We start from the raw sequence: 114,612 nt of genomic DNA, 5'->3' as shown, positions 1-114,612 counted from the left end.
TTTATATATATATATATATTATCCTCTAAAATATAATATTTTTTATCGCTTTTTATTATATCACATATTTTAGTAGTTATCATAACATTTGAAAATTTATGAAAGCTTATGAACTCAGAATTCATAGAAACGGTACTCTAAATTATTTTATCAGGCTCCTCCCCTTTTATTCCCCATTATTATATTTAATAATTTATGATCAAAACCTTTTCTAATCTTGACTAAACATGTTGTCAGAAAGGCCAAATTTTGTGACAGAATTGATATTTGGACAGAAATTTATTAATTTGTTATGGCAGAATATATACAATTAAATTCAATGGAATTCAATGGCACCCAGTGGCTATTTTTGGTATTACGCCTAAACAAAATCTCATGGGAACTTCAATTTTTGTGACATCAGCTTCAAATTTGGAATATAACTTGGTTAGATTTATGGCTTTGATATTATGGTAATTTTATTTTAGAGTAAAAAATACTTTGTAAAATATGTATTTTATATAAAATAAAAAATATGTAGTACAGTAGGCTATATTTGATCATACTTTCATTTTCTAAAGTGTTTTCAGCAAAAACAAGACCAAACTTGGATATATATTCCAAAGCATTCTTGAATTACAACCATTTAAATCTCCGTGTAAACAACGCGTGACCACTTCCGGCGTAACGTCTGGAGACGGTTCAGTTGGACATCTGATTCAGAGTCAGACAGAGGTAAAAAACTATATAAATACTGTTCGTTTTCTCACACAAACCGCTCGTTTCGTGTCTTATCAGTGTGTACTTACATTCACGAGTCAGTAAATCATGTTTAATTTGGACTTCTCTCTGCATGCTCTTTGAGGTGGAACCTGCATTATATTATGACTGACAGACAACAACGGTTTGACCGAAAAATGTCAAAATTGGAAATACTGTGGAAACAAAGACACCTACATCTTGGATGTCCTTGAGGTAAGCTAAAAGTTATCAAAAAATAATTTCAAAGTGAACTATCCCTTTAACCCCATTCTCAAAAAGGGGGTGACAGCTAAAGGATTAAAGACCCAAAAGAATGTTAGCCTAATAATATAAAAAATTAAGTAACAGGCAATTGTGAGGCAAATTTTGTTATCCAAGTTTTTGATTAATCAAACAAATCAACGCATGGCATTTTTTTGTTTTCCCACAGTTGTGACCACTGACATGTTTTGTTTTCTGTGAACATGAGCCTATACAATCTTGTTATATCAATAAATCAACAATAGACCATTTAAATATTAAATGCACCAAATATGATACTTGCATCTGCATTATGGTCTGTGACAAATAGTTCTAACGTGTTATCTTGTAACTAGTATCCATTCCTGGCAGCAATTAAGCATACAGCAGCCATGCTAAATTATTCATGAAAACAAAACAACATTTAAAAGAAAATGCAGCATGAACCTTATTCTTTCAGATCTGTAATCAGTTTAAAGAAACTAAAATTCATACCATATCTCTCAAAATAATGCATGCATGTCTATTTGTGAACAGCAGATGGCAGACCACATTTAGGGTTTACTTTCAGAGGGTCTCCTACCAAAACATCATTAGAGACTGTCAAATGTCCAGCTAATCTGATATGTGTATTATGTGTAGAGACCCCAGAACCGTGTTATAATACACAGCACAAAAGATGCACAATAATGTCAGATTCCAGTCGGTCTGACAACATGGCAGTCCGTTAGAAGAATGAAAATAGATGCTAATTATCACCTTCCACTGTAAAGCACCCTCATCCACATCTGGGAGAGATGCTGCATGAAAGAGTGTGTCGATGCGGGTGCTAGAAAGGAATCGCACGGGCCTTGATGGCCGGTTGTGTGAACTCCAGGCCCACCGCCTCTGTTCAATGAGGCAGTATTTTCAGGGTCCCTTAGAAACCTATTTCAGCTGTTTTATCTGTTCAGTAGTGCTTTGCTGACACTACCCATAAACCCTTGTGCTTTTAGTGTGACATGGACCATGCACTTTTTGTGTGTTTGGACCTGGCAAACCCTACATTACGGGGCCAAAATACCCCCACAAAGATGGCGATATCTGAAATCCTTGTCCTTTTGGGGACATTTTTTTTTTGATCCCCATGCATTATAAATCATACAAAGTGATATTTTTGGAAAATGTATAAAGTTTTCTATAATGGGTAGATAGATTTAAGAGTAGTGTTAGTGCAAGGGGATCGAATATAGTGTACAAATCATTATTTCTATGGAAAGTAGTACCCATAAAAGATTAAAAAAACAACTTGTGTGTGTGTGTAAAGTGAGTGGGGGTGACCCTGCTGTAACAGCTGGTGTGTACGCTCCCATGGGATGTGATAAACTCATCCGATATATAATAATAAATCAGGAAGGTTACTCTTTTCTTTTTTTTTACAAAATGCTATGGTAAATGCAATCATTGGTATTGATGCATCAGATGTGTGAGCACAGATTCACAATAATGGACAAATTTTTTTGTCTTGTCATTCCGTGCACTTAAATATCTCACAAATGTGCACGCACAGATGCGCATGCACAGACACACGGACATATTGAGTTATTGACCTTGAGGGAGTTAAAAAAATCTCATAGTGCCTTTGAAAGACTCCATGCGAATCATTTTGGTCACGAGAAGAATGTGGATATGGCATCTTCCCCTGAGGAAATGAGAAATGAAGTTATTGAAAATCAAGATATTGAGGAGGAATCAAATGTATATTTTAAAAATCACTTAAATTGTTCAACTTCAGCTCAAAGTGCAAATTTCTTTTTAAATGCCTGGTGGTTAAAGTCAAACTAGATCTTATCGTAATTGTACAATGTGTTAACCTTAAAAGACCAGAAGGCACTGTGGTATTACTATATTTATGGATGCCTTGTAAATGAGTACTATGACAGTATCATATACTAAACTTTTACTAAAGCCTGCGGTAATACCATGGCACTAAAATTCTATGTACTTTGGTAGGGGAGAGCGGGGCACAACGTAACGCTTTTTGACTTTCTCAGTTTGTGCAAATCTACTTAGGGTTTAGAATGTTTAATTTTTCCCACATTCATTTCCCACATGTCTAGTACAATTATGTGGTTTTGTTTTATGAATACAGTGTATACTTTTTTCTTGATTTACCCTGAAAGAATGGAAGTGAAATGTGACAACATGCCCCATAGGTGGGGTACATTGTAACATGTGAGGGGCACATTGTAACATCACCATATGACAGCTTAAAATGCTATCTGATCTAATAAAAAATATACAAGTCAAACCAAAATATTTTCTTAATAAAATACAATTATTAACTTTTTCATATAAAATAATGGCATTTTTTAATAATTAAAAATAAACTAATTTTTGAGTTTGACAGCAAACACACAGGAAAACACAGCTATACAGCATAGTATCATTTCTGAACATTGACTCTCAGTCTTTATTTACACGTTTTGCTCTGTTCTGTGATGCGCATTCGTGACTCTCCTGTTCGAACTCATTTATCAAAATGAACAAATCTTTTTTTGTGTCATTTGATTCATTTAACGAATGAAATGAACGAGTTGACTCAACGCGCATCACAGAACAGAGCAAGGCGACCATTTGAGCTTATAAAACTTAAACTTTGTTATTTATATTTTTTAATGAGCGATCGTTTCGCTTGATAAGACCCTTATTCATCGTCTGGAATCGCTTAAAGCCCTTTGAACAGTTTGCACTGAAACTGTCTTTTGAACTGCTTGGTTCCCATTGAAGTCCATTATATGGAGAAAAATCCTGGAATGTTTTCATCAAAAACCTTCATTTCTTTTCGACTGAAGACAGTTTAAACAGTTTAAATTATCAGCAAAAGTATTTTTTAAAAGTGAACTACTCCTTTAACTTGATAACTCCTTTCAGTTTTAATAGCCTAGTAGTTCATGCTGGTTGTTTAAAGGGATAGTTCCCCCAAAATCATTCTGTCATAATTTACTCACCCTTATGTTGTTCCAAATCTAAACCAAACACAAAAGATATTTTGAAGAATGGCTTCGAATGATCATTGATGGCTACCGTCAACTGTCTGGAGGTTTTGAACAACATAAAGGTGAGTTAATGATGACAGAATTGTCATCCCTTTAATGTGGCGCCCCAGAACTAAGAAAAGATCTCGAATCGTTCTGCTTGCCAATATCACTTTTCATAGCGGTGACGATAAACGCCTTGAATCTTGAATATTCCTTGTCGCTGCTTCCCAAATAGATGTTCTATGCTTACATATCTATTCAATCATGAGATTTATCTTGACATGGATAAACATTTCTCTGAAAAATACCCACTAAATGTGAACCATGGAAACAGACGGACATCAATTCCTCCATGTGACAATTTAGCAGCCACAGCTCACCAGACACCTTATCATCACACATTTACAAAACACATCTGTCATGAAGTTGACGTACAGCTCTGATGTGATTGGTTGCGGTGTGGAGGACAGGAGTATGCATGATAAAATAGCGAAGCAGGAACGGTGTGGTCCGCATGGGTCTATTTTTACAGGCATGGCAGGAGGAAGTGGAATGGAAAGACTATCTTGCATTATGCATGGCCCGAGAGAAAGAGAGGAGCAGAAGACAGAAAGAAAACAGCACTTCGTCTAGTGGGACAAAAGACAAATGAATGCTTTTATAGTTAGTGTGTACGTATGCAAATGTGCATTTTATGATCTGTACTATATTAGCGAGGAAAAAGAACAAAAAAAAAAACATTATTTGTGCAATATCGACAAATATTATTATTGTAACTGTTTGTTAATGTGAATTGTCCGAATAATAAACCATAAGTACAGAAAAGTTCAGGGAATTTAAAAATTACCATAAAAGTAATGCATATTTTCTTTAGTCAAATGGAGGCTGACTTGAATGAAAGCTCTGTGTGAAGTGTGTCTCTCATGAGCAGAAGGATCTCTGGAGACGGGTGTTGACTAATGAGGAGCTTTCTTCTGAATCCAGCCATGATGATTAAGTGTTAATTACAACTGGTCAGCTTGACACATTTCCAATAATTGGAAATATTTTGGGGGCTTTTTGATTTGCAGCACAACACAAAAGAATGCATTAGTGTGTCTAATGAGATGTCTATTTAGCTCGCCACTGACACTCTTGACTTTCTGGTGTCTCTTTCAAGGACTATTGAGAGTTTGGAGAAAGAGCTGAAAGCTTCATCGACCGGCTGAGATAGAGTCGGAAACACTGTCAAAAATGTATTTGTTCCTGTTTTCACAGCTCGTGTTCAATACATCAACTGGAAGCCTCAGCCTCACGTTTCCACCTCAAAGTCTCGAAGCGTCACGTTTTTTCTTACTAAACTTTTAAACTTTATTTATTCATGTTTCACTCTGAGGTGGAAACGTCCATATAAATCCTTTGTAGCCCCGCCCGTTTTTAGCACTTCGATTGTTGTGTTCAGTCTCCCGGTCTTTACGGATTAATGAATGAATGAATGAATGAACTGCTCGGTCTACTGGCCGCCATTTGGTTCAAACATTACAATGCTCATGATAACTTTTGCTAACTCTACAGTAAGTAAACCCACTTCACCATAATTACTCTTCGACTAGGATGCCATAGAAATATAGGCTACAGAATAAGTTTAATCACAGAATTATATGGCTGCATGCTTGTTTCTCTGACGCATAAAGTTTATAGATTGAACACGTAATGCGCATGCGCATGAAGTCTGCTTTCACATTTTGCATTTTGTAATACATGGAGACGAAAAACTTGCATGGACCGAGCACAAATTTTTAAACTCATTTTCGAATGGTTGCGTTTTTCTGGGCTCAAAATACCGTTTGATCACAATGATCGATTTTATTGTATTCATTTAAAAAAAAAGTTTTATATACAGTTTTTATTTCATTAACATTTAAAAATATTTATTCATGATTTATTACTTCATTATAATTAAATAAGCATCAACTGAAAAAAAATATATATATAAAGGCCAATATTTTTTTTCTAGTTATTGTTTATTTTATTTCAAGTAATAAATGTTTTGTAAATGTTTTTTTTTTAATGGTTACCTATAATAATAGCTATACAACTAATAAACTAGGGCTGTCAAACAATTAATCACATCCAAAATAAAAGTTTGTGTTTACATAATATATGTGGGTGCACTGTGTATAATTATTATAATATATATATATATATATATATATATATATATATATATATATATATATATATATATATACACGCATGCTTTTATATATTTAGGACATATTTTCATGTATACTGTATATAGATTTATATATAATTTATATTACATATAAATATAAATATTTTATATAAAAATATTTTTTTCTTCTTAAATATACATGCATGTGTGTATTTATATATGTATAAAATAATCATACACAGTGCACCCACATATATTATGTAAAAACAAACTTTTATTTTGGATGCGATTAATCGCGATTAATCATTTGACAGTTCTAAAAAAATAACCTTTTCCTCATGCACGATAAATGAAAATCTGATTTCAAGAGCAATTTGTGATTGATTTTTTTTTATTCTTTTTTTTGCCGCATTTTGTAGCAGGCGACCTTTTAGTTAGGAATAAAAAATTAAGTAAAAAAAAAAACTTTTCTGAAAGTTTTAATTGAATTATTATTTGTTTTATTATGTATTATTTTATTACAGATTTGAATAGTTCTATACAACCACTGATAAATATAAGTGGTTGTATAGAAAAATATATATTTTTTTTTGTATAGAAAATTTTTGTTTATATTTTTTTTTTCACAAAATATCTTGTTTTCTCTTTTTTGTGATTTTACTATGGAATTGTGTGCAAATGTTGTAGATTTAAAGTAAAAATATCTAACAAAAAGTACCAAATTAGCATGTGGCCTTGTTATGCATATATCAAAGAACCATATTACAGTATATGATACCATCATTGTGCCATAGTACTACCATGGTTAGTTATTTCTAAATGTCTAAATATTAATAGTGTTTTTCATAACAAGTAATAAAAAAAACCCAGAAACCATTGTTATATGCAGCTAACCATGGTAATGTGGAGACATCTCTGGTTTTATCCGTGGCCTGACTACAAATACACCACAGTTAAATCATGGTCACCATGCAAAAAACACAAATCTAATGCTTTAGTCATAGTCAAAGTGCTCTTTTAGTAATCATGTGACAGTCCTGAAACAACACGATTGAATTATGCTCTGAGTGAGGTATGAATTCACCGAGGGCGGTAAATTCGAGTCTAAAGCAGAGTACCATAGTAAACCCTCTCAACCAAGGCAGGCTTGTTTATAATAAAGCTGTAGCGAGGAGCAAGATAAGAGGAGACGCTGAACTCTATTTCTAACTTGGCAGGCTTGTAAACACTGCCAAATGTGACAATAATGTCCCGTAACCGCTGCCAGCTGCCTGCCAGATACCTGACAGCTCTCAATGATTCTGCTGTTTCTCTGCCAATAGGGTTTGTAAAGGCTGTCCCGCTGCATTAAGAGCTCTGAAGCTTCCAGATTCTTCTCCCGCTTTGAAAACGCACCCTTAGCGCCCGACTGACGACATCCAAGCATTTCCAAAGAGCTTGTTTTGGTTTTACCAAGAGGCAGGAGCTCAATCTCATGGTGATTGTTGACACCTGAAAAATGTGTATATGAAGAATAGGCCTACATTTTATTCCAATCACACTGCGCTTCTCAGTTAAAGGACTAATTCAATTAGGCTGGAGAAGAATTTAGCCCTTTGTCTTGGTGCCTGGGTGAATTAAGGTTTAAACAGACTTGATAAGGACTGTCAGACCCCATTAGAAAACAGCGATCTGACAAAAAAAGAGAGCTGAGAGCTATGGCGCAAAGCTACTAGTGCCAACGTTACTCAGGCTGTTGGTATAAATTAAACATTGACTGTACTCATACGACTGCCAGGACACAAACGCTCCACTGATTATATGCTGTCAGCGTGCAGCAAACACAGCCAGCGAAAGTGAAGGTCAAACATGTCGGGTTTTTACATGAGAGAGACTTCACTCAACTGTTTGATTGATGGCACTCTTTCATCCCACATCACCTCGCTTCTTTTCACGCAGCTTTCAAAAATATGAAACGCTGAAAGAGATGAGGACTGTGTGACAAGTTTGCCTACCTCAAATCATTTTGAGGTTAGATCTAAGGGTGTGTTCACACACTTGGTTTGTTTGGTCCGGACATAAAAAACCTGGACAAAACGTTTAGTCCTGGATCGCTTAGCGTTCACATTGGCGACACCAACACAGCTTTTGACCATACGTCAACATCCGACGTTTTAGGGTACCCATTAACGTCAGTTAGATTACGCGGGTAGGTTTAGGTCTGGGGTAGGGTTAGGATTAGATAGCGTCATCTAACTGACGTTAAAGGGTACCCTAAAACGTCAGATGTTGACGTATGGTCAAAATCGTCAGTCAGATGACGTCTTGGGATGAGAACAGGCTGGCAACACCGAACCTAAAGTTACTGAACCTAAAGGCATAGGGATATGTTCACAACCTGATTGGTCGGCTTTTATGATGTGGTGATGGAACTTATCGAACATCTGAAGCAATGCTGTATTCTGGTAAATGCACTCGTTGTATGTGCGTAGCTATACGAATCTTTTTCCGAGTCATTTGGTTCATTCAAAGAAGGAAACGAACGAATTGACTCGGAAAAAGATTTGTTCGTTTTGATCAACGAGTTCGAACAGGAGAGTCACAAACGCGCATCACAGAACAGAGCAAGGCGACCATTTGAGCTTATAAAACTTAAACTTTGTTATTTTTCTTTAAATGAGCGATCGTTTCGCTAGATAAGACCCTTATTCATCGTCTGGAATCGTTTAAAGCCCTTTGAACAGTTTGCAGTTTGCACTGACACTGTCTTTTGGACCTTGAACCGTTTGGTTCCCATTGAAATGCATTATATGGAAAAAAAAATCCTGGAATGTTTTCATCAAAAACCTTAATTTCTTTTCAACTGAAGAAAGAATGACATGGACATCTTGAGTAAATTATCAGCAAAAGTTTTTTGAAAAGTGAACAACTCCTGTAATTTGTGTTCCGAAGATGAACGAAAGTCTTAGTCTCAGTTAGAGTAATTACTGACAGAAATGTCATTTTTGGGTGTACGAACCCTTTTTGTCATAGCTTGGTGCCCTGAACATGCAGTAGTGCATTCATAGATGTTTGTTTCATCGTGAGGTCAGATTTCCTCTATGCTAGAAAAGTATTGCACCACCCATGTATATGTGTGATATGATGAGAAGTGAAATCGGAGAACAGGTCAGTGCAGATATAGGGCAATGTGTGTGTTTCTCCGTGCCTGTGTGGGTGCTGACATTTGATCGTGATGAATTTTAAAGCAGGATCAAGGGTTAGTGACAGTCTAAGGCAGTTCATGAAGACAGTGGCGGGAGGTGCTTTATATGTATGTGCAGGACTGCACTGAATCTCAGAGCAGGATCAGAAGACCTTGGGGTTGAAGGGCAGTGTGTTTAGTCTATGCATTCAGCGTGGGGTGTGTTTTTATGTATGTGTGGTGATCAAAGCAGTGGTTATGAATCCCTGCCCCCTCTCAGCCAGCATATTGTGAGCATTCGATAAGGGATTAAGGGGATAGTTCATCCAAAAAAATCACCTCACCAAACCTGTAAGACTTTTGTTCATCTTGTCACACCGCGTGCGTGTTGTGTTGGCGTGAGAGTAGACATTGCTGTGTGAATGCGCGTTTGAGATTCATATTTTCCAAAACCAAAATTTGTAAGTGCGCATTACAAGACATGAGCACAAGTGTCTCTAAGCAAACATCTTCTGATTACAATAAAAGCAAACTCCTCATCTGTGTTGTCTCATGTTATCTCTCCAGTGTTTTATCAGCGCATCCCCCAGTAAAGCCCCAGAGCTCTCCTGTCATTTTCTCCTCTTACACATCCTCCAACCCCCTCTCCCCCTGCTTCTAGGAAATATTTCTCCCGGGACTGTCTTTGTTAAGGCAAATAGGCAAAACCCAAGCCAAAAGCAGAATGTGAGCGCTTCCATCCATTCGTATACAGGCTCTGTTCCTGGTTCTGAGGCCAGGAGCTGACTAAGCCAAGACAATGCTGAGTAAATCTTTTACATCCAACCTGCTGCTATTTGAAAACAAGAAGATTATTATTCATTTTGCTCTGGTTATACATAAACATATATTTTATATGCAATTGTCATGCACTTTAAAAAAATAATTGTGATTTTAACGGTAAAAGACCGTTAAATTTTTGAAAGTGGAAAAGAACTCATTGTATAATTTACAGTGAAAAACTGTAAATTGATAGATATGCCCACAGTTCCATGTGTGACACTTCACATTTGATGTATTTTTGTTGAATTAACTTTGGTTCCTCATAGTTGTACATTCGGGTTTTATGTTACATTTAATGTTGTTAAATTAATTTAATTTCATGTGTTACCATGATGATGTTAAAGGGGTCATGAACTGGCTTTTTGAATTTTATTATATTGTTGTCTGAGGTCGACTTATGACATTCGCTTGGTTTTTGCATTCAAAAACTTCAAAATTAATAAGTAATAGGCTATTTTCTACCCTAGTTTTGAGCCTAGCTGAAAAACACTCGGTTTTTATGGGCGTCTCGCACTGAAGACTTGGAAGTAAACGCCCACTGCTGTGAGTGGATAACAGTTTTGCATATTATAATGAGTTTCAACTCACCCGTCGATGCAATTGTTTTGAAAACGTCCAATGTTGTAAAAGGGTAACCGGAATGATTCGCCCATACATGTTCGACCCAGAGTCCGTGTGTTTCACAATTCCAGATCCAATATAGACGGCACAGCACCGTTTTTTGATTGGTCATGTAACTCGCATCACATGCTGTTATGATTGTTGGTCGTCAGTGTATTACAATGGTACAAAACAAAAAGATTAGTAAATCAAAATTTTATCAGAAAATGAACTACGATTTATTATATAAAACCATTAATGTTCCTACCGCATTTTTAATGGTAAAGTTCTGGCTACCACAGCTGCCGGTTTTTACAGTAAAAACTACGGTTTAATTTTTTACAGTGTGAAAATAAACCACAGTTCCCCATCAAAGTCTCATTACCATAATTTATTATGCATATATTTTATGCAACATGCAGCGACTTCTCTTCTCTGATGATGCGTTTACTGGCGTAAGGGCGGGACAACCTGTCACTCACATGAGATCGACCAATAGCAAACCACAACCGCCCAATCAATTCCTAATAGACAAATTCAATCAAGACCTACATTTTTTTTCTTGTTCGAGAAGTTTGTTTTGTTTTCTCCGATATAAATCACACTAAAGAAGGAAAGACCACATCCTTTAAATCTTTCCTTTCTCAGTTTATTTATTATAATGAGAATGCACTATGGTAATGAGAACTGGGGTTTCAAATGTGCTTAATGAATCGAATGCTGTAATGGTTCTCCTAACATATAGTCTTAATGTTCACAAAGCAAAATACAATTTATTATTTTCTTTCTCTTGATTTTGGGGTGAAATATGACCTGGACGTGATCTTTGTGTAATTCACCCATGGCTTTAAGTGAAAGGAATGTCATATTCAGAGATTTTTCTGTATTGCAAATGGATTCCCAGTCCCCAAAGCACTCCAGACATGAACCATCATGTCAGTATAATTGTAAAATGATAGGCAATAAGTCAGACAGATACAAGTGAATGAATCGTAAGATGAGGGTGCCCGTTTCAATTATGTACATTAGTTATAGATGAGGAACCTTTTGGGAATAACCCATACCGAATACATTTGCAGAATTAATACACTGTGCAAGGCCATTTTCTTGTACGTAATTGCACCCTAATTATCCATTAGTTATTGAATTACCCCTTTATCTGTTTGTCATGGGCAAAGGCTTAATAAATGGAAGCGAAATCATCAACTTGGTTATCAACGCTCTAATTTTGCAACACAGAGAGAGAGAGAGAGAGAGATGGAGAGAGACTACACTACAGTAACAGAAACAGATGGAGACAGATGGGGAGAGATAGTGAGGCATAGATGGAGAGACAGAGAAAAAGAGACATACATATATTCATGAGCATCTTCGGGTTGTAATTAAGAATCAAATAGCTACAAGGAAGCCATTAGTTTAGTAAGTGTAAGAGACTGCGCAAGTAACTCAAAAGATTTTTGCTTTTCTCCCTCTTTGCTGATGTTCAACAATCTGGGAAATTATTTTGCAGATGATTTCAACTATGAATGTTTTCATCATTTATGTTGTAGTGTGAATTGTGGATGTGGATTGAGTCGAAATCCAGAGAACAGAAATTGGAAAATAGGCTTGGATAGGGTGATTATATTAATTAAGCACATTTTAAACCCCAGTTATATATGTATATATATATATATATATATATATATATATACACAAACAGCGTTGGCATTGGTTTACGTACTTGATCAAATCGAAAAATAACGTCATAAAGTATATACATGAAAAATACATTTACAACATTAGTACATATACATTGTTCAGGTCCAAAATGTTTGTACGCGTTTGTCGTAGACACACAATAGCATAACTAAGTGGCTTTAAAGCCAGCGCTGGCATTTAATAAAACCAAAACATTACGTCTAGAATTATACATGCAAATACATTTAAAATGATTAAGTCTCAGCCTACTTACAGGTTGTGGCCCAACAACTGCTGCCTCTGGTTTTAAAGTTGTAACTGCTTCATGTTTTTTCAGTTTCTTGTTGAATCCGGCATTGAACTCGTGGAGATTCTGGAAGCTGTCTTCCGTAAAATGCGCAGCACACGATAGTTATTTTCAGGAACATAATCAAACATAAATAGTATCTATTGTTGACGAACTACAACGTCCGAGGGAAGCCTGAACACAGAAGACCTGACAGCTGGCTGAACAAAACACACACTCGACGAGCCGCAGAAATATGGCGATGCCCTTTTTTGCTTAGGCATTAAACTTCCTGATTTTTAAAAGATATCTCTGCTTACATTGAACTTTCAGATACTTTCAGAAATTGCAGATACTATTCATGCACCAACAGCAACATTACACACTATTTAAAATGAAAAATGCGAAATCGCAATTAAATCCCCCCCCCCCAAAAAAAATAAATAAATAAATAACCCAGACAATATCATTAAGATTCTACCATTTATTACACATAATGACATTCTTAAATAAAAATGCTTCACTTAACAGTTCTTGCATAGATATATTACAATACCAATTTAAAAAAGAATTATGAAACAAACCAGTAACAAAAATAAACTCTTTTCCTTTTTCCTTAATAAAGAACATTGTCATACTAACATCATATAATACAAATAATATATGCAAACACTTTTTACAGCAAATAAAACAAAAATTAAAAATAAAAAACAGCATAAAATAGGAGCAAATAGGAAAGCATGAAATGCCTGCAAAAAGCAGAGGGATCGGAACGGGTTTAATTTACAGCGGGAAGTGTGGAAAAAAAGCCTTTAACCGGAAAACTACACTACGAGTGCAACAAACATCGGAAATCACTCTATTAGCTTCATACCATTCATTTGGAAGCTTTTAGCACAGCGTTTTGAGCAATAGAAGGGTACAAAAAAGAAAATGAGCGAATGGAGACCAGCTGCTAACATGAATGTACAGACAATCCAAAAACAATGTACAGACTAATCATATAGTTCACGAGATATGAAATCAAATGCATTCAAACTCCTAATTTAGTGTTCCCTGCATGTGTAGTAGTGTCTCGTGCCAGAACTTTAGAATGTAAAGTTTACATTGTAGAATGTAAAAATGTACCTGTAAGTGTGCATCGGTAATAAATAATTGCATTATCCCACAGCAAAAAGGTCAGTGTGCGATTTAAAAGCTGCTTAAGTGGGTAACATACAAGGTTTATACACACTTGAGAAAAGATGGTGCACATAAAACAAGCCCCAAAAAAGCAGACAACAAGCTTCTCCGCGGGTCTTCTCGGGACCATTAAGACAAACTCATTAGCTAGTTTTTGCCAAGGTAACATCGCTAATTGGTCCTGCTGGAGGGTGTTAAAGAAGGATTTTAAGGGAAAGGTGCACTTAAAGTCAACAAATGGTCCGAAGTCCACAAGGAACACCACTAGTAAACATCATATGTCATGATTCACTGAATGCAGTAACTTGACAAGCTCAATGCGAAGTTTAGCACAAGACTTGTGACAGAACACTGTTTCTATCCATTAGCCGGTATCATGGTACACTGTGAATCCTCACAAAACCTGAAAAGAAATGCCCAGGTCATATTACACCCACAAATTAAGGTGATTTAACATTGTGACATTTTCATGATAATTAAACACATTATATCCAACTTCCCATGAACAAAATGATTAAAATCAGCATGACAACATGTCAAATAACTAATATTATTTAGGGAAAATAAACTGGAAAAGTTTGGATTAAGAAATACTGTAAAACAAAAATATTTTCATGATTTGTTATCACAACATTTTTAGTTTTGTCAAATCGACTTAATTTATGTAGTTCAGATAACATAATATTTTGAGTTTCTGATGCTTAAATCAATCTCCTTCGTTGTATTAACTCAATTTTTCCAGTTCAATGAACTTAAACTTTTAAGGCAACCAGGTTACTTCATTTTTTTAAGTTAAACCAACTATATTTGTTTTACCAGCCTGCATTTATTTGAACAAAAATACTTAATATTGTGAAATATTATTACAATTTAAATTATTTTCATTTTAGAATGATTTCTGAAGGTCACGTGACACTGAAGACTGCTAAAAATTCAGCTTTGTCATTACAGGAATAAATTACATTTAAAATATATTAAAATATAACATTGTTTTTTTTAATAATTAAAATTAATAATTAAAATGATGAATTATGATAGTTAAAAAAATAAAAAAATAAAAAAAACGGAACTTTTGTCAAGTAATGTATCACAATGGAGTGATTATGTCTCACAAATCTGATTTATTTTGGTTTTTGAGGTGAAATATGATCCAACCATGTTCTTGACAGGTTTTGTGATATTCACGTTCTCATATGCATTAATCCTTCTTGCCAAAAACTCCCTTTGAAAAATGTTTCGAAACAATGATTTACTTCCTAGTTTGCATAGCCCATACTCATGAATTTTCTGAAATACAAATTTAGAAGATAAATCGTAACATTCAGATTGTGGTCTCAAACCCTCTCTGAAAAGCAAGAGCCTTGCACTAGATTGTAGTCAGAAGCCCGTCCTGTGCGACGGTCTCTCGAGGGCTTTGGATGCGAGCGGCTCAGCTCTGGAATCCAGTGACCTTGTGTCTTTGTTATTTTTCATGGAGCTAATGTGGCCGGGGAGGGAGGTAAGCTGACACCCGGCTACATGGTGAAATTGACTGTGTCGGACGGCTACGATAAGATCTCCCGGTCAGCACAAGTGTGGCGTGTGACCCCCAGTTCGGTTCTACTCCGTTCCGCCCCATTGAGGGGGCAGCCAGTGCTGGGAGAGCCCAATTCCTCTCTCATTACCCATACTGCCGTTCTGTCACACATGCCTCCCTGTTGGTCTGTGTTAGACAAGTGAGTGAGAGGAAAGAACTGACGGCTTGAACAAGACATGGATATCCTTGTCCATCACTTATTTTGGAGTGAAATTAAACGGATATTTCTATTTTTATATTTCTATCTAAAATCACAATGATTCTGTTTAGGGTTTAGAAATCTTGGAATGAGCCAAATATGAGCATCTTGATGTTTATATACAGTATGCAATAGTTAAAAATAAATAAAATCTAGGTTTGTTGCGCTCATTTTATACATCTCCACATCTGGGCCTCTGAGTTTGATCATACAAATGTGGTTTACACCACTGGGGAAAAAGGGATAGTTCGCACAAAAGTGGAAAATCATTCACTCAACCTCATGTCGGGTCCAAACCTGTATGACTTTCTTTTAGCAGAATGTTAAATATTAATTATTAATGTCAATTATGCTGCTCCAAAAAACAACAAAAAAAAGACCAAAGGGAGTCAGTAACGGAGCCCTGCACATGGAAAAAATGCATTCTGTCATGACAACTCTTGGGAGATTGGTATGGTAATAGTGATTGGTATAGTAATGGATATGGCAATGTTAATGTATTTGGTCTTGGTGGAATAGATCTGCTACACTTCTTGCAGCAAGCACAGATACTTGCTACTGCCAATACATTCATATACACCAAGCACGATAACTATAAAGATAACTATAAAGACATAATTCTAAAAATCGTTCTTCATATTAAAGAATAACAGAGTTCACACCACAGCTATAACGATAAAGATATGAGGAATGATATCGTTGGGATCACGTTCAGAGCGATTTTTTTTCCAGCTGTCCAACGATAAAACACTGACAACCAATCAGAATCCATTCTAATTTAAAGGTCTCGGACATTTAAAATGGCAGATGGCATTGCAGTGAAGTTAATCCTGGGAATAAACTGAGAAGTATTCACAATGAGATATTATGTAGTTTAGCATAGTGTTACAAAATTACCTCAGGTACGCTATCCAGCGCTAGTTGACAACATTGCTGAAGTTGCAGTGAAAAAGGCGTTGTATACATAAAAGTGTTGACTAGGTGATGTTTTTATCCCATCATTGACTTCGTCAGCTAAATCCAGAGATATTACACTAGACTTGCTAGATTCACTGTTTAGATGCGCTCCCAACTCCTCTCGTCTTTTAAGGATATCGTGTACCCAAAAACGCCTGTTTTTCTTTTGATATTTGTTTGTAACGTAAAGCAAAAACAGCAGTCATCCATTTTCGCTACTTTGAAACCGCAGCGCGTACTTAGAATAAAAAGACTGTTATCAGTCGCTGGTGTGGACGCATATATAGTTATCTTTATCGTTATCTTTATAATTATCGTGGTTGGTGTGAACGGGCCTATAGAGTGCCGAAGTTATGACGTCACTTTGAAGGACAATTCGGAAGTTAGCGGCGCATGGGTTCTGTCGATCGAAAAGCTATGCATTTTCCCCACAGACTTTTGGAAAATCGCAAAAAATAAGATCTGTTGTGACCCTTACACGTTTTGTCTATCAAGATAATCTTTACAAGTTATATATTTTGAAGCCTATATAAAGATTAAAAAATCACAAGCAGACACAATAAAGTCTGTTTTAGACATTGAAGTCTTGAAATATAGTCACATTGACAATTTTTATGGTGCTTTGTGTTAAGCTTGACAGCTCCCCATTCATGTTTTTTACTGTAGGAAAAAAAAGAGTGCTATGGATATTCTTCAAAACGTCTTTTCCGTTCCATTGAAGAAAGAAAGTCATACAGGTTTGGAAAGACATGAGGGTGAGATAGATGTTTCACTATTCATCAACAAGCCTTTAAGCATGAGCCACAGTGGGATCTATCTTCAGCAGATCAGGCCTTTCAGTGGTCTGAACAATTGCGTAAGTGCAGGGCCATCCACAATCAAACAGCTTTACATTCAGGAACACTTTCCATCCCACACTTGATTGTACGTTGTAATTTAAACTATACGTTTTTTTCACACTGTACAGACAGACATTTTTACCAGGAACGCAAGGCAGACAGATATGTAATGTAAGAAAAAAACATCACAAAGTTTAAACATGAAGATGTCACCTGCAGGACCAGCGAAACACACAACATACATGTTTCTTATGATGCTTCTATCTGACCAAACTAAAATAATTGATTGGAAATGTCTGTCCAGACTGTTTTGTGGGATGCATTTACAAAAACCGAAACTTTGTGATTGCAAATCTCTGCCTTGAATGATGGAAGTCATTATTATGTTGTGAAGTCCGCAGATAAACCATGGTGCTTTTCTCATTTCATGCTAGTCCAAGAAATCCCAAAGGAACCCAAGTTTATGGGATGTTTCACGGGTCATAAATAATGTTGAGGAATGCTCAAAACGTGTGCAACAACAACATTGATCTTTTTTCGCCACTAAAAGTTTGTCTATAGAAATCAAGTCCACCTCAGATGGGGTCTGTGCCAGTGCAGAATCCACTATTCTTGTGCATATGGCAGTTTTTTTTTTTTTGGTCCATTTTTATTTATTTTTAATTTTATATTTTGTACACATCCACAGGAGAAAAGCAAAAAAAAAAGAAGTCTTCTGAATTATATAACATAGTCATCATCATTCAAAAAGATCTCTTCCTTATTTTTTTTTCTTTTATAAAAAGTCTCAAAGTGTCGCTGCGCAGCTGTTGGTTGGCAGGAAGGGACGTGAAAGAGAGAGATTTGTCTGTCTATGAAGAAGGTAAGAGAGTTTCCTCCACTGCCCCCAGTCAGATTCAGATTCACATTTGAGCGATGGCTGATTCCACTTGGCCGCCTCTCACCTTTGAAATCCAGATTTCTTCAGATGGACGTTCCACTTTAGATCTTGGCGGGATCAAAGCAGAAAGATAATCCTTGCTCAAAATGGGAGAAAAAAAATCCATCTCTTTGGATTGACGTCCTATCACTATGATATTCTCCAAAGGTTCTCCGGGAGAGGCATTCAGGACACGTCCCGCCCGGTGCACTAAATCAAATCAGGTGCAATGGTAGCTTTTGTCCGTTTGTGACAATATGCTTTTAAGTAACATTGACTAAAACATTAAATGGATCTCGGAGACGAAGGAACGCAATAATAGTAGTAACTAAATCGAGTCATTGATGTTTTGATTATTTCGCAAATACCTACTTTTCTTTCTTTGAGTGACATAAGCTGTTGTACCAACTGCTCGGACCTGTAGACTTTCAGAAGTGAATCGCATCTCGCCGACCAAAACTCAAGAGCTGGTCTAATCAATCGATTGTGGCCCTCTATCGGTCCCTCACGGGAGGGCGGGGCTCTGTCTGGTGGGATGAGCGAACGGCTTGAGTGGTATCCGGCTCCTGCCCATAATCCCTCTCTTTCTCTCCCTCTACCTTCTCTCGGTCTATTCCTTCACCTCGCCATTTTGCCACCTCCGCCTCTTCCTCCTCCTCCTCAGATGTGCCTCTTCATGTGCAGTGCCAAGTGATCGGATCGAGAGAAACACCTAAAGGAGAAAAAAAAAAACTATTAAGAAACCTGTGTGACGTGAAATCTGATCTATCAATATTCCATTTGGCCCGAAACACAATGTGGGCTTGATTGTATTGGCGCCATCTCAATATTATCTGCGGGCACATATAAAACAGATGGGGGAGAAAAGCAAGAACTTTTTTGTCCCTTAGTATAGTTTTTTTATTTTTTTTTATAGGGCTGTCAAACGATTAATCGCGATTAATCGCATCCAAATATATAAAGTATTTCTAATATGTATAAATGTTGTCTACATAATATATCACTTAGATGTTCTAAGCATGCACCTTAAAAGCATGGCTTAATTCAGTGTTATATTGTTTGCGTGAAATGTACTAAAAAAAGATTATCGCAAAGTTACTTCAACTGGCCAAGTTACAGTTACTTATTTTCTTTGTAAATTTTACTTCACTTAAATAAGTAGATTTTACTTAAAGGTTAATTGCACAACATTTCATGTTAAAAATAGTCGTTTTTCTAACCCATACATGCTTAAACAATTGCCTGATGGACTGAATGAGCCCTTCTCTGATTACTGCGATTGCCTCTATAATCTGTACAGTAAAATAGATAAGAGGGATTTGGGACGGAGTTTGAGACTGGATGTGACGTAATGCGCGTTAACGCTCACCTGGCTATGTCTGGCAGGTTTGTGTATTCACCGCCATTCTCCGTATCAGAGAAGACAACTCGAGCGACAAAACTTTAGTCAACTCTCCACAAAAGTAGAAGATGGATTTAAAGAGACCGGCTTGTAGTTCATTCCAAACCCCAACGCAAACTCCAAGTAAGACAAAGAAAATAAACTTTTGTCTAGTGCCAAGCGTCGGAATAAGACGAGAGTCAACATCAGGAAGCTTTCAACAAATGGAGAGATCTCCGGTCTCCTCTTGGGCTCAAACGGGATCCTATACAAAGTTTTATTGTTCATGAACGTGTTTTTATAATGATACAATCATAAGTGGATACAGTAAACACATAAAACAGTTCAACATGAAGATCGATGGAAACAAAAGCCGACGTTTTCTACTACCCCCGTTTTCCCCATAAGCGTGTAATTTACTCAAATGCCTTTCCTTTCATATATTTAAAATGACTTGCTGATTAATACCTTTATTACCTCTGAAGACATTATGACTGTAACAAAAGATTTGTGCGGCTGATGCTCCTTTGGTTTTGCAAACGTGCGTGTGGTCCATGAGCATGCACACCTCTGGCTGCAGTTTTGCTTGTCGCCAGAGGGGGCGTAGTTCTGCAAAAACTCAGAGACTTGCGCAATGCACCTTTAATTCAATATCAGAAATGAATTATTATGTTGCAAGTTTTTGCACGCAGATGTAAAGTTTACTTGTTTTTTTTTCAGTGTAGGCAATTGCCAGGGTGTTTTGGGTTGTTTCTAGGATGTTGTTAAGTTGATTTCAGTGTTGTTAGGCAATTGCTATATGCAACGGTGAATCTAGATAAACTTGACTAGCTGATTGTTGGAGCATCTTGACCCATCCCTAAGACATATGCTTTCATGCTAAGTCTCACCTGTCCTGGAACGAGCAAAGGGAGGAACACGAATTGGGAAATCAATGGGTGTGTTTTTGGCAGGGTCGGACAGATGGCAGATCAAGCCACTGCCAGGAGGCACCAAACCAGCTGGTGTACCTCTACCCTCTCCCTCTCACACCCCCACCCCACTGTCCTGACAGGGGGTCCGGACACAGTCGGGACGGATTAAGAAGAGGCCTGAGGGCCACGGCTACAGGTCTAGCGTCTCGCTATACTGTATTTACTGTTCAGACAAAACGGGGAGCTCCTCCACATGCTGCTCTCCACTGTTCCCGTCAACTCCATCTTTATAATGGTAATCCGGGGCTCCCTTGACAACAGCAGAATGGATTCCCCGAGGTGTACGAGCAGCCAGGATGACAAGAGAGGGCGGAGCTGAGCTCAAAGTGAGATACGCAAGTCTAACAAGCATGAAGAACCTATTTATACATCAAAGCGAAGACGAGTTAAGATTCACTTCAGAGGTGGAAGCTCTTGGTCAATACCAGGAGGCAAATGTCTCGCAGGCACTGCACCCAAATTGAAAATGTTCTGAAAGAAAGCACAGAACTACGTACTTAGCTTTGTACTCAAATGGAAATGCACACTTGATGTTTTATGAACTAAATGTCCCTTCTATGTAAAGTATGTTGGAACATTTATAGTGTACCAGCATGCATTTGCAATAAAATATCCCAAATCATTTTTGTAGCAAAATATTGAAATATTGCTGTTCATGACTACATTTACGAGTTAAGATTTTTAAAAATTTTATATATACTTACTTTTTTATTACTTTTTAGAAGAGTCAAGATAAAATAGATAGATAGAATGATAGATAGAACGATAGATAGATAGCCACGCTGCGTATAAAATGAATCTTTGACTGTTTAAACCAACTTCTTTACTTCAAATAAACCGGTTTAAAGTTAGGGTAGGCAATTTTCGGGAAGGCTAGCATTAGCAAGCTAGCTTTGAAAGCATAAGATCCCACCCTCCCTCTTTTTTGTCTCCAAAGCCACGCCTCCTTCAAAACACATGGCGCAGCAAAGCGTCACTAGAGACGGTGTTAAACTACCTCATGTCTCACAGCACATAACATTACAATAATAATTACAAAAAGTTTGTCAAGACCAAATTTTATATACACTTTTTATTACTTTTTAGAAGAGTCAAGAGAAAATGGATAGATAGAACGATAGATAGATAGCCACGCTGCGTATAAAATGAATCTGTGACTGTTTAAACCAGTTTGTTTACTTGACCATTCAAATGAACCGGTTTAAAGTTAGGGTAGGCAATTTTCGGGAAGGCTAGCATTAGCAAGCTAGCTTTGAAAGCATAAGATCCCTTTCATCTCCAAAGCTACGCCTCCTTCAAAACACATGGCGCAGCAAAGCGTCACGAGAGACGGTGTTAAACTACCTCATGTCTCACAGCACATAACATTACAATAATAATGAACATTAACAAACTTAAAGAGCACTGAAGTGTACCACGTGACTGCTGCAGATTAATTTCGGTGTTGATAGTGTTGCCATTGAAATGCATAAACTGGAGTCACGAACAGCTCAGAGTATAATGTCACGGGTTTTTATCGCTTCCAAATTACTGTAGTTATGGCGAGAATGCAGCATAATATGGTTGTTTTGGATCAGGAGGAACTGTTAAGTTTGCGGTGTGACTGACGTCTGTCTAACTCTGCATGAAACGCACTGATGACGTGTGATGTCTATGCGAGCAGGTGTGTGGAGGTACAGTATGAAAATACATGTTAACAGGCAGGTAAAATATTGCATCATTGCATTCGGAACGTTTTATGGCCCTACGCCTTCCACAGACTATATATATATATATATATATATTAATAGGATGAAATGGACTTCCCAATGCTACATAATAATTAAAGATAGAAAACATTTTAGGAGTGTTTGTAGCTTGGCAGTTACACTACAAGTTTTAAAGTAGCTTCTGTTACTCACATGTTGAGAATGTAGTTGGGAAACTCTATTTGTCACTCACTATGTTCAATTTCTGAGATCTGGTGAACATAGAGAAACCTTTGTCTGAATAGCAGATGTTTTTTAATCATAAAGCTGAATCTACCAGCACAGGTGACAGGTGGAGCATCTCTAGATAGATATTTGAAAATGAAAGTATTTCAGACTATTCATCACATTTGTATACCCAGGACACCTGTGTTAGATGTACAAAAAAAGCTGACCAAGGTTTCTCAAAAGTGCTAGAAACTAAATTAGGCTTAGAAAGAATTAAACGAGGCTAATTCTTTTTATTGTTAAAATGACAAAATTATATTTTATACTTGAATGTATTTATTTTTATGTGTATTTCATTACGATTAAAAATTGTTTTATTTAATTATTTAATTATTTTATTTAATAAATTGGATTTATATATACATATAGGTGCTGGTTACCATTAAATTGTCTATTTTAGACAGTATTAATAATGAAATTGCAGAAATGAAAATAATATAAAAATGAAAAGGTACAAAATAGAAAAAATGATAAAAATAATATCGCTGCTTGACATGTCAACTAACAACGTAAGTCTCACCTGTCGCAGTGATTGCACTTGAAAGGCTTGGCGCCGGTGTGTTTGCGGTAGTGCCTCGTCAACTCGTCGCTTCTCGCGAACCGCCATTCACAGCCTTCCCATGAGCACTTGTACGGCTTCTCCCCTGGTACGGACACACAAACAGATGCACACACACCGGATTAAAAATGCACTTTCTTCCTCAAGGGGCCTTGAATTCAACGACTCGGTCCAGCCAGCCGTCTAATTCATTTGTTTTAAGTTGATTAGCCTATCGAAAGAGTGTTGACACAATTGGAGTTTATGAAATACATGATCGTCATTATGGCGCACAGCTGTCGGGGCAAATGAACTCGCACTCGATGAGTTTCCAATGGGATCTTTGCCGCGTTTAACAGATGTGAGAGACTGCGTTCCCGATTTTGATGTTGTGTGTTTTTCGTTGTGGATGGCAGCCGCCTTGCAGGAGCGCTGAGGATCGTATGGTGTCTCGAAGCTTGTTCATTAGCGCTGCTGAACGGAACGTATGAAATGGGGGGCAGGCAGAGTTTATTTGGATCTCTGGGAGAGGTGTTAATTGGAGTAGTAATGATGGGTAATGGGGAGGAACCTCATATTTACTGTCAACCAGCTGGCCCTGTCTCCACTGTTTGCCATATTCACAAATCTTCTGAAACAAGACTGTGGATTCATATCAATGGCTTGACAAGGAAATGAGTCAGATGTTCATGCAAAGAGAGCTCATAAATGTAACAAGTCATTAAATCAGAATTAACTAAAACATTAAATCTAAATTGATTCTACTTACTATCTTAATAGAAAACCGAAATGAAATAAAAAAGCAAACATCTTTCAATGAATATGTATTTACAAATGATTTATTCATTTTAAATACATTTACTTGATGTATTTAAAAGCCCATTTATCTATTTATTTATTATAAAAGCCTATTTGTTTATTTTAAAAGTTTTTTTTTTATTTGGTGTGCACACGTGTCTTTTATTATTAAAATTTAGGGCTGTCAGACGATTAATCGCGATTAATCGCATCTAAAATAAAGGTTTGTGTTTACATAATATATGTGGGTGCACTGTGTATAATTATTTTATATATATAAATACACACACATGCTTGTATATATTTAAGAAATATTTTCATGTATATACTGTATATAGATTTATATATAATTTATATTGTATTTCAATATTTTATTATTTTCTTAAATATACATGCATGTGTGTTTTTATATATATACAAAATAATTATACACAGTGCACCCACATATATTATGTAAACGCAAACTTTTATTTTGGATGCGATTAATCGCGATTAATTGTTTGACAGCCCTATTAAAATTACAAAATATTATTTTTTATATTTAGTAATGGAAGCTATATGCATACATACACACATTTTAAAAGCCTATGTATTTATTTATTTTCAAATCAGTCACAATTTTTTTGCAAGCAGCTGTCCTTTATGAATTCAAGCGAATAACTCTACCTGATCATTTGAGAGAACTGTCTAAAATTCTGGCATTGACTGTTCAATTATCACATGGATGAAAAATATTTTTTCCACCACTCCATTCATTGACTTAAATTTTCATTTAACAAACTGTTTTACATGCTACTATGCAAGTGAAAACAGCTCTGAATGCCATTTCGACTTGTTTTCATTGCATCGAGAACCCTCCATGACGGTCACACTTTCATTCTGAGCTGTAAAAACAACAAGTTATATTTAGATCGGAATTCGAGCACTAAATTGAAAACCCTCTCACACACATTTACGAGCTAGCCACATTAAGCAGGACAGGTTTAGACCTGCGCTCGCAACGACCGCAACACCAGCCAATTAGAAGTCAGGGAGGCATGGATGCTGGAGTTTGTCGCCTAGCAACCGGTCAGGAGCGTAACGTAGGAGGCAGCAGTGGAGCCGGCTCGATCTGGCATCGTCTGTGCCACCAGCCAATTACGGCTCATACTGGCAGGGGAGCAAGCAGTTGCCTGGCAACCGGAGTGTTACATGATACATGTATGTAGAAGAGGATATAGGTGCGTATGTGCGAGTGGAAGTTCACGGACGAGGCTGAAACCAGCGCCGAGACCCGAGAATCGTTCCCAATTATAGAGTCCCATTCGGAGACACACCAGTTGCCTGGCAACTCCCCACCCCTATCTGTGTGTGTCACCCCCACCTTTCCTCTCTCTCTCTGAGCACCCTTACAGGTGCCGGAGTCTAGCTTAATTACATTTTCCAAGTTAAACTGGAGACAGAAAGACTCATTATGATCTGTGGAGTTCACTTTGGCACTGAGCACAAAGCCTGCATTTTCAATGCTCTTCCAACTTTTTCCCGACTTTGTTATAATGGAACGCAGAGCAAGAGAGAAAGTGGAAACGAGTGCTGCCACGTTCCTCTCTTCACCTCTCTGTGTCTCCCTGAAAAGCCGGTCTTATCTAGTTCCCAAACGCCTTTTATAAAACGCTCCAGAGGGCAATGTCATTTCAATTCACGCCGCCTTCGTTTCTCTACAAATCTCAATCACTGAAATTGTCCAAGTAATAACGCCTCCAAAATAGGATTTGGCTAATTGCAAAGGAGTTGACAAATTGTTTTGGCATCAGATTTTAACACAGCTCATGCACTTCATTGTCTTTTTTGGACAAACGCAATGCAGAAAGTGCTGAAAAAGATTACAGCTAATAAATAATGCAATTTTAGTTAAAGACTAGTTCATTCACTAGACATTTTTGGCTGAACTAGCCCAGTGAAGGGCAAGATTTTCAGAGAATAGTTGCTTAAAGCTACTGTATGACTTCAGAAACTTGGAAAGTTTCACACGTCATATGAAATACTTTTATGGTGCCTTTTTTGGTCCTTGACAAGGCGTCCTGGTATTCTTGTGCATTCTTTACTGTCAGTCTTCATGTCATAATGTGTACGTCTAAAATACTTTCTAATACATCAGAAGGGAGCCATTAACACGTGGCATGTTCTGGTTTCAAGACTTAGGGATTTGCCCTGGTGTGTTAACAGGCGCGCAGCAGACGTAGGGAAATATACAGGCGAGTACGTCTCATTCCACCCGGTCCATCCATCATGAGGCAGTTATTCACTCTGCGGACAGCTTTGGGACAGCAGTCTGAGTGCTTTTGGATTGAGATCGAAGAGACAGAGAATTATGGCCGTTTCCTGCACCATTCGAATCTGCTGAGGAAGTACTGTCGCAACCTTGAGAAAATATTTGCAGCCGAGGGGGCTGGACAGGCACGCTGCCATGGCGACGACGAAGCACCATTAATTACATCAGCTTGTCGCTTATTGTGTAAAACAAGATTGATTGCGCAAAATATGAAAATTAATGATAAATGAGGTGGAACTGACTGAATATATCTAAATATATAGCATTCCACTGCTGTAAGAGCAGGCTAAATGTTTATTTAAGACTGTAAAACTTATTTAAATTAACTATATGAAACAAATGAGGCCAGGGTGTTGCTATGTGGTTGTTGCTATGGAATGATGTGTCTTGGGTCCCTCCCTTAAGTCTACCTCCTTAGCATAACCATAATTATAATACAATATAATTCATCATAATTATAATAGAAATATATTATTGCTAGAATGAATGATTTAATGACTCTTAAATACAGTCACTTGTATTGTCCCTGAATTAATCTGTTTCAAAACAAATCAGTTCAAACAATGATGATTCCAATGACTCACTCATAAATACAGGGTTTCTGAACAAATCGGTTTAATGAATGATTCAATGACTCACTCATTAATACAGTGTTTCTGAACAAATCGGTTTAATGAATGATTCAATGACTCACTCATAAATACAGGGTTTCTGAACAAATCGGTTTAATGAATGATTCAATGACTCACTCATTAATACAGTGTTTCTGAACAAATCAGTTTAATGAATGATTCAATGACTCACTCATAAATACAGGGTTTCTGAACAAATCGGTTTAATGAATGATTCAATGACTCACTCATTAATACAGTGTTTATGAACAAATCAGATTAATGAATGATTCAATGACTCACTCATAAATACAGGGTTTCTGAACAAATCGGATTAATGAATGATTCAATCACTCACTCATAAATACAGTGTTTCTGAACAAATCGGTTGAATGAATGACTCAATTAATCACTCATAAATACAGTGTTTCTCAACAAATCGGTTGAATGAATGATTCAATGACTCACTCATTAATACAGTGTTTCTCAACAAATCGGTTTATCGAATGATTCAATGACTCGCTCATAAATACAGTGTTTCTGAACAAATCGGTTTAAAGAATGATTCAATGACTCACTCATTAACACAGTGTTTCTGAACAAATTGATTTAACGAATGATTCAATGACTCACTCATAAATACAGTGTTTCTGAACAAATCGGTTGAATGAACCATTCAATGACTCGCTTATAAATACAGTGTTACTCAACAAATCGGTTTAACGAATGATTCAATGAATCACTCATAAATATAGTGTTTCTGAAAAAATCGGTTTAACAAATGATTCAATGACTCACTTATAAATACAGTGCTTCTGAGCAAATCGGTTAACGAATGATTCAATGACTCACTCATAAATACAGTGTTTCTGAACAAATCGGTTGAATGAATGATTCAATGACTCTTTCATATTCACAAGTGGTCGGAAACGAGGGAGGTATAATCACAGAAGCGCGCACCTCAGGTCAGGTGAATGGACTGTTGGATTAAAATAATCACAATAATTAAAATCATCAAAATAATTAAAATATCACACTTACAGTTTTTATAGCTCCTAACTTAATAAAACAGGCTGTGACTGAGGTACATCCATACGGCCAAGTTGGAAACATTTACAATAAACACACACCTTTTTAGCTATTGTCCCGTGACAGTGATTATCCCGTCGCCTGCTAACGTTGGCACACGTGCCTGCATGCCGACCCTCGATATATACACAAACTTGTATCATTCATGAATGAATCAGTGTTTTTGAACGAGTCAGTTGAGTGAATGATTCACTGACTGTTCAAAGACAACCACTCGTCACCAACTTCAGTATAAAGAGTCACTGCAAAAACGAGAAATTAGAAAACAGAATAATCACTGCAAATAGATCCTACTTATATGTACACGCTTACCTGTATGTGTCCTCTGATGTGCCTTCAGATGTGAACTCTTGGTGTAGACTTTCCGACACCCGTTAAACTGGCAGCGATGGACCCTCTTCTTGTTCTCTGCCATCTCGCCAGCTCCCACGGTGAAGGTGCCACCCTGTTCGCCATCGCTCTGCGCGCCACTGCTGCCGTGCTGGGGAGAAAGCGGCACCGGGTGAGCCGTCACGAGCTTGGCAGAGCTCAAGCCCACCTTTCGGGCCACTAGCTTGAGCGTGAGAGTCCCGTCGGGCGAGGCACTAAGTGTGTGGGTGGGTTTGACTAAGTGACGGCCCAGCTCTGGGGATGAGGGAGGCGTTAGGGAGGTTACAGCGTTCAGCTGGGCTGCGTTGACCCCTAAGGTGATGTCTGGGGAGGTCACAGGAGAGGAAAGGGAGGAGATGGTTTCTTTGCGTGGAGTGAGGTGAGGAGGAGGAGGAGGAGGAGGACTAGGCGGGTTGTTAAGGCTAGGAAGGAGGGGGTCTAACAGGTCTTCATCACCGTCTTCCTTCATGAAGGTGGGGGTGAGGAGGCCATCCAGTTCTTCGTCGAAAAGGTCAGACAGTCGTTTGGGTTCTGTCTGCAGATAGCGCTCCAACTCCAAGCACGTCTGTGGAAAGAGATTTAGGCATTTTATCGACCTGAACACTTTAAATGATTTTTCATTCTTGTGCACAGAATCAGACCCACACGTCATGATAGCATGAAATCAGCATGTGCTTTAGTTAGGATTACAGAAATTATAAAATACACACAATGGATCAACTGCTCTTGCATAAATCGTCACAAAATTCAACCACTTTTCTCAAAAAAACCCATTTGTTTACATAAATCATTTGTAAAAGCTTTAGATTACATAAGAATGTATGCTAATTAGGCCTTTTCGCTCATTGTTTATCTTGATCTTCCTGAGATACATACAAATGCAATTGCTACATGACACCAGATAGTCCAATTCTTCTTTTTTACGCTTTGTTTAAGCAAGTAAATGAAAGATAAAATCATTCAGGTTAATCTACCTCATTAGCGCAGCATGTAATGTAATGCGATTTTCGTTTTTACTTTCAGACTCTGACTAACCCCTTTCTGGACCGTTAACTGGGCACTGAGACTGCTACTGCATATCATTTGCTTCAGCAGGTCTTCAGGAATAGATGGTTACACTGTGATTGATTACACAGGCTAGACTGGAGCTGAAGAAACAGACCTGGCCTGAATTGCTTGTTAGAGCGCTTTATGTGGAGCAAAATGGCTCTTCAAACAGAAGGAGAGAGAAAGAGAGGGCGAGAGAAAGAGCCATCAGACTTGGATTCTTTCATTTTGGAAGGGTTTTATACTTCAGACTAAAGAATTGCGCGCAAAAAAGCAACGTCAACACAATATGATTCAAAGGCAACTTACAAGCCACTACAACTCCCTTCAAAGGGCCATTCTGTGTCACGGACAACGTTTTTTTTTTTCTACATTTTGAAATAACACAAATATGATATGACAATTTACCTATCGGGTAAAGCCCACGTCAGACATCATCAGAGTCTTTTATGACTGTATGATATATATTTAGCATTTGATTCACATTTCATTGCCTATTCAGCATTACATTTATGTATGTTTTAAAGGTATCATAGCAAACAATGTTGGAATCTGGAAAATGGTCATACAATACTTAATAATAATAATAAAAAAGTACAAATGATTTAAATCTGACCAACCAACTAACAAAAATAATACATAAATTCATATATTAATGTGAATATTAGAAATAATAAAGTTTGAAGCAGGAAAATTATCATGCAATCCTAAATTAAAAAGAAATTAAACTTACTATAATTATAAATAAATTAATAAATTATATATATATATATATATATATATATATATATATATATATATATATATATATATACTTTTTTCGTGAATATTAGAAATAACAATGTTGGAGGCTGGGAAATGGTGATGCAATACTAAGTTACAATAATAATAATAATAATAATTTGTAAATAAATAAATTAATAGTTTTGTCATTAACAGTCATGAAACACTTAATTTAAAAGCAAATCTTACTAATGATTTAATTCCAACAAACAAATATACAAACAAACACACATATTTTTTGAATACGCTGAACTAAAGTTTTGTAAAAAAAAAAAAAAAAAAAAAAAAGACTAATAATTCCAAACAAACAAATGAATAAATTAATTGTGAATTTTAGAAATGAAGTTGGAGTCTGGGAAATAGTGATGCAAGTCAATAATAGTCATAATTTGTAAATAAATAAAAAACAAATAAATACATATTTCTTTGAATATTGGAAATAATAAAATGCTACAAAGAGCATAATATAAATATAATATTTAATATAAGAAATACATATAAGAAATATAACATTTCTCCTTTAAAATACTTTTTTTGCATAGCTATTTGAGAAGGAGCAAAAGTGTCAAGCTTTTATTTTCTAAAATATTTCTCATAACATGACCCAAACCTTTTACAAAATGATAAAGAACAGTAACCTATCATCTCAGACAAACTGGCCTCCAGCTATAAATGTCTCGCTTGAATCCAAACATGACGGTGGCTCAGCGCAGCCTCTGTTGCTAGGCGATATTGTTTGCTTGTCATTTCACGAAAGGAGCGTCTGCCGCTTTTTTCCCCCCTCAGCGTTAAAAGCATTTTAATGTCTGCGCCGAACTCCGAGGTTTCAGAAGTCAGGTAAACAGAGCATAGCTGAACTGACATTACCCGAGACCGAGACGTCACCCGGAATATCTAAACACGACAGAAACCGCTATAGTTAGAAGACACAGATCTTCACATAAACATCTCAGAGTAATCTGCTAAAAGGAATCATTTCACTCAAAACAAATATTTGCATTTCTATAAATCTGCTGTTTTCTCCTCGACAAAAACACAGGGTTTCTTGCTGCGCCCTGAACTGATGGGTAATGAGTCACTTAAAGGGATAGTTCACCTTGAAATTAATTTTTGGTATGTTTTATCTTACCTCAAGGGCATCCAAGATGTAGGTGTCTTTGTTTTCGCAGTAGTTTCAATTTTGATATTTTTAGGTCAAACCGTTCTTGTCTGTCAGCCATATAATGGAGGTCTATGGTCACCACCTCAAAGAGCATGCACAGAGAAGTCCAAATTAAACATGATTTAATGACTCATAAATGTAAGTACACATTGATGGCCTAAGACACAAAACGAGCGGTTTGTGTGAGAAAACGAACAGTATTTATATCGTTTTTACCTCTTGTAACCACAGCCACGTCCAAGTGATCCAAGTGGTTACAAGAGGTAAAAAATGATATAAATACTGTTCGTTTTCTCACACAAACTGCTCGTTTCGTGTCTTAGGCCATCAATGTGTACTTACATTTATGAGTCATGTTTAATTTGGACTTCTCTATGCATGATCTTTGAGGTGGTGACCATAGACCTCCATTATATGACCGATAGGTAAGCTAAAACATCCCAAAAATGAATTTCAAAGAGAACTATCCCTTTAAATGAAGCAGTGAAGATATCCTCTCCGTTCAGTGAAAGCGCTGATGGGTGCGTGCATCTCTGTGCATGTTTCCAAGATCAACCAATGACATTTAAAAGCCTGAACTCAGCAGGCCGGCAGCGGTCCGCTCTGTACGGGCCCTTTGGAAGCACGCCGACACGGGAGGGATTGATTTTCTAATGTGCTGTAGGGCTCTGGTGGTCTGGCGTGTCATGCCTGCACGCTGTAGAACCGTCACACGTATGACAGGAACACGGGCACGCTGGGTTCGAGGGGAGTTCGCCTGAGAAAGGCCAGACGTGTCGTGTGCATGTGTGTGTCAGGGAAAAATTGCCAGGAACATTTTGAAGGTGAGGCGTTTGGGAGTCGAGGAGAGCACGTTTTTTTTTTTCTTCTTCTTATCGCTCTTTGGCTTTTCTCCGTCTCGCCACTCTTCTCCTCGCCCCTCCTCCCGCAGGCCCTGAGGAAGTGACATTCAGGGGATATTGTTACTTAAAATGGCAGCAAATTCAATGCGTCCAGTGCCGTCTGGGTCGCTTTGGGCCGTGTGATTTAGCAGTGCGGCAGACTGGGTGCCAATCGACGCCGTAAAAGCTACCGGGCGGATTTGCGAATCTCAGACAATTTGGATGTGTAATCAAAACTGATTGCAACTGGACACCCCAGTTTTGCCATAAAATAGGCAATAAAAAGGCAGAGCGTCGCTCAGTTGGATAACAGATGGCTTGCATTTCGTGTTGTAGTCCCTGTGTGGGTCCACATATGATCTGTGAGAGCCTGTGACATAAAGCAACCCTCAAGTCCCAAGTCAAGTTCGGTCGTCGAGTTCACGGACGTTTCATTGCAGTCAGAATGCCAAGCTATTTGATATTCATCAAGCTGATATGAATGAATAAGTATGGACTGATAGAGTGCCAGCCATAGTTTTCATCTACACAAAACAATTCAATAAAACACCATTACATAACTTCCTAAAAACAATAAATTGGATGAGATTCATTCAAAGCAGATATTGGTCATTTATACAGTCAACAGTTATTAGTTAGATACATTTTTTTGTTGATTATTATAGGGCTGTCAAACGATTAATCGTGATTAATCGCATCCAAAATAAAAGTTTGTGTTTACATAATATATAGGGGTGCACTGTGTATAATTATTTTATATACATATAAATACACACACATGCTTGTATATATTTAAGAAATATTTTCATGTATATACTGTATATAGATTTATATATAATTTATATTATATATAAATATAAATACTTTATATATATAAATAATATATTTTTTTTAAATATACATGCATGTGTGTGTATTTATATATATACAAAATAATTATACACAGTGCACCCCTATATATTATGTAAACACAAACTTTTATTTTGGATGCGATTAATCGCGATTAATCGTTTGACAGTCCTATATTATAAGTATTATTAATCTATTAATAATAATAATAATATAATACAAATATTATGAATATAAAATAATATTAGTAGTAGTAGATTCATATAATAATAAATAACAATAATACTTATTATTATTGTAAATAATATTATAATGAATAGAATTAATAAATGTTAGTAGTATATTATTCACATAATAATAATAATAATAGTTATTTATTATTATGTGAATTGTGAATAATATACTACTAACATTATTAATTCTATTCATAATAATATTATTTATAATACATATTATTATTGTAAATAATAATACTATTAGTAGTATATTATTCACATAATAATAATTATTAAAAAAATAAAAAAATATAATTAATAAAATAACAATAACAACAATTATACATATTTTTTATGATTATTAACAAGGTCTACTACTACTAATTATAATAATAATAAGGGGATATTTTTTATTATAAATTAAAAAAGAAAATGCTACAAAAGTTACAAAACAAATAACTCACAGCCTAATATTCATTCTTACTAAAAACAAAAAATGGGCATACACACTAGCAATAATTGATGAGTATATTATGAAAGGTCACAAACTTCTCATTTTTAATTTGTTGGCCCAGTTGGTAAGAATCGCTCCACACATTCTTCGGTAAAAACAAAACACTAGACAGCCATAAACATGTCTCAGACGCCCGAGCTCTATTTCCACTTGACATGCTGTCTTAAAAATCCTACACTGAAAGCACAAGATGCTTATAAAAATGGCAAGATGTGATGCAATGGTAAAAAACGTTGTTCTGATGCATATGTACATTGACAGGCAATTTAAAAATAGCGCAGGCAAAACTCTATCGTTCTGATTTTGAGTATTTAAGCAGTCAAAATGAACATCACTAGTGACAACCACTACTAATGACAAAACATCACCACACACACACACACCCCGTGTCCTCCAACCTAGCCTGATTGCTCCAAATATCTTTTGATCGCCTGTGATTTGTAAAGCTGTGCAGCAGTTTCAACACAAACCTGTGCTTTGCCTAGTTAGGATATAAAAATAGTACACAAAACGCAACTAAATAAACCCCATTTGCATCTCTACTCCACCTTACAAAGCGTGCACGCATCTAACAGTGTCTAATGTCACTGGGTGCAGAAACCGAGCGAGTGAAGCCCTCCTGCCGGCACGTCGTGGAATGAGCGACTGTCAAACATCGAGAGGTTGGAACTGATAAAGTGAGTCATCTGTGACGTGCCCCGCAGCGAGCACAGCTGAGGATACGAGAAGGCCCTTCGCTGTCAGTCACGTAGGTGCCTGTTTTTTTGGAAGCCTGTCCATCGGAGCCGATTTGTGACCCGTTCCTCGCCGCGGGTTTGGCGGCGATCTATCATCTGTAAAATGACGAACCTGGCTCGTGATCGGGTGTTATGGCAGTGATGTTGACACGTCTGTCTCTCCTAGTCGAACCCGCTGTGCAATTATCTTTTCCGCATCTGTGCACCTGTGACAATATGTCACTTCCTCTTGCGTCTCGGCACACCCTCTAGCCATCACAACGCCACCATATATCTGGCGTGAGCCGAGCAACAATATAAGACCGGCTATCGCTTGCACTATATTAAGTTTAATACAGGATAATCTGATTTGAGAGTAGGAGATACCCTCATACAATCTTCCACTCGCACCATGACGCTCAGCGGGGACGCCGTCGCGCGGCGCGCCAATTAGCATCCGAGCACTGCCTCCCTCAAGCAGACAGAGCTAATAAAACAAGCTTATTGTAATGGGGCTCTACTGGTTGCGAAAATTAGTCACCGATATGGGGTGTCTAGTCAGGACACGGAAGGCAGGAATACTTGTTGAAAGCTTTAATGTATACTTTCCTAATACAGATGCACAGGCACTATTTCTATGTATAAACTTTACTGTGTAGGTGTGGTTCTAAAGAAAAGGAAATAAACATTGATGTCAACTAACATAACACAACTGAGGCTAATACTCTCTCTAGTCATTTAAATAAACAGGGCTAAACATATCCTGAAATGTGAACTTCAATAAGAATGCCATACAATCTACACATAATAGAGAAAAAGGCTGTTACTGACATTTAACCATCAAATGCTAAAGTCACTTATTAACTTATAATACTTTATAACTAATGATAACTTACTTGTGGTCACTGACGCACACGAACACAACCTGAAGCTTATCTTGCAAAGTGAAACTAAACTGAATGCTGTTCTCTGCAAACCAGGGCATGTCTCAACATGTCAGAAAAGGGGCGTGGTCTGATCGATCACTCGCTGTACTGCTCTGTCCAGTTCACATCACTTGATCCTTTTGCACAGCCGCCCCATAATTCACGATGTGAATTATCTTCTAGAAAGGCTCAACTATCCACCGGAGCTGTTGTCGAGACATTATCCGGGATGGCCGGCAGCTCAATGAGCTTGGCCACCGGTCTGGTGTAGGTTCTCTCTTCCACCTGTACCTCAGCAGTCCTCACTTTACCATCGACACTCCTAATGGTCTTCGTTACTCGTCCCACTGGCCACAATGCCCGAGGTAACCTTTGGTCAATTACCATCACCACTGTACCAACAGTGAGATTCTCAGTGTCCTTTACCCATTTCTGCCTTGACTGCAAGAAAGGCAAGTAGTTACGAATGAAATGGGTCCAAAACTGGTCAGCTAACACCTGACTGTGCCGCCATCTTCTCCGACTTAGAATCTCAGACTCAGGGTACACCACCTGAGGAAGCGAAGAGTCAGGCCGCCCCATGAGGAGGTAGTTGGGAGTTACGGGATCCGCATCGGCTACATCTGTTGACACGTAGCCCAGTGGCTTGGAATTGAGGATTCCTTCCACCTCAATCAGAACTGTCTGCAAAACTTCTTCGGTCACTGTCTGTGCTCCCAGAGTGACGTAGAGTGCAGCCTTAATGGATCTGACTTCCCGCTCCCAGGCTCCACCAAAGTGAGGTGCATTTGGTGGATTGAACTGGAAACGGATCTGTTGCTTAGCCAACTTGATTTGCAGCTCTTCACCCATGGCCTCAAAACTTGCTTTAAGCTCGTGCTCCCCTCCGCGGAAGTTGGTCCCACAGTCAGACAGAAGCTCAAAGGGAGTTCCTCGTCTAGCCACGAACCTTCTAAGTGACATGAGGAACGAGTCGGTATCCATGTTAGACAGCACATCAAGGTGAACGCACCTGGTCGTCATACACTTAAAAACAATTCCCCATCTTTTTTCCGTACTCCGACCTCGCTTGACCTGGAACGGGCCAAAGCAATCTACTCCTGTCGAATAAAATGGAGGCTTCAGGAGGCGGAGACGACAAGGGGGTAGATCCGCCATCTTAGGAATAACAGGCTTTGCTCTCCATTTCTGGCACTCTGGGCAGGATCTCTGATGACGACGCACAGCTTCGCGGCCTTGGAGGATCCAAAACTTGCGTCGGAGCTCTGCGAAGACCCTCTCTGATCCAGGATGGAGTAACTGGTTATCATATTGCCGTATGATAAGTTTGGTAATATGGTGCTTCGGTTCTAGCACAATTGGGTGTACGACATCTTCTTCCAGACTAGTAGAACGGCGCAGTCTACCACCTACTCGGATAAGGCCCATAGAGACGTCGTACTCTGGAGCAAGTGACAAGAGCCGACTGCTAGATGGAAGTGCTTTCCCTGCTTTTAGGCACTTAACTTCATCCGGAAAGCTATCATATTGTGCTCTCTGAAGGATTCGGAGTTCAGCCTCTCCGTAGTCATCCGCACTGAGGGCGCTCGACTGGAAGGCCGCCCCGTGAAGGGACTTACTTGTTGCCTCAAGGAGATCTTCAAAGGTAGAGTGGTCTTCAGGGGCTGGGATCTCTGGAGCAGTAATGGCTGACATGAACCCACAGAAAGCAGACCTCTTCATCTCTGTTTCATCTGGGACCTCCACGAAAGAATTTGTAGCTGGCCAACTCTCACGTGGTAACCGGAGGAAGGCTGGACCTTGGCTGAACTGGTTTGGTTTGGCTAAGTTGGATAATGTCATCCCTCTTGTGATAGGATCTGCAGGATTATTCTGAGTGTCCACATACCTCCATGCCCGGTGATCTGTTAGCTCCTGAATCTCAGATATACGAGTTCCTACAAACACCTTGTATCTGCAGGACTCTGACTTTATCCAGGCAAGTACGGTGGTGGAGTCAGACCATAGCACTGTGTCCCTCAACTGAAGGGTGAGCTCCCTCTGGATCATCTGGGCAAGCTGAGCTCCGGTAAGGGCCGCACAGAGCTCAAGGCGTGGCATTGACTGTTGTTTCTTCGGTGCCACTCTTGAGCGTGCCAGCACAAAGGCTACATGGACTTGGCCTTGAGGATCCTCACCACGTAGGTAAGCAACCGACCCATAAGCGGACTCTGATGCATCACAAAAGACGTGAAGCTCGAGGGTGATGGCACTTACATCCACGTCCAGTGGGAAATAACTCCGGGAGAGACTGATCTTTGGGAGCTGAGGGAGCTCTTCTTCCCATGTAGTCCAGGCTTGCAGGAGGTCGACCGGTAAGTTTGAGTCATCCCAGTCACGGTCTTTGGCCCACAGTCTCTGGACCAAAACTTTGGCCCTTGTGGTGAATGGCAGGATATGACCTAGGGGATCATACTGGCTTGCTAATATCTTATAGATATGTCGCATGGTGGTCTGGCTTGGGGCAACCGGGCGATGCCTGTAATGGAGTGTGTCCTCCATGAAGTGCCAACTGAGGCCTAGCGTCATCTCTTGAGCTTCACCATGCATCTCAGAAACCCATCTTTCGCTGCTATCAGACTTGGCCTCCTTAGGCAGGTTGCAAATCACCTCTGGCTGATTACTGGCCCACTGACGAATTTCGAAGCCACCTGCAGCTAGAAGGTTTCTAAGCCTCGTCACAAGGTTACTTGCTTCTACTACAGTGGGTAAACTCTGCAGGCAGTTATCAACATAGAAGCACTGTTCGACACTGTGGCGGACATTCTCCCCTGGTTGACTTGACTCATTGACGTGTTTCTGTAGAGCAAAGATCGCGCAGCAGGGGCTGCACGTTGTCCCGAATGGCAGGACCTCCCACTGGTACACTGATGGCTGTTCGTCTGTCTTTAGATCCCTCCAAAGGAACCTCAACAAGGGCTTGTCTCTGTCCAGAAGGCGGATCTGGTGAAACATCCCTTTAATGTCACCACTTACTGCGACTCGATGCTCTCTGAAGCGCAGGAGGACTCCAAGGAGTGAGGGTCCTAAGGCTGGGCCAGGAAGGAGGTAGTTATTCAAACTTTGTCTGCCAAGCTGGAAGCTGCAGTTGAAAACAATCCGTTCCTTGCCATTGTGTCTGACCATGTGGTGGGGCAGAAACCATGACTCTTCTGATGAGTCTGCTTCACAGGAGTCAATCTTGTTGACATACCCAGCAATCTCCAGTTTCTTGATCTCCTCTCGGTAGGTAGATGCACGCAGTGGGTCTTGCACTAACCTTTTCTCTGTGTTTCGCAGGTTCTTCATCACAACTTCCTTTGAAACTTTCAGCTTGGGCATGTTTGGGACTCGTAGAAGGGGTGTAGCGTACCGATGCACTCCGTTCACTTCTACACGGATGGTCTCGGCCTCTAATAAGTCCACTGAGTACTTGTCCTGTCTGGATCTGGTCACTAACCTCTCACTTTTGAAAGGCAGTGTATCTAACTGCCACAACCGTTCAACTTGACTGAACAGCTCAACAGATGGGGAGGAAACTGTGGTGAACAAGCACTGTGTGGTGGGAAGCTGTTGCTGCAGGTATTTTGCTGGGCCTTGGAGTGTCCAACCGAGCTTAGTCTTGACCGCTGCAGGACCACCAGGGGGACCTAAATGCACTGGCTCAATCGGAACGATCAGATCAGCATTATCTGATCCAATCAGGAGGGTTGGCTGAGCTCCATCAATGGGTGGAATTGTCAGACCTCGTAGATGTCGATATCTTCTTTGGAGCTGGGTAACTGGGTAGCTGTACTGAGAAAGGCCTAAGTGTTCACCCGTGAATGCGCCTTGAATGGAGAACCTCTTCGTTGGTTGGGAAGCAGGAGTAATCGTAAATGACACACGAGAGCCTGACAGTATCTTGATGTCTTGACGGATAGTACGGAGTGTGAGGTCTTCTGCTTGACCCTGTACTCCCAAGCGGCGTGCTGCAGATGAAAGCAGGATGGTTCTCTCAGAGCCATCATCCAGCACTGCATATGTGTCGAGTACTTTATCCTGGTATTGCAAATTGACTCTGACAATCTTCAAAAGCACCTGGCTATATCTATTTGGCTGATCCAGGTAGTGAGTCTCTGCTGTCGACATGATGGTAGGCTCGTTCTCACTCCTCTGGTTAACCTCGTGTAGAACAGAAAGGTGCTTTGACTTGCAGAGGCGACACGGTTTCTTGAGGTCACAGGCGGAGGCTAGATGGGAACGTCCGCATCTCCAGCACCTTCTCTTGACTTTAATCCAGTCCACCATCTCTGCTTTGGTAAGCTTAGCAAAACTCTCACATTGGCTGAGGTAGTGTTCTGCTTCACAGTAAGGGCAGTATATCTTACCCTTCACTTGGGTTCGGATAGAATGAGCTACCTTGGAGGGCGTGTTGGATGGATGGTTACTGGAACTGCCTGTCCCATGCATAACAGTAGTGATCTTAACATCGGACTTCTGCTGCTTGTATTCTCTCCTATCTTTCTCACTGTGAGCTTGAAGTGAGGGCTCAATGTCCAGGCATCTGACTTCTGCCTTTAGCCATTCTGAAAAGTCAGTGAGCGTTAGCTTCAACTTATCAGGATCCTTCCTATACTGTTGACGACGAAATCGCTCTTGCTGGTGCTTGGGGAGCCTGCTTAGAAGGCGCTTCACATTTGAGCCACAGTGGAGTTCCTCATGGCCTTCACCTCTGAGAGCTTTCAGCATGCCGACTAGCGACTGCACTCTAATGGAGAACTCATCAAGTGCCCTATCACTTCGGATCGGGGGTAGGCGTTCCATGTCCTCTATCTCTTTCAGCACAAACTGATATGGACGTCCATAGCGTTCATCCAGCGCTTTCAGAGCTTCAGAGTAGGGCATATTAGACTCTGCATGGGCTAGCACGAGGCGATGAGCTTGTGGCACCTTGACATGCTTCAGCAAGATGGCATACTTGTAATGCTCGGACTGAGATGGATGAAGAAGGGTGCTAAGAGAAAGGCGTAGCTCCACATATTGAGCTCTATCCTCCTGGGTGAAGTCCGGAAATGTTGGGCCTTCTATATTGAGGGGTGGATGCTGATACCCAGTGGAGGGATAATGAGCCAACATGGCTGGATTTCCTTGGTAGAAGGGTTGGGGTACATAAGGAGGCTGGAATGTTGACTGGTGCATGGGTAAAGGCATCATCTGATCAGTAGCTGGACTTACATGTAGCGATCTGGGAGGAGCCACATGTGGAAGATAGTTATGAGGCTCAGGTGGCACCAGATGTGGATTTCCTAACTGAGACTCTCCACTTCCCTTGTGCTGGCTGCTGGTTGTAGCTGCGTTGAGCTTACAATTACTTGAAATGGGATAGGATAAGAGTGAGCTATCTGAGGAGACATTTCTTAGAAAGCCTACTGAATGCTGTAGGCCCTGGGGTGACCCTTTAGGATGGCTGGGCTGAAGGTGAGCTGGTGGATCGTGTTCAGTATCCTGCTTAATAGACTGAATGTCATGGCATGGATTGAGCGTGTGCTTAGGGGGTTGAATGACTCGGCTAAGAGGCGGAGGAAGTGTCATTTGTTCTAGCTGATGGGTTATTTCTGCAGTTTCACTTGGGTGATTCTCAGTTCTGTGGTGGTGAGGAGCAAGGGCTGGGGAAGGCTGTGGTTCACCTCCTCGGTCTGGATAGAGTTTTCTTACTGGGGTCTGATGCCGTGATGACCTCCTTGACCACTGAGCTGAGGTCTGAAGGGAATGGTGCTGCAGGAAAAACTCCAAAAGCTCTGTTTGTTTCTTGGCCGTTTCACTCTGTTGGCGCGCTGTCTCCAAAGCCTGATGAACAATGGCGTCATTTGCATTCTGCATTGGTGTCATTGAGGATATGCTTCTAGCAGGACTGAGTAGATTCCTTTCCTCTTCGTGCCTGTGCATCTGCGCTAAGCTATGCTGGTCCGTATATTCGACTAAGAAATCATCCAGATATCTTGGGCGTTGCACTGCACGTTTGGGGCGCACAGGTGAAACAGGGAGGCTGATTCCTTCTTTACTGGTTGCCATATCGTTGACTCTGCTCCGGCTCGAAGGACCATATATTGTAATGGGGCTCTACTGGTTGCGAAAATTAGTCACCGATATGGGGTGTCTAGTCAGGACACGGAAGGCAGGAATACTTGTTGAAAGCTTTAATGTATACTTTCCTAATACAGATGCACAGGCACTATTTCTATGTATAAACTTTACTGTGTAGGTGTGGTTCTAAAGAAAAGGAAATAAACATTGATGTCAACTAACATAACACAACTGAGGCTAATACTCTCTCTAGTCATTTAAATAAACAGGGCTAAACATATCCTGAAATGTGAACTTCAATAAGAATGCCATACAATCTACACATAATAGAGAAAAAGGCTGTTACTGACATTTAACCATCAAATGCTAAAGTCACTTATTAACTTATAATACTTTATAACTAATGATAACTTACTTGTGGTCACTGACGCACACGAACACAACCTGAAGCTTATCTTGCAAAGTGAAACTAAACTGAATGCTGTTCTCTGCAAACCAGGGCATGTCTCAACATGTCAGAAAAGGGGCGTGGTCTGATCGATCACTCGCTGTACTGCTCTGTCCAGTTCACATCACTTGATCCTTTTGCACAAAGCTGGTTATAAAAATGAATGAGGAGCCCGTGGAAGAGAAGCACTACGATATCCAGACCAAATGCAAACAGCTGTTAAGCAAGTTGACAGAGAAATGCTCTATTAATTTTTGGGAGATGATTTAGCATCAGCTGTCCCCAGCTAAAGGCTGTCGGCGGCGGAGAGGCAACCGGCTCTCTGAAAACAGGGGAACTGGGGTTATTTGTCAGGTCAGGTTGTTGAACGCTGTCCTATTACATTTGTCAAAAGGTCTGAAAGGGGAAAACGTGCTCGGAGAAAATAATCGTTTCTCGGCGGCTGGATAACTGCATTTTCAATTTCAAAGAAAAGAAGGATTGTTTGCTGCTCGGGTTATGGGATGTTTCCATATTGACCTCCATTGGGTGAACTAACACTCTACAAAGACTAAGAGCGACATTTCAGATTGTAGAATGCGACATTGTTTCGTGAATTGTTTTGGCAGTCTGATATTGGCAATTCACTTTTGTATGGGATACAGTATTGAATGCGAAATGCCTATAGAGTGGTGCAGGTAATACTTTGCCGTTGGCTGATTTGTCAGGGATTTATAATGGGGTTTTCCAATTTATGAGTAAAATAAAGCCTGTGGTTAACATAACTTGACAATACATTACTTTAAAATAACATAACTGCTTCATAATTTATGTTTTTCACTATGGGTGTGTGTAAATTACGTTGTAGAACAAATCGTCAACGTTGTGAATACCACGGGCTTTATTTTACTCATATATTGCAATACTCCATTATAAATCACCAAAGGAAAATCTTGAAGAAACCAGCGGCAAATTTGACTTCCAAGTTCTGACGTCAAACCTACACCATTCCTATTCACTTCATAGATTTCTAAAGGTTAAACCAATATGTGGCGACACATGACTGTTTAAGAGTAAATCGAGTCATTTACTCAAACTATTAATTCAAAAATATTATTAAAAATATTTTAAAATATATTACTACACTGTGAAAAAAAATATTTTCAAGATTTGTTATCACATTTTTTCTTTTGTCAAATCAACTTAAATAATTTATTTAGTTCAGATAACTTATTATTTTGAGTTTAGGATGATTAAATCAATCTCCTTCATTGTATTAACTCGCTTTTTCCAGTTCAATCAACTTAAAATTTTAAGGCAACCAGGTTACTTATTTTTTAAGTTAAACCAACAATATTTTCAAAGTTTTTTTTTAAATGCACTGTAAAAAAATATTTCCATGATTTGTAATCAAAACATTTTTCTTTTGTCAAATCAACTTAGATAATTTATGTAGTTCAGATAACATAATATTTTGAGTTTCTGATGATTAAATCAATCTCCATTGTATTGACTCAATTTTTCCATTTCAATGAACTTAAATTTTTAGGCAACAAGGTTACTCATTTTTTAAGTTAAACCAACAATATTTTTTTGTACAGTGTGGTAATATTTCACAATATGATTACTGTATTTTTTCATCAAATAAAAATTTGCCTGGTGAACAGAAGATAATTTTTTCAAAAGAAATATTTCAAAGGGATACATCATTCCTCACTGTAAATGCTACAAAATGAGTAATGCAAATAGTATTTCTTGCCATTCTGACCATACCAACTGTCTGATGTACTGCTGGCAAAACACATGCAAGCTGATTAGCCATCTGACATAACAAAGAAACCCTTCCAAAAGGCTTTTTAAAGACCAGGCACTGTTAGATATACACCGAATGCAGCTATCCACTTACGCCAATGACACCCCCCTGACGGATGGGCTTAGAAGTGAAACTCATCCAGCCTGTTCTCTGATCAGTCATTGATCTGTAATGTAATGCTTGGGCTAAGGGGAGAGGGGACCACAAATGACCACCTGCCAGTGCTTTGATTCAAGAAGGGACTGGCCAGCTGGCGGCACCCTGAGACACAATCCCCCTTCAGGCCGCGGCCGATCGATAGGACGGGGGGAATGATGGGGCCATGTGTGATCTCATCAACAGTGGCCCTCAAAACTTGCCCTGCCTTCCATTTACAGCCTCGCCAGGCAGAGCCTAAAAATAACCTACATCTCATCTGCAGGAAGCTTGCAGACACACACGTTCACACAGTCTCGGGCATACACAACCGACGAGATGCAAGAGCCAGACGACTTGGGCTCAAACTGCTAAGAAGACTTAATAGTGGGTTAAAAGCATTGTTACTAAACATAAACAGATTTAGGCCTGAAACAAACTTGTGTTCGATTATATTTTTGCATGGATGCATTTTGGCAAGTCTTTTTTATCCAAAGCAACTTACAGTATATGTATTCCCTGAGATTTGAACTCATGACCTTGCCAATGTTCTGTTTGAGAAAGAATATAATACACATTGATGAGCTAAAACATTATGACCGGTCACAGGTGAAGTGATTATCATTGATCATCTCCAAACAAGGCCACATATTAAGGTCTAAGTAGATTAGACATTAAGCAAACAACCAGTTCTCATAATCGATGTGTTGGATGCAGGAGAAATAGGCAGGAATGAAGATCTGACCGACTTTGACAAGGGTCAAATTTTTATGGCAAGGTGACTGGGTCAGAGTATCTTGTTGGTTGTTACCAGTCAGTGGTGAGAATTTACCAACAGTGGTTCGAGGAGGGACAAAACACAAAACGGCGACAGGGTGTTGGGCGCCCAAGGATAATCGATGCATGAGGGCAATGAAGGCCAACTGAGAGCCAACAGACGTTGTGTGCCATTTACCTAGGAAAGTAATGGCACCAGAATGCACTGTGGGACAATGACAAGCTAGTGGAGGAAGTATGATGCTCTGAGGAATGGGCTTTTGGGAAGTCTGGCCATTCATGTGGATGCAAATTTGACGTGACACAGACCTAAACACTGTTCCAGAGCAGGTACACCCCTTTCATGACAATGGTGTTCCCTAGTGGCCTCTTTCAGCAGAATAATGCACCCTGCCACACTGCACACATTGTTCAGGAATGGCTTGAGGAACATAATGTTTTTGTTCTGGCCTTCAATTATTTTCTTTTCCATTAAATCAAAGCATTTAGGTTGTTGATTGTAAAAGAGAGTTTAAACTAGGCAATGTGTATACAGTAGTAACACCATTTAAAGCAACTTTGAAACAGCAATTGCTATCGCTCATTACCCCCACAAATGCATGCAAGGCGAGACTGGACACTTTTAAGCCTGGTTTCACAGACAGGGGTTAGATTAAGCTCGGTTTAGGCCTAATTGTGTGATCACACCGGACGCGACCCAGCAAACAAATTTGGGTTCTGGGATCGTTAGTTTTTGGTTCCCAGAACGTTCCTAGAACTTTCCCTTAAGGTTAAGGGAATGTTCCCTGAACATTCTCCTTACGTTATATAAAAATGGAACTTAATAATAACTTACATGGAACATTCCTATAACGTTCTTGTTTGGTTCCCAAAAAAATAACCACATGGGACCATTCGGGAACGTTAGGGGAATGTTCTGCGTTTGCTGGGGAATAGCGCATCAAATTCGATGACGCTTTGACGCTTGACCACTTTGTGTTAATTCCAAGCGGCAACATTCTAATCTGAAAATGAAGCCTACCCGGAAGTGCGAAAAACTGCAATACATCTCAAATCCGCTAGAGGGACGTCCCAAAAGGGAGCAAATATCCATAGACGTCATGTTAAAACATCCGTTTTACAGCATAAATTCATATGTTTACAGTTTGGTCCCATGGACTTTTATTGTAATCTTCAATATGTTCTGCGTGCCTGACAACTGTGAGGGGGTGAATTTTTTTCTAACTGGTTAGTTTAGATCGTATTTAGATATAAAATGTATGACAAATAAGGGCGGTTAATTTTGACTGACAGCTGATAACGGGCTGCGCCGAGTGAATTTGACGTCTCGGCCAAGATCTGACACAACACATCATACCACCTCTGCATCCTTTCTGAAACTTTTGTATTTTGTATTTCCCAAGATTTTCCAGTATGGTGCCGTCCATAAACAGCCTCAAACCCGTTCCTCAGAGAGTCTATGGGTGACATCACAGACGCTTTGTCCATATTTTTTACAGTCTATGGTTAATTCGCGCAAATTAACCATGGAACAGTCTTTAGGTCTGTGGCACGAGCCTGACGCGCTATTCGTATTCGCTATTCATAAAAAATTACATTTATTCATTTAGCTGACGCCTTTTTCCAAAGCAACTTACAATTGATATGTCAGAGGTTGCACGCCTCTGGAACAACTAGGGGTTAAGTGTCTTGCTCAGGGACACATTGGTGTCTCAAAGTGGATTCGAACCCGAGTCTGGTGTATTACTGGTGCACACCTTGAGACAAAACAATGGCAGTCATGTTTTTTAAGATATGCCAGTACAGTGTTTTCAGTTAAAACAGCTTTTAAGCCTTGTCTGGTAAACTGGATGCAGATGTGTTAGCCAAGGCTCTGCATTTGTATACTTGAGTATGTTTCTTGTCTTACTTGTCATTGTGAACCTCAAATTAACAAGAAAAATATATATATATAAATGAAGAGTTCAGATGCAAAAGCCATTTGAAATTTTCTTCTAAAATGACCATTTTTATCAAGCTTGTATATTTAAGTTCAGTAATTTCACTTAAATGACAATTAATAGGTAATCTTCATTGCCATTAAAGTGAAATTACTGAACTTAAATACACAAGCTTGATAAAAATGATCATTTTAGAAGAAAATTTCAAACGGCACTTAGAGGCTTTTGCATCTGAACTCTTCAAATATATGTATATATATATTATTACCCAGAGTGGTTTCTAAGCATCCTAGCTGACATTTTCAGAGAAATGACATTGATCTAAAGTGTGCAAACAGAACACACACATTATCGGAGTGCGGCCGTTAGCTGAATGTAGGCTAATGCCTCCTGACACCTTTAAGTAACCATAAAGGCAAAGCTGGCACTCGTGAAATGGATCCTGAAGAGCCCTGTTGACATAAGCATTAATAGGAGCATGTGCAGTGAGGAACAAAACAATGGCCTCCACTAAAGATGTAATGGTTTGTCATCTCCTTGTTGATATATGGACCTGTCCTTTTCCAAACATAGCAAACGGCGCCATCACATATAACAGGAGCAGGAAGATAATGGCTTAATTATGCAAGTGCTTATCAAGGTACCTTCGCAAACAGAATCTTTTCAGCTCCGAATTTTAGTAGAGATGCTTGCCGCAGCTCGTTTAAAGGTGCTAAAGGTACTGAGTGGCATGCATTTTGGGCCTGATAAACCGGTCGCCGGCAATATAGCAGATATGACATAACGCCAATTAAGAAATCACACTCTCGCACCAAGCATGCTGGCACATTTTTACAAGCCGGAGGCAAATGAAGCGCCCCAAGTGTTCCTGTCCCTCCTGAGCTGTAGCGCTAATCTTATGCTCACACTTAAGGGGGAAAGGCAATGTAATTAGCAATAAACCAGCCTTCTGATGTGTGTGGATCAATCAGCACTAGACCATTTAAAGCTAGTTTTACTGTGGGAGGAAGGAAGCACTAGCAAAGAATGTGCACTGTCCGTTATTTTCTAGCCTATAATGTGACTCCTGCAAGCTAAGTGTTTACTACAGCGTGTTGTTTTTCCAACAGCATTTACATTTTGAAAACATAAAATTAACTATAGAATATATTCTATAAATATAGAAATACTGTAATTTAACCAGTAATTTAACTGTAATGTAATATAATTTATTATATATTTTAACATTTATACGAATACCACATACACATATCAATATATATGTATAAATGTTCATTTTGATGTTCTGACATCATGTCCTAACCAGATGCGATGCGATAAGATTCCAGCGACAAATAATTTGTCTGTCCACACTAGACGTAATGCGACTGCGAGATGCTTAAAAATCAATCAAAACCCACAGCCAATCAGAAATGTGGGTGGAGTCCCACGGCAAGTGCACAGCACTGGTAGTGTTGTGCTGTGTTTCTGATGCAAATAATTGTTCATGAATCAGACTAGATTGGTCACACTGTATGTTTCTGATTCACAACTAAGAACCAGCAACGAGTCATTTGTGACTTTGACTTGGGCTGCGTCCAAAATTTTAAAAAAGCTGCCTTCGGAGGCTGCACACATCAAGGCACGTCCGAATCCAATGCGTTTCCCCGTCCTGAGATACCTTCAACTGATGGATTTTTGAAGGCAGCATAGATATGCTGTCTTTGATATCCCACAATCCTGTGCTTTCCATTCGGTGACAGTTGAGTGAAAAAAAAAAGATGGTGTCTGAAAATTGTGGTTGGTGGTCTGATTGTGTGTAAATACGCATCTGACCAAAGTTTTCCACTTCTGATGTCATTTCTAGCGATACATGACTATTGTAGTAGTAATTAAATATTTGTTTATCACCAAAGCTCACTCTAATTGGCTGTAGATCATTAAACCGTTACACACTGCCAACAAAATCATTGCCTGATAAGGCAGCGAGGCGCCAAGTTTTCGGATGCAGCCTTTGTGATTTGGGAATCGGCTCATAAGAGTCACTAAGAGTTTGTGAAGTCTCTGTTTAGTCCACTTTGTGCAATGAGCTGTTGATAACTCTGACTGCAAGATCAGCTGATACCAAGTCAGAGTTAGCGACTTTCCATTGTTCCAGGCAGTTCGGCACAATACAGTAATAGTGCCAATAGACTGGCTTGTTAAAACCCCCAGGTTAGAGGTCACTGCATGGGCACAGAGACCCAGTCAGACGCTTCATCAGCAAAACTATGTCAGGCGTGCAATAGCGCTTTGTGCTCTCCGCAACCTAGCACCTCGCCAGTGTTCTCTCCACGTTCGCTCTATGCGTCAAGGCCTTTGTTACTCTAATTGTCAGAGGGAGTTCATTTGAATATGAATTAGTGTTGACATTTTCCCTTGCAACGATTTGAGTGGAAGCTAAAAGGGAGTAGGCGCCTTGATATCAGCACGTCGTATTAATCCACAAAAATTGTGCGAGGGCTAAATCAGGATTTACAAAAGGACAAACATTAGCGGTGGTGCCTCGAAAAGTCAATCCAATATATTTTTCATTGATTTGAATGCTTGAACCATGCAGCGATGCTTCTTGAAGGAAAATAAAGGACGGGGTGCCAGAGATAATCCGAGCGACAATGCCAGAGCGCGCGGTATGGGATCCACTATCTAGCTTTAACAGGATTTGGTTGTTTATGCGTTTGCGGGTTGCTTACGGGCCGCAGTCTGGCAATGCTAGCTAATCTTATCAAGATCCACCAATTTTCATTAAAGCACTCATAGAGCATTAAGTCCCAGCGTGAATCCATTGATAGTGGGGGAGTGAAGGGGGTGTTGCTCATTTTAACTGAGGGTTAACAGCTTGTTACCATACAAGGGGCGGGTGTCTGCCCTGAGGATGGGGCGACCTGTTGTGGCACGAGGCAGCGGGCCTAATCCTCATAATGAGAGCCACAAAGACAAAAGCATTAAAGCATGGAGGAAAATAGGGGAAAAAAAAAAAACAAAACAAGAAAAACCTAGGCTACACAACGACATTGCTTAATGAGATAAAGGGTATCAGAATACTTGATGTGTAGATCTATGACCACGAATCTCAGCTTTTCTTGTAAACGCAACACGTTTCCACCCAATTTTCTTGAACTGCATTCTATGATCGGAGACGGCGTGTAGTGCAGTGTGTTTTGCATGTTGCATGTGGAGATTATTTGGGATGGGAAATATGAAGAATGATTCAAATTTCTCATAATAATTCTGGTTCCTTAATGGTTCCATCTATTTGGAAAAAGAAATACAATTTCACTACCAAATGAAATATTTTCAGTAAATAAATAAAAAATAAAAGTGAACACATTTTTTAATGTCTACGGAGAGGTGGCCAAACAAAATTATTATTATCATTATTTGTATAAAGTAGAACGGAAAAAAAGTAATAGTTGCTCCAGAGGCGTGTGACCTCTGACATATATAGCAATTGTAAGCGTCAGCTAAATGAATAAATGTAATTTAAATGTACTTAATTCAGTGTTTCTTGCATTGCTTTGTAATTATTTGTGAAATTTAGCAATTTCTGAGTGAAAATAGTTTCCGAGTACATCGTACTCTTAAAAATATTTGATTTGACTCAAGTAATTTTCTCTCATTTGACACCAAGTTGCTTTTTATCAGCATCGTATGGCTTCTAGGCGGCCTGCTCATTAAATATTAGTATTAGTCATTTAAAAACCCATTGGTCAACCACTAGTCATTTTCTGATCGTATCATTTCTAACACTCCCATAAAGGCAAAATGCAATAAATAAATGATTTTACACCAGAGATATATCTCCATATCTTACCTGCACAAGTCAGGACGCTTCTCAAACCAATTACGTATTAACTGTGTAGTCCAAATTTCAAGTGAGAAATTGACAACTGCACACATCAGCATGAACCATGGTACCATCATGAAGATTCTCCCTGGTGTCCTACTCTCTCCTCCTTTTGATTTGCATTACAAAGGGCAGGATCAAAGGGCTCAGGTTGGGTAAGCTGGCAGTGAACATCCCTCTACAGCGAGCCATTGTGTTGTTATGCAGCGCACATTCGACACAGTGCAACAGGCCTGGTGTGGGGAAATTCCCAGCGCGGCTCGGATGAATCCGATGCAGCTTTTAGTTTAGGCCAGTTTCTGACCAAAAGACAGGATTTTTGGGGTGTAATTGTGGTGATTGCGTAAATTCTTTGGTGGTGTGCTTGCATGCAAGTTATAAATAATTAATAGGTGATTTCACACATGCACATTCCTTTTTTGTCATTAAATTAATAGTATTAAACATGTGAGCATGGCAAATGGTCCATATTGATTTAATTTGTACACAGTAATTTTTATGTAATATTGCACTTTGTGTCTGACATTCCCAACCATTTTCTTACGCTAGACTCTACAACTAGCCTTGTGGGATTTGAACATGTTCCTAATACCACTGTATCTGCAAGCTTAAGATTTCAATTTAATACATTCACCCCTAGTTTCACAGACAAGTCTTAAGCTAGTCCGAGACTAAAATGCATGTTTGAGGTGTTTTAACTGTAAGCAACTTACACTGACATATATGGCTGCATTTACACTGTAGGTCTTGATGCCCCAATCCGATTTTCTGACTATATGACCCGCTTACATTATCTTTTGAAAGTGACACGTATCCAATTTTTGCATTTACACTATACACTAGGGGTGTAACGATACATATTCATATTGAACCGTTCGGTACGAGGCTTTCGGTTCGGTTTTCGGTACCAACATGACATCATGACTTTTGCGTACACATACACGCCACTTTCGAGTCAAGTGGCGTGTTATCTCTACGCATTTTGAGCTATCCGCGTGTATGTCTACGCCATTAACGTCCGCGTCATTCCGCGTGTCTGTACACGCCGTCAAATGTAGGAGTGAAACGAAGCAAAATGTAGATCTACATCTGGGGAGCTATCTTTTTTTTCCTAGGATGGTGAGGGAACAGTCATAAATGCCATTAACCCCAGTGACGGTTAAGTTTAGAGACGGGGTTGAGGTAAGTCATATATTTATATACAGTAATAACGTTAAGTCAACGGCGTTCATAAACACGCTGAAAAGCGATTATGCGTGTTGATAGCACGCCAAAAATGGAAATACGAATTGGCGTGTCATACACACACTACTTCATGAGATCATTCTGTCGGTACGCATTTTCGGTTCGCTGGACCATTTTTCCTGCCGCCCAAAATTTCGTTATTTCAAATGTAGTGGCAAGCGTGCTCATAATGTACGAGACGCTGGCGTGACCACAACATTGCCCAACATCAAATAGCAAATGTAATGTAATCGGAACAAAACTGAGCTACTCGTTATTGTGTGGTTGACGGATGGACCATTTATCAGTTTGGACCGATGCAGCGCGAGCAGATCTTAATCAAGCAGCACCGTTACTATACAGCGAAATCAGAAAGAAAAAAATGAGAATTCGCCACTAAAATGTAATAACATCGCTGCGAGATCTAGTGAGAAACATTCACATTTCTCCGTTATTAACGGATCAAACCATGGAAACCAGGAAGAAACATTGTGCCATGAATGAACTATCCAGTGTCCACAGATCAGCAGCATTCACCATGGATTTACTGTATAACACTACTAACTGTAGGTTTGGCAGGAATAGTAGGCTTGCAACATGACATCATGACTTTTGCGTAAACATAGACGCCACTTTCAAGTCAAGTCAGGTATTGGTATCGGTATCAGTATCGAACATTTTGTTACGATACCCAGCCCAAGATCCAGATGTTTAATTTAGTGAAACTCGCCATATTTAGGGCAATTTGAGATTAGTTGATTAACAGATGCCTAAATCAACTGACATCCTTGACAGTTTTCAATGCATTTTCAATTTCACCTAACCACAACGGCAAATTAATTCCTTTATCCTCAGTATAACATTATTTTGATCAATCACACACTGCCTACAGGGTGGAAGTGTTGTCGTAGTTAAACTCATCCCCTCCTACCGTTGACACACACGCACATGCAATGGCATAAATCCGGAGAGCCAACTGCAAGCGGACACACACCTCAAGGAAGCGCAGAGCTGCCGTTTTCATATTCCCTCCATCTCAGGGAAGTGCGACAGCCCCCGCCTTCCTTCCCATGGTGAGTTCATTGAGTTCAGTCCATTAAGGCAGAGCCGCTATAGCCTACTTACTGTGGCCATTTTGAGTTATCGCAAATAATTTACAGCCAAGTTTTGCATTGTCTTCAGAGTGGACTGAGGATGCAAGATGGAGTCCAGACATCTTGACAACTCCCACTCTTGGACCCGTTTACTCATGCTGACCCTTCTCTGTTCCTGTATGCGATTAACATGCCGGTTAATAGAGGACAGTGAGTCATGCTTTCGGATGGCAATTCTAGCCTATTGTTCTCGAGGCACGTGGGTAATGTTTCAACCTCCACGGATTGAATACGAGAGTCCGAGCCAAGAGTGAAAGCGAAACCTTGGGATTTGAGTCGGGGAGGACGATCTTTTTCACACCCGCTTGAGTTTGCGGACCCACATCTGCTGTGATTCAAATGACTCATAATTGGATTAATTAGAGGTAGATGATTAAATACCAAAAAGCCCTGAGCACAAAGGCTTTTAAAGAGAGCAGGATAAATAGATACTGTATATTTTAGACTTATAACTCTTTGTGCATGTTCAAACACAGATAAATGAAAGAATAACAACAACAAAGTTGTTTGATTTCGAATGAACATGGCACAGGCTTATATGTAAATGACTACACAAACCAACTTAAAGATGGTCTCATTTCAACTATTACTCACTCCCACAGGTATTTCTAGCAATGCATCCCAAAATAACTTCCGACCCAAATAGCTCTCCCATGCTAAAACAAAGACAAACCTCCTTATGCCACAAGAACTGGTAGGTGTGTACAGGCTCTACTAAAGAATAGGTGATTTGATGCACTCTGCTGCTTTTATTAAAAATAATTAAAGAGTGTGTAAAACACAATTTGTGAAGAAGTCCAATGCTGGATAAACACTAATCTAGATTAGTTTTTGATTGATTAATTGAATGTAACTTATTGTAACCTGTGTTTTGGAAAGGTGCTGTATGGAAATAGACTAGTGCACAGATGTTAAAGGAGTAGTTCACTTTAAAAAAAAAACAACAAAAAAAAACTTTTGCTGATAATTTACCATGTCATTCAAGATGTCCATGTCTTTCTCTCTTCAGTCGAAAAGAAATTAAGGTTTTTGATGAAAACATTCCAGGATTTTTCTCCATATAATGGACTTCAATGGGAACCAAACGGTTCAAGGTCCAAAAGATACTTTTAGTACAAACTGCAAACTGTTCAAAGGGTTTTAAATGATTCCAGACGATGAATAAGGGTCTTATCAAGCGAACCGAACGATTTTAAACTTTTACCAAGTCATTTAGTTAATTCAACGAACGAAACAAACGAATTTACTCTGATTTTGATGAACGAGTTCGAACAGGAGAGTCACGAACGTGCATCGCAGTACAAAGCAAGGCAAGCATTTGAGCTCATAAAACGTAAACTTTGTTATTTATTTATTAAATGAGCGATCGTTTCGCTTGATAAGACCCTTATTCATCGTCTGGAATCGTTCAGTTTGCAGTTTGTACTGAAAGTGTATTTTGGACCTTGAACCGTTTGGTTCCCATTGAATTGCATTATATGGTGAAAAATGCTGGAATGTTTTCATCAAAAACCTTAATTTCTTTTCGACTGAAGGAAGAATGACTTTATGGTGACTTGAGATAATCAGGATTATTTTATTCTATTGACAGGCATTGTTTTTGTTTCACTAAAAAGATCAAACTAAGGATTTTGAGCTAGCAGAGAACAAAACAGTCAACAAACATAATTGATTTGCTCGGCTTAAAATATTAATAACCTTTGCCTCATTCAATTATATTTTAGTTTCTTTTCAAGGCGTGCAACTAAGATACAAAACACGCTGCTATGTTGTGCAATCTTGACACAAACCAATTCAGCTTAACTGATGTACATCCAAATTTGGACAGTGCTTTGCCAGCCCTCCTTTCACTTCCTCCAGTGAGCAGCAACTGCAAAGCAGTCAGAAAGAAAGAATGTGTTTGCCTGCTTCAGCAGAAGGGATGGGGTGGTAAGAACTGGGTATTGCTGTATCCAGGTGTTACAACGCAGGCCAGTACTGGAGCCGAGCCAGGTCATGTGAACCTCAGACAACGGTAACTTGGAACATATGGAAATACAGCTGGCTTTGCATATATGGCACGGCTGAGTAAGTCACATATGCACACACACAGACACTGAGGCAGTAGAAGTGCTGAGCTCAGCAATGTTTCATGGAGAAATCCCTCATCTGACACTCACATGCACAAATTCACAATTGCATGGTGCATGCATATAGCATGATGGGGCTTTCAAACATGCTTTTCCAAAAAAAAAGCATTACAAAACTGCTCGTTATAATGTGCAAATGTTTCTATTAAATTATTCTAATGATTGCACATAAATGATTCATTGAATCAATCCATTAGATATAAAAAGCTGAATTTATCCTCAACTGCAGCAATAGACGGGGTGATTGATTGAAGCTTGCATAAACCTTGATAAACAACGCCTCTTGTCACTTTAAGTTTCATGACCCATTTTGAGGCTGAAATCTTGCTGCCGGTGATTGATGGCTTCTGATGAAAAAGGAGAAGAAAAGCGATGGGATGTTTACAGAGAGAACATTGTCCTTCATTGTATCTCTCAAGGTCTGTTGGAAGACTTTCTCTGGAGGTATCGCAGGAGACGCTGGCTGTGAGATTCCATGCATACAATGACCGATGAGGAGGATGACGCCAAAACAAACAAGTGCGATAGCTGTAACAAAACGTGGTTCCTTAGCAACGCGTTCTTTAATAATCCTGCTGTCAGTGGCAAACAACATAATTAAAAATGAGTGACTGTTTCAGCTGGGATAGAATAAGAGAGGTCATGATATCACTCTGAAATTTGAGTTCTTTACAGAATGTAGTTAAAGGACAAATTCGGTATTTTACAATTAAAACCCTGTTTTAAGATCGTTTCTGATGAAATAGAGCAGTTAAGATTGTTTTTTAGACAAATGCTGCTGTCCCGAGGATTTTCAGTTTCTGTGGTAGCACCCCCCACCTTCACAATGGTTGCATAGTGTACAGGAACAATCCTTTATAAAACGCGTAAAACTTTAGTTTACAAAGACCGAGTGGTCTGAGGTGTTCACTGATATGCTCACACAAAAATCGCTGCAAAAGATGCTTTCCAACAGGTTTTATCGTAGTTTTTGTTCAACTCCATTGACTTGTATTGTATGTTCTGTGATGTACGGTATTACCCCGCCGATGGAAATGGAAATACGGTTGTTTGTATTCTTTCTGTAGTCTTATGCAGTCGCGGTATCGTAGGCTACACTATACAAGTGGTTTGCTTGCAATTGGCAAAGGTGCATTATCGCCACCAACTGGGCTGGAGTGTCTATTATTCAAGCTCTCAGCGAATGTACGGTTGTGAGGCGTTCGGAAAAATTAGTCTACAGTTTTACAACGAACGGTAAAACACCTGTTGGAAAGCATCTTTTGCAGTGATTTTTTTAGTGTGAGCATATCAGTGAACACACCAGACCACTCGATGAGTTTCACGTCTTTGTAAACTAAAGTTTTATGCGTTCTCGGGACAGCAGCATTTGTCTAGAAAACAATCTTAACCATTCTGTTTCATCAGAAACGATCTTAAAACAGGGCTTTAAGTGTAAAATACCGAACTTGTCCTTTAAGTAGAATGTGTTATTTAAAGTGACAGTTCACCAAAAAAAATGTATAGTCAATTCTGGTAGTCATTTGCTCACCCTTATGTCACTCAAAACTTTTATGACTTTCTTTTGTGAAACCCCAAAAAATGTTCAAAAGATGATATTTTAAAGAAGGTTTGAAAAACAAAACAATATCTTAAGTTCCGTAGATGTAAAATGACATTTCCGGGGTAACTATCCCTTTAATAACACTGACACGTTTTGACTTATTTAAAATTGACAGATTTCGTTAAGGTCAACAAAAATTGTTCACAACCTATTTTAATTCTGCAATGAATGAAATTCCAACCAAGTTCTTCAAGATTTAAGACACACACTTGCAGGAATGCACACTATACCATTCAAAAGTTTGGGACCGGTAATATTTATATTGCATAAAAGCTCACCATGGCTGCATTTATTTCAGCAAAACTACAGTAAAATAATAAAATAACTTTTTAATCTTAGTATATTTTAAAAAGCAATGTATTTCTGTGTTGGCAAAGCTGAATTTTCAGCATCATTACCTTCAGAAATCATTCTTGTTATCAATGTTAAAAACCATGATACTTCATTTTTTTTTTTCAGGATTTTTTGAGAACAGTATTTATTGAAAAATAAGTCTTTGCTGTAAGTTTTGATAAATTGTAGGCATCCTTGCTGAAAACAAGTATTCCATTTTCTTAAACTTGCGTGACCCCACACTGAATCATGTAGTAATGACCCCAAACATTTGAATCGTAGTGTATAGTAAATAGGGTGAATTTTGATTCCACGTTGCCTTTAAAAGACCAATCTTTCTGAAACTTTCCACATGAAAGTGAGACTATTTGCATTTCTTATGCACGTTATTGCCAGTTCATTCCCTGCCCTGCACCGCCTTGTAAAAGTTTTACATTCTATCTTAAATGAAGGGAAAATCGCTGTCAAGCTGTGCGCAAGACTGAAAAAAAGAGCTCAGTTCTACTCGGCCTGTTAATCAAAGCCTCGAGTGCCAGCGCTGTGTCTCACGTCTGCGCTAGATTCGGGACTCATACATAAAGATGCTCCACTTCACTCCTTTCCCCTCGCTCCACAGCTCTGGGTGCTGACACTTACTCCAGAGGCCTTCGACAAATGAGTGCACCATCTCCCGTCTCCTCTTTCATCAGACGCTAACCTTTTCATCACCCTTCAATGTGGCAGCCATCATGGGCAATCATCTGGCCCCAGTCAGATTAATGATCTCAGCGCCTAGAGTGGGTTGCCTACTCACTGCTGTAGTGCAGGAGTCTAATTGGATTGCTAGGGGTCAGCTTGAGTATTGTTACAGGGTGACCCTGACAGTTGCACTTGAGCTCGGCAGTGGGAAGATCGTTGTCATTGGTAAGAGTCAAGAGTCATAAACAAGCAAATGTGAGTTTGTGACTCAAGTATTAGATGCTATGACACAAATGTCACTGGTGATGGTGGAGCCGTGGCCTACGGGTTACAGGACGACGCTCGAGTCGTGATGCGATGAGAGTCTGAATCCAGCCCAATTCAACTGCCCCATCAAACTATCACCCTAGCATGCACAAAGGGGACATGCCTTGATAAACATGAAGACTGGAGTAATGACCGCTGGGAATTCAGCTTTGCATCACAAGAATACATTACATTTTAAAATCTATTTAAATTGCAATAATATTTCACAATATTGCTGATTTTACAGCATTTTCAGACTGTTCTCATGAAATGACGTATGTACAGGTATGGCACGCCAATTCGTATTTTCATTTTTGGCGTGCTATCAACACACATAATCGCTTTTCAGCGTGTTTATGAACGCAGTTGACTTAACTTTACATTACTGTATATATAAATATTAGGGCTGTCAGTTAAACGCGTTATTAATGGCGTTAATGCAAACCCATTTTAACGGCGTAAATTTTTTTATAGAGCGATTAACGGTCTTTTTGGCCTAGCAAACTTTGTGGGGTTTTTTTTCATATGATTTTCCAACGGGATGGGCTATGAAACCCATTCATTTCAATGGCTTGTGCCGCGTGAGGAGGACATTTTGATGCTTTGTCGACCAAAGCGCAGGCGGATCTAGCTAGATCGGAAACAAAACAACAGGCACGCCATGCCGCACACGCTCGTTTGGGTTTGCGAGCCGGCCAAATAGTTGGTTAACGTTATTTGAGCGCGAGACGCCGAAATGGATGCCAATAAGATTCTGAATGGAAACTTTACTAAAAAGTTTGCCAAATAGTTCAATTGACAAGACCAAAGTGATCTGTGTTTTGTCGTTGTGAACCGAGCTATCATCATCGCAGCACGTCCAGTCTGAAATACCACTTGATTGCCAAGCACACACACACACACAGATGATGCGAATTCCCCACCCCCTTGTCAATATCAGGACCTCGTGAGTATTTCTTTCACCCTTTTATTGATGGACAGTGTTACATTGTGTGAGAGATTATTTGCTCCAAGTGAGAACGTTAGTGTGAAATTGAACACAGTATATGCCAATGTTGTTTTCAATAAAATAAAAACATTTGCACAAAGCAAGCCGATCCACTTTTCCATGTTGATAAGAGCATTGAAATGAGAAAAAAACAATGTAAGAAAAAGAAATTAATAGGCATTTAGAATAGATAAAAATGTGCAAATTAATCGTGAGTTAACTACGACATTAATGCGATTAATCGCGATTAAAAATTTTAATCGTTTGACAGCACTAATAAATATATGACCTACCCCAACCCGATCCCTGAACCTACCCGTCACTGGGGTTAATACCATTTATGAGTCTTCCCCTACCATCCTAGGCAAAAAATATCGCTCCCCAGATGTAGATCTACATTTTGCTTCGTTTCGCTCGGACATTTAACGGCGTAGACATACACACGGAATCACTCGGATAGCTCAAAATGCGTATAAATAACTTGAAAGTGGCGTGTATGTTTATGCAAGTCATGATGTCATGTTGGCATTTTGGAAACTCCAGAATGGTAGTTGGCCATAGGTTCAATGTTTATGTAGTACACAGGATTAACTAATTGTTTACGTACAAGGAAAGTGAAAGTGTTGAAACATTTAAATATTTGGGTATAATCAAAATTAAATCATTTAATTTCTGGATGCACTCACTTTGATGAAAACCACTGAATCAAATATGGGTCATGTTGACACCCTTGCATTCCTGTAGTGTTTTGGGGGGGATCACGCATTCAAGGGTTAAAACAATATTGGCGTCCCAAGCTTGCAAAACCGCCTACAGAGTATTATTTATGACAAGTGCTGCATAATCAGTGAATTATTAGAAGCTGGAGTGTGTCATGCAAGAGCCGACCACATTATTAACTAATCTTGAGAAAGCGCCATATGTCTGCTTTGTGGGAGCCAAGACTACTGATGAAACAAGCCTCTGTTTTTTACACCTGAAATCCGCCCGCAGAAGTGAACCTGTCAGAAGGTACAGCGAGGCCTCTCGGCAGAGCCACTAATGATATCTCTGCATATTTAAAGATGCCTCACTTCTCGCAAGTCCCGTTTCCCGCTCGAGTTGAGCAGTAGCCATGCCCTATGCATGACAACTATATTGCAATAACTCCGAGAATTGACTCATGAGACGCAGAGCACTATCGCTTTGTCATTTTCAATTACTGATGCTTGTCAGTAGCAATGGGATCAGTGCACTGATGTTATCTCAAGCAACCAGATCATTTCAGCTCCATTACACGGCGCGTTATCCAAAAATCTGTCGCTGGTTTCGATGATAAATGAGGACTGTGATGTAGTTAATATGAGCCACCACATCCGATAATGTAGAGGACTCAATCTCAGGGCCGTGCAATCAAGCGAAAAGTGTGAATGGAATCACTAAAGGGTGCGAATGGACTCATTTACTGATGCATATTGCTTTGAAATAAGCGGCTATGATGGTTAATGGTGTCTCAATAACATTTGGCGGTTGTGCATGCACTCTATAAAGTCCTCTTTGCGTAACATTTTAGTAGTCAGCCGGGACAGCCCGTCTCGTTTTCTTCTTGAGGCGAGCGCTAAACAATGAGTCCATAAATTATTCTCAAGAAGAAAAACTCTGTGTGTTTTACTAAATGATCCATATGGTCTGTCTCCCAGCGTGAAGACGAGGCCCACGGAGCCGTGTGATCCGGAAACCTCTTTAAGATTTCACAGTGATGTGGCTGGGTTTGGCGGCCGGCGGGCCGACTGTAAGAAGGCAGCTGTGGCGCTGAGAGAATTACATAACACACATTTCAGCAGTCATCGCCTACGGTAATGGGAATCCGCTCGGATGCATGGGCCTAAACAAGGCGGTGGATAAGCGAGAGCTCGCGGTCTCTGCCTGGACTGGCCTAAGCTTTGCTTGAAGTTGGTTCAATGGAGGGCAGAACCGAGTTTCCAAGCATAGTAGATTTGGTCTTTTTGGTATCTCTTTCCAGCCGGGGTTTCGGAGTGGCAGAGACTGCAGCACGGAATAATATGCACGCTTGGCACTTTTGCTCAAATCCTCCTCTCAATCCTCATAAGCATGCAACTACAGGAGCCGTTCTGCAGCTCAGGACGGGGGGCTGTGACATGGGATAGATTTCAAAGGGGGAATTTGAAATGTGGCGTGTTTTTTTTGGTTGTTTATCTTGAGGTTTGGCGAGATGGGGGGTATGGGTTAAAAAGGGTTGGTTTATTCTTAGACTTTTCCTTGGGGCATTTAGTCGAGAAAGCAACGTAATGACTTTAGAGAAGCGTTCCTGTAAGTAGTTGACACTGTGAAACACACAATGTGCTGCCTTAGCACAGTGCATTAGGCTCTTTGGAGAGTCATTACAGTATCAGTTACAGAGTTTGCCCTGGCCTGAGGCTGCAAGAGAAAAAACGTCTGGTGGATCCGAGCGCGCAAAGATGCAAAAGTACAAAAACATTTTCTTAACCACATCCTGATTAGGAGAATCTCTTATAAAGAAGGGATCAAACATCCTCGCTGTGATTACAGTATTAGCATGCAAATTAAATGTAGAAAAGACGTTTCAAAGAGCTACAAGTGCAGTTTCCTTTTTGTGCTTGTCAGTCATAATTCTACACTCTCAGAAAAAAGGTACAAAAGCTGCACTGGGGCTGTACTTTTTCAAAAGGTACACTTTTGTCCATTTTATGTGCTAATATGTACATTTTATGTGCTATTAAGTACATTTTAAGTGTTAATATGTACATTTTAAGCGTTAATGTACATTTTAGGGTACATTTTAGCCAATAATATGTACATTTTAGGTGCTAATATGTACATTTTTGGTGCTAATATGTACATTTCAGATGCTAATATGCACATTTTAGGTGTTAATATGTACATTTTAAGTGTTAATGTACATTTTAGGGTACATTTTAGCTAATAATATGTACATTTTAGGTGCTAATATGTACATTTCAGATGCTAATATGCACATTTTAGGTGCTAATATGTACCACTAAGGTACCAATATGCAGCCTTTGGGTACAAAAGTGTACCTTTTAGCCTCAGTGACAGCTTTTGTACCTTTTTTTCTGAAAGTGTATAATGCTTATGAGTAGTTGCATGCTTGTCATATGACAAATCATGTAAGAACAGCTATTAACTAGCACCATTCAATGACTGAAACCTCATACTGTGGGAAAAGTGCTATTTTTGACATCTACATCCATTAAGATTTTTTTCGTAATTTTATAAAGCAAATGCTACTTATTAGAGCTGATAAAAATGTCATAATTTGACTTTACTGTTTATAACATTACATGATTTGTAAAATACAACGTGGAGCAATATGGAGTGATTAATAATCACTGTTTTGAGTTAGTTGTTTTTAACTTTTTGCACTGATGTCAAAAATGATTCATAACACGAGCATAATCTTTTGGTTTGCATTCGTCGGTTTCCAAATAAAAAGAAACAATCAAATAAATGAAATGTACCGTTCATTTGTAAAGTGTTTAATTCAATAGCTCAACAAGATAAAAGATTATATCAAATAACAAAGAACAAAAAGTAATTGCATTAGCTGTCACATTCATTTTTGTATTAATGGTGGGATTTTTACTCATGAAAATTACTCATCATTAAATTCTAATTTATTGAACTGTTGTATAAAAGCAATATTATACTTGCAAAATGCTATTCACTCTTGCTCATGTGATGCAGCATATCACCAGTACAAAAAGTAGTAAAAGCAAAAGACTCAAAACAGTGAAACTAATATTTTAAAACATAGTATAAATGATTGATATTGTAATACAAGACTCTGGTCATATCATTCATCTCTAATACTTATCATTGTGGTTAAACAGAGGAAAACATCTCATAAGGCATTCTTTTCCTTGCTCTCCACCACATGTTATTGCAGCTGCAAGCAAGATTTCAAAACCAAGCCTAAAAATATCAGACAGTTGAAACGAAAGCGATGAGAACAAAAGACATTTCAAGTTCCCCAAAGTCCCAAAATAGATGCAATGAGACAAAAGCACTCCAGAAGAGTCTGATGTGCCAATGTATCCGATGAGTTCCACAATGGTCATTCGGTTTCGATGGGACAGACGCCATACCGTTCTCTGTTCCAATTTTGCAGATACCCTTCTCCACAGGAGTAGGTGAGTCACACTGAGAGTCTCTTCAAGGTGAGGTATTTTGGATATCCTCTGTCATGGCTATAGGGCACGTGATGGTTGATGGAGGAGCTTCAGGCAAGGATCTTTTGTTCTATATTGAATTTTGCAACTACACACAATCCCTTTTCAATAGGTCCTCCCCTGACATAGCAGGATACTTGAGCCGCGTGTTAAAAATTGAATTGTGTTTTTCTTGTAATATCATATTTATGACCTGAAATGGCCTCTGAGGTCTTTGAGTGCAACGTGTCAATATGCTGACTGACATTTTGCTTAGCTAAAGTCTTTTTAAAAGACAACGCACATGATCGCCATCCACATTTAATCAATTTCAAGCACGACCAGAAGAATAACCTGAGGTGAAAAAGCTGCAACGTCTAGAGAATGAGTCGTCTTGTAGGTCCATCAAAGCTCGGAAGAAGATCTCTGGCCTATTTCTTTCCACTTACTAGGGATTACACGGTTTGTGAGCAATATTCGCTGCTTTAAAGGAAGTCTGGCCTTTAGGATCACTTAGCACTCATAGCACCAAGGGCACAGGAGCTCTATTGAGGTCAAATGTCAGTCTTTGAGCATTTCTTATTCATATAAAACCATTGAAAGTCAATAGCAAAGCCAAACATTGGCTCCCCAACTCCTACATGCACCCTTCCTAGTCCTACTACCACTCCACACTGCAGTTGAGATACACCTGTGAACTTTTCTTCTTCAACAGCAAGATTTTAGGTTAACATTTGCATGAATGTACAAGCGTATATTTTGTAGTTTCTGGTTCTGCAATTTTATCCCCATTAGCTTCTGCAGTTCCTTTATTTTTTTTTTAAAGTACAAAAATCGCACTACATGTGAATTGTCACTACATACAAACTTGCATAAATGCATGTAGTGCCATTTTCAAAATAACCAATACTGCATGACCATCTATCAAAACTCAAGGTTAGCGGCATCAAGATAAACCAACCAATAAATAATGGTGCCAAAGCAGCCAGGATTAGATGCATCATATTGAGAAAAATGCAATCACAACCCATAGGTTAATAAAAATGGCCGAGCAATCTAAAAATCGATGCACGTTGAGAAAGCAATGCACCGGCATCAATGGATGGACCATGCTTTGCCCCTTCAGCACTGCGGAGAGCTCAACTCTGCGCAAAGCATGCCTCTATCCATGCGCTCGCGACGCGCCACAGTCATTACTCACATGTGCACGGTGCAAACCAATTCTGTTCCCTAAATGGATTTCATAAATCTCAAATCGTTGTGAATGCATGAGTGCATAAACCAACGTCCATGTGGATGCCAGTGTGCATTGTCCACGCGCCGCATGGCTCCATCCTCGTGAGTGGGAAAAGTGTCATTTGCTTGAAAATGAGTAGATTATGCATACGATTCTACACAGTTTCATAGAGATGCGGACTATATACGTCAGTCAAGCACGTTTAACAGCCAGACACATTATGAGTCAATCACGCGCATGCATTTATATATAATGCAGTAGAGTCGAGAGTCTGTGCAGTGCCAAGGGAACTGAAAAAACACTGATAGGACAGATGTAGATCTATTATTCAAAGAGTCTCTGTTTGTATTATTCAGTTCTTAATTTCCCAGCATGTTTTGCTACATTGCACTAGGTCGCAAGAAGTAAGCTGTATGGCATGAAAGCATCAAATTATTTCAACCACGTGGCATTTTAAAATGCTTATGCAGTATACTAAAGTTGCAATTGTGCAAAATGCAATAAATACTGTTGGTCGCGTATGTATAAGTTGCGCGTGCACGCAAGAGCGCACTGACACGCGAAAAAAAGTTGGATAAATTGCAAAGACAGAGATTAAAGCAATTCACCTGCTGCCAGTTTTCCTCCAGAGACGGCATCGCGGAGAAGTAGCCAGTGTCATGAACAAGTTGAAGTTCTTGAAAAATACTGTAATTGGCCAGAACATCCATGTTTGTGCAGCTAAACGGTGCGTTTGAGAGACTTTGATTCTCTGCGCGAGGAATCCGCGTTCTCTTCTGCGCGAGCGACTGAAACATTCAGATCAGTCACGAAATCCGAAACGTTTCAGTTCACTATGGACACTAAAATATATTTAATAGTAAAGGATCCATCCATCCAGGTTTGTTTGCTTTCCTCACAATGTTTCTGGAAGGTGAGCTGCAGGAGCAGAGTAGCTCACAGGTTACTGTGTCAGTCAGAGTGGGGAGCCACCGTACCGTCTGCGGATGCCCGCGAATCAAGGGGGCGTGCTCATCTGTCAATCAACTTCGTGCGTAACCATATAAGGAAAAAAGGGACGAAAACATTGGTGGCGAATCAGAAAGGCGGAGCTAAACTCGGACAGTGGGAGGAGTTCGATGCTGTTCTGGACCTATGATTCGTTCTCCGAAATTGCCACTCACAACATACATGCCTTTGAAAGACGAGCTATATTTAGACCGCTATATAACATACGATTCAGCGTTCGAGTCTCATTCGAAGCAAGAGCTTCCAGAGAGCAGCCACGTAGTGATTCAGGTCTGTTCAACACACTGAAGTGATGAAAAAAATACACATTTAAAAACACTTGACGCTCTAGACGTTAAAACAAAGATTATGCTAACATAATTATGCTAACAAAACAGTGAGAGAAATCGTACAGTGACTTTCTTTTTGTGAGTGCTGTCTATCTTTTATATACTATCTATCTATCTATCTATCTATCTATCTATCTATCTATCTATCTATCTATCTATCTATCTATCTATCTGTCCGTCTGTCTGCATATCTATCTATCTATCTATCTATCTATCTATCTATCTATCTATCTATCTATCTATCTATCTATCTATCTATCTATCTATCTATCTATCTATCTATCTATCTATCTATCTATCTATCTGTCTCTCTGTCTGTCTGCATATCTCTCTATCTATCTATCTATCTATCTATCTATCTATCTATCTATCTATCTATCTATCTGTCTGTCTGTCTGTCTGTCTGCAATCTGCATATCTATCTATCTATCTATCTATCTATCTATCTATCTATCTATCTATCTATCTATCTATCTATCTATCTATCTGTCTGTCTGTCTGTCTGCATATCTATCTATCTATCTATCTATCTATCTATCTATCTATCTATCTATCTATCTATCTATCTATCTATCTATCTATCTATCTATCTATCTATCTATCTATCTATCTATCTATCTATCTATCTATCTATCTATCTATCTATCTATCGCACTCTGTAACCCTGACTTTTGATTTGCTATGTGCAGCTTAACTCGCGTGTTATTTACATGGAAATCAGATGGCGTATAAGCCTGAGTACCTCTTTGAACTATAAGTACTGCGCAGCCATCTCACAACATCCCTGACCTTGTGTCATGCATGTAATTACATAAGTGGAACCTATAAACTATGAGAGGCTCTGAAAGGAAAATCTTGACCAAATCTGTTCGCTCTTTCACTTCAGCTGGAAAGAAAAGCGGGGAGGGGGGAATCATGGAATAGGCTTTAGTTGTTATGGCTCATTTGATTTGAATTATTCATATTCTTCACCAGATGATGCTTTGGCTCTTGGTGAGCATGTGTTATTTCTTTCATCTGGTACCTGCTCTGTGGAATGAGGTATGAATGAATTCATGAATTCACCGGTGAATCTAAGAGTGACCTTAAAAAAACACTCTGGAGACAGAGGAGGTATAAAGAACGAATCTGTTTTTCTCCTCTATAGCAGTTTTCATCCAAGATGGTCTGAGACGCTGGGATTTTCCTCTGTTATTAGAACAGAAGGCTGGAGGATAGGGGGATTGTTCCATCAAAAGTGAAGTCTTGAGGTTTTAGTAGTCATGAACGTCCTCTCACTTATGGATGTGACTGACCTACATGGAGGTGAATTGGCGTATGGTTCTTTGGAGATTATAAAAGATGTTTCTTTATGGGTTGTTCAGATCAGTGTTTTGGTGCTTCACAGAGTACAGTTGATTTTCTAAAAAATGAAATAATAAATAAAAAAATAGTTCACTTTGAAATTCATTTTTGGTATGTTTTATCTTACCTCAAGGGCATCCAAGATGTAGGTGTCTTTGTTTCCACAGTAGTTTCAATTTTGATATTTTTAGGTCAAACCGTTCGTGTCTGTCAGTCATATAATGGAGGTCTATGGTCACCACCTCAAAGAGCATGCACAGAGAAGTCCAAATTAAACATGATTTAATGACTCGTAAATGTAAGTACACACTGATGGCCTAAGACACGAAACGAGCGGTTTGTGTGAGAAAACGAACAGTATTTATATCGTTTTTAAGCTAAAACATATCAAAAATTAATTTCAAAGTGAACTATTCCTTTAACAATATAAGACTGGATGCTGACAAATAAGAATGGGAAAAACATAGCTTTAAAATGCATGTTTTTTTGTTGTTTAGAAAAACATTCTTTGTAGAAATATTTTCGTATTTTATACAATTTTCAACAATAGTGGTATTAAGGATAAATGGCTATAACAGTGTCAAGTAACCATAATTACTTTCCTGAATATAAATATTTTACAAATATTATGCGTTTTTGAATCATGAATTTCATTACGTTGTCTTGGGGTTGTACCCTTTTGGCAACCTGAACCGTAAATGCCATAAAAGGGAAAATTAATCTGATACTTTTAAGAGACATTGACACATCATCTTTTTTTTTTTTTTTTTTTTTTTTTAGCACAAAGAAATGGCTTCCGGCATGTTTCAAACTTTTTTTTAAACAAAACAAACGTTTTACTTATTTATTAAATTAGCTTTTTTTCTTCAGTCTTTTAATCATACTCTTTTATTTTCTCAAGCAGGTTACACCATGCAGCTTCTGTAGGCATTCCCAAATTAATTCAAATTAATTCAGTATCCATCATCTTTGAAGTGATGTTTTCATCATTTTTGAACAAATTGTGTTTTAATGTATTTTTGTTAGCAAATGAAAGAATGAGCGTGATGACATATCGACCCCTTTCATTTGTAAATGCAGTTCTTATTTTTAAGAGTGTGTTAGACACTGTGTGTTTACTAATAAGTACAGTAAAGTTTGCATGTTAACTGCATGTCATCATGCAAATAGTTTGTTTGACAGTTTGTTTAATTTGACTGAGAGACAGTAGAGATAAGACAGTTGGAAAGTGAGAAAGTGAGGTAATTGTAACCTGCCTTAGTGTAAAGCCTACTTTTTCTTCCAGCGTGTGTGAAATGTAGCTGATTTGCTCTCTTTGTGTAAGCCAGGTTTATGTGTGCCTCCCCAGCCCACCCCTGTGCGTCCACAGTGGCAGCGAGTGCTGTAATCTCATTATTCTGCTCTGGGAGACTGGCTGTCGGCCCTGGAACTACGATTTACACATGGCATTTCAACAGGGAGGGGAGGGCCATGCTGTCGATGAAGCGCCCACTGACATTTATCCATTTGACACGTTAGCCTCTCTCTCTCTCTCTTTCTATCTGTAACTTATACACACAAACAAACACCAAATGTGTTTTCCATTCCACCTATAACACAGCTATATATTTACCGGCATTAGGGTTTTCAACAAACTAACCCTAAGAGTTAAATGCAGGGTTCCCCACCAACAGTGCACATTTTGGATGTCTCCCTTAAAGGGATACTCCACTGTTTTTTTCATATTAAACTATGTTATTCCCTTAACTAAGACGAGTTGATGCATACCTCTCTCGTCTCAATCGCTCTGGCGCGCGAGACACTTTGATCGCACTTAACTAGCCCAGTTCATTGAATAGGGGCCAAGCAGAGAAGTGACCAAACACTGCTACGTTTTCCCTATTTAAATACAGTTACACGAGTAGAGTAACTCAACCAACAATGGTGACACAAAATAAAACGTTGCAGTTTTCTAAGTGTGTAAAGTGGATAACTATAATATATGGCGGAATACCACGGCAAGTGCTTGGTGCCCAATCACTTGTTGATACATACCCGTGGTATTACCCTTAGCCTCTAACCAAACAAAAAGAAAAGGTAAATATCAAAATAAAACTTTCCCCAATTAACAACAAATATTTAACTAAAAATATACACTATAACAAACATAATTTAATCAACTACTTGAAGCACAATACAAAACTACTTCAAACAAACAAAATAGAATTAAACTGGCTGAAATAATAAAAAGGAATCCCCCTCCTCATCGGATCAAGATGGTACAGTCCAATTTCCTTGGAACAGCTCAAAAGTGGAGGCTGAAGCGCCGCCTCTTCCTTTAGGCCGTCACTATGGACACGCCACGCGGCCGTTCACTCCATGGACCTGAGGAATCCAGGACTAAGGTAAAGTCAAACAGTAAAGAGAGAATATAAATAGTGTGCACCCTTCCATACATTCAAACTTTAATAAACTGTTTAACTTAACCTTGTCCTGTGTTTATTTATATTGCTAAGGGATTTTAAATAAAGTAACAAACCAGCTAAATTAAACTTCAAAATAAAAAAATTAAATCATGATAGAATTAATGTGAGGTGAGCAACGCACCCGTCACACCAGGTTACTTACTTTTTAAGTTTTTTTTTTTTTTTTTTTTTTTACTTTTTACAGCGTAGTTAAGGGAATAACATAGTTTAATATGAAAAAACGGTGGAGTATCTCTTTAAACTGGGTACAGTGATCGCTGTTCTTCTCTCACTACATGACTTCTCTCATAAACCCCTTTCTGGGGTTCCATTTAGTTGTGTCATATTACGCGACAATGGGTCACACATTCACTGTATATCGGAAACTTTGCACAGTAAAACGTCCTTAAAGATATTAACAAGCTGAAAGATAAACCTGATTGTCTCGTCGTCTGTCTCTGGGGACATGCCTTCCACACGTTTCAAAGTTTGACACATTTTGGTCTAATCGTTATAGAGAAATCTTGAAAACAAACAAACAAAACGCAGTGTCTGTCCGGATTAGACTATGAGGACTCACGGTGTTCCGGACGGTTGAAAATTTATACTCACTCTGTTTTGGACAGTCATTTCTAACATAAAACGCATAAATTTTAAGTTGGTAAAGTAGCCTAATCATATTAATCTTCATAACTTTGTTTTATAAGTATCTATACACTCTTTTAATCGACAATTGCTCATTTTAATATTATATTCTAACGTTGTATTTAAGAATTTAAAATATTTATTTATTTTTTAATCCCCTAAAGTACAAATATTTGCAAATTGTAACTCATAATTAATTTATAAGACCATAAGAATGTTTTTTTTTTTCTCGTCATTTTCTGGTGGGTGATTGTGTTTTAAGAGCCCCTTTCTCGTCCATTTGTCCTGCCGGAAAACCTTCCCCTCGTCATTTTCTGAACAGTCAATGGTGTACGTTAGAAACTCGCACTGATTTCTTTGAAACGACTGGCTCTGGAAACATAGGGTTTGTCGGAATCGAAAGAGGAGGCAAAGATGACATGTATATACTTTTTCACAGACAAGCAGCACTCATATTTTCTTCAGAAAATGTAAAATTTTCCTTTTTAAATCACAATCTGGCTTGATTTGTGTCGTACGGCAAAGTAATGAGAAGTGAACTTGTATTGCCCTCACACAAATTCTGCTTTTACCCTTCTGTGCACCGCACATCTCTGCAAGTGTTCTCTTTCTTTTCCAAAACACGCTGTTGATTTTACATTAATATTAAAGCAGTTGCACTGACTTTAAAGGATATCTGAACCGAAGAGCCAATTACCGTCACCGTATTGCTTCAGAAAACCTGTCATCTGGCTTATCTCTACAATAAGTCCAGTCATATTGCCCTGATTTTATGGCAAATGCCGTAATATGTCTGTAACCACACAACGAGGCACTGGCGAATACATTAATCTCCACTCCCCTCCATTTCGTTTCACTGCTGACATAGCTATTTACTGACAGTTAGTGGTATTACGGCATTAATAATGGAAAAGATGCCATCCATCGCACCATCATGAAAAGGCTAATGGCAGCAAACTGCATATTTGGAGTATTTCATGTTGCATGTAATGCCACAGCACAAGACACAGGAATCAAAAAGAATTTCTGTGCATGCAATTAAATTTATCAACCGCTAATGATGGAACATGACTAAAGATAAAAATAATATTTGTATTTAAAAAATAACATTTTTCCTGCTTTGCTGCAGCATAGCTCTTCATTTTTGAGAAAATCCTGTTTACATTGTAAAAAAATAGGCTATTACATTTTATACTGGACTTTTTGAGCCGTGAAAAAAAAAACATTTTGAATCTATAACATGATATTAAATCAACAATGCTCCACCTGTCCATTTGTCTGAGCTTCATATTGATCAATGTTGATGATTGATGTCATGATTTGTTTATAGGATTGTTTTTCCTCTTGACTTTTTGTGTTGTTGCCGCTCGTCAGTTTTTAGCATTTTGTTGTCATGAGTGCATATTAATGATGTCTGTAGTTCGTCAATATTGAGGTTTGTGTGTTAAAGGGATAGTTCACTTTGAAATAAATTTTTGATGTTTTAGCTTATTTCAAGGGCATCCAAGACGTGTAGGTGTCTTTGTTTCCACAGTAGTTTATATTTTGTTGCTGTGGTTACAAGTGGTAAAAACGATATAAATACAGTTCGTTTTTTCACACAAACCACTCGTTTCGTGTCTTGGGCCATCAATGTGTACTTACATTTACGAGTCATTAAATCATGTTTAATTTGGACTTCTCTGTGCATGCTCTTTAAGGTGGTGACCATAGACCTCCATTATATGACTGACAGACAAGAACGGTTTGACCTAAAAATATCAAAATTGAAACTACTGCGGAAACAAAGACACATACATCTTGGATGCCCTTGAGGTGAGCTAAAACATACCAAAACTTAATTTCAAAGTGAACTATCCCTTTAAGTGTCGAGGTTGATGTGCGTCTACGACTGTGGCATGTTAAATAAAGGATTTTTTAGCGATGTATTTGTTTAGAAATTATAAACATTTTCTATTGGCTAACACTTTGAGGCTTGTTTGAGTTTGTCGTTTTCATTCTTTTCAATGACTTACACAGGCCTTCTCAAGGGAATTTAGCTTGTTTAGCTAAGGACGGTCATTGGAGTATCTTTAGCCATGCATTGAATGTTGAATAGACACAGATATAATTTTAACTTTGGTCTTTATTTTTGCATAAACCTTTGAGGCTTGATTCTGATCATTAGTTTCAGTGATATTCCTCTTGAAGAACAAGTAATGGAAATATGGTTACTGTCGACTCGGCTCCGGTTGCTCAAGAGGAGAGAATAGTAAGCTTCAAAACGCCCTCTCAGCTCGCTCTCACAGTTTTAATGCTGTGCTGGTGCTTCTCATGCCAAGCGAGAGGAATAAACAGCAGAAAGCAGACAAGAGAAAATACAGACAGGACCACAAAGGGCAGAGCCTCTCAAGCCAATTAAATGAGAGAGAATGGCACACAGACAGGAAATTTCCTCTGACCTCCCTGCCTTCCTCTGAAAGGTTACAGAGATGCAAATGTGGCCTCTGTGGAGAATATTGATAATCACGCTTGCCTTTTGTTGGTCTGTGTGGTTTTTGTAATGGGCCCAGGAGAGACTGGACTTTTCAGATGTCATTTCATGAATGCAGTTCAGGTAATTAGAGTGATTTTGTAGAAGGTTTACATGATAATTACATGTGCAGAAAATGGAATATCACAAATTAGATCTCCTTAATATCTTAATTGTTTCTCCGGTGGCAGATGAAGACTTTTAAGTGTCCTGCTTCTCAGGTTTTTCCCTCTTAAAGGGACAGCTCACTTTGTTTTAGCTTACCTCAAGGCCATCCAAGATGTAGGTGTCTTTATTTCTGCAGTATTTTCAATTTTGATATTTTACAAACTGTTCTTGTCTGTCAGTCATATAATGGAGGTCTATGGTCACCACCTCAAAGAGCATGTACAAGTCCAAGTCCAAATTAAACATGATTTAATGACTCGTAAATGTAAGTACACATTGATAGCCTAAGACATGAAACGAGCGGTTTGTGTGAGAAAACAAACAGTATTTATACCGTTTTTACCTCTTGTAAGCACAGCCAGATCCAAGTGATCTGAGGGTGTGGGCACTTCGGTCTGCACAAGCGGCGGAAGTGATCTCTCGCGCGTGTACGTCACTCATTGTTTACACAGAGATTTCGGAAGTGTTACCCTTCACTGTGAAGATCTAAACATATTTAGATATACAGGAAGTTGCAATGGAAGACAATTTCAATATATTAACAGACAACGTTGATTTTTTTTAAAACGCGAGATATCACTTCCGGCGCTTTCCAGAGCTTGCGCAGACCGAAATACCCGCGCCGTTTTCTCACACAAACCGCTCGTTTCATGTCTTAGCTTAGGCCATCAATGTGTACTTACATTTACGAGTCATTAAATCATGTTTAATTTGGACTTCTCTGTGTATGCTCTTTGAGGTGGTGACCATAGACCTCCATTATATGACGAACGGTTTGACCTAAAAATGTCAAAATTGAAACTACTGCGGAAACAAAGACACCTACATCTTGGATGCCCTTGAGGTAAGATAAAACATTTCAAAAATTAATTTCAAAGTGAACTGTCCCTTTAAGAAAAATACTCACATTAACAATGCACTATGCCAAGATACCTAAGCCTCCAGACTAAAGTCAAAATAAACTCAGTTTAATCAAAATTCTTCCTAAGTCAAATTATCTTAGCAATCCACATTTGATTTGTTGCTCTATACTAAACCTAAGAAAACAAAGTTTTGTTGCTTTGGGAACAAACAAATATGCAAACAGACACCCAGTTGTTGCGATCAATTCGCTCACCAGTTCTGTGATAATGTATGCAAGTCAATATATTTAAATGAGTCATCTGCATAAAGTCAAAAGCCATTTGAAAGAGCATAATTTTCATTGATCAAGCTCCCTTTAGATGTTGTCAGTTTTTGCTAAATAGCTATAACAAGCATCTAAAAGGAGTCTTTAGAGAAATCAAAAAACGGCTTAGTGGGAGTCTACATAAAGACAAATCTGCATTGATCAGAACCCACTGTAGTTTTTTTTGAGCTGGATATATATGTGGAATGAAAGAAGGCAATTATAACTCTGCTTTGTATAATGCAGAGATTAATTCAGATGAGCAATGAACAGTGTGTGTGTGGACTGAGTTAGATTGTTGATGTTTGCACAGTGACTGAGCACAAAAGAGAAGTCAGAGGTCACAGATTTGAGCCATTCAGGAAACCATGGCAACGGTCACAGTGTAGCAGCTGTCAGGTAATGACATTCACTGACTGGTGTGTATCTTTGTGTAGAGGGGGAGGGTGGTGTATTTACACAAATCATTAATCAACTGAGAGTGACATATGCCTCTTTAAGTACCACACCATTACTGTACACAAAGCACCATATGCATCACATTAAGGTATAAATCCTTTACCAATTTATTATGATTACAATAGTTTTCACTAAAATACAATATTTACTAAATATTTGTGTTTAAATAATTTCCTATTTGTTTTTTTTGCAACCGCTGTCACTACAATAAATAAAAACTAGGGCTGTCAAACGAATAATCGCGATTAATCGCATCCAAAATAAAAGTTTGTGTTTAAATAATATATGTGGGTGCACTGTGTATAATTATTTTATATATATAAATACAAACGCACGCTTGTATATATTTAAGAAATATACTGTATATAGATTTACTTATAATTTATATTATATATCAATATTTTATATATAAATAATATGTTTTTCTTAAATATACATGCATGTGTGTGTATTTATATACAAATAATTATACACAGTGCACCCACATATATTAAACACAAACTTTTTTGGATGCAATTAATCATGATTAATCGTTTGTCAGCCCTAATAAAAACTATAGCCTATTATATAAGCTATACTGTAAAAATGTTAATAATAAAAAATATTGTAACAATATTACACATAATATTTAAGACTTGATTTCTTTCATGGAAACTGAATAAATCGTGTAAGATCCCCTTAATTACTAAGTCTATGATACAATGAATAAAATTTTTTTAGTGATGTATGCTTTTTTATTTTAAGTTGACGCTCTAAAGTGTGTGAGTGAATGAAAATAATCTTGTTTGATTTTAAGTTACATTGCATTATTAAATGATTATTTACTTACTATAAGCCCAACACTTCTGCACAATGGTAACGATCAAAACTTCAAAATAATAGAAATTCTTTCAAATGTCAAACATAACTGAACATTAAACATTGATGTTTCCCTTTACTCAAAAACACATAAAATAACAGTTAATTTCAATATTTCCTCTCCATTACCAGCCATGTGCAAAGCATGCTGGGAACTAACAATGGTCTCTCTAAATTAAACCGCATAATTGAGGTAATTCTCTTAAAATAAATTGGTAGCCATTTTCCCTTAATTTTATCAGTTTAATTGGTTCCTCAATTCAAGCCTCAAAAGTGTGTAAGTTTCCTTAAAAAATTTTGGAGAATGTATCTTTCACTAATAAATCTATCGTTTTATTAGTGAAGTGTTCTCAATAGTTTCCACAATTTTCTTAATAAAATATACACAATATTTTTAATTATCACTTAAATTTTTTTAATGAAACTTACAAGACCCATGATTCATTTTTTTTACAGTGTATTTGCAATTCTATTTCATTTATTATGATTTCAAAGTAGCAAAACCTATAGGGGTGCGTTTATTGCATGACTACCATGGTAAAGGGGGATGAAAATGAAAGGAGAAACTAAAATAGTTATTATTTTAAGTGCATATTCATACATATACATATATTTGTGGTTTGAAGAGAGCCTAGAGACTTTAGTCAGCATGGATGCTATTTAATTGGATGCAAATGAAAATGAGGCTGTGAGGGGTGGAAATACAGTCAGTTCGGGATGCTGTACTGCAGATTGTTGAGCTGTTGAAACATTGATTTAGTGAATACATTTAGTGAATAAAAACTTACCTTGGAAATTAGACTTGGCCTGGAACCTTTAATACTGTTTATGCTGACTAAAGTGTACAGAAAGTTCCTCAAGGCAATCTATTGTGGCAAGAAGACATCAAGGTCTGTCCAAATCCAGTGTTTTTAAAGGTTGCTTCACTGCTAGTGATATCCCATAATCCTGTGTGTTCTTGTGAGAAAAAACAACAACATTGCATCTGATAGTATGGAAGCGTATTTCATTAACTTCAGGGAAAAAAATCTACTGTTTTTCTGAATTAACGAGTTAATTATCTCATAATTATGAGATACATTTTTCTTGAAAAAACAATTTTTCACTCTGTTTTTATGAATTAATGAGTTACTCATAATTTTGAGATAATTAAGCATAGACTGTAAAAAATATGGACAAAGCGTCTGTGACGTCACCCATAGACTTTCTGAAGAACAGTTTTCAGGCTGTTTATGAGGGGTATGGGGGGCGCCATATTGGAAAATATTGGCAAATACATAATACAAATCTTCAGAAAGGATACAAAGGTGGTGTGATGTGTTGTCAGATCATGGCCGAGACGTCAAATTCCACTCGGCACAGTCGGTTATCAGCTGTCAATCAAAGTTAACCGCCCTTATTTTTCGTACATTTTATATCTAAATACGATCTAAACTAACGAGTTAGAAAAAAATTCACCCCCCTCACAGTTGTCAGGCAGTCGGCACCTATCGAAACATACAATAAAAGTCCATGGGACCAACCTGTAAAAGCATGAATTTATGCTGTGAAAACGGACATTTTAACATGTCTACGGACATTTGCTCCCTTTTGGGACCTCCCTCTAGCGGATTTTCGATGTATTGCGGTTTTTCACACTTCCGGGTAGGCTTTTTTTTTCCAGATTATTAGATAATTAAGTCATTAATTCAGAAAAACAGAGAACAAACTTTTTCTGAGATAATTAACTCGTTAATTCAGAGAAACAGAGTAGATTTTTTTCCTCAAGTGAATTTAATACGCTTCCCGTATGAGCTGATTTGAAAACATTAAGATATTTGCTTTATTGTATATCTCATGTATTTTTCACAATTATTGTAGGCCTACACTATTAGAAGAAACCTATACTGGGCATCATGGGATCATCTTATAGATTTAGTATTTACTTTTTTTATTCTATACTTTTTCAAAACAAAACACACTCTAAAAAATGCTGGGTTATTTTAACCCAATTTTGGGTAAAATATGGACAAACCTTACATTTCTTTACTTTCAAATTGAGTCAAAATAAGATTCTATATAGAACCCTGAACCTGTTTTTCTGAGAGTGCAGTCTGAAAGCAGTTTCCTGATGAGGTACAGTCAAACAAAAATGTTGTGTGTGAAGTCACTGATTGACTGAGCAGAAAGGTTTCAGACACAGGCTACACTCCAGCCAAGGGGGAAAAGATTGTCTGTTCATCCTTTTATCCAGCAGCTCAGGCCATGCACACACATCTGCTCTGACTTTAGACAGTCTTTATCGTGAGCGTTCAGCTCCCTCAGTTCATGCGAGGCGACTGATAACAGGTTTCTCCAATCAATACACAACATGCCCCCGCAGACCTTCTCAGGCACTGTTTTCATCAGCTATGATTCTGTGAAATAACTCCTTTTTTAATTATGTCTTTACCCCCAGGCTCCGGTGGAAATCATAACTTGTCCACTCAGAGGTCAACAAAGCCAGGGAATCCAAAAGCTACACTTGTCCACAAGTGGATGGAGCCATTCAATTTGTGTCAAGGTCTACATGTACCTGGAATCAAGACAGGTAGGCCTATTGCAACTTTTAAAAAAATTATTATAATACAATACAACATAATAGTAAAAAATATAATTTATTCATTCCGTTATTCATACCATAAGCAGTATTTAGATATAATTATATATATATATATATATATATATATATATATATATATATAATTTGAATGGCTTCAATATATATATATATATATATATATATAATTTGGAGCTATTTATCTAAATGATAAAATGAAGTAAAAGATGGGTGAATAGTCAGTTGGTTGTTGACTGGAGTAGCGTCGAGATCACATGTTCCCGATCCCGGTCTCCTGACCTTCATGTGGCTCCAGCCAAACACATTCCAAGAATCATGCAGAAGATGACTGTAACAGCACAATGTGAGGTCTTTTCAGCTAAACGTTTAATACCATCTGCTCTGTCCCCCCTATCATGCATCTGTTAGGGGGAAACATTGCATGCGTCATGTGATATGTGACTTTATACACACCCATTCATGTAAATCAGCTGCAAATGTAACTCTTTTTATGTACATCATTTTTGTCATAGCATGCCTGCTCTTGTAGTATTTTAGCAAAACTATTCTTTTACATTTTTATTTTACTTTCTGCAGTCTGGACTTTTAATTATAGCTATCATTATGTAAGCAATAAGGTACGAGAGGCTGTGCTGTATCGTGAATAAGTATACCGGCTGAAGGGCGTTGTTGCCGCCACTTATTCATGATACAGCGCTACCTTATTGCTTTTATAAAATGGTTACCACACAATAAAAATATTAAAGTAAAAGAAATATGTATTAGTGCAACTTTCATGAAGTAAAATCACTAAAATATGGAAGCTTGTTTCCGCCACAGAATGAAAAATAAAAAAGGTAATTGCGACTTTTTATCTCACAATTCAGACTTTTTCTCTCACAATTGCGAGTTTAAATCTTGCAATTCTGACTTTATTTCTCAGAATTGCGAGATTTAAAGTCAGAATTGCGAGATATAAAGTTGCAATTGTGAGATATAAAGTCAGAATTGCAAGATATAAAGTCAGAATTGCGTGATTTAAAGTCAGAATTGCATGATATAAAGTCATAATTGCGAGATATAAAGTCATAATTGCGAGATATAGTCATAATTGCGAGATATAAAGTCAGAATTGCGAGATATAAAGTCAGAATTGCGAGATTTAAAGTCAGAATTGTGAGATATAAAGTCAGAATTGTGAGATTTAAAGTCAGAATTGTGAGATTTAAAGTCAGAATTGTGAGATTTAAAGTCAGAATTGTGAGATTTAAAGTCAGAATTGCATGATATAAAGTTGCAATTGCGTGTTATAAAGTCAGAATTGTGAGATTTAAAGTCAGAATTGGGAGATATAAAGTCAGAATTGCGTGATATAAAGTCAGAATTGTGAGATTTAAAGTCAGAATTGTGAGATATAAAGTCCGAATTGCAAGATTTAAAGTCGCAATTGTGTGTTATAAAGTCAAAATTGCGAGATATAAAGTCAGAATTGCAAGATGTAAAGTCGCATTTGCGAGTTTATATCTCACAATTCTGAGAAAAGGTGTCAGGATTTCATCATATAAACTTGCAATTATCTGTTATAAAGTCAGAGTTGCGAGATGTAAACTTGCAATTGTGAGATAAAAAGTCTAACACTTCTGTTATTTTTTTCTCAGAATTGCAACTTATCTCGCAATTCTGACTTTATAACACGCAATTGCGACATTATTTCTCACAATTCTGACTTCATATCTCGCAATTGTGAGATAAAAAGTCACAATTATTTTTTTCTTTCTTTAATTCAGTGGCGGATAAAAGCTTCCATACCAAAAGCCTTCCTTCCGCTAGAAAAAAAAAATAGTCCCCGACCGTGAACAGCAACAACGTTCCAATGTGTAATATGCATGAAAGCTCAAATAAACACAACATACTGTAGGAACTGCAGTGTTGCGCAGTGATGAATAGAATCGTTGGGTGAAGCGGTCATAGCCGTGTTTTATCGTGAATAAAGCACAGCTGTTAACCAATCAGAATCAAGGATCGGAACTAACCGTTTTACAATTTTCATTATATAGCATTATGCATAGTGATAAACAAATTCATAATTCATACTTTCAATTAAGATTATGGAAATAATCAAAGTTCCATGCCATTTCTAATTATTGCATCAAGAAAATATCTGTTAAAAATGTATGTTTTTTATTTGCTTTATACTTTTATCCTATTTAATGTTTGACTATGCTTCTGGTTTTTCTTTTCGGATCTTTCTGTGTTTTTGGCTAAATCTCTCAAGTATACCCTCCAGTTAGCCTGATAACCTCTGTTCCTTGAGTGTCTCAGCCATGGAATTCTATTAAGATTTGAGATTAGGGAGAATTGTGATGGTGAACATGGATGAAATTCTTTTGGGACATTGAAGAGCCTCAGAATCCATGACCTCCAGAAATGAGAGAGAATATATGGCTTTGTCATAGACGATTCAGGACTCTTTGGTCTTGTGGATCGAAACTGCGGTACACATGTGAATATTCAGTCTTTAACCAAGACTTTAACCAGGCAGACAATCATAGCAGTTGTAGTAGATGACAGTGCAAGTATGTGGAGGAAATGTCTTTTCTATTAATTCCGCCCCTCATATAAACTTTCTGCTTGCGCTGGTCAAAATAAAGGCTATACCTATATTGATTCCTTTAAAAGCTTAATATTAGTCTGGGAATATTTTTATAGGGTATATGTGGTTTAAAGGTTCTGCTGATGGCAAGGTTTTGTTTGAACGAGTCATCAAGGTACAGTATACAGTACTTTCTTTTAGTGCATCCATATGGATTTGCAAGTAGTTATTAAGCCCACCTCAATAAACATTTCTTTTTTATCCACAACAAACCAAAAGTTTTGGGGCTTTTCAGATTGAAATTGTTTACCACCCAGGTCCACTGGATTAAAGTGTTGGCTTGGGTTGTCTTATTCTATGTTTTGCGTCTATTTTATGCTTATTATAATGCTATTTAAATTATTGTAAATACGAGTTTCCTAGTCAGAAATTAGACATGAATGCCCTCTCAAGTCATATTTACAACTGGGAAATAATTTTGATACCCGGATTTCTGCGTTGGACAGGCCATACATTTTAAACATGGCGGAGGGGAAAACGATTGCTGCTGTGACTGGTATTCTTTATTATTGCCATTAAAGTAGTACATTTTTACATATCTGAATATCCATTTGAAGCATGTTGAATGTTTTATACACATCGAAAAAAGCCTGTATTTGCCTGAAATGACAAAATCGTTGGCATTTTTTTTAGTTACATTTTATTAAAAATGAACTATCTTCAATACATTTGGGCTTTAAAGGAGTATAGTTCACTTAAAAAAAAATAATAATAATCTTTTGCTGATAATTTATCCAAGATGTCCATGTCTTTCTTTCTTCAGTCGAAAAGAAATTAAGGTTTTTGATGAAAACATTCCAGCATTTTTCTCCATAAAATGCACTTTACCAAACGGTTCAAGGTCCAAAAGACAGTTTTAGTACAAACTGCTCAAAGGGCTTTAAACGATTCCAGACGATGAATAAGGGTCTTATCAAGCGAAACGATCGCTCGCTTCAAAAATAAATAACACAATTTTATAAGCTCAAATGGTCGCCTTGCTCTGTTCTGTGAGGCGCATTCGTGACTCTCCTGTTCGAACTCCTTCATCAAAATGAACAAATCTTTTTTCGAGTCATTTGGTTAATTCAACGAACGAAATGAACAAATTGACTCTGATTTTTTTTTTTTTTTTTAAATGAGTTATAGTTTCGCTTGATAAGACCCTTATTCATCATTCATCAATCGTTTAAAGCCCTTTGAACAGTTTTCACTGAAACTGTCTTTTGGACCTTGAACGTTTTTTTTTTATTTTTTTTATGAGTTATCATTTCACTTGATTAAGACCCTTATTCATCGCCTGGAATCGTTTAAAGCCCTTTGAACACTTTGCACTGAAACTGTCTTTTGGACCTTGAACTGTTTGGTTACCAGTCAAGTCCATTATTATATGGAGAAAAATCCTGGAGTGTTTTCATCAAAAACCTTTCTAACACAGAAACCTAAAATTCTCGGGACAGCAGCACGTGTCCAAATTTCAATCTTAACCGTTCTATTTCATCAGAAACGATCTTAAAACCGGCCTTTAAGTGTAAAATAGCGAGCTAACCCTTTGACAAAAGTTTGCAGATGTGACCTACTGAGATAACCAACAGTAAGTGCCCTACCGAAGGGCAAAACGGTGATTGGGCAGGAAATGGTTCATAGCAGCCCCTCGGTGTTCTTCTAGCCTGCAGTGTTTGTGTCAGACCTCGAACCGCAAGACCGCTATCATCCCAGAGCATATCGAGTCAAGTCACCTTCATTTATATAGTGCTTTTGACAATACAGATTGCTTCAAAGCAGATTTACAGTTGTAACAGGAAATGAATGCATGAATGGATTGTTTTGGCTGCACATCAGCTCTAGAAGAAAGTCATTGTTTATAGCGTACGTTTTTAATTGGTTCTGGCCTATTTTAATGCAGACAAGGAAGAAATGAGTAAAAACATATATCTCAGCCCCTCCGCTCACCAGGAATCGCTCTAGGAAGTCGCTGGTGTTCTCATTTGCAGTAATTAGACCCATCCTGAGATAGTTCATCAGGGATCGTCTCTCACCGAATCATCTAGACATCGACATCCTCCTCCACCTGTCTGGGCCGCAGGAAGCTCTCCGGGTAGCTGTCAAATGCAGCATTTCAGACGCTATACGAGTTGCACTATGCCCTCGTTCGGTATCGTACCTTCTTCAACGACGGGGGCGGTAGTTCTCTCCGCCTCAGGGCCCGTATCATCTCTGTCACGGGGCCCGTACCTCCCCCCACGGTGGAGCTCATGCAGTATTGATGGAGCAGTAGTGCTTTACGGGGACACTGTAATTACGTCCCTTCATAAGGCCAATTTTGGCTGGGTGGGCTCATAACCTTTCTTGGCTGTATGTGCATCAGGGGGCCCATGAGACAGAGTTCATTAGGGCCTGACACCGCACTAGACGGGGAGTAATGGGCCGAGGCGAAGCGTGCTGTTTATCTTAGGCCATAGAGGCTAATGACGGGGCGTACTGTGTGTGTATGTGTGTGTGCGTGCTATTGAGCTGGCCTTGGGGGTGGAGAGATTCCATTAATAGGCAAAAGGCGTGGGACACCACTTTCTTTATTAGAGCTTTTGAAGCTGGATGATTGCTCACAGCTCTGCATACAGCTGGGGGCTTTTTTATTTATTTATTTATTTATGCCCCATCCCAGTGGCGGCTGGTGAAAAATATTGTAGGGGGGGCTGAATAGGAGGGGGGTCTGGGGGCCCCCCCCAGAAAATTTTGAATTTAGTAGATGTGATTTCCTGCATTCTGGTGCATTTTAGGCCTTAGGCCATGCCCTTACCTATACCAATAAAATAACTTAACACAGTCAATACCAATGGTCAAATAATACAATAATAATAATAACAGTTTGACAGTTAATGATAATGAACAAGTTGCATGTTTATTATGCTCTGTGTGCTGACAGAAAAAGTGCAAACGCATAATATTGATAAATTATAATATAGGTAATACAAAAAAATAATAGGTAATACAACAATCTAGTTTAATCAATCCCCAGCTGTAGACTACATATTTATTTTTGACAAATTGGATAATGGATAACAATGTGTTGATACTAGAGAAAGAGAGGGTGGGACAACATTCTCGAGGGTAACACCCAAGTATGAGAAGAAAGTTGATTTTAACTAGTATGAAACACAGTAATCTAACTCAGAACTTAAAAACATAAAAAAACAAAGCAAACACACAGGTATTAATATTCCTATAATAACTATTTTAATATCAAATGTGTGTGAAACAGTGTTTATGTGTGTGTGAGTGAGTGAGTGAGTGAGTGAGTGACAGAGACAGACAGGTCAATTCCCACGACTAACTTTACATTATTTCCACTCGACGTCACTGGCGCTGCCATTCTTCTCTCATCTGGGGTAAAAAAATGTCCCGTGGTGCGCGTGCACGGTGCACTCCCCTAATCTGATACTGTGGGCGATATTTTCAGCGCCCCCAAACCATAAAATTTGACGACGCTGATTGGCGAAATATAAACTTTTTTGCATAGCAACCGGGGAACCATTGGCTTAAATTCCAGCACTGTGGGGCTGAGCGAACTGGCGCCCTGAGAAGACAGCCTATTGGCTATACTACTACACCAACATGATAAAATTAACGAAAGTGAATGCAAATATCATTCTGGTGAGTTCAAAACACTTTTCAAAGTAAAACAATTATTAGCATATAATTAACACAGATTATTTTTCAAAATGATAAATTATAATATATATTAAAAAACAGACAGACAGATCGGAGGGAGGGCGGCGCCCCAGCGCCCTCTATGGGCGAGCCGCCCCTGCCCCATCCTGACAGAGGCGACGGCGCTGCAAAAATATGTTTTGAGGGGAGTGATAAACAAATATCACATGAATGTGACATAAATGCTTTAACTGTCATTCCATAATACACTGTTGTTTATTTTACCACCAACAAGTTAAAGTAAACACACTTATAACAATTACACAACTACACTGTAAAAATTGAATATGCTTTATCTAATCAATAGAATTGTGGCAACAGATTACAAGCAATATTATTCATTAAATTGAACAAATTAGAATTTAGTAATAATTAATCAAATTATTCCTTAAAAGTTTACACCAAAACATTCAACAAAAATATCTCACTAACAGACAGACGTCAAAGATTAATTAAGAACTCTTTATTTTATATTGGCAACATTGAAGACACCTGATGTTAACAAGCAGAATCACGGAAGGAGAAAACCGTCATTTTAAAACAAACCTAAAACAAACACTGATCACCATAATGGTGACTTCAATGTATGTTTTTTGGTTGTTGTTGTAAGTTTTACTCATTTTAAATGGTTAACTTTTAAGGAATTAATTTGATTGATTATTACTAAATTCTAATTTGTTAAATCTAATTAATAATATTGCTTGTAATCTGTTGCCACAATTTTTTGATTAGATAAAGCATATTCATGTTTACAGTGTAGGCTTGCACTTCTGTGTAAATTAATTGTCATTGTTGACATGTTGTTTATAGGGTCTTCTAGTTTCTAGGGTGTTCTGAATGGTTGCTTATGTTGCCAAATCAATATTATCTGAAACATTAGCCCCTTTTTAAAATAAAATGAAAAGTGTATAAAAATGACATTTATACACAAGTGTTCAAAAGCTTTGGGTCAGTAATTTTTTTGAAACATTATTGCAATCTAAAATAAATGTTTTTAATTTGAATATATTTTAAGATGTAATTTTATTCCTGTGATGCAAAGCTGAATTTTCTGCATTAATGTCACATGATCCTTCAGAAATCATTCTAATACACTGTGCTCAATAAACATTTCTTAAAAATATACATTTTTGAAGGCTCCTCTTAACATTTTTGTGAAAACCAAGATAAAATTTGGCCAGGATTCTTTGATAAATATAAAGTTCAAAAGAACAGCATTTATTCGAAATGTACATTTTTGAACAATTTAATTGTCTTTACTGTAACTTTTTAATGCATCCTTGATGAATAAAAGTATTTATTGATGTTGGTATGGATGTTCCTGACCCCCAAACCTTTGAACAATATTCATATACAAAATATATTGGCAGGTAAGGGGAATATATATATATACATTCAAAAATTATATTATATTCAGAAATCATCAAATTAATTGCAATAAATCACACCCCCCTAAACAAACCCTTTTCATCCATCTTCATCATCAAAAGACTTCTGAAAGACAAAAAGCAATTAAAAGGGAACTAAATGACAATAATATATTCATAAATGAAAAGAAAAGCCCTAGCAGAGCAAACAATTGGCCTCAATCAGTCAAGTGAATCCATATCATCAAAATGTCAATGGTGTTGAATAACAAATGCACTGCAGCTGTTGCTTAGGACAGAGGGTAATGGTTTCGATAGACCAACAGGGCACGGACACCCACGCAAATGTGTTGATCTGATGCATGGAGGCAAACGAGGGAAATGGAAGAGGGTTTGGACAATTAATAAACACGGGTCTCAAATGGACTTCTGGCGACCGCCGAGGGACCAGCTGAGACCGAGTAGTGCAAGTAGCTCGTTTAGTCGATGCAAATTTTTCATGCGTTACTCTCTGCTGCACTCCATGGGTGTGCACTAACATGCCGAGGAGGCTGTCACAAACCTTGCTTTGATCACGCAGCAATAGGCCCCAACGGTAACATCACAGCAGAGCAGCAAAGCAGGCAGTTAGGGAAGAGGGTAATATTGCACTTAGCCAAGGACTGCTGTGTGTGCGTGTTCACTTGCTGGCCAGAGCAGATTGCTTTACTGAGATAGGAAGAGGAGATCCAACACACACATGTTCTCCCGTAAAATCCCTTTACAAAATGCACCATCAAAGAGCGATAATCTCAGTCAGGACCTTTGACCCTTTTCAAACAGCCTCAACCACTGTGGCAACACTGTCCCCTTTGTCCATTTAAACCCTATTCTGACTTCAAAACAGATGTAGTGTATAGATACAGCTTAAGGTCATAGTGTTTACAACTTTTATATTTTGTTCTCTTTCTAGACATCTAGAATGAGGGTTCAAATATATGTTCAAGCCCTATGGAGCACAAAACAGCACCAAGTAAAAAATAACAAAGAAAACAATGTGATATGAAAGTGTCACAAAACATCAATGCTGTTCTGCTCTGTGTGCCGCAGCCAATGTGACACTTTAACTCTGTGTCCCATGAAGGCAATTTCAAGGTTTCCCGGGAATCTTCCACAGTAATGTATGAGCTTTGTTCCGAAATACAGTGTGCTGCCTCACTGTATACTACCTATATGGTCAACTGCCTTCCAAAGCAGCATCCTAACTGTCATGGAAACTCAATGTCTGAATTAAAATGCTCTACATTAGCAGTAACTTCTCTGCACATCAGTGCTGTTAGCATAGTGCATGGGAAACTCAATTTCCATTCCATTCCTTTCATTTTGATTCTCAAAATGTGAGAGGAATACTAGTATCACTTAAAAAAACAACAACAAATAAGGCACAATGTACTGAAATATAAAGGAATTTTCAGGGGTTTTTTTAGGTTTCTTAACTGTATTTTGAATTGCATTGCATTGTTTTGGGGTTAACACAAATTTCCACAAAATTACTGGATAATGGCAGAAAAAGACCAAGGGTGCGTTTCCCGTACAACTAGTAGTTCGCTGCTTTTCTACCATAGTACTGCACTGTATCTAGCTAGTCGCGACTGTTTCCCCGAAACCCATTGTCGCAAAGTATCGTTCAACCACGTTGTTTTCGCATGCGGTGGAGTCTTAACTACTTTTAAGGAAACTGTCTGAGATCCAATTAACGCTAGATTTGTTAATATATAAATTACAGACATGTCATCTGAGGACTATTTCAATTTGTTCTCAGTTATTTTGCTTTATTACCAGACTCAATATTTGGCTCGTTCTTACATAGTAGAGCACGTTCGCACATGCGCACTCTTCAAAATCGGTACTTTAAATCTTTTGACAAACTAAAAGTCGTAAATTACGTTTGTATGTATTCTAAATAAAAGGCACCAGTTGTACTGGTTGCTTATTTTGCTCAAGATAAGGATTTATTACGTCCAAATGTGACGCAATATAGAAACTATGCCTCTAAGCACAGGTCGAGAGCTGGCGTTCAAACCACACAACTGTTTGTGAATGTTCGTTGGAAGGATTGTTTCAGGAAACACAGACTCGTTGAACTATGCTGATAATGACAGAACTTGCGACCATAGTTGGCTAACGATGCTTTCGGGAAACACACCCCAGAACAGTTTCCGTTTTTTTTTTTTTTTTTTTTTTTTTACATAGCGATACACTAATAAGCATGCATTAATAATAAGCAAACATTCACATCTTTTTGAGGATTTAGTTGGCAAAATCTAAAATTTAAGCAACATTTTAAATATTGTGAAAAAAAAAATTGTAAATAATCTATGTTGATAAACATCACAATATTATTTATTTCTATTGTCATGAAATTGTGATATCTTATTGTGTTCTTTTAGCGACAAACCATGTAGAAAATGTGCCTTAACTTTGACTTGATAAACCTGATAACTTGATATTATATTTTTTACAGTGTTTTATTAAGTGTACTTAATATTTAAAATCGGATTGACTATGAGGGCTGGTTGAAATGAATGAAAAATCTCCCTTTAATATCATACGGCTGAAAACTATATATATATATATATATATTAATCCTTTTAGAGTCCCTGGTCTCTGTATGTTGTCTATGTGTGGAAAAAAGCAGTGTGAATATCCTATGAAGCAACATGAGGGAGAACAAATTATTTTTTGTCAACTTCTATATTAATATAGCCATCTACAGTAATATTGTGCTCTAACGCTTGAACAGATATGGTAATGCTTTCTTTGTATCGTATTTTGGTAGAATTTAGAAATAGATTAATTACCATTATGTAACCACCTTGTCATTGATGTCATTGCGACAACATTGTTCATTTCGAGTCATATTGCATATGAAATGTCAACTTAGATCCCAACTATATGACAACATGAGATTAATTCAGCAAGAGTTTTTTACAAATGTCAAAACACAACCCACATTGCAGTTTTCTTTTTAATGATCTAGAAGAGGTGTCATTGCTTTTTGTCATGATCCCATTACATTTGTAGTTGCTGCTGTTGAATAGCTATCAGATTTGACAAAATTAGAGAAAAAACGTAATTTACTCCCAATCTGAGCTATCGTTGTTGTAGAACACGTTAAATTGGAAACCTCAAAAGTACCAAGCTGTCATGTGTGGCTATTCCCTCTGGCATGGCTGGACTGAGATCTTATGATTGTCTTATTGCATCGGATCCTGATGGCTGCGGGGAAAGTGGTGTCGGCAATAGGATGATTATTTCTGCTTGGACCAATGGGGAGCAGGTGAAGAGCTAGAGTAATTAATATCTGTCTTTTCAAGCCTGTATTTTGGCACTCAGAGCCTGTGCTTGGAGAAATCAAGAGTATGAGGGTATTGTCTTTGCCTGTGGGAACGTGCTACACTAATGCATGGCAAGACAACACACATGCGAGTGTGTCTACTCTGCTTTGTCGATTTCAATTTTGGGCCAAGAATGTGTACCTTGCTAATTGCCTTATCTTCTTTTCGCTAAGCATTCACTTTGAGTGGACTGCGACACACAATACCTTGTTTAGCATATGAGAACCAAACACCAGAGTACTAAGATGCTCACTCTCAGAAAAAAGGTACAAAAGCTGTCACTTGGGCTGTACCTTTTCAAAAGGTACACTTTTGTACCCAAAGGCTGCATATTGATACCTTATTGGTACATATTAGCACCTAAAATGTACATATTAGCACCTAAAATGTACATATTAACATCTAAAATGTACTTATTAGTACCTAAAATGTACATATTAGCACCTAAAATGTACATATTAGCACCTAAAATGTACTTATTAGCACCTAAAATGTACATATTGACACCTAAAATGTACATATTGACACCTAAAATGTACATATTAACACTTAAAATTTACATATTAACATCTAAAATGTACTTATTAGCACCTAAAATACATATTAACACCTAAAATGTACATATTAACATCTAAAATGTACTTATTAGTACCTAAAATGTACATATTAGCAACTGAAATTTACATATTTGCAACTAAAATGTACATATTAACACCTAAAATGTACTTATTAGCACCTAAAATGTACATATTAACACCTAAAATGTACATATTAACACTTAAAATGTACATATTAGCGAATAAAATGTACATATTTGGACCTAAAATGGACATATCAGCACCTAAAATGTACATATTAGCACCTAAAATGGACATATAAGCTCCTGAAATTTACATATTAGCTCCTGAAATGTACAAATTAACACCTAACAGTTACATATTAACACCTAAAATTTACATATTAGCACCTAAAATGGACAAAAGTTTACCTTTTGAAAAGGTACAGCCCCAGTGACAGCTTTTGTACCTTTTTTCTGAGAGTGTAATGTCCCATCTAAGCCACAAGCTAATGATGTTGCATGACATGACAGACATCATTAAAGTTGTCTACACATGTCATGTTTATCATTAGCAATTACATTTTATTGCATCGGTCACAGTGTAGATTCTATTAATGCTCCACGCAACGTTATGCAATGCTACAAATCTTGAATAAATATACAAAGCTTCATTCACAAAGCACATGCACTGAAAAATAATTGGTGTAGGGTTCATTTTGAAACCATTTTTATAAATTTCACGAATAATCACGAAGTAAAAACCGCATTGAGCTCACATTTCCGGTTGTTGTGCAGCTAAAAAAAGTTGGAAGAGAACTGTCACAAACTTCTGTAGTGCAAGGATTTGTAGGCAATATTAGCCCACAATCACGCATGGATGCACACTCTACAAATCCACTGGAAATTGTATACCATCGAGGCACCTTTGGCATACTCTTTTCATCATATTATGATTTGAGACGCACTAATCCTAATCTCACATACTATTTAGGATGAATAATATGCAAATTGGGATGTTGCCACGGCTAGAGGTGCCGCATACCGACAAACTTTCTATCACTCAGCTCTTCTCAGCCAGCCCAATCACGCCGTGTGTTTACTTAATTGGAAGGCACTGAAGGATGAAAAGACACTTCTGGTGGTGAACCAGGCACAGCATGTCAGAGAGACATACAAGCTGCAATATGACACTAAAGGAAAGCCGATGCTGAATAAACCTTCCCTGACCAGAAACAAGATTTTAGAAGGGGCCAGTCAGTCTGCAGATTTACATTAAACAGAGGGCAGTGCTGATGAAGATTTGTGTTAAAGCAAGATTTCACCCAAAAATGAAAATATTGTCATTATTGACTCACCTCATGTTATTCTAAACCTGTATGACTTTCCTTCTTCCGCAGAACACACAAGGAAATCAACTTTCAAGCTTCAAAAAGATGGAAAAGCATATAACGAATCATAAAAGTGTTCGAATATTGAATATTACACATCTTCTGTAGCCATATAATAACTTTGTGTGAGAAAAAAAAACTGAAATTGAAGGCATTATTCATTTGAAAATATGAATATCTAATCATTAGAGGAGAAGCAATGCCCAATTTGTGAACAAAACATTCTTTAGAGGTGGGTGGGTATTTGTTCCAGTGATTTTCAATTGATTTGATTCACAAAATGATTTGTTCGCAAATTGGACAGATCCAATATTCAGGTTCAGCTGACTGAATCTTTTGAGTTGATCTTTCCAAAGAATCAATTGATTTGATTTCCACAATAATTTGTTGGATTCAATATTCAGGTTCAGCTGACTGAATCTTTTGAGTTGGATCTGTTGTTTTTATTCACAAAATAATTCTTTCACAAATTGGATGGATTCAATATTCAGGTTCAGCTGACTGAATCTTTTGAGTTGGATCTGTTGATTTGATTCACAAAATAATTCTTTCACAAATTGGACAGATTCAATATTCATGTTCAGCTGACTGAATCTTTTGAGTTGATTTTTCCAATTAATCAATTGATTTGATTCCCACAATAATTTGTTGGATTCAATACTCATGTTCAACTGACTGAATCTTTTGACTTGGATCTGTTGATTTGATTCACAAAATTCTTTGTTCACAAATTGGACGGATTCAATATTCAGGTTCAGCTGACTGAATCTTTTGAGTTGGATCTGTTGATTTGATTCATAAAATAATTCTTTCACAAATTGGACGGATTCAATATTCATGTTCAGCTGACTGAATCTTTTAAGTTGATTTTTCCAATTAATCAATTTATTTGATTCCCACAATAATTTGTTGGATTCAATACTCAGGTTCAACTGACTGAATCTTTTGAGTTTGGATCTGTTGATTTGTTTCACAAAATTAATTTTTCACAAATTAGATGTCACTAATTCTTTCGAGTTTGATCTTTCCAATGAATCAGTTGATTTGTTTCCCACAATGATTTGCTTCAAATTGGACTGATCCAGTGCTCCGACTCAACTCACTAATTCAATGATCTTTTCACAACTGAAGGAGAAGATTATCCGTGAGTAATGGCTTGTCTTAGCCTGTTTCTCACACAAACTACAATCCAATTGAACCTTGAAAATATAGCACCTGGACCACGTATGATGCTTTTTTGTGCTTTTCTTCTCAATTATTAAGCTTGAAATCTTCAGTTCAATTGCAAATGTATGGCAAATGGTGATTTGTACAGTAAGACATTTTCATTTTATGCTCCACAGAAGAAAGAACGTCATACAGGTTTGGAATGACATGAGGGTTAATAAATGATTTTATTTTTGGGTTAACTATCCCTTAAAATGCTTTTTTTTAAAGTCTCAACGTCATGCTTATTTTTGGTCTTTTTTTTAATATCCTCTCTCTTTTTAATCAAGCCCAGCTTTGAAAGGATAGACTCATCACTTGTCACTATTAAAATGTTGATTTGGCTTTTGCTCATCGTGATGCAGAGATGACTGTGTGATGATGTTTTTCCAGCAAAACAATAACAGCAATATGACTAGCCAGGCTAACCGCGCTGATCTAATCAGTCTCACGATCTGTTTTCTTCCGGTACTGTCGTTCAGCAGAGGACTCTGTTTACTCAAATAAGCTCCAAAACACCTCAGCTCAGATATTAATCCCTCCACATGTTCAAACACAAGGAGGAAGAGAAGGAGGGAGGAAGACAGAAAATGAGAGAGATAAAGCGAAACCGAGGAGGAATAGAGGAAGAAGGAAAATGAGGGAATGATACACATCAGATGAGCCAGTGGGAGATAGAGAGGTGATTGTAGGCTAGTTGTTTAATAATTCTGAAACACAAAAGCTTAATAATAATAGTAATCTTAAAACAAAACCTTTAAACTTGAGATATGTGGTAAATGTAATGATTCTGGCTGCATTTTTCTTCCATAAACTGCATATCTTAGTTATATATATATATATATATATATATATATATATATATATATATATATATATATACAAAATCACTATAGCATGCAGTTCTATGGTGTTTGTCACAATTATGTTCAGTTTGCTTTAGTTTGTGGACTTTTAGTTTGTATTTAATCAGTTCCTGTTTTCCTTTGTTCATTTTCCCGCTCCTCCTTTGTTACCATGGTCACCGTTATAGTTTGTTTGGTTCAGATGTGTGTGAATAATTTCCTGTTTGCATCGTTTAAATCCTTAGTATTAAAGGATTAGTTCACTTTAAAAAAAAAAAACTTTTGCTGATAATTTACTCACCCCCATGTCATCCAAGATGTCCAAGTCTTTCTTTCCTCAGTCGAAAAGAAATTAAGGTTTTTGATGAAAACATTCCAGGATTTTTCTCCTTATTATGGACTTCAATGGGAACCGGACGGTCCAAGGTCCAAAAGACAGTTAATAACAGTTTCAGATGCAGCTTCAAATGTCTTTAAACGACACCAGACGATGAATAAGGGTCTTATCATGCGAAACGATCGGTTATTTCAAAACTTATTCCAAAAATGTAACTTTTCTAAGGACAAATGCTAGCCTTGCTCCATTCTCTGAGGCGCGTTTGTAACGTCACGTAATTACGTTCAAAAGGTCACGGGCGACGTAGCCGGAAGTACAGAGTCAGTGTTTAAGTTGAACGCATAATTGAACGTGCAAACTAACTCAAGCGCCGTTTACAAAAAGAGGAATTAAAAGGTAAAACAATGATGTCGGACGATTTTGATTCTGTGTCCAAAGTGTCAATATTTTGTGTGAGCACCAGTGTTATCTATGCCATAATCCTCCTATAGGCATGGCATTCTTTAAAAAAATGTAAATAGTGTATAAATGAAAGGCTTCTTCATACTTCATTATGTTTTCTTTCATAGCTAGATTAACAGGTATTTTGAATGGAATGACTTGGTTTTAGAGAACAAGCTGAGAGATGTGTGTGCTCAAGCAACCAGACTCATGAGTGCTTGTCATGGGAGCTGTATGTGATGTCCCTCTCAGCCCCAGCAGTTCTAATTGATGATTCGGCATCTCAGTCATGCTCTCCGGCCAATCTGCCTCCTCACAGATGGCTCAGTTTGGGTCACATGTGAGAGCCGCTCACTCAATATCTGCTTCTAAAGAAGGTGCTGGCTTATTTTAATAACGCTTGGTGTTTGTTCGGCATGAATTAGACACGCATGAGATGTACATGCAGGTGGCTTGCTTTACCCGAGCCCGTCTTCACCACCCTGTCAGAACGGTTTTAGAGAGCTGTCTTGAATCAGTCAGCTGGTGAATATCATCATGTCGATGTAACCATGGCAAATAATCACTTCTTAGATGTATGGATTGGTAGATCGAGCTTTCTTGGATAGACAAATAGATATTTAGAGACGCTGCAAAACTAATTCATAGACCAAAACCATAATGCAATTTGTTAAAAAATGCTAAAAAATAAAAAAATAAAAATGAAAATCAAAAGTAGCCTATAAAAGGAAATAAAAATAAGGACATTCAGATATTTTACAAGAAAAAAATGCAGATAGTGTGTATGTGTACTAGATGTTATTCAAATTATCATTCTAATATCAAATTAGAATGTTTAACTCAACAACAAAACAAAAATACAGATAGATAGATAGATAGATAGATAGATAGATAGATAGATAGATAGATAGATAGATAGATAGATAGATAGATAGATAGATAGATAGATAGATAGATAGATAGATAGATAGATAGATAGATAGATAGATAGAGATGGGGTCATGTCATAAACAGGTGTCTGAGCATGTTTGCTGTTGTGACATCCTCATAAAAACCTGATTAATGATTAGTAATCAAGTTAACACCTGCTTCCTACCTGCACAAAAGCTGGCCCATGGCACAGGACTCAAAGCAAGCACTGCTGCTAATTAAATAAAGTCAGCTTGTGTTTTTTGAAATCTCGATAGAACTGACCTGATATCACTAACAGATTCAGATTCACCATATTATCTTCTTTCCTCAGAATGCTCTCTTTCTCATTCAGCATGCACTGCAATAACCTGATTGCATCTGATGTGCCTTTAATAGAGAATGATCTTACCACAGTCAGACAGCAATCTCCGCTTAAGTAAACAGCATGTGAAAGGTATTACTTTGTGTCGGTAGAACCGCTGAACCCGCGTTCACCTTGTGTTCTTTGGCTTGTCTGAATAAGGAAAATGGTTGTGTGTTTTGTTTACCCCTCTAAACACTGAAATTATTTTACGAGATGTTGTAGACCGGCCTCGACGGACAAATACAACAAAATACTTCAAGCCTTCTTCTAAAATAATTTTTGTGTGTGGTGTAGTGTTTAGCATTGCCTTTCATTTTCTCAGGGGGTGTTGTTTGGGGCAATCGCCTTTTTTTGCTTTCCTAAAAATCGAGCCCACAGGATCTGCACTGGTTGATTATCATTTCCACAGTCAGCTTAAGGAAACGATAGGTTTTCATATTTTCTGAAGCAAATGATGCTGCTTGTGCTAAACCCCCAGCCATAAATCAAGGGTTCTGAAACAAAGTATGTGAACATCAGGCCCTTTTTTTTATTTCGTGGGACGCTTGGCATTATATTTTTAAAACAATAATATCTTTAATATCAAACTATATATCATTTGAAAGCTTACAATCTCTAGTTTCCATATTTGGTGACTGATTTTCAAAATAAATTGCAGAGGAGCTGTAATTTATCAATTTGCAACAAGAATATTTTCAAACTCCCAAGTCGTGTTCAGACTTTTATTTTGAAATAGTGATGAAAATCATGAAAAAAAGGTAGAAACCTATGTTTGTTTTCATGCCAAGAGTTCAAAGCATTGCATCCATTCAATTATTTTAGAAAAAAAGGTCTGAAAATGTTTTCAATATAAAGAAAAAAATAATAAATTCACCACTTGTGATGTGGCAGGAAGCTATAATGCGCATGCGTGTTCTTTGTTTGTGTTTCTTAGAGGTTGAATTCATATCAAAATCTGCCAAACTTCCCATACTACTTCTGAACAGGATGTCTACTTCATAAATTGTATGAAAATTGTGGAAATACTTGAATTGAGGCGCCCTTATATGGGCAGTGATGAAGTCTGGTTGTGCCCTAGTGAACAAGTTTGGTACTGCACCCAAACAAAATCTCACTGAAAGCTCATTTTTTGAGATATCAACCTAAAATTTAAACACAACTTGTTCATATTTTTAGTTTTGATTTTTTAGCAGTTTTAGAGTAGCCCAGGTTTTGAAAATGTTCAGTATATTTTATATAAAATATGATTTTTTTTTACATTGTACATTTCCATAAACTCAAACTTCTATAACTTTTTTTTTTGGTTTCACTTTCTTAATTTATTTCACTTCGACAAAAATCTGCCAAATGTCTTCTTTAAAACGAGACCAAATCTTACATCTATATTGCAAAGCATTCTTGAATTACAACCATTTAAATTTGAAATGTGGTCTCCCATGTCTATTCAAAAAAGGGGGGTGACCGTTAACAGGTTAATTAGACTTTTGTTTAGTTGTTTTCCAGTACTGGTACATGTTACTTAACGAGTCTCTCCTTTAAATCCTTGTGATCTGTTTTATCATATAAAAATAACAGGACATCTCTCCTCAACAAGCTGCACTGTTTAACCATTTGTATTCACATTGCTTGTCAAACTGTGATACTTAGGGGTTATAGATTTGAACAAACCCCTAACCCTGAGTATGAACAATGGCCCATGTGAAATGTTAATAATCAAGCATTTGACAATTAGGTTAAAGCTCTTTATATTCAGACAGTACATGCTGGCTTGGTGTACTTCCTGTTAGCTGCAGGATATGTAAAAGCAACCCGTCTAATCTGGGTTTGTTAGCGTTTCCGTACTTATCCTGGATTTCCCCGAATGTTTAATGAGAGCGGTGAGGCAATCTGGCGAGACTTGAGTCTGCTGTCCATGTTAAAGACAAGTCTGCTGATTTGTGCCTAAGGGGGACATTTTACACCAAAACAGCTCAGCCTCTCTGGTGGGTGAAGGCCACTTGAGACAGACAGCGACGGGGGATGGAGGAAAGAGAGACAGAGAGACTGAAATATGACTGAATTAGACGAAAACACAAAGAATCGATGTTCTAAAGCCTGTTTAGAGATTTAGGTCTGATATGAGATGACAGTTTTACATTTGTTGATGATGTGCATGGCGCTTGCTCATGCAAAAGTCGCCTCCATGATGTTAGGATGTGTGGGTGGTTGCCAAGGCATTGTTATGCAGTTGCTAAGATGTTCATTAATGTGTTATACATTTGCTAGGCTGGTTTGATAAGGCAAGTGGGTTACAAGGGTGTTATAGGTGCTTACTCACTGGCCAGGTCAAAACGAAACTCTAAGGATGCATTAGCCATTCATAAGTTCTTAATTAAAGGTATAGTTCACTCAAAAATTAAAATTTGGTCGTTCCAAAGCTATAAGACTTTTGCTCATCCGAACACAAAGGAAGATCTTTTTGATGAAATCTGGGAGCTTTCTGTTCCTCCATTGACAAATATCACTTTGACACTTCATAAAGAGATCGTAAAACGAACCGGGCAAAAAAATTTCTGAAGAGACTCTATTTCTTTATATGATGAACAGCTTTTATCACATTTATAAATGTTAGTTTTTATTTACATATAAACATTGATCAGCGAACATAAACAGACAGCCCATTCTCATCCCAAGGCTTCATCTAACTGACGCTTTTGGCCATGCGTCAACATGTCACCCTTTAGTGTCAATATGAGACGCGCCTCCTTGTGGTCTAACCCTAACCCTACCCCAGACCTAAACCTACCCGCGTCATCTAACTGACGCTAAAGGTTGCCATGTGCGTCTGATTTAGACGTATGGTCAAAAGCGTCAGTTAGATGAGGCCCCACTCTCAGAAAAAAAGCTACAAAAGCTGTCACTGGGACTGTACCTTTTCAAAAGGTTCACTTTTGTACCCAAAGGCTGCATATTGGTACCTTAGTGGTACATATTAGCACCTAAAATGGACATATAAACATCTAAAATGTACATATTAGTACCAAAAATATACATATTAACACCTAAAATGTACATATTAGCTCATGAAATGGACATATTAGCAGCTAAAATGTACATATTTACACTTAAAATGTACATGTTAGTACCTAAAATGTACATATTAGCTCATGAAATTGACCTATTAGCACAAATGTACATATTAACACTTTAAAATGGACATATTAGCTCCTGAAATGGACATATTAGCACCTAAAATGTACATATTACCACCTAAAATGTACATATTAGCTCATGAAATGGACATATTAGCAGCTAAAATGTACATATTAACACTTAAAATGTACATGTTAGTACCTAAAATGTACATATTAGCTCATGAAATTGACCTATTAGCACAAATGTACATATTAACACTTTAAAATGGACATATTAGCTCCTGAAATGGACATATTAGCACCTAAAATGTACATAAAACCACCTAAAATGGACATATTAGCTCCTGAAATAATGGACATATTAGCACCTAAAATGTACATAAAACCACCTAAAATGGACATATTAGCTCATGAAATGGACATATTAGCACCTAAAATGTACATATTAACACTTAAATTGGACATATAAGCTCAAATTGACATATTAGCACCTAAAATGTACATATTAACACTTAAAATGTACTTATTAGCACCTAAAATGTACATATTAGCACCTGAAATGGACAATAATTTACCTTTTGAAAAGGTACAGCCCCAGTGACAGCTTTTGTTCCTTTTTTTCTGAGAGTGTATATGATGAGAACGCGTTGCAGCCCGTTGAAACAGAAGCTTTACCGAACATGCTTGACACGCAAGAACAAACCTCATTGGTTCTTGCAGAAGCTCAAACATGCTGCGTAACATGAGAATGAACCTCATTGGTTCTCGCACATCAAGCGAAACATGCTTGAGCTTCCGTTTACCACAACTGATGTGTGAGTTGATTCATGTTTATAAAAGCCTAAATTAATTCTCATCATATGAAGTGATCGTGTCTCTTCAAAAAAAATTGTACTAAACCGCTCGATCTTATGTGGATTAGTTTTGCAATCTCTGTTTGAAGCATCAAAGTGTCAGTTGCGTATCTGTCAATGCAGGGACAGAAAGCTCTCAGATTTCAACCAAAAGATCTTCATTTATCTTCCTCAAAGATGAAGGAATGCTTAGAGATGGTAAAACCATCTTAGATAGACGGATGGATAGATCACAATATATAAAACTGAATCTTTGCCAGTGGACACATTCCAACCATTATTCAATTATAAGTATTTTGAGTGTAAATCTCACTGAAGTTGGTTAGGATAATGTGATATATCACGGCATGAACAGTAAAAGCGGCTTATGATGTTATCAGTTTGCTAATTTAATTTCAGCTTTTACCCCAGTCAGATGCTTACTTAAATTGTTTATATGGTTTCACTTATTTATACTTAAAAGCTAAGTAACTTATATATATGGAATTTTAAGGCCGTAAGTAATTTGCATCATTTGAGGCAAACACAATGATTTGTGATAAATATATATATATATATATATATATATATATATATAAATATTCTGGGTTAGAGGTTTGTTCAAATCCCTAACCTTAAGTATGAGCAGTAGTGATAGTGATCTTGCCAGAGCAAACAAAATATTAATGGACAAAGAGACCAAAGCTCAGACATGCAAGCACAGGAAATGGTGTAGACTTGGGGGCTGGGGTGGATCCTGGGATAGCTTGAGGACTGGAGACATCTTGTGTCTGGCTTCCAGCTCCTACACACAGCAGAGAGAGGGCTTAACCTCCTGCTGAGCTTCGCTGCCTCGTATCCCACTGCAACACACACACACATGCAACTTCCACCCACACACAGTAGCCTGACAAACATCCTCACCCCCCCCCCCCCCCTCCCACTCAAATGTTCCGTTCTAAACAGCACATGCTAACACACAAACACACTCGCCGTCCCACCAGGAAGAGAGGAGACGTGTGAATTATTTATCTCTCCTTCCCTAGTTTTCCTGAGTGGAACCTGCCAGAAGGTGCCCCGAACTGCCGAGACCTTTAAACCCACTCCACAGAGACGGGTGGATTTGCCAGCTGTGAGTCATAATTGACAGCTGTCAGTCATTGAATGCTCATTTAAATATTTTACAGTTCAGAATGTGTTCTTCTTGTGTCTGGGCTTTTTAAAATGGAGGCGATCAGCCAAGGCGCCCTGAAGGATGTTCTGTATTTCAAAGAGCTGACCACATTTCATCTTTTTACTCACAATCGTGTCATTTTAAACCTGGCACTCTTTCTTCTTTGGAATGCAGATGGAGACATTTTGAAAAATGTTGGGTAATATGGAATAAGAGCCTCCCTAACAATTCACTGATTGAGCATGTCATTGCATGTATTGAATGCCATTATTAATCTTCACTGAAAAAAAAAAGTTGGCGTCAATACAATTTACACTTAGAAATTGCTAGTAAATTAGGTACAAATAAACAGCAAGTTATACTGAATTGAATGTGAAATTGGTAAATATAAAGACTTTTTCTTGGAAAACTATACTCCAATATAAGACTAGTCTTGTTTAATCATCTGAACATCCATATTTGTGAGATTTATTTCATCTGAATAGTTTTAAGGGTTAATTGACTAAATCATTCATAAAATTAGATGCTATAATTCAGATGTATGCCGTGGACTAGGATTCTATTCTTCAATGTGTCTGTTATTTGACTAAATTGTCATAATACAAATAAAATAATTATATGAAATAATATTAATAATAATCATTATTATTTTTTTTATTAAAAAATGGATGAATCATTAATGAATCATGAAAAAAATAGTTTGCACAAAAATATGTAGCAGCACAACTATTTTCAACAATGATAATTATAGGAAATGTTTTTGAACAGCAAATCATGATTTCTGAAGGATCATGTGACTCTGAGGACTGGAGTAATGATGCTAAAAAATCAGTAATGCATTTTAAGAATAAATTATATTTCGAAATGGATTAAAATAGAAAAAGTAGCTAGGGGGTCATCTGACCTCAGTAGTTGAGGAAGATTTTAGTTTTGTAATAAAACAAATAAGTTAGAGAATGTGTTGACAATGTTTGACGATGCTTGAAAAGTCTCCTTTTTCATTGTAATTGCATGGAAAAAGAGCATCTATAATAATTTTTCTTTTTGTGTTCAACTTAAGAAAGAAAGTCAAACAGTCTTGGAAGCACACGAGTATATGTAAATAACATATTTGTGGACTGTTCCTTTAATAATAGAATATGAAGTGTTAGTGATGGATCTGTGCAGTTTGTGTTCTGATGGCTGGTATCGCTGCTTCACAGGAGTGGAAAAAACTGCAAGTTTGATGCGTAGGAGTGAACTGGCCTTCTCTCACTTTCTTCCACTGATTACCCCTGCACTCCAACTCCCTGATACATCCATCTTAAGTCTTCTGCACTGTCAGAAGGCACGCACACACACCACATAAAGCACAGAACAAATGCACAATCTAGCTCTGCAGCAAAACCTGTCAACATTGGCAGCTGTCTTATAAGGAAAAAGGACTTTTTTTCAAACCCTTTAAACTTGAGTTGCTTTAAATAGAGTCTGGGGTTATCATGTTGTTAAGCTAATGACACAGTACTCTAATGAGCATAAAATAGATACATTGCCGTTCAAAAGTTTGGGGTTTAAATGCTTTTGAAAGAACTCTCTTATGTAAGCATGTAAGCAAGTGATGTGTGAAAACAGTAATATTGTGAAATATTATTTCTATTTAAATGAACAGTTTTCTATTTGAATATTTAATTCTTTCCTGTGATGCAAAGCTGAATTTTCAGCATCATTACTCCAGTCTTCAGTGTCACGTGATCCTGCAAAAGAAAAATTTCTTAATAACTATCAGGCTTAAAAGTATTTACATTATTTTCAGGATTCTTTTATGAACTGACTGTTCAAAACAACAATTAATAAAGTTATAAATGTCTGTACTATCACTTTTGATCAAATAAATGTACAGTATACTTGCTAAACAAAAGTATCAATATCTTGTTAAAAATTCTGTTTGTTGTATACTGTACCAGCCTACTGGTAATTATTCCACATTTATTTTAAAATGAACAAGTTTGTATTGATATTCTTAGATAAGCTATTGAATGAAATTCAATTAGTTGATATTTCTCTCAACTCGTCCATCACTGAACTAACCCATTTGTAATAACAATTATGCTGCCTTTTGGAATAGCCTATGGACAACCTATGAGGCCTTAAATTGCTGCCTGGGCATCTCACATACTGTAGGTTTTGGAACACAGCTACAGTTAAAAACATAGACTAGCACAAACTTCAAACTTCACCACAAGGCAAAACTTTGTTATGTATAACAACGTTTTGGCTTGTGATGAAGTTTGTATTGTGCTAGTCTATGTTTTTAACTCTCAGAAAAAAAAGGTACAAAAGCTGTCACTGGGGCTGTACCTTTTCAAAAGGTACACTTTTGTACCCAAAGCTGCCAATTGGTACCTTAGTGGTACATATTAGCACCTAAAATGTACATCTTAGCACCTAAAATGTACATCTTAGCACTTAAAATGTACATATTAGTACCTAAATGTACATATTAGTACCTAAGTGTACATATTAGCACCTAAAATGTACATATTAGCTCCTGAAATGGGCATATTATGACCTAAAATGTATTTAGCACCTAAATTGTACATATTAGTACCTAAATGTACATATTAGCACCTAAAATGTACATATTAGGACATAAAATGGACATATTAGCTCCTGAAATGGACATATCAGCACCTAAAATGTACATATCAGCACCTAACATGCACATATTAACACTTAAAATGTACATATTAGCACCTAAAATGGACAAAAGTTTACCTTTTGAAAAGGTACAGCCCCAGTGACAGCTTTTGTACCTTTTTTTTTCTGAGACTGTAGCTAGAGAACAAAAAGTATACGCAAATAGTCTCATATGCTCACAGATGGTTAGTACAGTATGCCACATTGCACCCTGCATGTATTGTCCCACTATAGCTCTGTTGCTCAGCCCCGGCTGCTTCTAAGCAAGTGGTTGTGTGTTTCCTGTGGAGAAGGGTAGTGAGGTTGAGTGAGGGCGTCTGTGATGGGCCGTAGGGTCAAGCAGGTACTGGACTTTACCAGCGGGAACCTTAAGACACACAGCGGCCCTCTAAAGCACGGTTTACATACCTAACACACTCTGAACTGAACTGACAGCCACAATACACAGTCTCAACTGAAAAGGCTGTGTACAGAATCTACTTTGACCACCTACAGAGATCAACACGAATAGTGTGTTTGGATTTTCGCACTACAGTTCTTCTTGTACTATTTTTGCCTAAAGTGCATTGCACAATTTATCATTTTGTTTTTGGTGTGCTTAGAATACCTGGATGACCCACAAGATATGCCACAATGTGAGGCACACAACCACTGCAAATTATATCCCACCATGCAATGTGTTTTGTAGAATAATGTCTCCTGTTGCATTTATCGTGCACTCATTAGGGTCCATTCATGTATATTGGGCCTTTTTTGTTGTTCATTTCCCTGACCAAAGGGTCCCAGTATACCTAAAACAACTTAAAGCCGCGTTTCCACCGCAACTACCAGGAACTATTTGTCCCAGAAACTTTTTTTGCCCCAGACCGCTTGCTTACTGTGTTTACACGGCGGACTAAAGTACCGAAGATTATGTAGTGACGTTGAACTGCGTGCGACTGCTCCTCCTAGTCTGCACGTTTGTTTTGAGTTTTCAGTCTGTTTTGAATTTTGTATGGAGGAGATTCAAGCTGTGCTGCTTTTGTGTGCGATTGGTTTACTAACGAAGTAATTACCAAAAGGCAGAAAAGAGACAAATATCCAAAGCGTATTCAGAAAGCTCGTAATGCTAGATGTAATGCTAGTAGACGTTTGTTATCAGCGGACATTGACCGTGAGATGGATGGGACGAACTTGCGCCATCGGGCAGAAAGAACAAGTGGTAAGAACCAATCAGCATGTTCAGCCACAAGTCCCACCCCGAAAGTTCCCGAACTCTGAAAAAGTAGGCTACTACCTCTCCAGCAAGGACTTTCTCGGGGGAAATTCATTTAGACCCTGGTTCCTGCGGTGTAAACACACCAAGTACCACCCCAAAGTTCCTAGTTCCTGGGGAAAGTTCCTGTGGTGGAAACGCGGCTTAAGACATTTATTTAGATTAAAATGCAAAATAATGTCTTGGTTACATATGTAACCCCAATTCCTTTCCCATACGTTACATCGGTATGACTGACGTAATGGGATCTTGCCTGAGAGCCCAATCACCTTCAAGTGTAAACTAAACGAGCCAACACAGCACTTTCAGGATCACCACCTGGTCCCTGAATGGAGTGGTGGGGACCTTGGGCACGTATCGGGGCCGGATTCGTTGCCCGAAAATGCTTGCAGGTCCCCTACCCTCTTGATTGAAGCCAACGCAGTCTGGAGCACTGTTTTTAATGACAGGATTTTCAGCTCAGTTGACTAGCGGTTGTGCACTCGAGACTCGGTCTCGGACTCGGTCTCGAGTCTATATTTTAATGGACTTGGTCTTGTCATGGACTCGTGTGCATTTTGACTCGGAATTGACTAACATATTGGGAGTCGGGACTCGGACTTATTCCTGAGTCCACTCGAGTCCCATTCAAAATATGTCATGATTTATTACTGTATGTTAATATTTCTTTAAATTGTTGTTTGATTGAAACATCCAATGATTGCTGACTTTCTTGTGCGCAACTGCGCATGACTTGAGACTATAACGTTCGCGGCACGCAAATGCAGCAGGACCCAGGTCAGATGTAATGTGGAGCCTCTAGCTTAAAGCTATGTATTGAAAATGTCTGCCTTATCATCCCTAATTCAGTTTGCATATAAGAGCCACACAAAATTCGTGTGCAGTAATGTTATGTGAAAGAACACTTACTGATTGTAACAATTGTAAGTAATAATAATAATAATATTCCCTACACCACTATGTGACCTTTTTACCATTACAGTGTACATGATTCCATGGTATATTTGGTTTATTGTTTGAGTATGGTGCCAATTTTATTGTTACCACCAAATATTTGACATATTCTTGAAGATATCTTTAAGTCTGGTTTGAGACCCAACCTTAGGTTATCTAACCTCTCTGGTCTCGGTCTCGACTTGGACTCGACTGTCTTTGGTCTCTGTCTCGACTCGGACTCGACCCTCTATGGTCTCGGTCTCGACTCGGACTCGAGTGAGCTGGTCTCGACTACAACACTGCTAAGGGGGCTCTCTTTAATGCCGTGAAAACAAGTTCGAGGTCTCAAGAGGGTGCGGGGTGAGGGCGAGGAAGGTTTAGCCTTCCCGCGCCCCTCAGGAACCTGATGATCAGGTCGTGCTTCCCCACGGATTTACCATCTGCTGCATTGTAATGTGTTGCAAAAGCGGTAACATACACTTTTATTGGAATGACTGACGTAATAGGATCGCGCCTGAGAGCCCAATCACATTCGAGTGTAAAAGAAACAAGCCAATGCAAGTTGGGGTGCGAGATTTGCATCTTGCGTTCGGCCCTGCATCGTGGGTATAAATACAGAGAAATGAGGAGGGAGACAGCCCTATAGCTCCAACCCTTCCCACAGGTACCCCTTTTCCACCAAAAAAAGAACTGGTTCGGAACTGGTGCTGGTTCAAAGTTGGTTCGGAGTTGGTTCAACTTGCGAACCGCTTCAGAACCTATTTGTTTTTCCACTGACTAGAGTGCCCAGGGAACGACGTTGTTACGTCACTGTGTACGTCGCCATACGTCTTAGCTAGAAATGCTTGCAAATACAACATTACTTTTGGATTATCTCTAACTCGTATACCAAGAAAGCTTTAAAAACAATTGAAATATGTAACAGTGCTATGTTACACTTCTTTTATGTTACACTGATGACAGAGAGGTTAGGACCAACATCATTCTATGAAGTATCTCTTTTCCAGTATCCAAAAACATGGAACATCAGCATTGCACATTTACCAGCCTTACAAACCCAACAAACTCCAGCATTAGCTTATCAGACCTTCTTACACTACATTTACACTGCCCTATTTAACCTGCAATGTGTAGAAAGTCTGAAATGCTTTCCATTTGAGTATCGATTGTGCCTTGAGCCTGCCCGCATTAGATCCCTGAATCGGCCCTGCAGGAAACAGTGCTGTCCACAGGGGTTATTGCTCTGACTAAAGCAGGCAGCAGAGGTCAGCACCCATTGACAGCTCTGTCACAGCATAGCTTGTTTCTGCTGTTGGGGATCAGAAGCAAGTGGTCAATAAATCCGAACGGACTGCGGTCTGCAAGCTGTAGACGCTGCATTCACAGGACAATAGATCTGAAAGACAACAGCATTTATTCATATCAAGCTTTGGAAGGTTATTTGACGAGGCATAAAAGCATGTGCTACTCAGCTGAGAGTGACTTTGTCTCTTTCTCTTTATGGCTGATTCTCATAATCAAAATGGCATGACATCCATGATCTATTTCGGGACAGCCATGTGTCTGATTGGCCTAAAAGAAAATTCCCACTGGGAACTTTTATTGAGAGGGTGCTCTTCAGATGTACTGTAAGTAAGAGCACATGTGTATAAAATGAATGCTAAAAGCATGGATGAAATTATACGACTTAATGATAATTCTTCATATTGGAATCTTTGACACTTCCACATAATATTTCTTTGATAGTTGTTTCTTCTAGATAGTAAAGAGATCAAAAATGATTTGAAGAGGAGACGTGCACTACATGGATATATTGTTCTCGGGATTTCACGAAGTGGAACTGCGCAATGCTTCTAGGTTCCCAGCAAACAAATTTAGGTTCTGGGAATGTTCTGGGAACGTTAGTTTTTGGTTTCCAGAACGTTCCTAGAACTTTCCCTTAAGGTTAAGGGAACGTTCCTGGAACATTCTCCTTACGTTATAAAAATGGAACCAAAAAATAACCTACATGGAACGTTCCTATAACATTCTTGTTTGGTTCCCAAAAAATTAACCTCATGGGACCATTCGGGAACATTAGGGGAACGTTCTGTGTTTGCTGGGTTGTACGTCACGTGCATCACACACACATGACCAGCATCGGCCAATAGTAAGTCTGCGTGTGACGTACAACTTATGTTGAAGCTTTGCGCAAGTTCCACTACGTGAAATCTTACGGCCCACAGAGGGTGTTTATGTTTGTTTTTTTGCTCACAAAAATTATTCTCGTCACTTGATAAACTTAAGATTGAGCCACTGTTGTCACTTGGACTTTTTTAACGATGTCTTAAATTTTCTCGGCCGGCAACTTTCGATCCCTTAAGAAACCTATGGAGGATTGACCCAGCTCTCAGATTTAATTGAAGAAGTTGAAGTTGAAATTGAAGTCTTGCAGGGTTGGAACAACATGAGGGTGAATAAATACTGACAGAATTTTCATTTTGGGGTGAACTAACCCTTTAATGAAAGCCCAATTAAATCTCCTGAGCTATGAACAAATTTGAGCATAGTTTGAGACATTGTTGAGATCTGTTCTAAATTCTGAAGGAGATACATGGGAATCTTTTTTCTTAGGAGAAGATCTGAGAAACATGTGATTAGATAAGTCTACTTTTGCTCTCCATTTAATATTCTCCATCTAAGAGAAGCAACCAAGATATTTAAGAGATCTATTTGTAAGTTTCTCCAGCTGCTTAAGTCATTATATCCATGACTGAACTGTGAACTGTGATGTAACACCCTTTGTTTTCCATACTGAAACTAATATCCCCATAGTCTTGTGTCTTTGTTAGACTCTATGATGTCTGCGCCAGCATCACCCCGGGCACAATAGTCAGTAAAGCCATCAAAGAGTTTGTGGGGTAAAGCGCCCGGCTGGCATTATCCACACTAAGGATGCTAATGCCATTGAAATAGCCAGATCCATGGATGTAAATCTGGATTAATGGCTAAAAGGATCAAATCCCTGTCAGCCCTAATCGAGGATGATTTCTACTGATGAGCGTGGTGAAACTTAGAGCTCAGCGGAAGAAAATGCATTGAAATTGACACTTAACCTGCGGATGCCACTTAGCAGGCTTTGTGATGGAGATAACATTCTCTGTGTGTGTGTGTGTGTTTACACTAATGGAATAAAACACTTACGTGCTTCCCGTCATGATCTGCTTGTGTACCAAAACATTGAAGATTCTGATTCAATTACCTTAAACTTACATAATGTTACCATGGTACAGTGATGTATCAGATGGTCAAATCAGTTGTACTTTGCTATATTCTGTGCCATGATAATGCACCATGTTACAAATTGGTTTCTTGAACATGACAATGAGTTCACTGAACTAAAATGGCCCCACAGTCACCAGATCTCAACCCAATAGGCCATCTTTGGGATGTGGTGGAACGGGAGCTTCTTGCCCCGGATGTGAATCCCACAAATCTCCATCAACAGCAAGATGCTATCCTATCAATATGGGCCAACATTTCTAAAGAATGCTTTCAGCACCTTGTTGAATCAATGCCACATAGATTAAGGCAGTTCTAAAGGCAAAAGGAGGTCAAACACAGTATTAGTATGGTAATCCTTTAGTTGAGATATATAAAACCCTAAATAAATACAATGGAAGAGAAAACATAGGCTGTCTACAGTAAATAGAGATACATGACGCATCTAATTCTATAAAGCCCATATTTCACCAGCAGACATCATGCATGGAGTGCAAACTGACCTGTCTCATATCATTTAACAGTGACTTCTTTGATGAATTGTGTTGAAACGTGTTTGTGAATTGCAATTTATATACAGAATTTTTCTTTCAGCAGACATTGAAGGGCTACCGAATCTCACTGCACAGGGCCATAACCACCATAGACACCACTATTCAGATTACTCGATGAGTTTTCCAATGGCTGATTCAGAAATCCCCCCTCCCCAGTCCTTAATATGTGGTTACGCTCATGCTTTGACACGATAGTATCGACTACACTCCTCACCTTACTTGTTGTACCACGTAGCACCTCTTTTTTTCATAGATAAGTGAAAATTCTTGAGACTCTGACAGATGCCTGTCAAAGAAATAACTTGTGACACGTTGTAGAGCTGAGTCATTTACAACGACGCCTCGCTTACTAACCTTTCAGTTTTCAAAGTCAGACGTCTAGGTTGCTTGAGGAGAAAAATGAAAATGAGCACGAATCCCCCTCCTATGCCAGAATTATCATATATAAAACATTCTTGGTCTTTGCGGGTGGTGTACGCGAATGACTGCCATATTCAGATGGTCAAATGGCTTGGCGGTTACAACGCTCACTAATACAAGTGGTTCATTTAGAAATGCAATTACATAGGGGCATGAAAGCATATCTTGTACATAGTTCTCATTCCCTGTGCTATGAAGCAGGTAATTTCCTCACTGGTGTTGGGGTTATGGTTTTCTTCAAGGGTTTATGGTACAGTGCAAAGGCATTGAGTGGCGAAATAGAGTATTCTCAGCTCTGAAAAAGGTCTTATTTTTGCTGTATATCTCTGTTTGGTTATCTATCCCAACAGACCTTCCCCTCTCTGACCAGGCTGGAGGACATCTGAACTGCATTCTGCCTTCAAGTTTTCCTCGGAAAGTTCCTTCCTAAGAGTTTGGAGGCTGTGATTACAATGTGATGTGCATTCAATGGATTTTGGTAAGAATAAAATGGATGCGCAATTTCATATTTTTGCAAATATAGCAGGAGTAATTGATGTTTTACTTTGTATTATAGAATCAACTTCCATTTGCATGCAGTTGCATAGAGTTTTGGGATGTATACAGTAGTTTTGTAGGGCAAGGCTGCTACCTCTTATAAGTAATTTTAATACATGTATTTGCAATTAACCCATTAAAACCGGATCACACATCTGTGTGTGTTTACCTTTAAGACCAGATCGCCGGGCAAACACGCCTGCATCATTTTGAGCAGTGTCGGATTTAATTCCATGTTTTTATCTGCTATAGAGCCTGAGAAATGAAGATTTTAGCAGGCTTTGACAAATTTTGATAAATGTTTCTGAAAACCCTACACTCTAAAAAATGCTGGGTTGTTTTAACCCAATTTTGGGTCAAATATGGACAAACTCAAACATTGGGTTAAAAATGTAATTGAAAAATGTAACCCAGTGGCTGAGTTGGTCCATATGTGACCCAAAATTGGGTCAAAATCAGTGCACTCAATGGCTGGGTTGTTTTAACCCAATTTGGGGTCAAATATGGACAAACTCAAACATTGGGTTAAAAATGCAATTTAAAAATGTAACCCAGTGGCTGGTTTGGTCCATATTTGACCCAAAATTGGGTCAAAATCAGCACACTCTAAAAAATGCTGGGTTGTTTTTACCCAATTTTGGGTCAAATATGGACAAACTCAAAGATTGGGTTAAAAATGTAATTTAAAAATGTAACCCAGTGGCTGGGTTGGTCCATATGTGACCCAAAATTGGGTCAAAATTGGATCAAAATCAGTACACTCAATGGCTGGGTTGGTCCATATTTGACCCAAAATTGGGTCAAAATCAGCACACTCTAAAAAATGCTGGGTTGTTTTAACCCAATTTTGGGTCAAGTTTGGACAAACTCAAACATTGGGTTAAAAATGTAATTTAAAAATGTAACCCAATGGCTGGGTTGGTCCATATTTGACCAATAATTGGGTTAAAACAACCCAGCATTTTTTAGGGAGGGGGTTTTCAGAAAAGTACTTTTTAGGCGTTTTAGGCCTAAATACAGTAGGTTAATAATTACAATACTACTGAACTGTCCACCATGCAAATCTTTTCCACCATGATTTTTTTTTTTAATTGACATGTTCCCAACTGCCTTCTTTATGTGTTTGGAATCCGTATTCACAGTGGGATGTAGGTTGGCAAGAGATTTTGGTAGAATTTGTGGCAAAAGATACCTTAAAAAAAGGCTGGAAGCTTTTTATAGTGTTAGACCAACACAAAAATAAAGGCCAACACTGCACTCTAAACAATGCTGGGTTGTTTCAACCCAAATTTGGGTCAAATATGGACAAACCCAAATGTTGGGTTAAAAAATGTAATTTAAAATCTTCAACGTTCACTTTAAACTGTAAATTTTTTAATTATATTTTAACCCAACATTTGGGTTTGTCCATATTTGACCCAAATTTGGGTTGAAACAACCCAGCATTTTTTTTTAGAGTGTGTGCATTATTGTTTGGAATGGATGCTTTATTTGTGTATTTGAAAATGAAAACTTGTGGTATTCATAACCACAAATTCAGTACCGGTTATAACAATTTAAGGATCAGCAGTTTAAAATCCAAAATGCTGATCACAATGGTGGATGGCAGTTACCCTGCTTCACATGAGGTCACCTTTTACTTTTCATTTACCATTTCCTGTGAATAACATTGTCTTGTTTGTTTAATTTTCTTTAATCTATAGTATTAGGAGATTTTAAGTTACTTGATGGAGAACTCCATTAATTCTCCAACGCTATAAAAGAGCAACATCTTAGCAATAAAATGTTTCTCTGGGAAAATTAATCTCTGTCATCGTAAAGTAATAATCTAAAATGTATACATTCTGACTGACAATCTGGCGCTAGAGATAGCAAACTAGCTTTTATCTGCCCCTGAAGTCAATCAGCAAGAGATTCTGGTTGTTTCAGAGAGGAGCGTAGTGAGTTGCCCACTCACAGTCCAAGGTGACAAGCCAATATCCTCCTCCTCAGACGGCCTTCTTCCTTGACCTAGATTTCTCACAAAGCTCCAGGAAAGCCCACATACATGTGCACATGCTATCCCTTGTCCTTGTTCTTTTCTATATCCTCGTGACATCCACTCATGCATGCACAAAATGATTTCCTTACATTGTCAGAAAAATACTCAGACTTACATAAGCGGGGATGCAGTGAACACATCCGCGCACACACACATATAACCTTAAATTCCATCTCAGCACTGGCAGGGAAAGTCTCCTTGAATGATAATATTCCCATTTGAGAGGAGACCGTCTACCAGCGGAGGAGGAGGGTGACATATATGGAGCGTGTGTAGACAGCAGTCTGTTAAATATTCATGATTGTGCACTTGCGGCTTGACGTGTACGGCAGATGTTCGCTGTGAATATGTGTGTGTGTGGGTATTCACGTGTGGGTGGGGTGTGTGTGTGTGTGTAAGGAAAGGCCATGGTTGCATTGTGTTGGTGTGTTTGTTTGTTGTGCATCTGTGCGCAAGCCGGATAGATTTTGGCAGATACACCTGTTTGTCTTGATGGTACACATTAGGGGAAAATGAAGGGGTTGGAAGGTACAAAATGGATCCGGGTAATGCATGTGCTCTTTACTCAAGCAACATCATTGAAAAGTATAGTTATCACACTGTGGCTACAGTCAAAAATTTGGAAGCAAGACTAAATTTGGCTGAGGGGAAAAATGCCTGTTGTTTTGTGTGTTTTAATAAGGTTTAAAATTACAACAGTGCATGCTTATTTTTTTCACTCTTTTGTACTATTAGGGACAAAAACCTATTTTGGAGGTTGTTTCAAGGGCTATATTTCAGTAACTATAAGGTTTACTGACTGCATACATTCTTCTCTATTAGTGTTCAACATGTTCAACATAAAAAAAAACAACCTAATCTGACAGTTGAATTATTTTACTCTTTAAATTGATTGTGAATGCCATTAAATAACCTATATACATTGTAAATACAGATGTGTTGTGGAAGATGGCTTTAAATCAGGCTTTAAATCAATATATATATATTTATTTATTTATTTTAATGCATAATCCAGAAGCACACTGGCTCCCCTGGTTGAGAACCACAGCTTTAGATAATGTTTCACATTTAATATATATATATATATATATATATTAAATCAGTGTCGATGCGCAGTAAGTTCACTTTGAAATAAATTAATTTTTGGTATGTTTGGTATGTGTCTTTGTTTCCGCAGTAGTTTCAATTTTGATATTTTTAGGTAAAACCGTTCTTGTCTGTCAGTCATTTAATGCAGGTCTATGGTCACCACCTCAAAGAGCATGCACAGAGAAGTCCAAATTAAACATGATTTAATGACTCGTAAATGTAAATATCTACGTTGTCTGTTAATATATAATATAATATATAATATTTTATAATATATAATATAATATAATATAACATATATAGAACCTTTTATGGGTTCCCATTATAGGATGATTTATTGGCTGTAGTTTTATTTAATTGTGTTCTAATTAAACTGTATAAGTTAATCAACTTGTAAACCTTCTTTATCACGAGAAAAAAAATATCTAAATAACCTGTTAAACATGAAGTATTATGCAGTTATTTAAGACATTTCTCCTTATATAGAATCTTTTTGCCATAATTTTTTTTTGTTTTGAAGTGTCTGTTCAATAAGTATACAGCCATAGCAGCTGATATAAAACGAAGTTAAATTTTATGCACATTTCTAAACTTTTGACCATGACAGGCTGTGGTGCCACAGTAATCCATCATCAAGACTGTAAATCAAACGCTGATGAGTGTTATCGATTCATATCAAACATGGCTCTGCAAATACTTCACGGTACATTTACACAGAGCCCCACTGTTTATTTATGCTTCAGATCATTTTTACTGTCATTCCTGAGAATCACAAATTACTAATGAACTTCTCTTCCATTACTGATGAATTTGTAGTTTAGCAACTTCATTCAACTGGAAATTGTTCATAATTGCAGAAGACCCATGCGGCGGCACATTTCAGCCTGAAGGAGGCTGAGGACCAGCGTGTGAATCCCTCAACGTTTCCAATAACTGCTCCATACACAGTCCCTCGCTTCAGTATATTTTTGAGAACCGCATTCAGTCCATGGTTGCCTATATTGCATTTGGATTATTTTAGTACTCATTTTCTATTGAAATTTACATTACTATTTTGCATGTTATGGAAGCCTATGCTTGAGGTAGGATGACATATTGTTTCAAAATCTAGTGCACTACTTACCTAGACAGCACTTCAAATAGAAAGCAGCAACATTGTGCAATATCTTGCTTTTTACAGATTCTAAGGTAACAACATATACATAGTTTACTGTGAAGACCATCACAGAATGCATTGAGCTCAGTGAAAAAGTCATCCCACAAAGAAAATGAATATTACATTATAAGTACAAATTACCTATATTATTAAAAAAATGAAGTCTCTTTTTTAAGTCTCTTATGCTCACCAAAGCTGCATTTATTTTATTCCAAATACACAGCCCGTTCTCATCCCAAGGCGCCATATGCTGACGCTTTTGCCAATGCGTATACATCCAACGCACATGGCACGTCAATATGAGACGCAGATATATATGGGCCAGAAGGCGCCTCCTAGTGGTCTAAACCCAGACCTAAACCTACCCATAACCGAAGCGTGTTATATTGATGCTAAAAGGTGCCATGTGCGTTGCAAAAGCGTCACTATATGACGCCTTGGGGTGAGAATAAATTGAAATACCACAAAAAAAATTTTTTAAGTTAATCTCAT

The 114,612-nt window shown here is 38.0% G+C and overlaps 2 protein-coding genes and 1 long non-coding RNA gene across 4 annotated transcripts; 1 reads left to right on the top strand and 2 right to left on the bottom strand.

The window, feature by feature from the left end:
- Nucleotides 1-13,176: 13,176 nt before the first annotated feature.
- klf7a (Kruppel like factor 7a) lies at nt 13,177-65,369 on the bottom strand. The gene is made up of 4 exons (XM_039648367.2): nt 65,011-65,369; nt 28,370-28,991; nt 23,231-23,354; nt 13,177-19,091 (listed from the first exon to the last, which is right to left on the bottom strand). Exons 1-4 carry the CDS (start codon nt 65,197-65,199, stop codon nt 19,040-19,042), a joined length of 987 nt encoding a protein of 328 aa, XP_039504301.2. The 5' UTR covers nt 65,200-65,369; the 3' UTR covers nt 13,177-19,039.
- LOC120487658 (uncharacterized) lies at nt 35,173-42,188 on the bottom strand. 2 transcript variants are annotated; one of them, XR_005624480.2, is made up of 2 exons: nt 35,490-42,188; nt 35,173-35,260 (listed from the first exon to the last, which is right to left on the bottom strand). XR_005624480.2 is itself a non-coding variant. In XM_039683925.2 (2 exons), exon 2 carries the CDS (start codon nt 41,589-41,591, stop codon nt 35,709-35,711), a length of 5,883 nt encoding a protein of 1,960 aa, XP_039539859.2. In that variant the 5' UTR covers nt 41,592-41,789; nt 42,019-42,188; the 3' UTR covers nt 35,173-35,708. The 2 variants fall into 2 exon arrangements, 1 of the variants encoding a protein (XP_039539859.2); XM_039683925.2 differs by having other exon boundaries at nt 35,173-41,789; nt 42,019-42,188.
- A 4,037-nt stretch (nt 65,370-69,406) lies between the features above and the next one.
- Nucleotides 69,407-109,775, top strand: LOC148978774 (uncharacterized). Its single transcript, XR_016169041.1, has 3 exons — nt 69,407-69,467; nt 77,775-77,906; nt 109,648-109,775. It is a non-coding gene; the product is annotated as an uncharacterized LOC148978774 (long non-coding RNA).
- The last annotated feature ends 4,837 nt before the right edge of the window (nt 109,776-114,612 follow it).

This window comes from Pimephales promelas, chromosome 6 (assembly GCF_988280905.1).
Source record: "Pimephales promelas chromosome 6, fPimPro1.hap1.1, whole genome shotgun sequence".
Taxonomy (NCBI): domain Eukaryota; kingdom Metazoa; phylum Chordata; class Actinopteri; order Cypriniformes; family Leuciscidae; genus Pimephales; species Pimephales promelas.
This window is presented reverse-complemented; position numbering and strand designations above follow the sequence as displayed.

Excerpts from the sequence above, each read along its gene's own strand:
- LOC120487658 (XM_039683925.2), bottom strand. The coding sequence starts at position 41,591 with ATGGCAACCAGTAAAGAAGGAATCAGCCTCCCTGTTTCACCTGTGCGC.
- klf7a (XM_039648367.2), bottom strand. The coding sequence starts at position 65,199 with ATGTTTCAGTCGCTCGCGCAGAAGAGAACGCGGATTCCTCGCGCAGAG. Across the intron at positions 28,992-65,010 it reads TGGAGGAAAACTGGCAGCAG|ACGTGCTTGGAGTTGGAGCG; the intron begins GTGAATTGCTTT and ends CTCTTTCCACAG. Across the intron at positions 19,092-23,230 it reads AAGTGCAATCACTGCGACAG|GTGTTTCTCTCGATCCGATC; the intron begins GTGAGACTTACG and ends TTTCTCCTTTAG.